The sequence below is a fragment of the Elaeis guineensis genome, chromosome 10, assembly GCF_000442705.2.
Source record: "Elaeis guineensis isolate ETL-2024a chromosome 10, EG11, whole genome shotgun sequence".
Taxonomy (NCBI): domain Eukaryota; kingdom Viridiplantae; phylum Streptophyta; class Magnoliopsida; order Arecales; family Arecaceae; genus Elaeis; species Elaeis guineensis.
The window spans coordinates 71,619,194-71,763,372 of NC_026002.2; the positions used below are offsets into that span (position 1 = coordinate 71,619,194).

At 37.2% G+C, this 144,179-nt stretch overlaps 5 protein-coding genes and 1 long non-coding RNA gene across 12 annotated transcripts; 2 read left to right on the forward strand and 4 right to left on the reverse strand.

The window, feature by feature from the left end:
* Positions 1-7,062: 7,062 nt before the first annotated feature.
* LOC105032827 (actin-101) lies at positions 7,063-12,855 on the forward strand. Its single transcript, XM_010907399.4, has 5 exons — positions 7,063-7,236; positions 11,210-11,279; positions 11,400-11,793; positions 11,872-12,485; positions 12,583-12,855. Exons 2-5 carry the CDS (start codon positions 11,220-11,222, stop codon positions 12,646-12,648), a joined length of 1,134 nt encoding a protein of 377 aa, XP_010905701.1. The 5' UTR covers positions 7,063-7,236; positions 11,210-11,219; the 3' UTR covers positions 12,649-12,855.
* A 6,171-nt stretch (positions 12,856-19,026) lies between these two features.
* LOC140851984 (uncharacterized) lies at positions 19,027-29,962 on the forward strand. Its single transcript, XR_012134843.1, has 2 exons — positions 19,027-20,010; positions 29,747-29,962. It is a non-coding gene; the product is annotated as an uncharacterized lncRNA (long non-coding RNA).
* Positions 20,265-43,351, reverse strand: LOC105032828 (sulfate transporter 4.1, chloroplastic). Of its 2 annotated transcripts, none has more exons than XM_073244510.1 (18): positions 42,958-43,351; positions 41,637-41,685; positions 41,330-41,531; positions 40,473-40,641; positions 40,207-40,272; positions 39,989-40,096; positions 38,654-38,761; positions 38,482-38,547; positions 36,330-36,390; positions 36,117-36,244; positions 34,797-34,838; positions 32,811-32,927; positions 31,253-31,304; positions 30,496-30,634; positions 30,276-30,364; positions 20,963-21,039; positions 20,562-20,851; positions 20,265-20,447 (listed from the first exon to the last, which is right to left on the reverse strand). In XM_073244510.1, exons 1-17 carry the CDS (start codon positions 43,243-43,245, stop codon positions 20,582-20,584), a joined length of 2,031 nt encoding a protein of 676 aa, XP_073100611.1. In that variant the 5' UTR covers positions 43,246-43,351; the 3' UTR covers positions 20,265-20,447; positions 20,562-20,581. The 2 variants fall into 2 exon arrangements, with proteins under 2 accessions (XP_073100611.1, XP_010905703.1); XM_010907401.4 differs by having other exon boundaries at positions 20,562-20,848; positions 42,958-43,349.
* An 18,877-nt stretch (positions 43,352-62,228) lies between these two features.
* LOC105032830 (metal tolerance protein 5) lies at positions 62,229-86,137 on the reverse strand. Of its 4 annotated transcripts, none has more exons than XM_010907402.4 (7): positions 86,001-86,137; positions 84,808-85,166; positions 76,717-76,826; positions 76,351-76,596; positions 63,774-63,854; positions 63,131-63,364; positions 62,229-62,775 (listed from the first exon to the last, which is right to left on the reverse strand). In XM_010907402.4, exons 2-7 carry the CDS (start codon positions 84,971-84,973, stop codon positions 62,425-62,427), a joined length of 1,188 nt encoding a protein of 395 aa, XP_010905704.1. In that variant the 5' UTR covers positions 84,974-85,166; positions 86,001-86,137; the 3' UTR covers positions 62,229-62,424. The 4 variants fall into 4 exon arrangements, with proteins under 4 accessions (XP_010905704.1, XP_019702020.1, XP_073100817.1 ...); XM_019846461.3 differs by lacking the exon at positions 86,001-86,137 and adding an exon at positions 78,235-78,291 and having other exon boundaries at positions 84,808-84,887; XM_073244716.1 differs by lacking the exons at positions 84,808-85,166; positions 86,001-86,137 and adding exons at positions 78,235-78,291; positions 78,750-78,883.
* Positions 67,906-69,386, reverse strand: LOC114912853 (uncharacterized). Its single transcript, XM_029261143.2, has 3 exons — positions 69,205-69,386; positions 68,741-69,126; positions 67,906-68,638 (listed from the first exon to the last, which is right to left on the reverse strand). The coding sequence occupies exons 2-3, from the start codon at positions 68,865-68,867 to the stop codon at positions 68,427-68,429; spliced, it is 339 nt and encodes a 112-aa protein (XP_029116976.1). The 5' UTR covers positions 68,868-69,126; positions 69,205-69,386; the 3' UTR covers positions 67,906-68,426.
* Positions 86,138-86,447: 310 nt separating the features above from the next.
* On the reverse strand, positions 86,448-93,739 carry LOC105032831 (serine/threonine-protein kinase AFC1). Of its 3 annotated transcripts, none has more exons than XM_010907404.4 (14): positions 93,481-93,739; positions 92,692-92,863; positions 92,005-92,031; positions 91,561-91,714; positions 91,425-91,473; positions 91,198-91,312; positions 90,893-90,984; positions 90,528-90,684; positions 90,318-90,382; positions 88,782-88,879; positions 88,039-88,144; positions 87,731-87,888; positions 87,102-87,442; positions 86,448-87,019 (listed from the first exon to the last, which is right to left on the reverse strand). In XM_010907404.4, the coding sequence occupies exons 1-13, from the start codon at positions 93,583-93,585 to the stop codon at positions 87,397-87,399; spliced, it is 1,344 nt and encodes a 447-aa protein (XP_010905706.1). In that variant the 5' UTR covers positions 93,586-93,739; the 3' UTR covers positions 86,448-87,019; positions 87,102-87,396. The 3 variants fall into 3 exon arrangements, with proteins under 3 accessions (XP_010905706.1, XP_010905707.1, XP_010905709.1); XM_010907405.4 differs by having other exon boundaries at positions 87,102-87,452; XM_010907407.4 differs by lacking the exons at positions 86,448-87,019; positions 87,102-87,442 and having other exon boundaries at positions 87,543-87,888.
* Between the last annotated feature and the right edge of the window lie 50,440 nt (positions 93,740-144,179).

The following is a 144,179-nucleotide window of genomic DNA, read 5'->3' on the forward strand; positions in this document are numbered from 1 at the left end:
CAAATCTCCTATTGATCTGCAGACTCTGCAATGAATTATAAATATTAAAAGGACTTCCGGTACCTAATATCCAGATAGTAGAATCATAAATTGAGAAATTACAAGGTGTTATTATATAATTACCTTGTCCAGCAATAACTTGCTTCTTTCTTGACCTGTTCGGATCCAGTGAGGCAATGTACTGAGGATAATTTTTCTTCTAGTGCTCCAGCTTCTTGTAATAGAAGCGTTCAACCTGACTCTAGTCTGACTTAGGTTTCCTGGTCTGATTAGGCTTTGGTGCCCTAGCACTTTGCATCCTTTTCTTATTCTTCTTGTTCTTTTTTTTCTTTCTTAAAGAGTCGACATCCAGAAGATGGCTCTCCTACAACATTCACCGACTCCTTATGGAGCTGGTGATCCTTCTCAAAGTTCTGCAGCAATCTCAGTAAATTATGGTAGTTGACTGCAGGTTTTGTCATTCGATAATGAGTAAGAAAAGAGAGGTAGGATTTAGGCAAAGAGTTCAGAATAGCATCCTTCTCCAGTTTTTCATGTAGGAGAAAGCTGAGGTTGTTTAAGCACTCAATCATCTTGATCATATACAGTACATGATCAATGATTTACGCTCCTTCCCTCATTCAAGCATTGATGATGGCACAATTAGTCTTGTGCCTCTCAATATCGTCAAGTGTGCCAAAAGACTCATTCAATATTTGCAACATATCCTATGGCTGAGCATTCTCAAAATGATGGCTGAACTCATCATTCATAGCCACCAGCATAATACAACGAACCGTAGTTCGATCGTTGAGCCACTTCTGATAAGTATCTCTGACCTACTATGTTCATTCGGAGCTGGCTCCTCAGGTACCGGATCTATCAACACATACAAGATCTATTCATGCTCTAAGATTATTTTGAGCTTTCAATACCAGCTATTAAAATTTGATCCTATCAATTTATCACTATCTAATAGTGATCGAAATGACAAGGTGGTGGCCATAACTATAAAAGAAAAATCAAAATCTAATTAGTATATGAATTGATTAAGCTTAAAGATATAGATTTTAGTCAAAAGGTTCTCCTACTATTTTATTCAAATTGGTAGTCTCTATCTCCAATTCGAGGAATTACACTAATTTTTTAGTGGGTACTAGAATCCACATGGACTGCACATGGACTCGAGTGTGGCTTGGCCAACCCCTGTACATCCATGGGTAGGTTCTTAACCAATTATTTTATCAAATAATTTCTAGCATTCAATTTTGCCCCAGACATCTCTTTAGCAGGCGTGTGGTGCCTCCACTGAAAATTCTGGTTAGGTCCAACTATTAACATATCAAAATTTAGTGCATCTAACAAATGAATGAGCAGACCGAGTGTGACTCGATCAACCTAACCATCATCAAAAAGACACAACTAAATCAACATATTATGATTGATAATTTTGACAGCCATATAAGCACCAAGCATGTGGTACCTCCAATGATCATCTAAACTGTTGGACTCATTATCATCCAAATTAATGGGAGGCTATGATCTAGTTATCATCATAACTATTTCATTTTTTGGAACCTAACAAGTTTAGAGAATTTAATTAGTTAAATTGAGAGATGAGAAAAGACTTGATCAGTTAATCTTAATCCTCCCACTGACTTCACCAAGTCAGATTAAAGAAGATTAGGTATAAGCTGGTCCAACCAACCAGTCATAAATCCTCCCACTGACTTCACCAAGTCATGAAAAGGACTCAAGATAAATTGAACTAGGGGCACCTAAATCAGTCATACTGATTTTCTAGTTAGCATAAGTCAATCCTAATCATTAAGTGATCTAATCAAAATATGATTCACCATGTTGGCCAGATAAGTGAGATCGATGAGAGAAATATGTCATTAACTCGACATAGACTCAATCAATGCGAGTAGCTCTCAATTAATGACCACCAATTAAAGCTGTCATACTTATCTTAGACACCAACTGATTAGTCATTTTTAATTTGATCAACTTATAGACTTGAGTTCGACACGGAGCTATGATCAAGGTCCATATTGGTCTAATTAAAGATATGAACTTGACCAACTACAACTATTGAAATTGATCAAGAGAAAAAATTGATCCAATCAAAATTAACTTTTAATTAGATTGGATCAATTACTAACATGGTCCATTATCAATGATTTCTAACTCTAGATCTAACCCAGTTAAATGGACTTGACTCGAGCTAACCTATTAACCCATGAATTATAAAATTAATATCTTAAATCTTTGATTCTCAAATCTAAATCACTTAATTCTCAATTAAATTTTGGACTGACATGGGTTCGAATTCGATATTTGAAAATAATTTTTAATTTTATAAAATATTTTTACAATCAATCATCTAATAATTAAAACTCTAATTTTAGATCTAATATATATTATTTTAGATCTAAAATAAAATTTTAAAATTTTTTTTATTATTCATAATCATGAAAAAGATCACGCAATGCCCATACATGCCATAGGAGATCCCATTGAATGGATAAATAGGATTGCGAAATCCTGATTTCTTCTATAACCGGATGGCTATGAGGATCATCCAATCAGATTACTATACTACTCAAATTTTAAATTAATTATTTAGATCTAATCTAAATAATTAAAATTAAATTTTATAAGGATCAGTATAAACTAGGATAATCTTTGCATTATAAGAGGTAAACCTTACAGCAGAACAATCTTATATCAATTTATACAATCATATCTATAACTTATTTCAGATCTAAATATTATATATCAGATTTAATCTAAATTAAATTATAAATCTAAATATATAAAATATTAGATTATATACAAAAAATTCATGTCATAAGAAATCAGGCTTTGATACCATTTGAAGGAAAAATGGGTAGTTCAAAGCATGTATTTTTTAAAATTTTTACAGTAAAAAAATAAAAGATTAAATACTTTAATCTCCTATACATGCTTTAGATCAGATCTAAACTGCTATTAAGGATCTATGACATAAAAATTTTATATATAAAATTTGATATAAAATAAAAACTACATCGATCACATCGATGCCCTGAATCTGATCTGACCTTTAGATCACATCGATTGAGTTCAGAACTCATCACCTTATCATGGATTGATGATCTCTACTATTAGTAGATATGGTACGAAGCTCTCGCTGATGTCGAATAGTCACACAGATTGTCTGGCCTTTACAGATCGTCCACTCGAAGTCCTGATTGGATCATCCTTCTCGGGAGGGCTAGCTCACGTCGAAGATACTGGATGGCTGATCCAAGCTCCTTTCTTCAGATCTCTCAAACTCTTCTGGATTAGAAGATGAAGCCTTATGAGGAGGTAGTGGTGTGGGAGATTGGACAAGACTCACTCTTGTATTTTTTTCTCACAAAATCCAAAGTAGAAACCTTAAAATCCACCCTAGACCTCACACCCAAGAGGAAGATTTCCTCCTCTGTTTCTCATACACGGAAGCCCAACCCACTCTCAGGTTCTCATGCCCCAACATAGAGTTTTCTAATGCCAAAAGTCACTCTTTTTGTCACACAAAACTCATCCCTTCTTAAGGGTGACGTCCCATGAAAGATGAGGATAAGAATTAGGTAGTTTTGGTTCAAGTTCAAACATTGGTTGATCTTTATCACTAATTCAAATCAAATTTGAATTAAATTTTGAATCAAATTTTATTTTTCTCTTAGAAACTCAGATAGTGGTCAACCAATATCAGAATGGTGCAAAAAATCTTATGCAAAAATACTTTTTGTGTGGAGAAAGTTGGTAGCGTAAAGAGAAGAGTCCAACTCAATTTGGACATTAGATTTTTATTCAAATTCAAATCTATTTGAACTCAAATTTAAACCAACCAATTCTTAATTCAAAAAGAGATCAGATGTGGGCATGAAACTACTTCTGGATGTGAATAAAAATTCATGCAAAAAATTTCTCGTGTGAAGAAATAGAGGGCACAGAAAAAGAAGGTACAAGGGATTTGAATTCGAATTAATTTCTCATCTAATTAGATTCTTATCCCAACCGAATTAGGTTAGACCCAATTAGATCACTAAACCTAATCTAATTAGATAGCAAATAGCTTCAGTTAAATGCTAATCAACTTAAAAATTAATTGAGCTCAAGTCCTAATCAAATCAGGAATCGAACATCCTAAGCGATTAGGTCATCTCATAACATAATCAGGTCAAATCAAATTGAATCCAATTCAATTAGATTTAATCCAAACATCAATATTCAATCAAATTGAACTAATTAGCAATCTAATTACTAATTAATTCTCTTACAATTCATCAATAATTAGCAAATTGATTTATTATAACTTTTGTATAGGATTAATCATCAATCGAATTGACTGTTTTATCCTAGAACGATTCTTAATCATCGATCAGCCATATGATCAGTCAGAAATTTTTTGTTGAGTATGACCCCATAGGTTCGAACCTAAGTCGGTAGTAAAGAAATAATTTTTCTATACCAATCAAAATGATCATCTACCAATGATACCTGACATCCGAATAGGTCGAAAGATTGTAAAGCATCATTCAAGAACCTATTGGCATATGGTTACTGTATACTTCATCCCTTTGATCCAAATGCTCAAGGTGACCTAGAGTTTAACTGTCAATCCTGATATGGTCACCCATATTGTATTTTAATTTTTCAAATCTATCATGTGGATTACTCTGATCGAAATTTTACTGAATTGAAACATACTGATACATTAACTCTTACTTATTTAGAGGGGTCAATTCTATCTTAACTTACACATCGACTTCACAAATACTTAACTGTGCCCAGAAATCTTTCATCACTGAATTAAAAATTCAGATAGTCTGGCACCAAAGCACAATGAGTTGCTTACAAGTTACTGTGGTGATCTCAGATCGGAGGAACATTTATATCCATATGCTTCGCGAGCTACTTTTGACAACAAAGTGCTCAGCAGTATGTTACGTTCAGTGAGATATACTCCTACATCTCACTTGCATGCCATGCCAGTATCTCCACACTCCTTGGTTAAGAAGACAACCAATGTACATGGTACACAGCAACCTATACTTGATATAGCTATCATCTTAATAATAGTATATCATTTGGTTGTGAACTTAAGATTTAAGAACTAAATGATATATCCTCCTATATCGAATCAAATAGTCCTAAGAACTTCATCATATGACAGGAGTTCAAAATAAGATATACACAGTGATGAAAAAATTAAATAATATTTATTAATTTAATAATTCAATATAATTATAATGATAAGCTCAACCGTCAACAAGCTGACGATTGACTTTGAGATACAATTTTCAACAAGAGTTTTACGGTCAAAAACTGTTATCGTTTCCTCCAAAATAGTGGTAGGAGATCTCAAATAGGGTTGATTATATAAAGACTGCCCATCCCAGAAAAGATTAAAGTTTTCAGTTGGTTAAGCTATCAGAAAAAGATCCTTACTGCTGACATTCTAGCTAAGAAAGGAGTTTGTGGCCCAAGCTCTTACCCTCTCCGTGGTAACCACCTTGAAACAATTGATCATCTCCTTATTTCGTGTTTTTACTCATATTCAATATGAACCCAGCTGCTGCAGTGTATAAAGAGCTACCATCTTTCTTCTGGATTGTCTGACATCTGGGGTGATTGGAGGTCGGGTTTACCAAAACAGATTATGAACAAAGCTTTCGACTTCCTACTGTCTGTTTGTTGTTGGTGTATTTGACTTGAACAAAATAACAAGGTATTCAACTTCGAAGCTCTCTCAGCCCCCAAACTCTCAAAGTGGATTATCTTCTTCTTCAATAGCTGGATAGTCCATATTTTGAAGGATGACTTGGTGAATGTTAGAAATCATCTTCATACTATGCAGGGTGTCTAACTCAGACAGCAATTCATTTTTTTCTCTCGTGCATGGTCTACATGATTTCCAACCTCTACCCATGTAAGCACAGAAAAGAAACCATCATTTACGTTCATGGATAAGGAGCTTCCTTGTTCGTGTATTTTTGTCCTTCTCTTTGTAAATAACTATGCATTGGGATCCATGTAATCTGTATCTATTCTAGTATCATTATAATAAATGAGGGGCCTTGGGCCCTCCTTAAATTTTTTTTAAAAAAAAGAGAAGAAGAGGATTAGATAGGATATCTTAAATCAGATCTCAAGATTATCTTTTATATAGCCATCCAATATAATCGTTGGGGCATTTATTAACTCATTAAGACCTTTAATAAAAAGTCTAAAGATCAAAAAATAAAAATGAGATTAAATACACATGACTGTTTGAACTTTTACTGATCCATTAAGATCTGTAATCAGGAGCCTAATAGTTAGAAATTAAAAGCTTGATGATGAATATGTAAACAGTAAAATTAAAAGCAAAAGTTAAAATATTTGGAGGAAATTTTAGAAAAAATTAAATTTTTTATTTTGGATTCCCACCAATAATGGCATTAACAACCGATGTCCGACTTGAATCAACCAACTAAGCCCAAAATGTTCCCATATTCCTATTCCAACTGATTAGCTTATTATGGTAAAATCCCGTAAATAAGACCTACATCTATGTAGTGTCTTAACATGCTTAATCTTTGGGCCGGTTCACTAGGTTAAAAGTTCAATATAATGTCTTTAGCTGGCCCATCTGCACCCCAGCTCAAATTCGTTTTCTTTCTTATTTTTAAGCAATAAGTTTTTTTTTTTTTTTCTACTCGAAAATCGAAAGGCGTCCTAGCCAGAGAATCCGAGGAAATCAAGACCACCATTTTAACAGCTGTCGCATGTCCGGCCCATTTCAAACTATGATTTGACGAGCCCAACAATAGCGGAACATCCTCCCCCATCATGGCCAAACCTCTTCCTACGGAAATCCCTATGCAGACCTCCAGATTATCCCAATCCTAGCAACATGAACGGCGGATCCTATGTCCGTATATAATTATCTTATGCGAAAGCGCGTACATCGTCATTCTGAGCTGGACGTCCAGACAAGCTATTCAAAATTTATTATTATTTTTTCCACAGATAAAGTCCAAAGAAGACTAAATTTCTGGTCTCGCTTCAGTCTGCTCATTCGCCCTCATATGGTATAAAAGGCAATCGCTCCCATTTCTCCCCTTCGCCATTTCTTGGTCTCGGCGAGAGTGCGTTTCCCCATTCCTCCCTCTTTTGATCTCTCGCTCTACTCCGTCGCTTCGGAGGAAGGGAGAAAAAATCCTAATCGCCGTCTTCGACGAGGTCAGCTCTCGATTTCTCCAGATCTAGTTTTCCCTCCTCTGATCTGCTCGATATCGTGTTCTTTATCTGGTTTTGCATGCAAATATGAATCAGATGCAGGATACTTGTTTTTAGTTGTGAAAACCTAAAGAACGATGGGTTTCTGGGATCTTTCTGTGGTTCGATCTGGAGGATCTTTAGGTTTTAGGGCCGATCGGGGAGGTTCGAGCGCTGGTGTAGGTTTTATTATGGTGGATCGTGGAACTAAGCTAGTTTTCTTGATTTTGAAACTTAACTGGTGTACCGATCGTGCAAATAGCAGGTGATGTGTGAGGGATTTTCGAGTTGATGTCTCGATGTTTGGTGATCTGCCGTTAATTGCGTCATAACTTTCTTAGTCGCTTCTTTGCTGAGAGTGGTGTGTGATTTATATGAGGATTGTATTAGTTGGGATTTTTAAGTGTTATGGATCAGTTTGTTTACCTTGGCTTGCCATGACATTCTATTCATTTTTTTTCCTCAAAATCCAGTATGATAGTTCTTCGGCCTGGGGTTGGGGGGCCCGGGTTGTTTGGGGGGGGGGGGAGGGCGGCGGGGTGGTGAGGTTGAAATTGTCCGAGGGCCTAAGTTCTCTTACTAAAAGAAAATTTACACCATTCTCTCTTTACACCATTCTCATGATTTTCATCAGCAGCTCATTTCTTGATATTTTACTGTCCGAGTTCAAGATCCTACTTTTATTTAAGATCCTAATCTTATGGATTTATGGTATTTTTATGAATAATTCATGATTTTTTTCTTACTAGGTATAGCTATCTTTGGACTTTTGGTATTTCTCCTATTCGTTGAGGTGTTTTTGGATATTTTCGTTCTATCTCTCTAGTCATGATGATATCTAACAGTTTTCAAATTGTTCCTGAATTTTTTTTCCTGAATTATGATTTTTTGTCCTTGAAAAAGTAACCTCAAATCTCAATTTGTCACAACCTTGGATAAATAAGAACCTTTTTTTTATTATTCCTATCGTACTATAATCATAGTTCGTCGAACAGCCCCGAACCAGGCGATTCGAACCATGATTTTTAGAACCATCCTGAACCGGATGGTCCAAGGCGTGTCGAAGTGGACTGACGGAGAATCGGGATGGTTCCAGCTTGGAAAACAGCACATGTCGGCACCGAGAGAGAAAGAGAGGGAATGAGAGGAAGAGAGAGAGAGGAGGGGAGGAAAATGTCGATGTTGCCGTCAGAGGGTGGCGTTGGCTTGTCGAGGCTACGAGAGGGTCGTAGAGGCATCAGCGCTCGGTGTTGCCCAATAGAAGCTATAACCTCAAGAGAGAAAGAGGGGCAAGGGATGCTATCGGACGCGAGGACGGTGGCAAAGAGGGATCTCTGGTGCCGCTGGATAGCTACCGTGGCCATCAAACGGTGAAAAATGCGTAGACAAAGCTGCAGTCGCAGAACAGGAGCGATCGTGTCGTATTTTTTAAAAACGATGATGAATAGTGAAGCTGGCAATGGGTTTTCCAGTTTCATTATTTCAAATTTTTTTTAAAAAAAGTCAAGAAACAGTGAAGCTGGCAAACTCCAGTCGGCAATGAGTTTGCCAGTTTCACTATTTCAATTTTTTTTAAAAAAACCTGACAACAATGAAACCGGCAATGATCGTCCCAGTTTCACGATCGTGGAACCGCAGGTGGTGTTTGTGCCACCCAGCGGCTAGCTAGAGGCCCTTCGGTGGCCTCTCTGTTGGACCCCCCCTCGGTCCTTTTCTTTCTCTCCCCCCTCACTCTCTTTTTTTCTCCCACAGACTATGCAGAGCCACAATGGCCACCATTGCCCTTCGAGGACCCGCGCAGCCCTCAAGGGGCTACTGGTGGCATCTCCGCTGCCTCAACCTGCTTCTCTCCCCTCCTCTTTCTTTCTCTTTTTCTCTTTTCTTCTCTTTCTTTCTTTTCTTCCTCCCTTTGTCGGTTCGCATCGGTCTGATCCGATATGGGGCCGTATCAATTTGTGCCGCTGGCCGATCAGAACAATGTCCGGTACCGGTTTTGAAAATCTTGATTTGCACAGTGCCGAACAATACTAGTGGCTAATTGGTGTGGTTCTGGCGTTCGATTCAGAATGCGGGGGCCAACAAGGTGTTTTTGGCTGTTTGGTGGCAACGGCAGCCATTTCGGCGGCCCTTTGGTGGCCACCATCGGTGTCTTCACTAGTCTCTATTCCCTCCCTCCCTCCTCTCTCTTTCTCTTCCTTTTCCTCCTTGGTTCATCTCTCGTTTTCGTATCGGTTTGGATCCGATATGGTACGGTATGTGAGGGCATACCGACTCGTACTGTCGATTGGCCGACACGGGGTCCAATTCCAAGTCAGCAATCATTGACTATGACTTTTACCAAGTAGAATGACTTTTAATAAATATAACCTGATAAATTATCCCTTTGAATAACCACCTATATCTTTTTCATTCTTTTGGGCTAGATATGTTTATCATGAAGAAAACCAGCCAGCATATTTGCTGGCTTCCGATGGTTACTCTTGAAATGTTGGACTGCAGTGTTTTCCTTTATTTTTGTCTAACCTTGTATTTGCTGATATTTTTAGCTGTAGTGTGAATAAAGTTGGGGCTTAGCCTCCAAAAAGAAAAATAAAGAAATAAAAGTAATGGCCATATCTTTATCCTTATTACATGGGATTGTAAGTCAGATAACTAAAAAGAAATCCTAATCTAATGGACTATCAAGTCCTATGAACCTTAGTTGCCACCTGCATTGGGAGTGAAAGTGGGCATAGAGAAGCAGATTTTGAAAACTCTTGATGTAAGATAGTGCTGAGGAAGTGAGTTTAGATTTGAGCTTTTGAGAAGATTTTTGGAGCATGTGTGTTACCTTAAGTAGAAGATTCCTGCTATAAAGGTCCTATCTTATACATAACTGCCATTATCCTCAATGTTTTGGTGGTAGTATTCTTTCTGTAATTCATCCAGATAGCCATCAGCTTGATCCTTTATTCATGGTCAAATTAATGCACTAACTGTTGACAACTAAGTCATCCTTTGATATTTACCTGCAAAAAATGTCAACGAACCAATGAACTCATCTGACATCTGAACATTATAATTTGTTTTTTGGTGGTATATTTTCTGCAGTTCATCAAGATAGTCATCAACTTGATCCTTTATTCGTGATCAAATCAAGGCACTAACTGTTGATAAGTAAGCCATCCTTTGATATTTACCTGCAAAAAATCTCAATGAACCAATGAACTAATCTGACACCTGAACATAACAGTTTGTTGTTTGGTCCGTCTCTCCACCCGTATGTGTGGCTTTGGATAAGGTTTAATTGAGACTTTCTCATCTATTACATAAGAAGTTTATGTTGCTCAGCACTTCTTGGCTCTTCTTCATTTTCAGATACATCATACATGGACTGGTAGATCTCTTATCTTCTTCTAAGCTGTGTTTAAACATCTATATTTACTTAAGTAATCTATAAAAATTTTCCTATTTATTCTGCTTGGTGGATGTATCGGCAATTGTTGCATGACTCTACCGCACTAATTATTGATCTGGTTTTGTGATACTTTCTGTATATCCTGTTTTGTTAGGACAACAGAACCATAGCATATCAAACGCATGATAAATCTTTCACATCCATACTTGATTAATGATGTGAAACTTATTAATCCAGAGCTTGGAATTACTCTTTGAGAAGTGAAATGGATTTTTCCTTGTGAATTAGCTTTTTTTTTTTACCCTTTTTAATTCTGAAAAAAATTGTTCTCTTCTTGGCAGCCTCATTAAATTGCCAGTTTTTAAATAATTAGAACTACAAGGCTTTCGCTTATTCATTCCTTCGCTTTTGAAATGTCTGGTAATCGGGGATGAGTAATAATTCGAAAATAAGGCTTGATTGCATTGTTGAATTCAACAGCATAGAGTAGTCACCTATGCCAGTTAAAGTTACATTGTCTCATGTGTAGTACCTTCACAGATTATAGAAAATGGCCGATGCTGATGATATCCAACCTCTTGTCTGTGACAATGGAACTGGAATGGTGAAGGTAAGTTAATTATTCCATCCTTGTGTGTCATCCTTTTTTTTTTCTTAAAAGAATCTATACTAGTATTTCCCTGCATAGCCTCCAACAGGCATTCATATTTGATTCGCCTTCATTAAATAGGCTGGATTTGCTGGTGATGATGCACCTCGGGCAGTATTCCCCAGCATAGTAGGCCGACCTCGCCATACAGGTGTTATGGTTGGGATGGGCCAAAAGGATGCTTATGTTGGTGATGAGGCACAATCTAAAAGAGGTATCCTTACTCTGAAATACCCTATTGAGCATGGAATTGTCAGCAATTGGGATGACATGGAGAAAATCTGGCATCACACTTTCTACAATGAACTTCGTGTTGCTCCCGAAGAGCACCCAGTACTTCTCACTGAAGCCCCGCTCAACCCCAAGGCTAACAGAGAGAAAATGACCCAAATCATGTTTGAGACTTTCAATGTGCCTGCAATGTATGTTGCGATTCAGGCTGTTCTTTCACTCTATGCTAGTGGCCGCACAACTGGTTTGTACCATTTTGATTGCCGGTAACATTACACCATCATAACCTATTCAACTAGTATGGCTGGCTCTTTTTCAACAGGTATCGTGCTTGATTCTGGTGATGGTGTTAGCCACACTGTTCCAATCTATGAAGGATATGCCCTACCTCATGCCATCCTTCGTTTGGATCTTGCGGGTCGTGATCTCACAGATGCCCTGATGAAGATCCTTACAGAGAGAGGTTACTCCTTCACTACAACGGCAGAACGCGAAATTGTGAGGGACATGAAGGAGAAGCTTGCCTATGTTGCTCTTGACTATGAACAAGAGCTGGAGACAGCCAAGAGTAGTTCTGCTGTGGAAAAGAGCTACGAACTCCCTGATGGGCAGGTGATCACAATTGGAGCTGAGAGATTCAGGTGCCCAGAGGTCCTGTTCCAGCCATCCTTAATTGGCATGGAAGCTGCTGGAATTCATGAAACTACATACAACTCTATAATGAAGTGTGATGTGGACATCAGGAAAGACTTGTATGGTAACATTGTGCTCAGTGGGGGATCAACTATGTTCCCCGGTATAGCTGATCGCATGAGCAAGGAGATTACAGCCCTTGCCCCAAGCAGCATGAAAATTAAGGTGGTTGCCCCACCTGAACGGAAATACAGTGTCTGGATAGGAGGCTCCATCCTTGCCTCCCTCAGCACCTTTCAGCAGGTGAGAAATTTTTTTTTTGTACTACACTGGATTTTGCCCCTGTTGCCTGATATTTGGAGATGAATAATAACTGATTGCTTTTAACTTTCATTTGCAGATGTGGATTTCCAAGGGTGAATATGATGAATCTGGTCCATCTATTGTCCACCGGAAATGCTTCTGAGCTTGCTTGTGGTATGTGCTTTGCATGTTCTCTAGGCAGTTTTTGTGTCATGCAATGTCAGGTCTGGTTGAAATTGTGGTTTTGCTGGAGTACGTAAGAATTTGCTTCTGAAGTGGTTTCATGAGAAGCTTTCCTGGTTAGAATAATTAAGACTGAGGTGCCATCCGGTATTTGCAATGACTATGGTAAACAGATTTTCTCCTCTTATCCATCTCGTTATATTCATATCTAGTCTGTGGTTGTAGTGGGGTTCTCATAACAGTTCACCGTGCCCTTGTTGGAGATGCTGACTGGTATGAGACAATGCCCTGTTTGTATGAGAAATCAGTGTAGTCTAAGTGAGAGGAGGATCGTTATCTTCTGTTCTTAAGGGGATGCTATACTTGTTTCTGGTAGTGCTTGAAATTTCAGGAGTATCATCTGATTATTGGGCATAAGAAATTTATGTTAGAGCACCAGGGATTTTATTCATGCCTATAGACAAGCTAATGGACCTGTCAAGCTACATCATCAAGTAGCTTGAGATGTCCACAAGAATATATTACATTGCTAGCTTTTCTTACCGTTATAAATACATCAGTAATTGGCCTTGTGCTTTTCTACTTCTAGTATCGAATTCGTTAGTAATGGCTGTTGGAGTGTCGGATGGTCGAGGTGAGGTTGTGCCGCTCATAAAGATGAGAAGGGTCAGCATCAGGGTCTCACTTTCGGGGTTCGGCAAGAGAAGCCCACGTGGCAATACGGAATGATTAGAAAGTTAATGGACGATGACAGTTTCGGTTAATTATGTGTTTGTTTGCCAAAGGAATCAGGAAAGTCGCGATCTATTTTGTAATATGGCTTAATGACGTGTCCGAAGGTGCAACTTACCTCCCTTAGCATTTTCTTTTTTTGGATAAGCCTCCCTCAGCATTTTCGGTGGTGTGAGTTTTCTATGCTAGCTTTTCTCTGGTAGCCTTTTTAATGGTGTTCGACAGCCGACGATCGTTACCTTGAATTTGCTGTAGTGTTGTTGTTTCGCCAAAATGAGAGTTGTTTCTTGGCTCTGTCAATTTTCGGGTCTCTAGGCCCGTTTTCCGCCCGTAACTAGGTACGTCAGTTTCGCTGAGATTGTGGACCTACTGAGAAGCTTCCGAGGTAAGTATTTTGGGTCGGTGAGAACAGCTTTGTTTCTGTTGATTTGCACCTTAATGAAAAAGGAGTCTGCAGTATATATGAGAATTGTTCCATCATCTTCCAGGATCGCTTGCGTCTTCTAATCATAAGCCATTGTACAGAGTCTTACATGTGTTTATTATATATATATATATATATATATATATATATATATATTATGATGAAAGTGGAGCATTCATACAAGTCTTATGTGAATAAGTCTAAGAGAGTTAGAAAGCAAAAAATTCTTAAAAGGTTTAGGAATCAACATCAGATTGGTTCATAAAAGATCTTCAGTATGCTTCGCAACATAAGCTGTAATTTAGCCAGTTGTAGTGTTAGCCTCTTGGAAGATGTGCCTGATAGATAGATCTATATATCTGGACAACAAAATGGAGATGTCTCATAAAATATGATGAGAATGAGCTCTCTGCATACACCTTTGAATGCAGGATACCAGTGTGGCAAAGTCACTCTCAATGATAACATGATCTGTATGTAGGGTCCTTCAAGCATACACAATTCCAACCCATGCAATCTAGAGCTCCTCCTCAGGGACAGGAGGCTCGAAGAGCTAATATCTTCCTGCCGTGATCAGCCTGGAGTCAGGCCCATGGATCACAAAATCGGCGCCTCTAAGCCTGCATTGGATGTTTCCATCAAAATTAATCTTAAGGTACCTCGGAAGAGGGGGCTCCTGAGTAATAAACATCCATCGGATCGCTACACAAGCAGAGTAAGAATCTTAGATCGTTGAAGATCTCGAGATCAGATCGATCATCTCCGCTGCTAGGGTGACAGCTCTCTTCAAGATAAATAGCATCAAGATCCTCCTGGACTCAGACCAAACTGCTCCTGGCCAATCGATATGCTGGGCAATAAATGCTGCGTTAAAGACTATGTCTCGAGATACAACATTCTTAGCTCTCAACCTCAATAGGTCTAAGAAAGTCTCAACTGGATCCTCAACTTAGGCAATCCAATAGTGAAGACCAACCAGCCTCCAGACCTATCTGGCCCGCAGGCATCAAAAGAGGAAATGTACCATTATCTCCTCCATATCGCAGCAGGGATAGACTGACTGGATATCTATATCTCTCTTCCTCAGGATAGCTCTGATCGAAAATGGTCTCCAGGCTACTATCCACAAGAAGAGACTCATCCTCAGGTGCACCCCAAGCTTCCAGATCCATCCACCATCTAGGTGTCAAGTGGGCTCCTGCTGATATAGTCGGTAGAGGTCAGCTGTGATAGATCTCACCATGTAGAAAAAACTCCAAACCCTAACATCCAGACCACGATGAAGAGGAATCACCAACGAGAGCAGTCGTCAGCACATCTGCTCCCCAAAAAGGCCGGTCACAACATCATACTTCCAACCTCCGTCATCAGTATAAAGAAGATCACAAACCCTTATCGACTCAGTCAACTAAATGCTGATGAATGTCGGCTATCAAGCCAATGGCATGTCGACCACCCAAGGATCAAACAGGATACTCATTGATCGACCATCCCCCGTCAGCTACCTTGTCTAGGGGATCACATCAGGGCCTTGCACGCAAATATCCTTCCATAAAAAAGATGCACACTGACTAATCTAAATCACTCCATTGGTTGGCCATGTGCCATACCTCACCCACATCATCGAGCTCTACATAGACTTAGGGTCAAGCAATAGCTTAGTGGTATGTCGAGTAATCAAAGCCTCTCACCTCATAACCAAGGACTGAATGTTAAGCACGTCCTCTCCTGACGGCTAGCATACTATGTTCCAAGCGAAAAGATGCATACCACGACCACCACCACTAGGGTATGATCACCACAATAAGCTCTAAAAATGCTACTCGAGGTTCACCGCCAGAGCCTTGGGCAAAATAGAATTCAAAAGCAGGTAGACGGGCATGGAGATAAGAATGGACCTCACTAAAGTAATCCTACCCATTATGGAGAGAACCTGAGACCGTCAACCTTCCAGTCGCTCCCAGATATTCTGCTCTATCCCTTCACAGTTAGCCCTCCTCAGTCTACGACCAGAGATAGGGACCCTTAGATATTGAAGAGCCCCACTGTGCTTAGCCACACCTAATCTGTCTCGAATTAGATGCCGCAAATGCATCAGTGTCTTCAAGCTAAAGAGTACTGCTGACTTGGAGAGATTCACCTTCTGACCCAATTGCTGCAATAGTCCTTCAAGATCCTCTTGAAGCGAATGGCACTCCATACCATAGTCCAGCCCATTAGCAGGTAATCATCTACAAAAGAAGATGTGACATTGGATGGACCCTCGGGGTAGGTACATAAGGATCCAAGACTAACTCCAGAGATGCATCTTGAAGAGCTCTTGAAAGGGCGTCAGTGCAAATAATAAAAAAATATGGAGATAAAGAACAATCTTGGTGCAGACCCATAGTGGAGCAGAAGAACTTTGATGGTGTCCCATTAATCAAAATAGCAAAAGATGGGCTTTGAATGCACGCCATAATCCAACCAATCCATCGGGAGTGAAAGCCAAAAATTTAATAGAGCATCCTCCAAGAATCGCCAGCTTATGTGATCATAAGCTCACTCCATATCAAGCTTGATCGCCTCCTGCACAAACTCCTAAGCTATAAGAATATTGTTAGAAATGCTGCGATTGCCCACAAATACCCCCTACTCCGAAGAGATCAGCCGAGGAAGGATAGGCTTTAATCTACAAACCATCAACTTGGCACGGATCTTATATAAGGCCATACATAAACTAATTGGTTTGAAATGCACCATTTCATTGCATCCTACCGCTTCGGCAATAGAGCAATGAACGTCTAGTTCTAGGTCTCCAGCATCTGACCAGTGGTGAAGAATTCCTACACACCAGTCACAACCTCAAAATAGATAATGGGCCAATACCTCCGAAAGAAAAGAGGAGGAAAATTGTTCGATCTTGGGGCCTTGTCCTCCACCATAGACCAGAGAACCCTTCACACCTGCTCAATCATAGCCTCCAAATCTTTATTCTCCTGCTTCGTGACCACATCATTAGGTGTGGGGGTTTAGAAGGGTCGGGTCCCCCCAGCGGTATCATCCATCTGGACCTGAAGAATCACATAATCTCCTATCTCAAAGCCTCATCACCGATCAGCCACTGACCCCCAACCCCCTTGAGCGTCTTGATCTGGTTCCTGTGACTCGAAATGATGATGTTCTGATGAAAGAATCTCGTATTCTGATCTCCCTCTCTAATCCATTGTACCCTGACTTTTATCTCCAAAAGACCTCCTCCTGCCTCAGAAGAGAGTGGTGGGTGGAGAGCATACTCTAAAGATCAACCAGCTCTTGCTCCGCAAGCCCATCCTCCCAATCCTCACGCTCCTGAAGGTCCGTGATAAAAACTTCGATGGCCTCAAGCTGCCTGAAGATGTCACCCATCCCGATTCTGTTCCACCTTTACAACCACCTCCTCGTCAGATCAAGTCTATAGGTCACACGATATCTGGCATCACCCTAGACTAGCAGCCTTTAGACTTTCCTCACTATGTCTCAATATCAAGGGTAGAAAAGCCAAAACTTCTCAAACTGGAATGGACTCTAGTAGGAGATAGTCATGTCTATGTCAAACAGGATTGGATAGTGGTTTGAGGCAATCTTCGATAAGTGCCAGGTCAGGTAAAAAGAGTGGCGCTGAATCCAACTGGCAGTAGCAAGGATCCTGTCAATCCTCTTCTACATCCTAGCCCCATCCTGACAGTTGTTACATCAAATAAATCTAGGACCAATAAAACCAAGGTCAATCAAGCCATTGGCTTGGATAAAATCTCTGAACTCCCTGTGTTCCACATCTTTCATATAGGGCCTATCCCCTTCTTCTCATGAGATCCAATAATACAATTGAAATCACCCTAGATCACAAGCAGGACCCCTAGTCAATCAGAGTCAACACCTCCTACCATAAGGTACTTCTTTTTCTATACTCAGTACTGGCATACACTCCAAACAAGATCTAAGTAAATCCATTCATTGCAATAATAACAACGGCCACTTGCTGGGAACAATGATTAAAAATATCCATGGAAGCAACATCAACTCTCCAAAGTACAATAATACCCCTCGACAAGCCCTGGAATTCCACTGCAAGAACCCCCCCGCTAAGAGGGAACCTTCGTCAGATACGGGCCAAGCTAGGCCCAAATAATCTCATCTCCATCAAGACACATAGATCAGGTACATGCTGTTGCATTATTCTAATGAAAGTAGAAAGGAAAGATGGTTTTCCTGCCCCCTTACATTCCAAAGCAACACCTTCATTGAGAATCAAAACCAAGGGAAGTAGGGCATGGGTAGAGACAGCTAAAGGACTCCCAACATCCAACATTCCTTCCATCCTGTCCTTGGAAACCTATAAGGCACTGCCAGCTTTCAAGGCCCATTTCACTTGGCCCACCACTTTATCATGGCTTGCGGTCGCAACATCTACCAAACCCCCTTTCTCTCGACCGTGTGGAATAATTGCCCCCTCCGCCTAGGCTATCTTTCTAGAAACTACATGCAAGGTCGGCTCCCAAATATCTTTTCCTGGCCACAGCTCTTGGAGCTCTTCCACCTGGCTACCAGTTGCATTTCCCCCACCTGAAGCTGGCCATGAAAAGCTACCCAGAAGGGTGCCAGCCACCAACTTAGAGCCTCTGATGATGTCGTCGCCAGCCGACCATGGTGGGCTCTGGGCTCTATGAGCACCATCTCCGTCTGCTTCCATCTCTGCCCCTTCAGACGCCGACCCAATCACATGAGAAGGAACCCCTAGAGCCCTTCAGGCCATCCACCAGGCCCGGCTCAACCAGCTTCAAGGAGCTCGCTTGGACCGATCTACGGGCCGGGCTCCTATCTTTTTTCAACTTCAGCCCGCTCATGTTGGACATATAGTGGTCCATTGGGCTTGGGCTGTCTTCCTAGCCCATAGCAAAGTCTATCAGTTTGGAGTTTAAGTCAGCCAACACCTAAAACCCGATCCTTGAGTCACCTCACTCGACTCGGTTCGAGTCCGAGCCACCTCGGCTATTCTTCGATGAGTGTCGACGAGCAACCTTAGATGGCTTCTACTAGTTATCGGAGTCCGATGGAAGAACCTGGAGAGATCACCGGTTGCTTTGGTGAATCCAGGCAAGAAGGAGGTGAACTTGATCTAGAGGAATCCAAGTTGAGATCAACCATCTTTCTCGGCTTCGTTGGAACCCTAGATGGATGGGACTGGCGAATCTAAGAAGTTGCGGCCCATACCTCGAGATGCGATCGAACCAGATTGGGTGGCAGATCGTCCTCTGATTGAAAGCCCTCCACCGTCATCGGACTCTAGCTCATAGAAGTTCTCTGGTTGCAACGCATGACCATGACTCTCCTTCACCTTCGATTTGAACTGGCATTACCTATCTCCATGGCCAAGCTAGCCAGATTTATAGCATGCAATTGACACATTCTCATAAACAAAGAGCTGCCAGAAAAACCCCTGATGGCCCCTGATCAAAACCCCAAACTTCAGCAGCACCGTCGGGTCGAGTTCCACCCTTATCCTAGCGAATCCTATTTTCTGCTGCCAATCAATAAAGTCATCCAAAGCCACTGACTTCCTGACTTTCGATGTGATTCCCATTAATATGTCCGTCTCCCAATACTCCATCGACAACCTATGGAGCCGCACCTAAATCATAGTCCTTCACACAAAGTTGGTGCTCAATATGAAGTTGGGAACCCATGGCTCTACTGCTAGGAGCTGACCATTGACAAAGCACAACACCCCGATGAGAGTCCCACTGCAGTCCTCAAATTTGAAGCGAATCAAATGGTGATCTTTGGCCAACGCAAAAGATTTGGGGCCATGCTAGATCTTCCCCTTATCCTTGAACTCCCTTGCAATCCACTCCATTAGCACCCTCCCGTTGAGACTCGAGACCAACACCGAAACACCCTCCCAATGCTTCCGAAAGTCCTTCATCTTCTCCTCAGAAACTCAAGAATTCTGGTGAAAAATCTCTGAAATTCCTCCACCTCCTCTCAGGTGATTTTGTGCGCCGTCCACTGGAGCTGCCGCGGCGGCCCCTAGGCCACATGAGCCCACGATCCCTCCCCACCGCCAGACTCCAACGAAGATCAGCACTAGCCGCACGATTATTGATGAAAGCACCCAATCGCGCATAGGCGCGCCCTTTCTCTCGTTTCAGCATTTCGGCAGCCCAGGTGTCTCTTATTTTGGCGCTTATCTGTTAAATTCTTTTGAATATATTTTTTTGTGCTTGTTTTTTAAAAAAAATTATTTGGTAGGAAAGACTCGGTGGAGGCACCGGTTGCCAAACAATGGGGGCTGGCCCTCCCCAATCCCCTAAACCCCCCAAGGCGGGATGATTTTATCCCTGGTCACTTGGCATAACCATCAAAGACGTGATCAACTTAATATGCCTCTTTTTTTTTTTTTTTTGGCTTGCTTTGGGGGGGAAAAGAAAAACTTGATATGCTTTTTGAATGGGAATAGAAAAAAAGATAAAACTAAAGAAGCTTTAAAGGCTGGATACAAAGGCCTCCTAGATTTCCTAGGTAAAAAGCCCAATCTGAATAAATTCATGAGTTTCTATGCTGGTTCCAGTGTCCCGTGAATCCCTCCTCTAGCAGGATTGCACCTATAGAAGTTGAAAAAAAAAAAAAAAAAAAAAACTGAATATGTCTCAACAACATTTGAAGAGCCGATGACCTCTGAAAAAAAAAAAAAAAAGGAAAGGTCAGATGTGAATCACCTTTCTATAGGAATAGACGCTTATACTTGCTTTTGAGGGAGGAGGGGCTCCACCATGAAGTTGCCTCCACCTTCATGTTTCCATAGGCTCTGCAGGAAACTCAGCTGCCTCCTAGGAGTCTTGTTTGCTGCCTCAGGAGTAATCCCATTCAGGTTCTGCACATGTTGTAGGCAAACTTGTACAGCATCATGGACCCTCACAAACCACCATTCCTTCCCAATCAGGTCTATAAGGCCAGATCTTGAGAGTAACCGAGCAACTTCCGGGTTTGGATTTGCAATTGCAATCTGCTAAACCGAGAGAAAGAGAGAGAGAGAAGGTCTCTAAAATTCTGCTGTCGTTGTCCATTATTAAGATGTGACATTAAAGGACATGATATTAACTTTATAGAAGATACTAACCTGGATGCCACGTGAATTGTACTCCTGATGCAGGTCTTTGAGGGCTTGAACAGCACTGGAGTCTATATATGTAACAGCTGAACAATTTAATAGGTCCTTATGAGTTATTGATTTGCCGTGTGCATAAGCATGAAACTTTCATAATTCCAACAGACGTCCAACTTGGATCTAATAGCAAGTTCTACACGTATATGAGAAGTTACCATAATAAAATTTGAAAACTGTGGAGAATGAAAACAAATGAGAACATGCTTAAATAACTGAACCGGACAGATAAGCAACACAATTTAAACATTCCTGAAACTGCTCCACTGTCAACACACAAAAGAGTAGGCCTCAACAATCTCTAAACTGTAGGTTCCATGCCACCGAATAGGTCTAGTATGAGAACATATATACCAAATATCGCACTAGAGGCAGAAGAAGGTGAAAAACAAAATATCCATCGTTTTATAAAGGACATAAGAATTTTATGCCAAAACAACTCAAATTCAAAGGCTATGTGACATGATAGAAGCATTCCTTGTTGCTGTCACACAAAGCATTACATAGAAAATCCTAACTAGTGTCATGAGGATTGATTCACTGCCACAAAACATTGCGTCAGATGGATCACACCAGAGAGCTGCAACTAATCATAATAGATAAAAGGAAGAACTCCACAGAGGTGGAGCTGGGTGCAAGATAGCATAGCTTGCTTCTAGAAGATTGAAACGATTCTAAAGCGATCCCCTGGGATCGGCCTCAGGGGACTCCTCCCTGCTCAGAGAGACTTCCTACAAGGTGTCCAAAATAAACAGGAGCGGTTTTTTGGATGTGAGTGTGAGAAAACATCAGAGAGTTATAGGTACAGTAGGACCTGTTGTTGTCTCAACTGAATCTTGCAATTGGCTAGAGCTCTCAGAAGCCTAGGGAGGAATTATTGATGCTACAAGGAAAATGCAAATGCAAAATCTGGATGGGAGATTCCAGCACTGTGAAAACTAGATTCCTCAGGTGATTCCTTCCTACTCAGAGAGACTTCCTACAAGGTCTCTGAAATAAATGAGAGGAGCGGTTTGTCAGACAGCTGTGAGAAATCATTAGACAATTCTTGGTATGGCAGGAATTGTTGTATCTGAATCTTGCAAATGGCTGAACTCTGAGAAGCCTAGGGAGAAATTATTGCTACTACAAGAAAAATGGGAAAGCAAAATTCAGATGGAAGGATTTTCCGGCACTGTGTAATCTGTGAAAACTAGATTCCTCAGATGACCCCTTCCTGCTTAGTGGGGCTTCCTATGAGGTCTCTAAAATAAACAAGAGAAGAGTGCTTTTCAGATGTCATTGTGAATAATCATCAGAGAATCATAGATACGGTAGGATCTATTGTTGTCTTAACTGGATCTTGCAAATGGCTGAGCTCTCAGAAGCCAAGGGAGGAACCATTGCTGCTACAAGAAAAATGGGAATGCCAAAAATAGGATGGAAGGAGACTCAGGCACTGAGAAAACCGAAGTTTGTGTTAACAGCAAGATTAATTAATGATTGAGAATAGCTGGGACCTCTTCTCAAGATCCCTGAAGAAGAGAATCTCGCAAATTCTAAAGGGAGAGACAGCCCTCTAGATTGGATGGCTAGAAAAGGTTTGAGGTCAACATTTGCTTTAAATTGAGATGGAATTTTCAGTGAATTGCTGACTTGAGTGGGCTAGATCCCATGTCCTGCACAAAAAAAACTAGGTTTACTGACAATTGATTAAAGACCTGGAAAGCCTTGATTGTCGATTTTATTTTAAAATCTAGCGTAAAATCTAATCCATCAAAGCAGACCATGTTAATTTGACCATGGGCCAAAGCATGGCGTGATTGATGTCTTTCATCTCATGAACCAAACTCTTAAGTCATGAATTTAGATATCTGCATCATGTGAAATGACCGAAATCCCATTTTGCACATATGTAAACCATGTGTGCCCATGTGTGTCTTCAGCACTTTATGCAAATTTCAAATACATAGAAACTGAATCTATGCTAGGACACCGTTGGAAATCTATGTAGACTCATAACATTCAGATGACCTCTTGTCATTCATGTATATTAAAGAATTCATGTATAACTATTTTCCTAGACAATCTAAACAAGAAACGATATGCTTTTCTGCTCAATTCATCAATTTCTTACAATGTAAGATACATTTGATTTTTATTTTACATTGCATCTTGTAAATGTGATAACCCGGCCCAATTGGGCCCACAATCAAAAAAAAAAAAAAAAGGAACGGAAGAAGACTCCCTTTGGGAGTCTTCTTCTCCGATGAATCCTGATCGGAGAAGGGTTCTAGGACCCTTAAAACTCTAGGGCCCTCTATAAATAAACCTCCCCTCTCCCTCTCGATCCTCCACCGACGATCGTTGAGGTCAAATTCCTCTCTTTTACCCTTGGAAGCCGCAGCACCCTCTTCTTGTGTTCGTCGGAAATTGAAGGTCGAAGAGGCCACCGGAGTTCAGGTAAGGGTTCAATCTTTCTTTCTCTCCCTCTTTTCTTTCTTCCCATAGTTTTAGACTCCTCGCCGGCCGTCGGGATCATCGAAAACTCCATGAAACATGAAACCCCTATTTAGCCGAAACCTTTTTTTTCTCTTTTCCGACCACCGGCGCCACTGGTTGCGACGTCTCATCCCTGAGACCGGACCCTCATCTCTCTCTCTCTTGCGCTTGGCCACCGACGACCGGCCAATGGTTGAAAATCATGAAGAAAGGGGATGGATCCCTTGTTTTTCAAGAAAAAAAAAAGAAAGAAAGCTTGCCAACCGAACCCCATCGCCGGCCGGCTTCGCATGGTCGGCCACCGTTGCCGGACCTCCGACCAAGCCACCATCTGGCCGAAGCCTGGGCCACCAAGGGGGGACCTCACGGTCTTCCCCTGTTTCAGCCAAGGGAGGCCGCGGGAAGAAAAGAAAAAAAAAAGGAAGAAGAAGAAGAAAAGAAAAGAAAAGAAAAAAAAAATAGAAAAAGAAAAAAAATAGAAAAATAGAAAAAAAGAAGAAGAGAGAAAAATTTTCTCTCTCCTTTCTCTCTCTTTCCTCTCTCCTCTCTCTACCTTCTCTCTTTATTTTCTCTCTTTAGATTTTCTTCCTATTTTCTCTCTCTAGACCCTTTTATCTCTTTTTATGGATTGTCTCTCTAGGGTCATTCTCTCTCTCTGATTGTATCACAAACCCTAGGATAAACTTGAGATGAAAATATGATAATCTGAGACTGCTCCGAAATTCGTGCAGTAGATCGGATCTCGATTCGATCCTTATTCGAAATTGATAACATCGATCATGGTTAATCCATATTAAGTTATCCTGATATAACCTCTGTGATATCAACCATGATTGCCACTTTTGAAGGATACGAAGATTCTCTCTCCACTTTCTCTCTCTACTTTCTCTCTCGTGATTGACTTTCTCTCTCTAAAGTCTATGAATCCTGTACCAAGTCATGCCTTCATCTTTTAGGGGCTCATATTGACTCTAACAAGATGATCCAAAGTTGCTTTGATATCCGTGTTGTATGTCAACCTCATTTGATCATATCAAGGATCTTTCAAATTCATTATTAATGAACTCTATTGATTGATCTTGATCTAATATGTGCTTCACAATTTCTTGATCAAGTCACTTGAATCTGACCCTCAGATCAGAGAACCTGAATTACCTTGGTATCTGGATAGTCCGACACATCCGATCAATAGTCCTCTTTTCTTATAATTTAATCTTATTATATTCATGGAATAGAAATTGACGATGATTTGATATTTTAAATAGGATTAGCTGATTCTTCTAACAAAGTTTGAAGATCTAAGATGAATGAGGTAAGTAGATCTTATCTCCTTATTTATTTTTAAATGATCATGTCTTTATGCAAAGAATTGCTATTGATGAAATCATAACTTTTCATAAAATATGGATCGGCATATGTGATATGAAAAAGCATGTTTTATTATGAGCATTGATTTCATGAATATGTCTTATGAAAATAGCATGATTATGAAGCATGAACTTCATTGTTTTTCCATCTATGTATATGTATGCTTTAAAAAAAAGATATAATGATTTCAAAGACTCTCAGATGGCTATGAATGAATCTCTTCGGAAAGGTCGACATTCGGAGCTAGCATCCACACGAAACATGATCCTGTCAGCGGATATAAAGTTGGCATATGAATTAAGAACTCTGTCGATTAAGAAACATGGCCCTGTCACGGGTATAATAGTGACCTTAGCATGAATATCTGTGAGCAATATTTTGAAACATGACATGAATACATGATGAAAATGATTTACGATTCATGATTGTGAAATATACATGATTTATGCATGCATGATGAGTTTATAACTTATTTTGTTATATGCTCTATGAAATATTTTATTTTATATTACATGTTATTTTTTAAATATTGCATTATCATGAAAAACTTATGCTTGATCCGATAAGGAAGCGCAAGTTCTACTTACTAGACTAGTGTAGCTCATATTCTTTTTGTTTTCTTTTTATTTGAACAGAGGAATAAGGTTAGGATCGACAAAAGGAATCCAAGCTTGAAAATTTGGCAGCAGAAGTTTAGTTTATTTTATAATCACAGATTTGTAGTTATTTATGAATGTTGAGATTTGGGTTGGTACTTGCTTTTGGATTTAGATGCTCTGAACCAATATTGGTTTGATTATTTGATGAATAATGTAATTGAATCTTTTTATTTGACGGATTTTAGATGATTATGATGGATTGGCTTCGTGTTATCGTGGGCTCCATCCCTCGGTAGCATGGACGTGTTATGTCCCGAATTTGGGGCGTGATATTTTATGGTATCAGAGCTTAGGTTATAATCATTGGGAATTATGATATAAATGATATAAATGATTAGGATATGATAGAATAATATCAGAGCTTAGGTTTAAGATCATTGAGATTATAAAGTGATATCAAAACTTTATGTATGATCAATAGGATGTGACTGAGTGGAGTATAATGGATAATATCAGAGCTTAAGATTATGATCATTAAAGACGTGATAGAATGATATAAAATTTAGGTTATGATCACTAGAGAATATGACTTAAGTGGTATTTGAACTTAAGGTTATCATTATTCGGGATTGTGACTTTAATGATATTTGAACTTGAGGCTAAGATCATGAGGAACATGATGATATAAAAGAAAAGATTCAATAATTTGATTTCGAATCAATAGGTATTATGATAAAATTTATGTATAAGTGGCATATGATGTCTATAATAAAATTGATGAGTTATATCTTAGATTTCAATTAGCAAGGTTGACCTAAGTACGAGAAGTATTGACCCTAGAATGAAATGGGAGGTATTGATATATTATGTTGGGTATATTCAATGACATTGGAATGTTAAACCTATATGGATAAAGGACATGATAATTTTGCTGATTTTGATGTTAATTTCTTTGCAAAGAAAGGTTGGTTTGAAAGTTGTCTAAATAATTGTAAGGTAAATCGAAGGTTAACTCAGATTAATTCTAGACATATTGGATTCTTGAGGAGTGGTGAAGCTTATGTAATAAGTTCAAACATAAAAAGTGGATGAAGATTTAATTTTGATGTGCTATGCCTAAGAGATAGTAATAATAAGGAAACTTTAAATTTTATCCTAAATTTTATATGAAATCTGAATGTTGGATCTATCTTTGATTGATTTAATATACAAAGATATTTTTGATAGACTTAGATAATTTGGTAAGTTGAGATCAGAGTGCGCAGCAAAAGCGTGATGGTCTGAATTGATTAGAAATATTAATCCTTTAAATCAAAAGATATTATGAAATACGTTAGTTGTAAATAAGGAAGGATTTTACTGATAATAAATGGATGCTAGAGACAAAATCTATCTGATCAAGAAAAGACTCAAAGCAGCACAGGATAGACAGAAGAGTTGGGCAAATAGAAAAAGAAGAGAATTGAAATTTCACTTCGATGATCATATTTTTCTAAAAGTATCACCTATAAAAAGTGTCATGAGGTTTGGGAGACATGGCAAGCTGAGTCCGCGATATATTAGACCTTTTGAAATTTTGAGCCGAGTAGGAGATGTTGCTTACGAATTAGCTTTACCACCAGATTTATTCTAAGTACACCGTGTCTTTCATGTTTCACTACTAAAAAAAAAAAAAATTTGTATCTGATCCAAATAACGTGATAAAGTATGAGCCATTACAAGTTCATAAAGACTTAACCTATGAAGAATTTTTCCTCCGAATTATTGATCGAAAAGAGCAAGTTTTAAGACGGCGCATCATTCCGTATGTAAAGATTCACTGGAGTAATCATGAAGAGAGAGAGGCTACATGGGAGCTTGAAGATGATATGAAGATGAGATATCCACATTTATTAAAAAATGAAAGTATGTTAAATTTCGAGGATGAAATTTTTTTTTAGGAGGGTAGAATGTGATAACCCGGCCCAATTGAGCCCAGAATCAGCCCACAATCAAAAAAAAAAAGGGAACGGAAGAAGACTCCCTTTGGGAGTCTTCTTCTCCGATGAATCCTGATCGGAGAAGGGTTCTAGGACCCTTAAAACTCTAGGGCCCTCTATAAATAAGCCTCCCCTCTCCCTCTCGATCCTCCACTGACGATCGTTGAGGTCAAATTCCTCTCTTTTACCTTTGGAAGCCGCAACACCCTCTACTTGTGTTCGTCGGAAATTGAAGGTCGAAGAGGCCACCGGAGTTCAGGTAAGGGTTCAATCTTTCTTTCTCTCCCTCTTTTCTTTCTTTCTATGGTTTTAAACTCCTCGCCGGCCGTTGAGATCGTCGAAAACTCCATGAAACATGAAACCCCTGTTTAGCCGAAACCTTTTTCCTCTCTTTTCCGACCATCGGCGTCGCTGGTTGCGGCGTCTCATCCCCGAGACCGGACCCTCATCTCTCTCTCTCTTTCCTTGAGCGCTTGGGCACCGACAACCGGTCAATGGTCGGAAATCATGAAGAAAGAGGACGGATCCCCTATTTTTCGAGAAAAAAAAAAAAGAAAGAAAGCTTGCCGACCGAACCCCATCGCCGGCCGGCTTCGCATGGTCGGCCGCCATTGCCGAACCTCCGGCCAAGCCACCATCTCGTCGAAGCCTGGGCCACCAAGGGGGGACCTCACGGTCTTCCCCTGTTTCAGCCAAGGGAGGCCGCGGGAAGAAAAGAAAAAAAAAAGGAAGAAGAAGAAAAGAAAAGAAAAAAAAATAGAAAAAGAAAAAAAATAGAAAAATAGAAAAGAAGAAGAAGAAGAGAGAAAAATTTTTTCTCTCCTTTCTCTCTCTTTCCTCTCTCCTCTCTCTACCTTCTCTCTTTATTTTCTCTCTCTAGATTTTCTTTTTATTTTCTCTCTCTAGACCCTTTTATCTCTTTTTATGGATTTTGTCTCTCTAGGATCATTCTCTCTCTCTGATTGTATCACAGACCCTAGGATAAACTTGAGATGAAAATATGATAATCTGAGACTGCTCCGAAATTCGTGCAGTAGATCGGATCTCGATCCGATCCTTATTCGAAATTGATAACATCGATCATGGTTAATCCATATTAAGTCACCCTGATATAACCTCTGATGATATCAACCATGATTGCCACTTTTGAAGGATACGAAGATTCTCTCTCCACTTTCTCTCTCTACTTTCTTTCTCATGATTGACTTTCTCTCTCTAAGAAGGTCTATAAATCCTGTACCAAGTCATGCCTTCATCTTTTAGGGGCTCATATTGACTCTAACAAGATGATCCAAAATTGCTTTGATATCCGTGTTGTATGTCAACCTCATTTGATCATATCAAGGATCTTTTAAATTCATTATTAATGAACTCTATTGATTGATCTTGATCTAATCTGTGCTTCACAATTTCTTGATCAAGTCACTTGAATCTGACCCTCAGATCAGAGATCCTGAATTACCCTGGTATCTGGATGGTCCGACACATCCGGTCAACAGTCCTCTTTCCTTATAATTTAATCTTATTATATTCATGAAATAGAAATTGACGATGATTTGATATTTTAAATAGGATTGGCTGATTCTTCTAACGAAGTCTGAAAATCTAAGATGAATGAGGTAAGTAGATCTTATGCTCCTTATTTATTTTTAAATGATCATGTTTTTATGCAAAGAATTGCTATTGATGAAATCATAATTTTTTATAAAATAAGGATCGGCATATGTGATATGAAAAAGCATATTTTATTATGAGCATTGATTTCATGAATATGTCTTATGAAAATAGCATGATTATGAAGCATGAATTTCATTATTTTTCCATCTATGTATATGTATGCTTTAAGAAAAAGATATAATGATTTCAAAGACTCTCAGATGGCTATGAATGAATCCCTTCGGGAAGATCGACATCTGAAGCTAGCATCCACACGAAACATGGCCCTGCCAGCAGGTATAAAGTTGGCACACGAATTAAAAAACTCTGTCGATTAAGAAACATGGCCCTGTCACGGGTATAATAGTGACCTTAGCATGAATATTTGTGAGCAATGTTTTGAAACATGACATGAATACATGATGAAAATGATTTACGATTCATGATTGTGAAATATACATGATTTATGCATGCATGATGAGTTTATAACTTATTTTGTTATATGCTCTATGAAATGCTTTATTTTGTATTACCTGTTATTTTCTAAATATTGTATTATCATGAAAAACTTATGCTTGATCCGATAAGAAAACGCAAGTTCTACTTACTGGGCTAGTGTAGCTAATATTCTTTTTGTTTTCTTTTTGTTTGAACAGAGGAATAAGGTTAGGATCGGCAAAAGGAATCCAAGCTTGAAGATCTGCATAGCAAGCTTGAAAATTTGGCAGCAGAAGTTTAGTTTATTTTATAATCACGGATTTGTAGTTATTTATGAATGTTTGAGATTTGGGTTGGTAGTTGCTTTTGGATTTAGATGTTCTGAACCAATATTGGTTCGATTATTTGATGAATAATGGAATTGAATCTTTTTATTTGACGGATTTTAAATGATTATGATGGATTGGCTTCGTGTTATCGTGGGCTCCATCTCTTGATAGCACGTGTTATGTCCTGAATTTGGGGCGTGACAGTAAATTGATAAAAAATAATCCATCATATTACCACATAGAAATTCTGAGCTAGATTACTGATAAAGTATTTGTGTTGACTGAGAACTTCCACCCAGATGGCCAAATGTTGAATATAAAAATCCAAGTAACATTTATAACATCCAAATTTATATTTTCATACTTTTCTCATATAAGCCCGGAAAAGAAGATATGAAGGCAAAGGTCAAGGACTTACGTGACATCTCAAGGATCACAAAATAAATTCTTCCAACATCCAGTCCGCGGTTTGCTGTCCCAGAAAGATTATGTTCATATTCCTGTAGCCTGATAACACAAGTTGATTTAATGACATTAAAATGGACTAAAAATTCAAAGCAAGCAAGACTGAGGTTTGAATTTTCCCAGCATATCAGTTTTCTTAAGGTTATGCAATCTAAAAAAAGCTTAAGATTCACCTGTCCTTGATATGGCTGATGTTTGCAAAATAGATAGGTGCATCAATTCGAACTACGACTATTCCATTATATGTATATGCTTCAGGATACTGCAGAATATTTCTGTAAACAGTTGTTCCAGGAAGACGGCCCAATACAGCTGCAACAAAAGACCTATACAAGTTAGCAACAAGTAATCTCCAGATAGCAATAGCCTTTAACAGCTTATGTCAAAGCATGAATATGAAGATTGAACAGGATCACACGTTTGTAAGAAATGATGTCTAATGTCTACAACTCTACATACTGTTGGATAGTAGTTACATCAACCAGATAATTAAAAGATTAAAAAAAAAAAAAAGCTTAATACCATCTAGTAGGCACCAGCTTAAAAACTAATGAACTTATGGTTTAACGATTATTATCTGAAAGAAACAAATGTTTTTGCTGAAATTTTAAAACTCTGATAAAATTAAATTCTCTGAGACTGTAAAGGTGAAACATTAAAAACAGGTATACATGAATTCCAAAACTGTTTCAAATGAGATTGCATGTTTCTTGAGTCAATGTAAGCCATATCTGGTAAAAAGGTTAAGCTATATCCATCAACCACATTCAACATGGTCTATTAGATAAACAATATGTTTAATAATAAAATTATGGTGCACAGAATATGACCAATAAGAATGAGATTCAAAATGATATGAGGATGAGAAGTGCAAACTGGCACAACTACATGCAGACCTGCAGATGGTAGATAGATTCCAAGGACACTTACCTGTATGTGGATTTGCTGATTCATGGATAACGAATGCAAGCGAGAAGCCGACCTACAAAGCAAAAGGTCTCGTGCTCTTAACAAGATTTGCTTCTTATCTAACCCAGTGATAACAGGAATATTATTGATATTTAATCCAGAAGGTAATCATACAAAATCCCTCAAATGCACCATCATGCTAGAAAGCAAATATGAACATCTAATCTTAAATGAAAAGCAAAGTCTCCTACCGTTTGCAGCATTGTCTTCATACTAGTCATTTGCAATATGAAAATATAAAATGATAAGCAACTGAAACATCTCAGACAATCATGCAAATATACTCACCAAGGAAGGTAGAACCATCCCGAACCACCCAATTTGGGGCGTATGAGCCATATCGGTGGCAAACCAAGACGATTCCGATAATGAAATCGAGCAATTGGTGAGAGAGTGGGAGAGGGAAGGGGGGAGAGAGAGAGAGAGAGAGAGGGCAATGGCAAGCGATAGTTGCTGGAACAGGACCGAGGGAGGGAGGAGAGAGGGCTTTTGAAGCCCTGTCTTCTATACATTGGAACAAGGGTGGAGCCCCTATTTCGAATGGAAATAGAGCTTCAACCCCTTTTATATATTTTTTTGATTTTTTAAAGTGAAGTCAATAGCCACTGTTGACTTCACTTATTATTTTCTTTTTTTAAAATTTTCTAAGAGAAGCCGGCAGCCATTGCTCAATGCTGCCCTCTCCCTCCCTCCCCCTCTCTCCCTCTCTCTCTACCGCACCCTCCCTCTCTCTCTCTATCTCCCTCCCTCCCTTCCTCCCTCTCTCTCCTTCCTCCTCTCCCCCTTCCTTGCTGGTTTTCCTACCGATTCATGCTGGAACAACACAACACAAAGGCGTACCATATCGTATCACCGGCCTACCAGCACAGGTGCTGGTTTTGATACCTTGATACTCACTTTGTCAGCTTGCTACTTATGATTTAATGAGGCAACTTCATAATTAGATGATGTTCCAGAAATTCATAATGCCATGCTCCTAAACCCAATTGGTTTCATGTTCCAAAATAAGAAGAATTCATTATTAATATTAGTGTTAAGGTATGCGAAAAACCTTCATTAAATGAAGAATCTAGTTTAATTTTATGGGATGTCTATTTTAGATGAAATATTGCTGTGCGGTAAGCTATAATGCTACGGAGAGGCATATATTGGTTAGTCTAGAGATGAACCAGTAAACTGTAGTGTGAATGCATTAGTAAAGTTTTGCTATGATCTGTTCGATTTTGGTTACAAGTTTGCCATTCAAATTTCAACTATTATACCAAAGTATTTGTGACTATGGAAGATGCAGACTGAAAATGACATCTGAGATTATGAACTTAGCACATGATCTGCTAAACCAGTAACCATATACATAATGAAAAGATCCCCTCCCATATATGAGACAATATATGCACGAAAGGTGAAGCAGACTTTATGAATTGAAACGATAAATGTGATAGAAACATTTTAAATAAATGAAGATACAGATAACTTGAAATTTTAAGATAGGGAGCTAGAAATAGATTCAAACCCTTACCCCAATAACAACACCAATCTCAATACCAAAGATTAATGTTGCAATGCAAGTGATTGTCCAGAGAAGAAAATCTTTCTTATCTACACGCCAAAGGAACAAGGCTTCTTCATAATCCACCTACAACAATAATTATTAATATCTAAAGTCAACATCAGCTATAAACTTATAAAGAATGCAGTACCCATGTTCCATTCAAATATATGCTACTGTATGTCATAGGACCAAGATGTTATAATCTAGATTGGTTTATCCAATTATGTTTCCTATTTAACTTGGACCAGTCTAGTCGCTGACTGGTTGGTCTGGCAGTAGAACAAGATGCTTTATATAAAAAGGTCATGATTCCAACATCAGGAAGATCTCACTTATGCACAAGTTTGCACGCTATAACCCAGAAGAATCACCAAGCCTGCTGTGGATCACAGTAGCTACTTCGATAGGTCTAGATAGGATTCGATACCAAGATCCACCATATTGGAAGCCAAATTGCACATTAAAACTTCTGGAGGCCATAACTTACCCATATGTCATCTAATTAAGGTGCTCTTTTTTTGCAATTGGGTGACTTTTCGAGATCTAAGATACTATGTCTGCTCTTAAAGGGTTTGACATATAGCAATAGCAAGCATACGATGATGTTTGAACCTTAAAATGGCCAGTCAAAGTAAAGTTCCCTTTTGAGAAAAAGCTATGACCAAGCATAATTCAAATCCAAGCAGAATACAGAGAAGTGGTTGAAGGCAAAGTTGACATAAGAGTTAAGATCATGGTCCAAGATTTTAGCTTTTCATAATTATTTTCCCTAATCATAACTATTTTGGGAAAGTTGTAACCTCTCCTAACTAGAAGAGGAATCCGACCTAGATTTTGTAGGACCGGACGTCACTACCATGGATAGAGGAATTGTAATTAGTTATATTAATCAATGATACAAAAAGGGCTTAGAACCCTACATTTGCAAATTCTTTTATTTTCTATTATTCCCTTTGAGAGGTCCAAGTTGGGTGGATTGAAGAAATTGCTTCCTTCTCCATCCAATCAGATCACTTTGAGAAGCAACAATCGAAAGTGTGCTTCAGTTTTGTTAGCAAGTTTACTTGGAATTTACACAGTATATGATGATACTGACTTTAAATAAGGGTGTCAAGAGGTTCAAAATAGGGTCTCACGAATTATTCACATCTAAATCAAAAAAGGTTCAGGATCCCAGATCATAATAACATCCAGACGTACTTGGATCCTCAAGGACTTTGATATTTTATAGGCTCATGCTTGTTATATAGACTGTTGCAGAATGAAAAGGGAAAATAGGTAGTAGCTATAGGGACTGTTGTAGCACTTCTGGAATTGTCAATGTTATTGCTTTCATCTCTTGACAACTGACAGTCACAATCACAAACGATGGCAATAATTATCTACTAATTGCTATTTTTGAAAGCTCAATGCAACAGAAAATGTTTAAGTGCAAAGATCCTGATTCTAGGATCACATCTGTATACACTAATAGAGGCTAGCTGCATGACTAAGAGGGACGGATATGTACTATTTTATGTAAGAAATTGTGAAAAATATTAAGCAATGCATCAAGATTGTACACTCCAATTCATAATGGCAAACTAACTCAGGTCCAATGTTTTCCAGCAAGATTCATCATTTTGTAATGGAAACTATTTGTCTCTGTTAGAACTGCACAAGTAATTAAATTTTCCAGTAACAGAAATACAAGACATCAACAAAAGCAATTGGCATCTGAGGTTTACCACTGGAAATATCATATATAAGTCATCCGATACGAATTGCTAAAACAAATCAGTAGAACATGAGTAACTGTTATGAAAACCTAGAAACATCTTTATTCTAAACAGTTGTGATGTAAAGAATAAAGTAAGACTGTGAAAGGCCAAATAATTTTGATATCGGTAACTACCAAAGAGCTTATAAAATACGTATTAGGAACCCTGTCACCAAGTATTTGCAAATTCTTACCAGGCCCATTACAGCGGATATCACAATTGCAGCTAGGGCACACTGAAACAAATACAAGCAAAGCATGGTAAGCAGGAACATTCATGATCATTGAGTAGAAACTAAATGTAATCTGAGAAGTAACATTAAAAAACTTAAATATTATCCACCGAATTATAAGCTACCAAATTATACTCATCCATTTAGAGACAGCTAATGAAACCTTCATCCCAAGGCCAAGTCTTTGAAAGTAATTATAATATAATATGGAAAACACTAAAAAAGCAAAGGGGGAAAAAAGCAAATTTGCAAAAAAAAAGTTCGCTGGCAAAGTAAATTAAATTTGTCCTCCATTCCAAATGCAATATATGCCTAGGAACAAAACAGAAAGAAAGAAAAGAAATATGATATGTGTTGACCAATCAGAAGGAGAAAAAGGTCCTTCTTCAAAAGAACACCATCGAAACATAGTAAGCACTATCCAGTGTTTAGAGAAACATTGTTAACTAACCAATTGACCAAGAAGCTTAAGGTGTTAGGGAATGGGTTACCAATGTTTATCAGACTTAACATCCCCCCCAAATGCAGACTGGCCTATTCACATGGAGGGATAACCAAATCAAGATAGAGATGAGACAACATGATGGACAAGAATCAGGAAAATGGTTAACTAGGAGAATTAAATAAATACCTCAACTGGAGGATATTCAAACTCATAACATCCAAGAACCTGAGTTCTGATGCCCTATTAACTAACCAGCGACTTCATAGGCTTGAGCCATTAAGGAATGGATCCTATATCAGGATTAGCAAATAGATGATCTGAGTCTGACAACAGAAACTCTGATAATCTTCAATCCATCACTGGTTGACTGCTTATACTATGGCACACCGAAGAAATCAGGATGGTTATGACATGATTGATCTGGCAAGAGTTGGTACTCATTTCTTCCAGAAGTACAATAATCATATGCCTATGTATGCATACGTTGCATGAGTATACTTGTCCATCGTTATCTACTTCATTTCATAGACTCTCCATCCTCTTTAGGTTTATCTGCATTTTATATCATAGAAAGAAAAATTTATAACTGTAGTATATACAGGCGTTCATGAATCTGCATTTTTATTTATGTGGAGTTCTGCACCGGATTGTGCTTGAATTATTCCTACTTTAAATTCCAGGCCAATGGTAAATAGACTCTCATCGTTGTAAGCACTCACCATTTTCAGTTCATTGGTTTAAATCCCATGAATAAATTAAACTGACTCCTAGTATCTTCATAAGACAAGATTATCTGCAGTTGAATGGCCAAAAAACTTTTCAAGGGAAAGTCATACCTGAGGTATTTCACTAAACAATGGTGTCATAAACAAAAGAGCACATCCCATTATAATGCCCATTGTAATTCCAGATAATCCAGTTTTGGCCCCACTCTCATGATTTACCGCTGACCTAGAAAAAGAACCTGCACATAATAAAATGTTTCTCTATGAGCATGCGAAGAAGAACAAAGTGCATTAGTATGTCCATGCTTAGTCTTAGTATCTCACCAGTTATAGGGTATGCAGAAAAGAATGATCCACAAATATTTGCCACACCTAGACCGAACAACTGTGAAAGCATGAGCATGAGAAATCTCTTAGTATACAATGAAATAAGAAAAATATAGCATTAGCTTTGTCAGCTATGTAACTAACTGACAGATTTGCAAATTCCATCTAGCAGTGTAGCATCTCAAACTCTGCACTCTTCAACCTACGCATCCATAGCAAACATACTACATTTAAAAGACATCTATATTCAGAATTTGTACATTATATATTTGAGATTTGTAAGTGTGCTTTAAAAAAAAAAAAAAAATCCAAGCATATCTTTGGAAATTGCATTATTCATATCACAGCAGAAAGCTAGTATTTGTATAAAACAACAAACCACAAAATCCACTACCTTTACATTTATATGTATTGATTCCAATTTCCAGGAGGTTGACACAAAAGGATGGTGTATTAGAGTTGCAATGGTGCCTGGCTGTTAAGCTGTATTTTGGGTGAGATTTCTTCAATCACGAGATTGATGGCAGAAAGCTAAACAAGAAGGATAAATGATGAAAACCAGTACATGTCAGATTGTAAAGGAGTCTCTCTCCTCTATCATGAGATTATTTTGTTTAGGCTTCTTCTCAGCCTATGGAAACTGATATATTAAGCAAGCTTTATGCATCGATTATCAGAATAAAACAATTTTAAGTGGTCTAGTCCCAAATTAGACTTTGATCCATTGGTTTCTTCTTACTCTAAGATTGTATTTTGAAAGTTTAAGACCTGTTTTGTGTGACTTTAGCAGCTTAGATAAACAAAAGTAGTGTTAGAAGAACAATAAATTACAATTTTCCAAGTAAAAACCTTCTAGTTCTGCCATTAACATGGGTTGACACTTGACAGTATGAATCCCACTTCATCAATCATTCCGACGCAAGGCCCAGGTCCTCCATTATAGAATGTTCCTTGATACATGAAATCATTTCTCATTACCACCATTCAAGATTTCAATCATTGAAAATAGAGATTGTTTAAGAAAATTTCAGAAGTCATGAAGAATTTTGATATTTTGAAATGAATTCTGAAGAAGATAAGGTATTTAGGCATTTTTTCAACCTCTCCTAGGTTATGCATGAATATGATCATCTATAAGGATTATATGTTATTCTTAAACCTAGTTTTTATGCTTTATCTTAACTTCTATTTCAATTCTATTTCCAGGAGGAGGAATATGTACCATCTCATTCTCAGTAGCTATCCTCATCCTTGTCCTCTATTAGTGCACCTTTTAATTCTTATATTTTGCTAAAGATAATTATCATTTTATCTTCCCTAATTTTGTTACTCATTCATCAAGCACATTTCCACAAACCAGGGCCATTTTTGAATCTTGAAAACTCTAGTTATGTTTCACTGATACATGAGTAACAATATGCTTCTTTTTGAATAATTCTTTTTCCAAGGAAAATATGTACTCTTATCCTGAACTCTTTTCCTTCATGAAATTGATAGGAGATAATGAAATTCCAAGCCTAATATATTTGGACGTTAACTTCACTTTCAATTATGACCAAAGCCTTATATTTTATGTGTTCCAACTAAAAATTGCAACTTTCATACTCTATTTGGTCTATTCATCATCTATCTACCTATCTGTGCAAGTATGTGTGAAAAGCAAGTTATTATAACAAGCTTTACAAAGAGGTGGGGGGGGGAGCATGGCCAGAAATATGTTTCAATGTGTGCATTTGGTTAATGAGAAAATTGGAGATGGTACGGAAACATGTAAAAAGATCTCAGGCATACCTATTGTGTATGATATAATAACCATCAGTATATGGTAGTATATATATTTTGACATTCAATTAACTCTATATACTTCTACAGGCATCTGCATGTTGATGTATTAATTTTAGGAGTTCTCATGCATTTCACATCGAAAATGAAATATTGATCACTTATCTTCAATCTTGATAGATCACAATGATAGAAAACTAGGCATATAAATAGTAATGCCTAAATAAGAAAAACAATTACTACTGGAATATATTAAGAAACATAACTCAAGAAAATGGATCTAAGTAATGACACTAAAGGAATTTTCTTATAAAAGACTGATCTGAAAAGAGGATTATCTATGGTATAAATCTTTTAAAATGATTACCTCTTGATTCGAGTCTAACTCATAACCATTCTTTGCAGCCAAAGCTTTAGCAATCCCCACAGATTCCTGAAATCCAGAAAAACAAGGAAAAAAGAAAAGAGTGCTGATAAAACTGATACATAAAAATGGAGGGTCATTTGAGAAAGAAGAAACTAGCAGAACCAATTTATACCAAAATGGCCACACCAGTAATAAGAGCTGCAGTTAAAAGTAGAGATTTCACATGCTGAAATCCTCTAGGAATCGAGAACTTTGGAAGACCCTGGGGTACTTCACCAACCTAAAATAAGGACAACAGTTCAGATAAATTATGTGAAATTAGATTGTGTCTCAAATAACTAGTGTTGCAAAATATAGTCCTATTTAGTGCTGTCGAAAAACTTAATGACATGGACAACATTCAGGGTTTCATAAATGATTTTGCTTCATCTAGTGATCTTCCAATGTTTTGACACTCTGAAGGATGATCAACCTCAGTTCAAAACTGTTCATCATATCAGAATGTGCACTAAAATAAATCTATTAATCTCTCAAACATTTCTTATTGTACATACAACTCATCAATCAGTAATGAAACTATCAGAACTCAAGACTCCTAAGTCGCCATAGTTCTATTGAACAAATTTGTAAAACTACTGCTTTCATCAGACATATACATCCCACTCTAGTTATACAATTTTCCTGTCATGTAGCCGAAGCCTTGTATGTTGTATCCAATCAAAATTTAAAATTTAGTCACGCAGACTTTTATCATCTTTTGTAACATCATCTCATTAACAAATCTGTACCAATCTAATGCAATACATTAGATATTAGTTTATTCTATTGAATTTCAAGTATTAAGTTTCACCAGTAAGATACATAGACTTACTTCCCATTTGGAATTGCAGAAAAGAGATTTTTTATCCCAAAGGAAAAAAAACCAAAGATTCCACATGGTACTTTTTTTTGATCGAAAAATCAATCTGATTGATTTAGTACCCTTCGCTCGATGAGAAAATGGGTCTTGGAATTGTTCAATCAATAAAGGGAAGAAAAAACAATTGCTCTACCCTAATGAAAGATTTGACCGGATCAAGTTATTAGCCATTTCGAACAAATCCCGAAATTCCAAACTACCTATTATCCAATAAAGACCTAAGATTCCTCTTGGTGGTTGAGGGGGGAGATGTAACAAAAATAACCAACTTAACACTTAGCCCAAGTGTTATATTTGGTTATTTACTAAAATCTGCTTTTGGGGTTTCCAATTTATTGCTTACTCAAATTTATATCAAGCTATATCAATCTAATGCAATACACTAGACATTAGTTTTTCCATTTCTAGCTTTTCAGGATTAGACCTTCCTTCGTGGGCAGAACAAGACACATGAAAAATCACAATAAATGCCTCCAAATTATGATTAGACATATTAGACCAAGCATAATAAATTGCAATTCATGATCATAGCATTAGGTTTAAATCCTAACAACCCAGGCCCAATAAATCAAATGGAGAAAATCTCACCACTGAAATTGAAGATGGATGAAATATTTTCACAAAAGTTGTGCCAAGTACAACTGCTGCAAGGGGACCAGCTGCCCTTAGAGATCGCAAACACTTCTTGGATTTACCCTGCAACAAGTATGATAGTAGTTGTCATGGTACATTTTATTGAATATAACATCTTCAAGATGGAAAGAATGAAATTAAACTTCATTAGAAAGTGTAATAAAAGATCTAACCAAGTGTTTCATCAGGAGAAGAATTGCAAGAAAAATTGATCCCATCACAAAGGGTGGCCATGAGAACTGCAAAAAAGAAACTGCCACATAAGGCTACTAAAAATAGTTATGATTTTAAGTATTTTAAATAAGACTCACAAAGATGAATAACCAAACTTATAAAATAGAAACAAATATGAACCTCAAGAATAAATGTGTGTGCATACGTGCTATAGTATGAAAAAAAATAGAAAAATCACATAATCACCAGGGCATTAGGAGCATACATCACCAGATCCAGCAATTATACTTCTGATTAGTGGTATAATTTTGCTGCTTCGTACTATATTGTACCCCAAGAAGTATTTGGCTTGAGACAAGGTGATTGAAATGGCTGAAGCAGTAGTGAAGCCAGATATTACAGAATGACTAATAAAACGAATAAGCCACCCAAGCCTGTAGAGAATTGCGAACATGAAAGAGATTATGCAAGTCTGGAGCTCCAACAAGGCAATAAACTTCTTTTACAAAAAGTGTCCTAGTAGTTTGGCATAGGCAATAGTCTTACAAATGATAATGTCAGATGGGGAAGATGCTGAATGAAGGAGGTTGTAAAAAAATTAAATCTACAATTTCAACTACAATCCTTGTAAATAAGTAGTTATTGGGTTTAAATCTCCAAAAGATAGTCTTAGACTCTTAGTTGCAGACATACTGCATTAGTGCATGGTGATAAGATGTACCCACTATTTGTCTGGTGTTCATCATGAAATGCTGGACTTTCCATTACATCCTTATAATATCAGAATCAGATTGTGATCTGAACATTGTAATTGAAACATTATATCACACCAAGAGGCCAACCCCAGTTTGGATTGTTAATTTGTAAAAAAAAGAAAAAAAGAAAAGAGAAAAAGAATATAAAAAGAATGAAAAATAAGGCAACTACAAAGTCATTAAAAATTGTATGTGTAAGAGGTCAGCAGTTCATGGACTCAGGGAACCTGCCATTTCCAGCAAACACTGTTGGAATCTTTAAGACTATGATAAACAAGAAATATATCATTACCAAACTCGAAACACCAGGAAAGTAACATAGTTTTAATTGTGGCAGGAAAGAAACAGAGGATTAATGGTTAATTACCTTAGCAAACCCATAAGACATTCCAATACGCCAACCATCAGTGCCAATAATATGGCAAGTTCAGTGTACAGCTCATTAGAAGGATCAACAATGTGGCTCAAGACATTAGATACCAAGAGTGATACTAACGCCACTGGACCCACTGCCAGTTGACGTGATGATCCAAAAATAGCATAAACAAATATTGGAACAAACCCTGAATCTGTACAAAAAATGTTGGCCTTGAGGAAACAGAGCACATTATACCTGAGTAGAATTTATTCAACATACTGGCAATAAGAAAGATACAAAATTAAAGTATACTCACAAAGCCCATATATTGGATGAAGCCCTGCTAACTTGGCATATGACATTGCCTAACATTTGCATGTAACAAAATAATCAGATAATCTACAATCACACCAGTTAAAGAGTTCTATACGAATTAATGAAACTTCTATCAAAACAGGCCACAAATCACTAATATGGAAGTAAATTACATAACAAATTTTGATTTCCAATTCGGAACGAAACAAGGCCATAGCCCATACTCATAAAAAGGCATCTCTTCTTGTTGGAATTGAAATAGTTCTATGAGTAGAGTGTTATTTCAACACATTTTACATTATGATAACTATGTGTAAAACTTATGGTTATTGGCTTAACCAGTGAACCTAACATAACTCTGCTTTCCTCTTTTTTTTTTTTTTAATGTAATACATTGACTCACTGATTTGATCAATATTTCTTTTTAGTGACACATAAAGAAACTCAAAATACTTAAGATGGAAAAACAATATTTAAAAAGGAAAAAAAGTTAGCATAAACCAATCTTATTACACAAAAGAATTTCAAGGAATTGCTGCCACGATGCTAGTAAGGAACCCTACGCACTGTTTAAAAAGAATCGATTCGATACATTTCTTATGTACCCATAGGTGCTATATTGAATTTGAATCAGATTTCGGATCAATCTATATTGATTAACTGCCTCCATTATGTTGTTGCTAGCAAATACCACTGTTTTTAGTTTTGGATCTTCCAAATCATTCCCACAGTAGATCCAGGCCGATTTTTTTTTCTGATCCTTTGATAAAAAGATCATTCTAAGAATTCACGAGAGAATGAAAATTATAAAAAAAAAGGAATTCAAGATTATTCAACCAGTCTTGGACCAAATCAAGAATCCGAGAAACAAAGAATGATACAAGAAAATTAAGAAAATGAATTCAAGATTGTTCAATTAGTCTTGGGAATCCCAGAAACAAAGTACGCCATGTGAACAGCAGGAGCCAAGATTTTGATTAAACATAAAATCAAGACAGCACAAATGAAGAAAATAAAATTTTAAAAAATACAGAGAAACTAGTATAAAATAAACCAATCATTATCCGAAAATTTTTAAGAATTTCACTTGCAAGAAGCCGTGCATCCCACTAAACTATCATAAACCAATCATTATAAAAACTCTTCCCGGCTACTTCGGAGTTCGGAGAAACCCTGCATCCCATTTAATTACAAGAAGAAAAAGAAAAGCACTAATTACGATTTTCCTTCTAAAGAGAAAAAGTTCAACATGGCGTATCCAGTCTCCTTTCGAACCAACAATCCGAAAAAGAAAAGGAGTAGAGATAGAGACATCCATTAACCTGAGGGACGAGCATGACGCCGACGGTGAGGCCGGACATGAGGTCGACCTGGAGGCAATCCCGCCATCGGTAGGTCCGGATCCAGCGGGAGCACGGGAGGAAGAGCTCCATCCACTCGATGGCCGTCATCACCCGGAGCTTCGCCCCCCATCTGGCCACCAGCGTCGCCGACGGCTGTGGCAGCGGCGGCGACGGCGACGCATGCTGGAATGGGATCACCTTCACCGTCCGGCCACCGCCGAAGCTATTCGTCCTCGAGGAGGCCGTGGCGTCGGAGTCTATCTCCATTATCGCCGCCCCCCTCCTACGCAGGCCGGCGGCGACGCTTCGCGGGGAGCAAAAGAAAAGAAGTCGATGGTAATCTTTTCTAATCGTTCGCGCGGTATAAGATCGCGGCATGCATGGGGACGGGCATGCCGACTAGTTTCATTTATGGTGGAAAATAATTATAAAAATAGCTGGCGATTCTGTCTATTTGTCGGTACTCGTAAGTGCTTCACTGAGGGCAACACGGACAGGGACAGGTGAATGTGACAGGTCTAAAAACAGAAGTCTATTATCCAAATAATATTAAAAAAATTATAAAAATACTATATATTTTAATTTATTTATAAAATTAATATAAAATTATAAAATATTATTTAAAATAATATTTTTTTGATAGAAAATATCATTTGAAATGATGATTCTTCGTTTCACATCACCCCTCTTTATCCCCCATGAACCATCCCCCATCCCACATGGACCTCCCCCATCTCCTCGACATGGGCTTCCAAATGCTCAAAAATATTAGTGCAAATGGTGTTTTTGAAGACGTCATTTCAAATGACATTTTTAAATCAACCACAGCTTAAAAATAAATAAATAAATAATATAAAAAAAACCATCCCATCAGAATACATAGGAAAAAAAATTAAATTTAAAAATTTAAAAAAATTAAAAAAAATAGATAGAAAATAGAAAAAAAACCATCCCGTTAGGATACACAGAAAAAATAAAAAAATTAAAAAAAAAAAAAGGAGAGAAGCGCCATGTGAAATGGCATTTTTGAAAGCGCCATTCACAATGACATTTTTAAAAATATAATTTCCACCTCCATTTTTCTTGTATATATAAAAAAATTATACGAAAAAAAATCATTCCTTTTCCTCCTCTCTGACAGCAACTTCCCCCTCTCCGGCGACTTCCTTCTCTCCGACGATGACTGATCTCTCCTCCTCCGTGCCGATAAACTCTTCTTCCCCTTCTTCTCTCTTCCTCCTCTTCTCTCCCTCTGCCACTGCCGGCGGCAGCCACTCCGAATCCCCACCCCCCGCAGCCACCCCACCCCCTCAGCCCAGGCAGCTCCAACCCCCCTTTGGCCCAGGGTGGCAGCCACACCCGCCCCCCTTTGGCTCGACGACAGCCCCGCCCTCAACGGTGACTGTCGTCCCCACCACCTCCCCTCACCCCCCCGATAGGTAGCCCGGCAGTGGCTCGATGATAGCCCTGTCCCTCGGCAGCAGCCGCACTCCCTCCCCACCCAACCTCCCCTCACCCCCATTGGCGATAATGGGCTGGCAGCAGCTTCGCCCCTTGGCGGTGACCGCCACCCCTCCCCTCCTACCTCCCCTCACTCCCTCTGGCCAGTGATAGCCCCGCCCCCGGCACCTGCCCCCTCCCCCACCCGCCTCCCTCACCCCCTGGTAGCGGTAGCGGCTACTCCCTTGACCCCTCACCCCTTGCCCCCCTCATCCCCTCTAACGGTCCCTCTCCCATCATGGGACCCCTCCCTTTCCACCCCTCGTGCATCCGTCTAGAGCCTTCAACCAACCCCCTGTCCCACCACTACCATATTTTTTTATTTTTTATTTTTTTTATCTGATTAATATTGTTGATTAATATTATTGATTAATTTAAAAATTTTAAATATTCTACGGCATCCAGCATTCATAGACCCGTCAGTTGAGCAATGTAGAATATTCTACGATATTCGTAGATAGAAAATATATGATTAAATTATAAAAAACTTTTTGATTGAGGTTAGATCGAAATTACCACATAAGTTCAAACGTACACCTACATGTCTAACATCTATGAAAAATCTACACGTTAATCCCCTAAGATGGAGATTAAATTATAAGTTTTTTGTAAATATATATTTTTTAAAATACTGGACTTAAGTATAATCTCTACCTAAACTCAAGAAAGATTTTTGTAATTTAATTATATATTTTTATACGGATGCCGTAAAATATATATATTGATCAATTGATTGTCTAGTTTAGATAGTTTGAGAATTATATTTAATTTTATAAGTAATTATAGTAATCAAATGATATACAGAGGGTTCGAAAGAAATTTCGGACAGTATTTTTCTTTAGTTCTCGTACATTTTCAGCCGTGTAGGGAGAACTAAGAAAAAATGCTGTCGAAATTTTTTCTGTCCCTATTGCGTATCGTTTGATTACTGTGATTAACTTATAAAATTGATACAATTTCTGAATGGGATAGGACCTATCTTTGCCTATTAGCTGATGATAGGATACATATTTATCATGTAAGTCATTTAAAATGATAAAATAATTATTAATATGAAATTTTTGATTTTAATATTATCATAGATTTTTGTGAGAAAATGGACACTCCTCGGGTTCATCTACTATTATATTATAATGGCATAATACAGAATGATGAAGCTGGCGTGCAGTACAGTCACCCTACAAATCGGATGATTAGGGTATCTTCATCATTATCATGTCAAGAATTATTGGATCATTTATACAGTAATATTTCTGTAGACAAAGAAAAATATGAACTCAAATTGAAATGAAGATCTCCTAATCTGTTGGGGCAGTTAATGCAAAGCGAGTATATCCTAGTACCAATTGATGACGATGAAGATGTCCAAGAAATGCTGATATTTTTTTTGAAATATTCAGAATATCGATTTTTAGAATTATATATTGAAAAAAAAAATATACTGAGTTTTGGGTACTATAGTCGGCTTTTAACCCAAGACGGCAATATTTCTGGACCTTCCTCTCCTTTAGTAACTCCGATGGTGCAAACGGATAGTGTTGAGGCCATGTTTGCAGAACAACATTCCATTACTGCTGGTCCTAGTTGTCCAATTATTCAAAATTCTATGGTGACTTCTCTTGTGATATCTTCTGCTATGGTGACTTCTCCTATAGTGGAAGTAGTAGTAAGTGCAGGATACGAAACTCATATAGGGCATGATGATTGGGTAGGTAGTAGAATAAATTCTAATAATCTAAGTTTTGAGTCAGATAAAAGTGAGGATGAAGACTATTGGATGGATGAGGACAGTAGCGGTGATGATGATGAAGATGAAGATGGTGATGAAGATGATATCAATGTGAGAGAACCTCAATCTCATTTGCACGAATCTCTATAATTTTTTAATAATATAAATTTAGATGATGGTGGTTGTGTTAGTGCTGGTCGAAAATTGAATTCTGACTATCAATTTTGAGACTCCTCGATAACTGAATTTTCGAAAGGTTTAATGTTTGAGAGTAAAGATTATCTAAAGAGAGCTATTGATCTCTATCACATTATAAAGCATCGGACATACAATGTGGTGCAGTCACATTCAAAGTTGTGGTGCATATAATGTGTATCATCAGGTAACGTACAAAATTATAAATGGAGGCTTCGTACTGCATTGTTAAAAAAGCATGGATATTTTCAAATGATAAAATATGAGAGTCCTCAGACTTATTTGTTTACAGGGTTGAGTCGAGACCACAAACATATCAGTGGAAGGATGATTGGCACACTAATCCAACATATTATTGAGAAGGATCCCAATGTTAGAGTTGAAGCTATTGTGACAACCGTTAATGATCAATTTCAGTACACAATATCTTACAGAAAAGCATAGTATGGAAAGCAAAAGGCATTGATTGATATTTATAGAGAATGAGAGCCATCTTATGCAAAATTATCTTATTATATGGCTACACTCCAATATGCAAACTCCGGTACTGTTGTTTCATTAGATTTTTTTCAAACTGCAAATTTTAATGTTCGAATTTTAAATTATATTTTTTGGGCCTTCAAACCATCCATCCAGGGTTTTAGGCACTGCCGTCCTATAATCAGCATTGATGGCATGCACTTGTATGGAAAGTTTAAAAGTAAGATGTTAATTGCAACAGAAATTGATGTAGAGAATGGAATTTTTCTTTAGTATATGCAATTATGGATGACGAGACGACTACCAGTTGAAGTTGGTTTCTTTTTCAGCTTAGAACACATGTCGTCAAAGGCAGAAATGAAGTATGCTTAATTTCTAACAGGCATCTAGGTATATTAAATGCCATTGCAGATGAATCTATTGGATGGAGTCTACCACATGTCTATCACCGATACTGCTTACGACATATCTACAGTAATTTTAACACTCATTTTAAAAATATACAGCTTAAAAGAGCAGTATGGCAAGCAGGAAGCACTCATTAAGTTCGCAAGTTCAATTTTATCATGGGTAGGATCAGAATAGTGAACGAAGAAGCTTGAAGTTGGTTATCTGAGTTAGAAAAAGAGAAGTGGACATTGGCACATGATGATGGTCTGCACTATAGTGTGTTAACTATAAATTTGTCGAAAATTTTAACAGTATTTTACGAGAAGCTAGGAATGTATCAATTACAGCTTATGTTCAAATGATATTTTACTGTCTTGTGAAATACTTTAATACGAGACATGCCCAAGTCTTAAAATATGTACAGGAGAATCCAAATAACCTTTTTACTCCTGATGTTGCTATTAAGATTGCTGAAGATCAAGTTAAAGCTAATCAGTATCGAGTAACGACGTTCAACCTTCAAAGAGGCATATATGAAGTGCTGACGAGGAGAGCAACTGCAGAGTTATGAGGTGGAGAAAATTTATATACTGTTACTTTAAGTGAATGAAAATATTTTTGTGAAAAATGGAGTATGTACAAATATCCATGTTCACACGTTTTAGTTGTATGCCAAGAAATTGCTGTATATTTTAGTGAATTTATGAATGATGCATATACAATTACAACATATATGAATGCTTGAAGTGGCGAGTTTAATCCATTACCACATGAAGATTATTGGATGCATACAGGTATATTCAAATGTATTTCTGATCATCATTATTTGAAATCCAAGCAGAAAGGCAGATCAAAGTCAACAAGATTGTAAAGTAAGATGGATGATAGGCAAATAAGAAGTAAGAATCATTGTGGTATTTGTAAGGAACAAGGTCACGATCACCACCGCTGTCCTAGGATACTTCAACATACTTCAACTTCAAGCAGTGGAAGAAATTAAAGGCTGCGAAAATATATTTTCAATATTATTTTATATTTTTTTGTGGAATTGTATTTTAAATATTGTTTTACATCCAGAAATATATTATGTGACAATGTTGTGCTACCAGACATTTACTAGTAATGAAATAGTCACATCATCATTTTCATACATTAAAAATTATATTTCTTATGCTCTAATATACTTGGGATATATATCATTATTTTAGATATATTAGCGTGTTATGGCATACGATCCACAACATTCAGGCCCTCGAGATAGGAGTATTCTTATATTGCAGGAGCACCATCGATCATAGACTATTTTAAATGACGGTGTAAGTATTCCATACCTACTCTTACATATTTATATTTTTTATAAAAAAATATTGTTAAAGTCCTATATATCATCTAATTATTGTTTCTTATTTCAAGAGCTCAGACACTTTCGACTATGATGATCCGATGCTGACTTTTGGAGGACAGAGCACATTCCAGCTAGAGTGCTAGATTATTTACGACATCTGAGATTCTATGGAGTGTATCGGATTGGTCACATACATATGGATGTTGGTCTTATTACTGCCTTGCTTGAGAGATGGTGTCCAAAGATACATACATTTCATCTTTCATTCGGCGAGACGACCATTACATTACAGGATGTCAGCATCCTTACTGAACTATCAGTTGATGGCGATCCACTTATCGGAGTTGATCCCATGCTTACTGGAGAAGGAGATGGAGAAGGAGAGGAGATGGTTAGGGATTCTGGTCAAGAAAAGGAGATGGAGAAGGAGAGGAGATGGTTGTGAAGATGAGCTAGGGATTTTGAAGGAGATGGAGAGAAGAAGATGGAAGGAGGTTGATGGAAGGAGGTTTTGTTGCAGAGCTAAGGATGGAAGGAAAGCAGAGAGCTAAGGATGAAAGGAGTGTTCCATTTAGAAATATATAAAGGTCGAAGATTGGAGCAACCCAATGTAGGCGCCTACATTTGGATTGTAGGTGCCTACAATCTAATTATCCATATTTAATTAAAAAAATTAAAAAAAAATAGGCGCCTACATCTGGATTGTAGGCGCCTACAATCCAGATGTAGGCTACATTTGATCAACATCTAATTTTTTTTAAATGAAATATCATTATTTATATTTAATTAAAAAAGTAAAAAAAAATTAGGCACCTAACTTGGATTGTAGGCACCTACAATCCAAAAATCCTAAATTTTTTATTTTTTTTAAATAAAATATTATTATTCATATTTAATTAAAATAAATTTAAAAAAATAGGTGGATTGTAGGCGCCTACAATCCAGATGTAGGCGCCTACATCCCTACAATCCAAAAATCCTAACTTTTTTATTTTTTAAATAAAATACTATTATTCATATTTAATTAAAATAAATTAAAAAAATAGGTGGATTGTAGGTGCCTACAATCCAGATGTAGGTGCCTACATCTGGATTGTAGGCACTTACAATCCAGAAACACCTAATTTTTTTATTTTTTTTAATAAAATATTATTTTTATATTTAATTAAAAAATTAAAAAAAAATTAGGTGCCTAACCTGTATTGTAGGCACCTACAATCTAGATGTAGATGCCTACATCTACCTACAATCCAGAAACACTTAATTTTTTTATTTTTTTAAATAAAATATTATTTTTTATATTTAATTAAAAAAATTAAAAAAAATAAGTGCCTGGATTGTAGGTGCCTACAATCTAGAAATATCTAATTTTTTTTATTTTTTAAATAAAATATCATTATTTCATATTTAATTAAAAAAATTAAAAAAAAATAGGCACTTAACCTGGATTGTAGGCGCCTATAGTCCAAAAATATCTAATTTTTTATTTTTTTAAATAAAATATTATTTTTTATATTTAATTAAAAAAAATTAAGCATCCGGATTGTAGGTGCCTACAATCCAAAAACATCTAATTTTTTTATTTTTTAAATAAAATATCATTATTTCATATTTAATTAAAAAAATTTAAAAAAAATTAGGTGCCTAACCTGGATTGTAGGCGCGCCTACAATCCAGATGTAGGCGCCTACATCTGGATTGTAGGCGCCTATAATCCAGAAAACACCTATTTTTTTAAATAAAATATTATTTTTTATATTTAATTAAAAAAATTAAAAAAAATATATGTCTGGATTGTAGGCGCCTACAATCCAGAATACCTAATTTTTTTATTTTTTAAATAAAATATCATTATTCTATATTTAATTAAAAAAATAAAAAAAAATAGACATCTAACTTGAATTGTAGGCATCTACAATCCAGAAACACCTAATTTTTTATTTTTAATAAAATATTATTATCCATATTTAATTAAAAAAAATTAAAAAAAAATTAGACGCCTAGGCACCTACAATCCAAATATAGGTGCCTACATTTGGATTGTAGGCATCTACAATCCAGAAACATCTATTTTTTTTATTTTTTTAAATAAAATATCATTATCTATATTTAATTAAAAAAATTAAAAAAATAAATAGATGTTTAGGCGCCTACATCCAATGCCTACATCTGCTTAGTCGGGATTTTTGTTAAAATTGGATTGTAGGCACCTACAATCCTTGGGAGGTGCCTACAATCAGATGTAGAGACCTACATCTGGTTAATCCTGTTGGATCACGGGTGGCTCACTGGGTCACGGATCGATCAGATCACAAAAATTTTAGGTCGAGTCACAGTATCCGGATGCTTTAGGTCAGGTCACACGATGCTTTAGGTCAGGTCAGGTCATATTGAACTTTAGGTCAAATTAGATTACAGTGTTCTGTCCACATTAGTGCACATCACAAGATTGGTTGGACGTTAACGACCTCCAGTTTAGGGTTTAAGGTTTAAGATTTAGGATTTGGGTTTAGGGTTTTGGGTTTAAGGTTTAGGGTTTAGGGTTTAAGGTTTACTGGTCAGCATCCATACACATCCATGATGATGATGATGGCTTGGAGATCAACCATGACCTACGATGAGAGCTGGGAGGATCCTATCGGCTCGGATCGAAAGATGATCGGAGGATGAGAGTTGGGAAGATCTGAATCCTACTGGAGGACAATCGGATTCGAAGATAAGAGTTAGGAAGATCTGGATCCTACTGGAGGACGATCGGATTTGATAAGAGTTGGGAGGATCGGATCCGACCGGAGGATAAGAGCTGGGAGGATCCGAAGATGATCGGATCGGAGGATGAGAGCTGGAAAGATCGATCAACTAGATTCGGTCGGTTGGGAGGATCCAGATCCATCAGATGAGAGCTGGTAGGATCCGACTGGAGGATGATCGGATCCGACTGGAGGATAAGAGCTGGGAGGATTTGACCGTTCCGAGTGGAGGATAAGAGCTGGAGGATCTGATCAAAGGATAACCGAGGATGATAAGAGCTGGGAGGATCCGGATCCGATCAGAAGGTGAGAGCTAGCAGAATCAGATTGGAGGACGATCGGTTCCGATCGGAGGTGAATTATTTTCATAATTTATTTTAAATTTATTTTCATAAATTATTTTAAAATTAATAATAAATCAGTAAAAAATTAAATTTAACAGGATGGTGATAGATTATTTTTTTTAAATTAATTTAAAAATATTATTTCAAATGGCGCTTTCGATTTTTTCTACTAAGATGACGTGTACCGAAGTGCCATGGAGGTGGGGACGTATAGTGAAAAAATGTCATTTCAAATGATATTTTTTATCCAATAAACGTCATTCAAAATGGTGTTTTGTGATTTTGCATTATCTCTGTCAATAAGTTAAAAGATGTATTATTTTTATAAAATTTTTTTAATATTATTTGGATAAAGAAATGTGAAAACAGAGTCCCCTTGGTACGCGGCAATTACCGGTGGAAGATGAGGCCTGTTCTGCGATCACGACCGTCCATCCATAAGTTTCAAGATCCTCTGTGATCGCATAGACAGCACGCCACAAGGCGGGGTAGGCCTCATGAGACGTGGTATGACTCAGAGATGAAAATTATATGATTCCACCCATTGCTGTATAAGTGTGGACCAATTCGGCCCCTAACAGGCTTCACATGCTCGCTGGCAGTGCGAGCCAGGTTCAACGACGTGAGTGGAAATCTACGGTTACACGTCCTTTCCGTTTACATCAGGTGGTGTTGGACTGGTGCTGGTCCACATGAGCACTTCGTTCCACAACCTACTGATCAATCTGTCTTGGATGATGGCATTCTGGATCGGCGAACGAATGCATTGATTTGACCGTGATGCTTTCTTCTTAAAAGTTGATTGGTTTCTCGTCCGAGCGTGTGCATGCAATGCAAGTGATGCACGTTTAAAAAAAGGACAATGATAATGGATTGCATGCTTTATATGGAGGTCATAGTATGGTCAATGGCTCAAAGTAAAGCCACACAATTCGTTGTCTCCTTGCCACCTTGACAATGCCACTAGTTATCCAAGTAAACGGACATTCCGGTCACTAGTTAGAGCTCTTTTTCAAAATAATAATAAAAAAAAATAATTACATAAATAATTCAAAATTTAATTTTTTTATCAAAATAATGTAAAAGGGGAAAACGTCATTTTGAATGACATTTTCTCCCTGCCACGTCACCCTTTTTTTTCACGATGGCATCGTCTGAAAAAGAATAAAATAAAAATAAAACACCATTTAAAATGACGTTTTTAAAAATACCATTCAAAATAGCGTTTTCTATTTTTTCCACTAAAAAAAAGAAAAAAATGGGAAAGAATAGAAAAAATTAATTTTTAAAATTTTAAATTAATAAATAAATTAAAATTTTAATTTTGATTGAAATTTAAAATATAAAAATTTGAATTTGTAATTCAAATAAAAAAATAATTTTAGATATTTTTTTTCAAATTTTTTTTAAAAAATGTCTAAAAAAAATATTAAGAAATTAAAAAATTAAAAATATCATAAAAAAAAGAAAGAAATAAGAAAGAAATAAAAATTTTAAATCTACTTGAAAAACATCATTTCAAATGCTTGTCAAAAAAATTTTTTAAAAAAATTTAAAAAATAAAAAGTACCATTAAAAAATAAAAATTTTTAAAAAATTGAAAAGAAATAAGAATTATAATTTAAAATTTAAAAGAAATAAAATTTTTAAGATTAATTGAAATAAAAATATTATTTCAAATTACTTTCTCAAATTAAAATTAATTTATTTAAAAAATATTCAAAAAAAATAAAAAAAATAGCCTAAAAAAATTTCATAAAAATAGAAAGAAACGTAAAAAAATAGAAGAATTATATAATTATAAATTTGAATTAAAAAAAAAATTAATTTGAATTAAATTTTGATAAAAAAATAAATACATAAAAAAGTGAAAAAATGAGGAAAAATGTGGAAAAAAATTTATAAATTGAACTTAAAAAAAAAAATTAACTTTAATTTAAATAAAAAATATCATTTCAAATTACGTTGTCCATTTCAAATTATTTTTTAAAAAAATTATCTCAAGAAAAGAAAAAAATATTGTAAAAAAATAAAAAATACTCTAAAAAAGAAAAAAAGAAAAAAAATAGAATTGAAAAAATAAAAATTATAATTCTAATTGAAAAATAAAATTTTTAATTTTTAATTTTAAAAAATAAAAATTATAATTATAATTAAAATAAAAAATATCATTTTAAATAATTAAATTAATTTAAATATAATTATTTAAAAAATATTTTAAGTAAAGGTAAAGAATACGTAATAGAATGCTAAAAAAATAAAAATGGAAGAAAACTGAAATTATAATTTCAAATGATAAAAATTTTAAAATAAATTTTAAAAAAAAATATCATAAAAAATTAAATAAAAAAATGGTAATAAAATAGAAATTATAATTATAAATTAAAAAAAAATTAATTTTAATTTAAATTAAAAAATTATCATTCAAATTATTATCCTCATTATTTAATTAAATTTATTTATTAATTTATCATAAAAAATAAATTAAAAAATTAAAAAAATTTAAAAAAAAAGAGAAAACGCCAAAGAGAATGGCATTTTCTCCTCACCCCTTCTTCTCTCCTTCTTCCTTCTCCCTCTTCTCCTTCTCCTTCTCCCTTCTCCCTTCTCCCTCTTCTCCGACGTCTCTCCGGCGGCACGACGCACGGTGAGCTGCATCCTCTCTCTCTTCCTCTCTCTCCCCCCCTCTTCCCCTCTCTCTTTTCCCATTTCTCTCATGCCGGTGGCAGGCCGCGCGTGCCGGCGGCGGGCCGCGTGCCCCGACGACGGGCCGCACACCCCGACAGTAAGTCCCGCGCCCCGACGGCGGGCCCCGACCCCCTCCTTTCCCTCTTCCTCTCTCTCTCTCTTCCTCTCTCTCCCTTTTCCTTGGCCGCCGGCCACAGACGGCCACAAACATCATCAGATAATGTTCAGCATTGTAAATGGAGGCTTCGTGCTGCATTGTTGAAAAAATATGGATATTTTCAAATCACAAAATATGAGGGTCCTCACACTTGTTTGTTTACGGGATTGAGTCGAGACCACAAACATGTCAGTGAAAGGATGATTAGCACATTAGTCCGACATATTGTTGAGAAAGATCCCGGTGTTAAAGTTGAAGCTATTGTGGCAGCCGTTAATGATCAATTTCAATATACAGTATCATACAGGAAAGCATGGTGTGGAAAGTAGAAGGCATTGGTTGATATTTATGAAGAATGGGAGCCGTCTTATGCTAAATTATCTTATTATATGGCTGCACTTCAACATGCAAATCCCGGTACAGTTGTTTCATGAAATTTTTTTCAAGCTGTGAATTCCAATGTTCGAGTTTTAAATTATATTTTCTGGGCTTTCAAACCATCTATCCAGAGTTTTACGCACTGCCGTCCTGTAATCAGCATTGATGGCACGCACTTGTATGAAAAATTTAAAGGTAAGATGTTAATTGCAACAGGCATTGATGCAGAGAATGGGATATTTCCATTAGCATATGTAATTGTCGATGAGGAGACGACTGCAAGTTGGAGTTGGTTTCTTTTCCAGCTCAGAACACATATCGTTAAAGATAGAAATGGAATATGCTTAATTTCTTACAAGCATCCAGGTATATTAAATGCCATCGCAGATGAGTCTATTGGATGGAGTCCACCACGTGCCTATCACCGATACTGTTTAAGATATATCTGCAGTAATTTCAATACACATTTTAAAAATGTGCAGCTGAAAAGAGCAGTATGGCAAGCAAGAAGCGCTCATCAAGTTCGCAAATTCAACTTTATCATGGATAGGATCAGAACAGTGAATGAAAAGGCTTGGAGCTGGTTGTCCGAGATAGAAAAGGAGAAGTGGACATTGGCACATGATGATGGCCTGCGCTATGGTGTCTTAACTACAAATTTGTCGGAGATTTTTTACAGTATTTTACGAGGAGCTAGAAATGTGCCAATTACAGCTTGTGTTCAAATGACATTTTATCGTCTTATCAAATATTTCAATACGAGGCATGCCCAAGCCTTGAAATATGTAGAGGAGAATCCAAATAATCTTTTTACTCCTCATGTTGCAATTAAGATTGCTGAAGATCAAGTTAAAGCTAACCAGCATCGAGTAACAGCATTCAACCTTCAAAGAGGTATATATGAAGTGCTTACAAGGAGAGCAAGCGGAGGGTTACGAGGTGGAAAAAATTCCTATACTGTTACTTTAGCTGAAAGAAAATGTTCTTGTGGAAAGTGGAGCATGTACAAATATCCATGTTCACATGTTTTAGCTGTGTGTCAAGAAATTGCTGTACATTTTAGTGGTTTTGTGGATGATGCATATACAATTACAGCATATATGAATGCTTGGAGCGGTGATTTTAATCCATTACCACATGAAGATTATTGGATGCATACACGTATGTTCAAATGTATTCCTGATCATCATCGTTTGAGACCCAAATAGAAAGGTAGACCAAAGTCAACGAGACTACGAAATGAGATGGATGATAAGCAAATAAGAAGTAAGAACCACTGTGGCATTTGTAGGGAACAGGATCATGACCGCCGTCGCTGTCCTAGGATACTTCAACATACTTCAACTTCAAGCAGTGGAAGAAATTAAAAGCTTCGAAAATTTATTTTTATCATTATTTTATGTATTTCTGTGAGATTATATTTGAATTTACGTGTTTAATATCTTGAGATGAACTAAATTTTGTGTTTAAGTTGTATTGTGTGACAATATTGTGTTAAAAAAAAAATTTAAATATATTATCTTATTTTTTAATACATCTGTGATAATATTGCTTGAGACAGCGTATTATGGCTTACGATCCGCGGTATCCCGATCCTCAAGACAGCAGTATTCTTACATTGCAGGAGCACCATCGATCACAGACTATTTTAGATGGCGGCGTAAGCATTACAATCTTATTTACTATTTAAATTTTAATTTTAAAAGTTATGTACATTATCTAATTATTATATTTTATTGCAGGAGCCCAGACACCTTCGTCTACGACGATCCGATGCTGATTTCTAGAGGACATCCCACATAGAGTGTTAGATTATTTACGATATCTGGGATTTTATGGAGTATATCGGATTGATCGTATACAGATGGACGTTGGTCTTATTACTGCTTTGCTTGAGAGATGGCGTCCAGATACACACACATTTCATCTTCCATTTGGTGAGGTGACCATCACTTTACAGGATATCAGCATCCTTACTGGACTACCAGTTGATGGAGATCCAATTACCGGAGTTGATCCCACACTTACCATTCCGGAGTGGCAGGCTTTGTGCTTGCGATTGCTAGGATTTGAGTCCGACGCATATTTTTTCGATCATTCACGACTCAGGATTGAGTGTTTGGATGATCGTTATCGATATTTTCATATTGCGGATGATGCACCAGAAGAGATGGTGCAGTAGTATGTTAGGGGTCAGGTGCTGCGGTTGTTAGGTGGTGTCCTGTTACCCGATACTTCATCGAATAAAATGAAGTTGATATTTTTGCCATTATTAGAGGATTTAGACTTCGCTCGTCGACTCAGTTGGAGCAGTGCAGTACTAGCTTGCCTATACAGAGCTGTGTCGGGGTTCTTATGCTGATTAGAGCGAGATTGATGGTTATCTTGTATTATTATAGGTATGTGAATTAAAAATTTTTATTTTTAATATTTAATTATATTTTAAATTGGATATATAATTTATTTAATTTTTGAAATTTGTAGATTTGGGTATGGGAGCGTATGCCGACTATCAGTCCATTACGACGACAATTGCTCGAGATGCCATCAGAGCAGTAGGATCCTGATGTTCCATTTAGACTAGACAGACCATTGGGATACAGGTATCAAAATATTATTTTTTTTATTTCAAATTTACTATTTTAAATTTATTTAATATTAATACATTGTGAAACAGATGGAACGTTGCATTCAACGTTCATCACGTATCGACGAGAGTGGCACAGTTTATAGGTGCCAGTTGGATACATTAGTTGATACATCTAGACGGATAAATTTTAAATTTTTTATAAATATCATTTTACAGTATTCATAATCTATAAAAATTTTAGCTTACTAATTTTTTTTTATTTTAACTATATCAGTTTTTGTGGGAGCCATATACAGATGGGATATTGGCTATACTGCCGCAGATGTGTACAGTTGGACACGACATATGAACTGCTAGGGTGCCACTTATTTATTTTGATGTGGTAGAGTGGCATCTTTCCGATTGTGTCCTGCGATAGTTTGGTCAGACTCAGGGCATCCCAGAGCAGTTTGATACCAGCCAGGGACTTCATCGTATTGATCAACGAGGGAGAGCTCATATTGACTGGCGTATCAGACATGCAGAGTACATCGATATTTGGGATGCACGTCGAGATCACATTGTTCATGGTGATCCTATTTTGAGAGGCCGTTCATATACCGATGACTACATGACTTGATTTTTTAGCATTACGGTGCGAGTCATTGGACAGTCTCAGTATGCAGTTTCTGGATACGAGGGCGAGAGTTCTAATGTACATTTTTTGGTAAGATTACGAAAATTACTTTATGTTATTTGTGTTATATTTTTGTTTTATATTTTACACTATACTGACTGTTTTATTTTTATTTTGTAGACTGATTCTATGTCGGATCTCGTGTTGGACTCTCGTCGTGCTTTATCTACGACTGATGAGGACGAGCGGATTCGAATACTGCGGGAGATAAAGAGAACAAGTTTCGGAATATTGATGGCGATTGGTGTTGATCCATATACCTGTGCACCTTCGTATGGAGCAGCTCCGATGTCAGATATGAGTTACACGCCGTCACCATATGTTTCATATATGCCATCACCGCATGTTCCGCAGATGTCATCATTTGATGCTGCACAGATGCCACCGCCTTTTGATCCACAGATGGCAGCGCCTTCATCTTCCTACATCCCCCAGATGTCATCACCGGGTACCAGTTGGCCACATGAGTATGATACTTTCTTTTCAGGTCCATCTGTATATTCAGATGAGAGAGTTGAACGGGTCTCTCAGTCCGTAGATGATCCGACAGTATTAGTTATTTCTGAGCAGCATGATCAGCAGATCTCCTCCACTGATATAGGAGAGGAGCCATCACAGCAGGAGCAGCCGACGAGGACCTTCCTGAGAAGGTCCAAGCGACCACGGGCACCGCGACATCCTTGTGGGACTTAGTCTTTGTTATATTTGTATTTAGTATTTTTTATATTTTTATTGTACTATTTTTTTGTACATTTGACATTTTTATTCTATTTAATAATATTAAATATTGATATTATTTTATATTATTTAATTTCAAGTGATCGAATATTATGATTTGTGCATATGAATACACATACTCGAACGTATCTCAGAATATTAGGAGAGAAAAAGTTATGCTGAAAGGACTATAAAAATTATAACGTAAATAATAATATATCGAATGTTGCTCTTTGAATTAATTTTGATGGTTACAAAGCATTTGAGGGGATTACTAATGATTTTGGTTTGAAAAAAGATTTATTGTATTTCAGGGGTAAAATTATAATTTTATCAGATCTGATTCAGAAGTCTGAAGAGCAAGAACAAAAGATGTGTAATCTATTGGAGGTAATTTCAATATTTTTGGAAGTGTATTTTGTAAGAAAAATAAGTTTATATTTTTGAGTCGACCCCATGAATCGACTCATGGCTAAAAAGGCTGAATGGCACGTAAAATTTTTGGCTGGCACACTCTGTGAGTCGACCCTTTGACTTTCTTTCTGATAATTTTTATTTTTTAAATTTATTTTTTTTTGATATTTTTTTTTAAATTTTAATTTTAAATGAGAAAAGTAAGTTGAAATGATTTTTTTTATTTCATTTAAAATTAATTTTTTTTTTAAATTCAAAATTATTCTTTATATTTTTTTACCAACCTTCTGACGCCGGTGGCCAACGAAAAAGAGGGAGAGAGAGAGGAAGAGGGAGAGAGAGGAGGCAGCTCACCACCGTGCTGTCGTGCCGTCGGAGAGACGCTGGAGAAGAGGGAGAAGAGGGAGAAGGGAGAAGGGAGAAGGAGAGAAGAAGGGGGGAAAGGAGAAAACGCCATTCCCTTCGGCGTTTTCTATTTTTTTTCTCTTTTCCTTTTTTTTAGTTTTTTTAAATTTTTTTCATAATTTATTTAATTATTTATTTATGATTTTTTTAATAAATAAATTTAATTAAAATTTATTTATTAAATTTTTTAATGAGGATAGTAATTTGAATGATAATTTTTAATTTAAATTAAAGTTAATTTTTTTTAATTTATAATTATAATTTTTATTTTATTACCATTTTTTCTCTTTTATTTACTTCTTTTATGATATTTTTTTTAATTTAATTTATAATTTTTATAATTTGAAATTATAATTTTAGTTTTCTTCCATTTTTATCTTTTTGACATTCTATTACGTATTTTTTTTCTTTATTTAAAATATTTTTTAAATAATTATATTTAAATTAATTTAGTTATTTAAAATATTATTTTTTATTTTAATTACAATTATAATTTTTATTTCTTAAAATTGAAAATTATAAATTTTATTTTTCAATTAGAATTATAATGGCACTTTTTATTTTTTAAAAATTTTTTTAATGGCACTTTTTATTTTTAAAAATTTTTTTTAGATATTTTTTTTAAAAAATAATTCGATAAAAAAAATCATCTAAAATTATTTTTTTATTTGAATTACAAATTCAAATTTTTATATTTTAAATTTCAATCAAAATTAAAATTTTAATTTATTTATTAATTTAAAATTTTAAAAATTATTTTTTTCCCATTTTTTTCTATTTTTTTTTTGATGGAAAAAATAAAAACGTCATTCAAAATGATGTTTCTTTTTTTTTTTTTTTTTCGGACGATACCATCGTGGAAAAAAAGGAGTGACGTGGAAGGAAAAAAAATACCATTCAAAATAGCATTTTTTTTATATATTATTTTGATAAAAAAATTAGATTTTAAATTATTTTTGTAAATAATTTTTTTTTTTATATTATTTAGGAAAAGAGCCCCACTAGTTACATCGTCCAGTGAAGCACAAAATCTCTGCAAAGAACGGAAACCTACGAAACCAGCCCCTATCTCTTTCCTCCACCCGAGCAGTATTAGCAAGCAGTCGGCTACCATAGGTCTTTCTCGATAAGTATGCTGACTCAAGATACTACAGGAACACCAAAATATCTTTAATTATAGCCTTTATCATGTAATGGATACTCCCATGATCCCATCCTTTCTCAGAATGGGCATCAGGTTGAGAGAATCGTTTTCAGTAATGACCCTCTCTATATTATATACATAACCAAATTGCAAGGCCTCTCTCACACAGCCCAAGTCTCAGAAAATAGATGGCTTTTGCTGGGTAGGCTCTCGAACCTGCGGCAGTTTGTGGTTTCCACCATTGCCACTTCATTCTCTTTAAAGAAAGAAAAAGAAAAAAGGACTCTTGAACCTGCATGCAAGCAAAACAAGAATCAGACCTAACAAAAATTTAGCGCCAACTTTCTCTATTTCAGGATGAAAAGAACCATGAATGTTAAATCTTAGACCAATAGGTTGGTGGGAGCATCCAATGAACACAAATGGACTGATTCTGAGCCTGTTGTTGATTGGGCTCGTCCATCGTTATTTGTTATAACCATCTATCAGATGACACTTGTTGCGGTGGACCATTTAAGATTTGAACCAAGACTGACATTATTAATTTATTATGCATCTTTTTCACTGCGGCAAGGGGTGGTGGGAAGGCATGTTAGGTCCCGGTTCCACCAATCCGAATGCCCCTCATTAATTATATGGGTTAGATCCGAAGTATGGACCAGGAAGAAAACTACAAGGATTACCTCAGACTCTAATAATTGCTTTCCATTACAAATTCTACCAACTAATGCCCATACGAATCAGATACGAGATGAATATTTTTCTCGGAAAAATAGGGAGAACCTGATAGAGATAGGGTCAAAATCCCAACAAGTACCTGTCAAGAGTATAATGGAAGTTTAGCACCGAATAGCATCGAGCACCTTTCTCGAACCCAGAGCTGTTTCCGCTGGCCTTTGCCTGTCCCACGGTGCAAGAATTGATTTTAAATTAAGATGAGAATGTAAAGGCATCTCCCTGAATTGCTATATGCTTTGGAAACAAAATTGTTTTTTAAAATCAAAATCAGGTCTAGGCATGTGTTTATGTACTCGAACAGTCCCAGTGGAGTAATATTTATGAGTGTACTACCACCTGTTGATCCAGAGTTCTTTACAAGAAATGTCCCCGGAGAGTGCACCCCACTCACAAGGATCCTTATATAAGCGAACACCCTTTATTGTAGCAGCTTATTATTATTTATTTGGCAAATACCTATAATGCAGCAGTGGTATTGCCGCTATAAACTAATTTTGTTGAGCTCCCGATCGGTACCATACCATATTGATACCAAACAAATATATAATATTATATTATACTGACATTTGATATACTGAATCTTATTATACTGTATTGCATACCGACACTATAATAAAATGATATCAATATGAGATCGGATACCAAACATCGTAAGCTATTGCAGTTACCATACAAAACAAGATATCCATGTGATCTAAGATTGAATGACTGGTGATTGGGGTATATGAAAGCTATTGAAAATGAATTGTGCTCACGATCAGTTTTTTTGCCGTGATCCGCTTAACAAGTCGGACAACTTTAGTGGGCTACGTATCATGGGCTTGGGCATGCTCAGGGCGATGGGTGAACTCATAGTCGAGGTGGACAAAGGCACGCTCTATCTCAGGCAATAGCTCAAGTTTCTCTTGCAATGCCTCGCCAATATCATGTGCTTCTCTCAGGGGCATATCTGATGGCAACACAATGTCCACCTCCACAAAGTAGTGGGAGCCAAATGTGTAGGCCCGCACGGTGTCAATGTGCCTAATGGCCTGGTGGTGGTTCCAGCAGAGGTATGTCAGCTTTTGTAGGTATTCCGGTGCTGCTGATCGGCCTACCAATGAGTTCACATTCTCCAGCACAGTCATTGACCATGTTCGAATGGTGTACAGTGCCAGCTGCATAGATAGGCATTGTGTTAGAATTAAAGGCAATGCTATCAAAAATGGACAAATTAACATATGCATTTTTCTTTTTAATGTAAATGAACATATGCAAATCGATCCCTTTGCTTCACAGGCTAATCATGCTCTTCAACTATCTTGTCAAACACATGGCCTGCGTGTCATAGCAGTTATGATGGTGAAGATAAACAATGCAACTTTGGACCACCGATATCAAAGAGGAACTTATAACATGCAGGTTGTGAGCCCAAGCCAGTCACAAAATCAGCCTGCAGAAAAGATCTAATGTTTTTTTTTTTTTTTTTTTTTTTTTTTTGTTACAAAAAGATATGATGGTTAATATACTTACAATGATAGCTCCAACAGGATCAATCCAGTCCTTTACATAGTTGGCAAGCAGTGCAGCCACGAGGCCTATGACATTGGTGATGACATCAAAAAAGTGGTCTTGTGCATAAGCTTTGACGATTTCGTTAGTGAATGAGCGGCAATAGACAACCAGAATGAGCTTCACAAGTGTCACTGCTAGCATAATGTATACAACCCATGCTTCTTGTTCCTTGGTCAAGCTAAATCCATCCTCCTGCATTTATGCAATCATCATTATGTCAAAAAGCATGGAACCGATGATGCCAGAAAAAGAACTCCATTTCAAACAGCAGCATTGCCATATGGAAGTGATACAGAACTGAGAATGCGCTATTAATAAGGCCAAACAATTGTTTAAGTTTCTATTCAGTTGGGAGCTAGACTATCATAATCAATTGGTACCCATAAATGGTCCACTAACTTCAGCATTCCTGGTCAATCTTCAATACATATCCTGTCTGTGAATGGCCTATAACCATCTCTACAATGCAGAACGGGGGTGTTCCAAGACAACAAACATGGAGCATAAATTACCAACTAACATCGCTGAATTGCCAGAAGTAAACACATTGAAACAGTGAAACTTTTGTTTGTGTAGGAGTTGAGAAAAGATATTTGCTTACATCAGATATCAGCAAGCGCAGTGACTCTAAAATAATCTGCAGACCTAATGTTGCCATCACAGACGCAAATACGAGAATTCCCTGCACATGATATTTACTTTTGAGTATCTAGAAAGTGTATATATAAGAGACAGGAGAAATGAATCATTGAGAAATTAAAATCCCAATATGACTAAAATGTGAAGCTCAAGAAGAAAACTCATCAAGTGCTTGAGGGCAGACAATCAGAGGTATATTTTAGTCAATGACGCTTTGTTTATTTATTTTTTCTCTTCAAATGTTGAGCTCCACTCCTAAATGAAACTATAGAGATAGTGCATGAAGAAAGCCATCCTTAATTCAGTTTGACCAACATCAAGCATGGATTTTTTTTCATTTTTAAATCCCTGAAAATAGAAGAATACCATGCCATAGCATTTTACCTAAATTTCAACCTGAATTTTAATTTGATGAATCAAATTGTTTACCACACATGGCACTCAGTGACAACCATGGTTTGTCCATCTTATTCTCAACTGATATTGCACCATTCGCAAATAACAAAATCAAGAAATACATCTTAAATGACAACATCAATAGATGTATAATGGATCTAGTCGAGGATGATCATAGTTAGTCTTTCCTCTTGTATTTCCTTATCAGTTTTCTAAATGAGATAATTAGCAACAAACCCTAAGCTTTTTGGAACTCAAGAGGACTGGCAACATGAAAAAGCTTTTCTCCCACTCCCCCCTGATGAATACTCTTGGTAGCAATCCAAATTCATGGAGTCATAACAATGTTAAACCTACCCTTTTATTGTGATAATCTGATTTTTTTTTATCGCACGAATCTCAAAGCAGCCTAAAAAAAAAGAAAAGAAAAGGAAGGAAATGAAGAAGACTCCCGCTGGGAGTCTTCTTCCACCCAAAATCATCGGAGGAGAAGTCGAATCTAGGGAGGATACGGCCTCCCCTCTAACTTATAAATCTTTTCCTCCCCGTCCTTAGCAATCAATGCCGAACAGCAACCTTCCTCCCTCCTCTTTCTCTCTTTTTTCTTCCGTTGAAGCTGTGGACACCCTCACCGTGTCTGCCTAAATTTCTCACTGGAGAAGCTGCTGGAGCCTGAGGTAAGCTCCGCCCCTCCTTTCTCTCTTCCTTCCCCTCTTTCCCATGCCATTGTGCACGGCCGTCGGCCATCGGACTCGTCGGAAGCACAACCAAAAAGAAAAGCTCTATTTTTTTCCATTTTAACTGAGCTTTTTCCCATCTTTCCAGCCACTGGCGCCACCACCCACAGTGCCGCACCTCTGGACCATAACCTTTAGCCTCCCCACGATCCTCCACAGTGAGATCATGATCGCCGGCGAACGGCCAACAACCAAAAAAAATGAAGAAAAACCCCAGGTGCCTTGTTTTTTCGTGCCCCTTTCTTGATTTCTCGTCAGACAATCCTCACCGCCGGCTGTCTCTTGCCCCACCGTCGTCAGCCATCACTATCGGCCTCCGCTTGTTGCCGCCATCCATCCTCAGTCTTTCGGCCACCAGCCACAACGGACCACCCATGTCTCCCTTGTTCGGCCAAGAAAAGAGAAGGAAAGGAAAGAAAAGAAAAAGAAAAAAACAGAGAAAATATTTTTCTCTCTTATCTCTCTCCTCTCCCTCTCTTTCTCTTTCTAACTGCATCACAGACCCTAAAATGAATTTGAGATGAAAATAAGATGATCCGAAATTGCTTCAAAATTCGTACAGTAGGTTGGATCCCAGCCCGGCCCTTATCCGAAATTTATAGCATCTTATCATGGTTAATCCATATTGAGTCACCTTGATATGACCTTTGATGATCTCGATCATGATTGCCTCTTCTGAAGGATACAAAGATTCTCTCTAAACTTTCTCTCTCTATTTTTTCTCTTATGACCAACTTTTTCTCTCTAAAAAGATCTATGAATCCTGTACCGAGTCATGCTTTCATCTTCTAGAGACTCATATTGACTCTAACAAGATGGCCCCAAGCTGTTTTGATATCCATGCTGGATGTCAACCTCATTTGGCCATATCAAGTATATTTCAAGCTCATTATTAATGAATCCTATTGATCGATCTTGACCTTGATCCAATCCATGCTCCATAATTCCTTGATCAGAGTTGCTTAGATCGGATCCTCAATAAGAAGGCCATGAATTGTTCCGATGTACAGACAGCCTATCGGACCGACCATCCGATCAACGACCTCTTTCCTTATTTAATTTTATTGAACTCGTTGAAAGAAAATTGATTATAATTTAATATGTTAAATAGGATTATCTGATTCATTTAAGAAAGAGTGAAGATCTAAGACGAATGAAGTAATTGGATCTTACGCTCCTTATATATTTTTAAATAACCATATTTTCTATACAAAAAATTATTATTGATGAATTCATATTTATCATAAAATAAAGATCAGCATATGTGATATGAAAAGTATGTTTTATTATGAGCATTGATTCCATGAATATGCTTTACGAAAATAGCATAGTTATGAAGCATGAATTTTATGGTTCTTCCATCTATATATATATATTTTTTAAAAAAATAAAGATTTCAAAGGCTCTCAGATAGCTATGAACGAATCCTTATGGGAAGGTCGACACTTGGAGCTAGCATCCACACGAAATATGACCCCGCCAACGGATATAAAGCTGGCACACGAAATAAGAACTCTATCGATTAAGAAACATGGCCCTGTCACAAGTATAATAATGAGCTTAACATGAATGCCTATGAGCAATATTTTGAAACATGACACGAATACATGACAAGAATGATTTATAACTCATGTTTATGAAATATTCATGATTTATGCAAACAAGATTTGGTTTATAACTTTTTTTATTATATACTCTATAAAATATTTATTTTTGTATTATCTATTATTTTCTAAATATTGTATTATCATAAAAAATTTATATTTGATCCGATAAAGAAGCATCGATTGTACTTACTGAGCTAGTGTAGCTCACATCTTTTTAATTTTCTTTTTCTTTTACAGAGAAAAAAGATTAGGACCAACGAAGGATTTAAGCTTGAGGATCTACGTAGCAAGCTTGAAAATTTAATATCGAAAGTTTAGTTTATTTTATGATCATGGATTTATAGTTATTTATTTATGAATTTTGAGACTTGGATTGATATTTATTTTTGGATTTAGATGCTCTGAACTAATATTGATTTAATTATTTGATAAATAATAAAATTAAATTTTTTATTATGTTTTATTCATGAAGGATTTTAGTTGATTATGATTGATTGGCTTCATATTATCGTGGACTGTACCCCTCAATAGCATGGTCGTGTTATATCTTGAATTTGGGGTATGACAGAAATGGTATCAGAGCCTAAATTATGATCACTTGAGACTGTGGATTAAGTGACTAGGCCATGATATAAGTAATATCAGAGCTTAGGTTGTGATCACTAAGGACTGTAACTTAAGTGGTATTTGAGTATAGGATTACGATCCCTAGGGACATGGTCCATGTAGCTTAAAGGATTCAAATATTGGATTGCAGGTCAATATATATTATGATAGAATTTATTTAGTGGCATATGATGTATGTAATAGAATTGATGAGTTATGTCTTGCATTTCAATAAATAGGATTTGACCTAAGTACGAGAGATGTTGACTCTGAAATAAAGTAAGATATATTGATATGTTATGTTGAGTATGTTTGATCAATTGTTATTTAGATGATTTTGAAATTTTAAACTTGATATGAGTAAGGATCATGACTTTTCTAATTTTGATGTTGATTATCTGATCATTACAATTTTGGAAGGAAGCTATTTAGGATGTGACCCAAGGAAAAAAAATTGCATCATACAAGAGAGAAATATTTTTTGAGCGTTCAACCTATAGAAGGATCATATATGAAACTTGCACGTAAATAAAAATATATATTTGGTTCTATTGGTGGATGAATTTTATAATGAGATTATGACGTACACATTTTGATGAAATTTTTAAAAAATTTTTATTACCATCTTTTATGTTGGAATATTTGATCTTCCCTATGTTTATTGACGACAGTGGAGTGTATTAATTATTTCAAATCAAAGTTTAGGTTTATGAGCTGATCTAAGGTATTTTGCTATTATTAAATTTTGAAAGACTTATATGAGTTTTAAGAAAAAAGGGACAAGATTTTATATTGGTTAATTTATTGATGCTAAGGGTGATGATGAAGAAAGCTCCATAAGAAATAACCGAATTGATTCTATCACAATCATATTGACTTGACGCCTTCTAATTTGTTGGATAATTGAGTTAATCTTTTTATAAACAAAGGTTGATTTGGATTTGTCTCATTGATTATCAGGTAAATCTAGGTTAACTCACTTCAACTTAACTCTAAATGTATTGGATTCTAGATGAGCGGTGAACAAAGTTGTCAAATTAGAATTCGACTCGTGAATCATCCATACCTTAACTCGAATCGCGACTCGAATCGTGACTCGAATCGTAAGATTCAGTAACAAAAAGCACAATCAAAATATATACCAATCTATTAATTAATGAATACTCAAAAAGTATAGGTAAATTTAAAATACTAAGTCCAAACTACAAATTAAAAGTAAACATGAAGTATTATTAATTCACTATTCACTCAAAAAATTAAATAGAATCTTCAGCCATCATAATCATCTCCAAAGCTAATGTCGTCATCGCCACCACCGCCGTCGTCGTCATCATCATCATCTTCAAGCATAATCATCTCTTGATTCTCTTCTTCTTCCTCTTCTTCCTCATTACCTTCATCTTCTTCTATCACTTCAATATCTTTCTCAATAACCTTTTCTTTTCCTTTACCTTCACTATCAACATTTAAGTTTCTTGATCCTACAAAAATATTTTAAGAACCAACAAAGCCAAATAAAAAAATAATGCAATTGTTTAAAAAATTAAGAACTAAAAAAAAGAATTAGAAAATAATTTGCATACCTCTCTTCCTTGTTCTGTTATTAGGTCCCTCATCAATATTAAAACATTCATTTACATCCAACCAAGATACATCATCCAATAAGCATGGCTCTTCTTGTTCAGTTATCCACTCATCATCTAATTTCATATCTGATAAGTATATCGGATCATGTCTCTCCCTTTTCTTGTTTTTTTTGTTGTCTCATCTCAAGTTAAATATTATACTTGACAAACACCAAGGCATTCAACCTTTGTTGCTCCAAATGATTTCTTTTTTTGGAATGAATATGTTCGAATGTGCTCCAATTTCTTTCACATCCGATGGCACTACAAAGTAAGACTTAGTACTCGAATTGCTAGCCTTTGAAGTTCTTTGCACTATTCTTCAAAACTCTCCCACCATAGAGCTAGAGAAATAAAATAAGATAAATTAAATTTAAATTAGACAAGTAAAAATGAATTCATAAAATTAAAATTATAATTACCTGATTGTTTTTTATTTCTTGTTGATACTGTCATGTCCATCCCAAATAAACCTTCAGCCTTCTTAAATTTTTCAAGTTGTGAATCAACGATGACTCATGTCTCAACATTTGGATGCATCTTCTCAAATATCTTGAACAATCCAATTTTTACTTCAGCATCGGCATTAAAATTAGGATCATATTGAAACCTAAAGATCAAGAATCAAAAAATAAATTTAAATTTAAAATAATAAAATTTATTAATGGAATAATATAAATTAAAAAAAATGTGACTTACTTGGGATTAAGATAATATGCTGCCGCATGGAGTGGTCTATGGAGTTGCAAATCCCAACGAGTGTCAATTATCTTCTAAATTCGATCATACCTCTTCTTAATATTGTTGAAATTTTTGCCAATTTGTTCCTTTGCTCTATCCATTGCTTCATAAATATAACCTATAGCCGGTTTTGCATCTCCATCAATAAGTCTCAACACTTTTACCAAAGGAAGGACATACTGCAAACAATATTTTGTAGCTTTTCAAAATTTGTTATCACTCAATATAATTTTTTGAACTTTTCTAGCCTCAAATTTGTATGCATAAGTGCTCCTTACCCATTCCTCTGAAGCAAATATAGCCCTTAAAGCAATTTCCTATCTAGTATGCTTCTCAAAGTGAGATAGGATGTTGCAAATCTAGTAACCGCTGATCTTGTCAATTCTTTATTCTTAGAATATTTTTTAAATAAACTAAGAACACAAGTATGGTGGTAAATATAAATTGTAACTTGCCTTACGTTGCCAAGTGTATTAAAAAAAATTGAAATGTTTCCAATGCCACTAAGTATTAAATCTATACAATGAGCTGCACGTGAAAACCAAAAAAGATGCTTTCTCTTTTCTTCTAAGAGTCTACCCGCGCCAACATAAGCAGAAGCACTATCTATCACCACTTGAACTACATTTTCTTCTCCAATCTCCTCTACTAAGCTGTCAAGCAATTCAAACAACTTATTTGAATCCTTACTAACATCAGAGGTATCCAATGATTTGAGAAACACCGTCCCACTTGGACTATTCATAAGAAAAATAGTAACAGACCGATTTTTTCCATCAGTCCAACCATCGGACATGATTGAACATCCCATTTTTTTCCACTCACCTTTATATTTTATCAAACATTTATTAACATTTTCTACCTCTTTCATCAAGAAAGTAACCCTAGCTTCATGATAAGAAGGGAGTTTCAATCCTCTCCCATACTCCCCAACATATTTCATCATTTGAGCAAATAAAGAACTTTTGACCAAATTGAATGCCAATGCATGTCCATATAGAAATCTACAAATATCTCTAACCACTAGTTCTCTTTTTTTTTTACCATTTCATTCATTGTCCGTTGTTTACATACATTTCTCCTTCCTTTCATCATCAATGAATCCATAGTTCCCTTTCTTATTTTTGCATTTGGCTCATCTACTTCAAAACACTCAACATCATCATCAAAATTTTTTTCTATTTCTTTCTCCCCCAACAAATTTTTTCAGAAACTTGAATGCAAGGAGAAACATTGTTACGTGTACCGGCAAGATGATTTTTCATTCTATTCACTCCTCCCCAAAAACTCTTGTTACAATAATTGCATCCAAGATGTTATCGACTTCCATCGCCTCCTTTATCATCATCAAATTTTTTAGAATGATTCCAAATGGGATCCACAACTTTAGATTTTTTTTCTAGGTGCCATTATTCAATAAAATAATAATACACAATTCCACTGTAAAGTATGTAAGTCAATCCCTGTTAAAAAAATAAAAATTGTTAAAAAAAATTGCTAAAAAAAACTTAACTTACTGTTACTGCTATTTTTATTTTATTTTTTTTTTTGTGAGGGTTTAAGCGATTGTTGGTGGCAACAGAACCAAAACGGGACCACACCTCTCCAGTTGCCCCTCTCGATTTCGAAGCTTCGAAAGAAGGCCCGACTGAAAAAAAAAGGAGGGACCACAGCCCAGAGAGAGCTTCGATCTGATCGGGAAAAAAAAAGGAGTTCGCAGGCAGCATCGAGGAAGAGAAACAAAGAGGTTCGCCGGTGGCTTCGGGAAAGAGAAATAGAGAGATTCGGGTGGCTTCGAGGAAGAGAAACAGGGGAGAAACAGAGAGATTGGGGAAGAAGAAGGCTTCGATTTGATCAAAAAAAAACTTCCAGGAAGAGAAACAAAGAGACTGAGGAAAAGAAATAAAGAAAGCAATGGAAAAAAGGAATCTACCAGATCTACGATGAATTTGCAGGGATGCTTCGAAGGCTTCGAAGCTTCCTCTTCCCCACGCGACCTCTTTCTCTTCTCGCCGTAGTCTTCGAAGGCTTGAAGCAGCCAGAGAAGATGGAGAAACAGTCGAATAGAAGTTCAAAGATAAGAAATCTCTTTGATTTGCTTGTGTGAACCAATTTTGAAAGCAGATTTTGCCAAAATCTGACTTTTATTTTGATTCCCTAGCTCTTCGGCTTCCAAAAACAACGAATAACCACCATCGAAACTTACCTTTTCTGACTCGACGATATCGGACGATCCCTCAAGTCGCACGATTCAGCTGACGGACTCACGATTCAGGTGCGATTCTTCTCATTTCCCGATTCACCATTCCGGTTCGACTCGACCACGTTGTGAATCATCGCGAATCGTACGAGTCAACTCGCGACTCATACAATTCTAACAACAGAGGCAGTGAAAATTTATGCAATGACTTCAAATATAGAAAGTGGATTAAGGTTTGATCTTGATGTGATATGCTTGAGGCATAGCGAGGATAAAAGAACTCAAAGTTTTGCTTTAGTTCTATTTTTTTAGAAAAAAAAATGAAAGGTTGGATCTTCCTTAGATTCTAATGTAAAGTGGTATTTCTTGTCATAATTTATCTGATAAATCTACAGAATGTGATAAATTTAGATCAGAGTGCGTAATAGAAGTATGGTGGTTGAATTATATTAAAACTAGTTAAGAATATTAATGATATGAATGGAGCTTGACTTTCGCAAAAGAGACTGTCATTGACAAACAAAAGGATAAGGTTGTTGATCCTTAGGCTCATTTAGATGTTGCAATACTATCTTCGACGATTGGTTCTTTTATTATTAGTAATGGTCAGAAGATTATTGAGCATCTTAAGTTTAAGATTATGGATTGATATTTCTTAGATGAGCTCAGACGTAGAATGTTTGGGTATAGATATTCTTTTCCTATTTTTGACATTATTACTTCATTTGTTTGAATGGATTCGAGAATTTTCTACGATAAAAATTTAATTGTTACAACATATAAGAAGTTAAAAGGATAAAGAAAGTTGTAGATTATGGTAAGCATCTATGTTACAGACTTTTCTATTTTCTTAAGAATAGATAGGATCGATTATGATTTTCATATGAAATCAATCAAAAGCAAATAATTTCGTAGGCAAATGATTATAATATTTTAAATCAAAATTAAGAGATCAAAGAAATTTGTTATCTTGCAAATAGAAATAATCTAGTTTTGAAATATCATATAGTTATTTATGTTGAGGATTTGTGAAACAAACATTTTGAGACGTAGATAATTTGGAAGCTCAAGGATAATATGAAGATTATGTACTTTCAATATTCCAAACCTCAGATATGTCAAGTTTCGAGGACGAAACTTTTTTTAAGAAGGGTAGAATGTGATAATCTATTTTTTTATCGCATGAATCTCAAAGCAGCCTAAAAAGAAAAAGAAAAAAAAAGAAGGAAACAAAGAAGACTCCCGCTGGGAGTCTTCTTCCACCCAAAATCATTGGAGAAGTCGAATCCGAGGAGGATTCGGCCTCCCCTCCAACATATAAATCTCTCCCTCTCCATAGCAATCAACGCCAAATAGCAGCCTTCCTCCCTCCTCTTTCTCTCTCTTTTCTTCCGTTGAAGCTGTGGACACCCATACCGTGTCTGCCTAAATTTCTCAATGGAGAAGCTGTCGGAGCCTGAGATAAGCCCCGCCCCTCCTTTCTCTCGTCCTTCCCCTTCTTCCCATGCCATTGCGCATGACCGTCGGCCATCGGACTCGCCGAAAGCGCCACCAAAAAGCAAAGCTCTGTTTTTCCCTGTTTTAATCGAGTCTTTTTCCCATCTTTCCGGCCACTGGCGCCACCACCCGTGGTGCCGCACCCTTGGACCATAACCCTTAGCCTCCTCATGATCCTCCATAGTGAGATCATGACCGCCGGCGAATGGCCAACGACCAAAAAAATGAAGAGAAACCCCAGGTGCCTTGTTTTTCCATGCCCCTTTCTTGATTTCTCGCCGAATGATCCTCGCCGCCGGCTGTCTCTTGCCCCACCGCCGTCGGCCATCGCTATCAGACCTCCGCTTGTTGCTGCCACCTATCTCCTGTCTTTCGGCCACCAGCCACAATAGACCACCCATGTCTCCCCTGCTCGGCCAAGAAAAGAGAAAGGAAAGAAAAGAAAAGAAAAGAAAAAGAGAAAAAATGCTTTCTTTCTCTTATCTCTCTCCTCTCCCTCTCTTTCTCTCTCTAACTGCATCACGAACCCTAGGACGAACTTGAGATGAAAATAAGATAATCCGAAATCGCTTCAAAATTCATGCAGTAGGTTGGATTCCAATCTGGCTCTTATATGAAATTTATAGCATCTGATCATAGTTAATCTATATTGAGTCACCTTGATATGATCTTTGACGATCTCGATCATGATTGTCTCTTTTGAAGGATACAAAGATTCTCTCTCTACTTTCTCTCTATTTTCTCACTTATGATCGACTTTCTCTCTCTAAAAAGATCTATGAATTCTGTACCAAGTCATGCCTTTATCTTCTAGGGAATCATTGACTCCAACAAAATGACCCAAAGCCACTTTACTATCCGTGCTGTATGTCAACCTTATTTGATCATATCAAGAATCTTTCAAGCCCATTATTAATGAACCCTATTGATCGATCTTGATTTTGATCCAATCCATGCTCCATGATTCCTTGATCAGAGTTGCTTAGATCGGATCCTCAGCTAGGAGGCCATGAATTGTTCCGATGTACGGACAGCCTATCGGACCGACCATCCGATCAACGACCTCCTTCCTTGTTTAATTTTATTGAACTCATTAAAAAAATTGATTATGATTTAATATTTTAAATAGGATTATCTAATTCATTTAAGAAAGACTGAAGATCTAAGACGAACGAGGTAAGTAGATTTTATGCTCCTTATATATTTTTAAATAGTCATGTTTTTTATGCAAAGAATTGTTGTTGATAAAATCATATTTTTCATAAAATAAGGATCAGCATATGTGATATGAAAAATTATGAGCATTGATTTCATGAATATGCTTTATGAAAATAGCATGATTATGAAGCATGAATTTTATGATTTTTTCATCTATGTATATATATGTTTTAAGAAAAAAATAAAAATTTTAAATACTCTCAGATAGCTATGAACGAATCCCTATGGGAAGGTCGACACTTGGAGCTAGCATCCACATGAAACATGACCCAGCCAATGGGTATAAAATTGGCACACGAAATAAGAATTCTGTCGATTAAGAAATATGACCCTATCACGGGTATAATAATGATCTTAGCACGAATGTCTGATCAATATTTTGAAACATGATATGAATATATGACAAGAATGATTTATAACTCATGTTTATGAAATATTCATGATTTTTGCAAGCATGATTTGGTTTATAACTGATTTTATTATATGCTCTATGAAATATTTATTTTTGTATTATCTGTTACTTTCTAAATATTGTATTATAATAAAAAACTTATGCTTGATCCAATAAGAAAGCGTCGGTTCTACTTACTAAGCTAGTGTAGCTCACATCTTTTTTTTTTCTTTTACAGAGAAAAAAGATTAAGACTGACGAAGGATTTAAGCTTGGAGATCTACCGTAGCAAGCTTAAAAATTTGGTAGCGGAAGTTTAGTTTATTTTATGATCATGAACTTGTAGTTATTTATTTATAAATTTTGAAACTTATGTTGATATTTGTTTTTGGATTTAGATGCTCTGAACTAATAGTGGTTTAATTATTTGATAAATAATGAAATTGAATCTTTTATTATGTTTTATTCATGAAGGATTTTAGTTGATTATGATTGATTGACTTCGTGTTATCGTGGACTGTACCCCTCGGTAGCATGGCCGTGTTATATCCCGAATTTGAGGCGTGACATTTATAATCTTTCTTTTCTTTTTTTCAAATGTCCTCTTTTTGCTTATAGCTTCTCTGTCATCCTCAAACTTTGTCAAGATGTATAAAAATCACCAATCCTACCTCACTTAGGTTGAGAATGAGAAAGACAATGCCATCTATCAAATAAGCACAAAGAAAATTTTTAGCAGACTTTGGATTTGCTATCCATGTCCCCTTACAAGTACATCCCACATGTTCACATATGGTATCATGCGTAGGCATCACAAGTCGGTGTGATGGTTTCACATTAGATCAAAGATGGACATTGGGGACTGAATAAAAATCACCTTGCATGTATGTAGACCCTAGATTGCAGACTTGCTGGGGAGAAAAAAAAAAGGGAGGGAAGAAGAAGGAGAGTATTCAAAAGAGCAATTCAACACTGTTCTATATTGGAATACAAACACATAATGGTGCCCAGGCAATGGCAAGTAAAAAAAATTACAAATTAAAAGAGGCATTCTAAATTTTCGCACATCATAATTTTTTATTTAGTTTGTTTCTTTCAACATAAGGATATCGAACAGAAAACTGAAAGCCATATCTTGCATTTAGATAAAGAATCTATGGTAGTTCTAGCAACACATACTTGAAGCAATTCACATTCAGGTTAACTGTGTAGCAAATAAGCAAGAGGATTCATAAGTCTAAAATATGTACAGATTTACAGGATTTAGAGTATTGAACCAATTCCAGTTTTACATGCAAAGGCCTTTATTTTAGTAACTAATAACTAAATGAATTTGCTATAAAGATAGCATTTCTAAATTCTTGTAGCTACAAATAATATTAACAGCAAGATCAGTTGGTAGACATACAACAAGAATCATATATTAAATAGCTAGAACATATTTACAAGAATCAGAAGAACCAAGTTAAATATTGGAGATTATCAATTTGATTTGTAAAATAATAATGCAAAGAAACTAACCAGTGGCTGCATGCGCCTTTTCCCTATAGGATATTGGTAAGGATTTGCTGTTTGCATAGATAATGCAGTAAACCATAGGATAAAACCCGATAACAGATCAAGAAGTGAATCCAATGTAGATGCAATGATTGCCAGTGAACCACTCCTTATTGAAGCATAAACTTTTGCAGCAAAGAGAATCATGTTTGCAATATTTGATATATGGATGGCTCTTTTCTCACCTCTGGCAACCCTTTCATGTTCTTCCTATATGCAATACAATTATGTCAGTCCATGACCTACTACTGGAAACTAGAAAATTTCTTCAACCCAGCTTCCCAAGAGGTTTCCTAAAGAAAAAGGACTGTAATAGGTATTAAGTCCAACCTTTGACATTCCAGGAAGAAAACCATGATCAGCCAAGGCATCCATTTCATTAAATCCCTCCAACATTTCCACCTGCCGCTGATAATATTCTGCCACAACATCTCCAGTACCTACGCACATCAAGCAAATTTAGAAATGTCAATTCAACATTCTTCACTCATTCCAGCTCGCATCATGTATTATGGGCAATTCCGAACTCTGGAGATTAAAACATAAGCCAATCGGTTAATAAAATTAATTATTTATGAATAAAATCAAATGAGAAAACTGCTGTCAAATTTTCAAGGATTGTGAGGCATTTCAGCCAATGGATGCTAAAGATCCATGGAACCAACAAAATTATTTCTTACTTTGGCTGGTTTTATAAAATCTTCTTCTAGAAACAGAAGAAGGGTGAGGTGCACAATTTAACATCCATATTACAAAAATTATTAATGCAATCATCAGCATTTATTTATGCATATGAAACAACATTCCCTCATCAACTTCCCTAATTAAAAGGCCTGCCAACGCAGTACTCAAACACATCCAGTTGGCATGGAAATATGTGGTGGGTCACTTGAGTTGAGAGTTAATAACAATCAGCAAAGTCTAAAATGCCTAAGAAGTAAAAGCTAAATGCTTTGAAGGCTTCTTATGGATACCTCAATTTATCACAGAAAGGACACTTTATGGTGACAAAATTATGATCTGGCTGTATTATGGTTCAAATGTATCCAGACCTGCTTCCACACAAAAAGGAGGTACTTTGCCATCAAAATGTACATAGATACATTGATGTAAAGAAATTCATTTGTTTAGAGGCATACAAATGCATCTCTTATGAACAAAAGAACCATCAATGTTGGATATATAATGGAGTGAGTGGTTGATAAGGCAACACCTAAGAAAATCATTTAACAAAGACATGTATATGGAGATCACAAAAAGGAGTTTATGTGGATTTAGATGGCATTAAGAAAAAGAATTCTTTGATGAAATTTTTTTAAAAAAATGCATTCTTATGGGCTTTCTTTGACTCTGTACAGACCAACCACTCAAAGAAACCATCAAAACAATTAAGGTTCACCTGTGTGCTAAAAGCAATGGAGTATGCATTGAATATTGCTTAGATAGCTCAAGAAAGATGAATCTTAGATCATCTCTAATGGCTGTTCTGTTAAAGAATATAATTAATTCAACGATGAATGATGGAAACACATCTTAACGGATGTTGAAAAAGCTAGGCTATTATTTGAATCCTGAGTTTGCCAGTGATATCATGAGGAAAGGGGCATTCCTTAGGTTATTGACCATTAAAGTTTTGCTCTATTACATTGAAAACTTGATAATTGTAGCCCAACAAGACCTTTTCAAGTTATAGTATTAAGTTGTTCACAGAAAAGATAGCGGATGGTTTTGTTACAAAAGGGAAACGGTTTTTTTTTTGTTTTTTTTCTTTTGATAATAAAATGCTAAAAGCAGACACCCAGCATTAACTAAAAACAGAGTGATTTTTGGAATGTCTCCTTCACTTACTTTAATGACTTGATTGCTTCCCTCAAATTTTACAACATTGGCCGACAAGTATCCATCCTATGCAAATAAAATGTCAAGAAAAATATCACCACATCAGATTTTTTTATAAAAGAAAATAGCACGACAAATTCTTTAGAGGAAACACATGGGAAATTTTCTTAGTCCCTAGAGTAAAAGGGTAAATTTCGCAAGCTGTATCAATAATAAGACTTTTTTTTTTTTGGTACAAATTTATAGTCACACCACTCTGGTGCGAGAGCAACCCAAGAGATCAAGGTACAAAAGGTCCCGCAGGGTCGGGAGACAAACATCACCCTGTCTCCAGATCCAATCGTTAGAATACTCCACCACGAAAGCCGCAACCCAGTCTGCAGCAGTGTTTACCTCCCGGTAGACATGCCGCACCTGGATCGCAGCAGCATGATGGAGAGAAGTCCAGACGTCCCGGATAAGTGGGTGAGCCTCTAGGTGCTCCGTCCGTCCCTAGATCTAAGTGATGATGATAGCAGAATCACCCTCAATGCAGATCCTGTCTGTCTGAAGCTGCTGCCTGGCAAAGGTGATGCCCATCCAGGTGGCCTGAAGCTCCGCTTCCGGAACAAAAGGCTTAACAAGGTAAGAGCCACCAGCAGTCAAAAGTCTAGCATCAAGACCGTGAATGATGAAGCCCATGCCGCCCCTCCCGTCTCTGACACTGCCATCAAAGTTCACCTTGACAAATCTCGAGGGAGGAGGCTCCCAGGAGATGGATAAAACTCTGCGGGTCGCTGTAAGGGCAGCAAGGGAGCTCCAGGAATTGGGGTTGCCAGGGGACAAGATAGCAATGTCAAACTGGCTGTACTCCACAACAAGGCAGATAGCTCTCTCCAGAATCCGATGAGCAGGAACTACGTCGCCTTCAAAGACCACGCTGTTTCTAGAAAATCAGATCTGATAGGCGATATAGGCCATCCGACCACCTGCTGCAGTCGTCCCGTCAATGATGCTCTGGCGGATAAGAGTAAAGAAAGAGACCAACCATGAATCCGTACTCGACTCCCATGGGTGGCTGTCTGTCTGTCTCCGGATAATCTTCGCCCTGGGGCAACGTAGAATGGTGTGCTCCACTGACCCGTCCTCTAAACCATAGATCGGACACGAGCTCGAGATCTCCATGCCCTTGTCCTTGAGAAGTATCCGAGTCGGAAGGCAATTCCAGGTGAGTTTCCAGAGAAAAAGCCTCACCTTAGGGTGAGCAACAACTCTCCAAGTCCACGTAGCCTTAATCCTCTTGGTCGATGCCGGACTGCACATCAGGAAGAGGTCCCTTAGGGGAACACTCAGGCAGCAAAAACGACCCCACACCCTAACGTCCTGGTTGGGGTGCACAGGAATTGGGATGGTGAGGATCCGATCAGCAAGAGGGCCACCTAAAAGCCAAGTGATCTCCTACGCTCTCCAGTGCGTACCATCCTCAATAATGAGGTCACAAACCTGCATGTCGTCACCCACCTCGTTGCTGAAGAAGGTCGGCCAGCGGGAGAGAAGAAGAGTCAAAATCCAAGCATCCTGGACCACCTCCATCGAGCACCCATGCTCAATTAAACATCTGACCCGATCCATAATATCCGATCCACGAGCACAGATCTCCCTCCAGATAAAGGAGCAATCCCACACAGTCTGGATGGGGGCCCCCTGGCGCCACACTCCGTAGTGAGTCCTCATAACCCTACTCTACAGACAATCCGACTGGATCAGAAATCTGGCTGTATGGCTGGCAATCAGGGTCTCCCTCCTCGCCAACAGGAAATGGATTCCGAGACCTCCATCCCGCACCAACTGACAAACCACCTCCCAGGATGGCAAGAAGACCCAATGCTGATCCCATCCGGATCCCCATAAAAAGTTGAGAAACTGCTGCTCCAGCCCTCTGAGACATGAAATCGACATGATCGTGTTAGCCAAGAGATACATCGAAATAGAGCTTAACACCGACCTCACTAAAGTCATCCTGCCTATCAAAGATAAGGCATTAGCATGCCATCCCTGCAGGCGCTCTTGGATCCACTGCTCCATGGGTCTGCACTCCACCCTCCGCAGGCGACGGCCCATGATCAGGACTCCAAGGTAGGTTTGGCTCCCTAACTACTCCTGGATCTCCAGACTCTTCCGAATCGCCAGCCTCACCTGGGGCTTCGTTCTGGGGATGAAAATGATAGTAGATTTCTGAATGTTCACCATCTGCCCAGACGTCCGACCATAGGCTCCGACAATAGAAGCAAGGCTCTCTGCGTTTCGAGTCGAGACATGCCTAATAAGGAGGCAGTCGTCTGCAAAAAGAAGGTGCAAAAGCAAATGAGCCCCAGGGGTAGACCAATATGGCTCCAAGGCCTGCCTCTGAACCATTACTCTCAACATTCTGGACAAGGCATCAACAAATAAGATAAATAAGTAAGAGGAGAAAGGGCAACCTTGCCGTAGACCAATAGACAAGTGGAAGAACTCCGTCGGGGTGTCATTAAAAAGAATGGCAAATCTCGAAGCCTCCACGCAATCCATGATCCAGCCAATCCACCTCTCTCAGAAGCCCAGCTCCTGGAGCAATTGACAGAGGAAAGACTAACTCATCCGATCGTACACCCGCTCCACGTCCAGCTTGATCGCCATAAGGCTGCGGCGACCAAGGGCTCTCTAAAGATCATGCATAAACTCCTAGGCAAGTAGAACATTGTCGATAAGAAGACCAACCACCAACACAGTCTCCCTGCTCCGAGCTAATCAGGCGAGGCATCAACGGCTTCAAGCGTCCGACCAAAATCCTAGCACACACCTTGTAGAGAGTGGTGTAAAGACTGATTGATCTGAAGTGACCTGAGATTGAGGTGTCAGGCCACTTCGGGATAAGAATGATCAAGGTCCGTTTCCACTCCACCGAAATGCCCCTGGACTGTAAGGTCACCTGCACCACCTCCACCACCTCGTCACGGATGATCGGTCAGTATATACGGAAGAACTACGAGGGAAATCCATCAGGCCCCCTAGCCTTGTCCTCCTCAAGGGACCAAAGTTCCTCTCGCACCTCCTCAACAGACATCGGGCTGGTCAGGATACCATTCTCCTGCTCAGAGATACTAGTCACAAACTGGGCTCCTGGGATGGGATAGTCCTCTCCCAGCGATGCCGTCTAGTAGTCCCTGAAGAACTGGAGATCTCCCTCCGAATTCCCTACTGTCATCCACAACACTGCCATCACTCTTCCGCAGCTGCGTGATACGGTTCGTGGACCTCCTGATTATGGTAGAGTGATGAAAGAATCTGATGTTCCAGTCCCCCTCCTGGATCCACTGGACTCTGGATTTCTACCTCCACAGGATCTCCTGCTGCCTCAATAACGAGTGATGTTCAGAGAACCTACTACGAAGCTCTCCCATCACCGGCTCCTATAAGCCCACCTCCTGGTCCTCTCTCATCTGCAGCTCTGTTATATCCGCCTCCATCTTCTCAATCCATCAAAAAATATCACCCACCTCCAAGCGGTTCCACTTGAGAAGTCTGCATCGAGCTAACTCAAGCTTTCGGGTCACCCTGTGCCTCGCGTCCCCATGAACAGGCATCCTCCACACCTCCCAGATCAAGTCACATGATCTCGAATAGAGATCCAGAACTTCTTGAACCGAAAAGAGCCCCTGAGTAGGTCTAGACCATCTGTCGAAATGAGAATCGGGCAGTGATCCAAGGCAATCCGAGGCAGATGCTGAACATGGTACCCTGAGAACAGCTGGATCCACTCTGTAGAAGCAAGCGCCCAATCAATCCTCCCAAATTCGAGCCGACCCTAACTGGTTGTTATACTAGATAAATCTCAAACCCACAAAGCCAAAATCGATTAGACCAGTGCTGCTAATAAAATTTTTGAATTCTCTAGACTCAATGTTGTCCCCATGCTGCCTACCTCCATGCTTCTCATGGGGGCCCACAATGTAGTTGAAGTCACCAGCCACCCACAAAGGCAAATCCTGTGTCAGAAGTCTAGAGTTCTCGACCCATAGCACCCTCCGCTCCTTGTAGTTAGTGCTCGCATAGACGTCAGACAGAAGTCAGGGCCCACCAGAATAGTCTGAGATGACTAGTGCCACCTGCTGCTCACATCTGTGGAAAGCATCCACTCTGATCGACCCGTGGTGCCACATCATCAAGATGCCCCCGGATAAGCCATGGGACTTCACTAAATAGAAATTCCAAAACAAAAGGATCCAGCATCTAGCCTGGGCCAATCCAGTCCTGGAGAGTCGAGTCTCACTCAAAACACAAACATTCGGACTATGCTACTGGACCAACCGACCAAAGGTCAATCGAAAAGAAGGCTTCCCTGCACCCTAACAGCTCCAGAGCAAAAGTCTTATGGAGAAGACTCACTAGAAAGGAGGCCTGCACTAGCACCCCCCTCGTCTTGAGAATCTATCCCAGCCTCATCATCCATCGGATCCACTGTCACCATGAACACCCCCTTGTCATGGATGGCCTGCCTCAGTCTGTCCACCGCAGCCTCATGAGTGGGGTCCTGGTCCACAACCGATGCATCCATATGTACCAGGCCCCCCTCCACCTCATCCCCGGTGATGAAGTCCTCCATCTCATGCCTTGATCTCCATTTCGATGTCCCCACCTCATTGGGCTCTCCAGCACCTGACTCGCACCAACGGGCACCAATGGGCCCTCGTCCGCCTCCTCTAGGGCTTTGGCAGCAAAAACAAAGACCCCAAGTCCCCCAGCTCCCTCTATCGCCTCCACTCTGGTATAAAAGGAGGCCACTCCTTTGCCCTTGGCCTTAGGCTTCTCATTTCCATCTTTTTTAGAACCCGCCAAGCCCAAATCCCACCCAGAAGGCCTTAAAGGAACCCGACCCACATCAAATTCAAGGGGTCGAGCTTGCTTAGGCTGGCCTGCAGCCCCCGCCCACTGCTCCCCTTGGGTAAGGCCCACAGCCGCGTGGGCTGGGTCGAGCCTGCTCCCCGTGCGGCCCGCCCCCGCTCTCCCCCTTGGATCCGGCCTACGCCCACCCAGGTAACGGGCCCACCCCATCGGGTCCCAACGCACTTCCGCATGGGACCCTGCCTGCAGGCCCAGGACATGCCAGCGGACCAAACGGACCAAAATGGTTTGTGCCCAGCCCACAGTCCACAGGGCCCCCAGCGGGAATCTTCACGCTGGATCTCCACCGTGCAACCTTGGAGGGTTGGATCCAGCTGTCGAATCCGACCTCCGAGTTCACCCGAACCGAGTCCCCAGCCGCCCTGCCCAGCTCGAGTTGACTCGCCCAAGACTCAGGGTGAGATGACCCCATCTCCTTCCTCCTCCCGTCCGCCGCTGCCTCCCAGCCCAGTTCCCGCCGTCGGATGGCCAATAGCCAGGGCCCAAGGGGTGGCCCCACAACTCCCGGGTCACCTCCCAGCTCCTCCGCCCAGAGTACATTGTCCGAGCGCAAGCCGGCCACCGCAACGCCCCTCCCCGCCTGGCAGCACTTCCCCGACGAGTGGAAGAAACCGCAACTAAGACAAACTCCCTCCAGCCCTTCGAAGACGAAGCACTGCCAAAATGGACCTTGAGGCCCTTTCACCAGCACCTCCAGCCACAGCGGACGGCCAAGGCAGATCTTGATGCACACACGGGAGAAACCCAGCTGGCGCCTGTCCCTCATGCGGTCATCGACGAAGATAAGCTCGCCGGCGGGCCGCACCACCTCCCTAAGCGCCTCCTCCTCCTAGTATTCAGCCGGGAGTCGTGGGAGGTGGATCCAAACTAGGGCCCTCACGATCGGCCCCTCCACCGAAAAGAAGCCAGGCCGCCAAGGTTCGAGGGCCAGAGCCTGACCAGCCACGGCCCATGGCCGTCGGAGGACGCAGTCTCGCTCCTCTGGGTCCCCAAACCGGAAGAGGAGCAAGCCCCCGTCAAGCCCAAACGCCGAGATTTCTCCCTTAACCCCCCCACGGAGCCAGAAGTCCCTTGCCGCCAGATCCAGCGTCACCCGCCGCCCCAAACTCCTCCCCACCACCGCGGTTGCGGCCCACCACTGCAATCGCTTCCTCAGAGCCACTGTCGGGGCCTCGGCAACCTCTGGGAACCACCTGGAAAGCACCGCAACCTCCTCCGGCATCGGCTCCGGCGAAACCCACACCGTCCGCCCTTGAACCACCCGTTTCCAGCTGGATTCCGGCCGATCTCCACCCCTCGATACGCTTGGATGGTCTCGCGGGTCACTCGCCATCTTCACAACCCTCGACGGCGACGACAGATGACTGGATCGCCGGTGATCACACCCCAAATGCCCAGAGCCCGAATTCCAAAGCACTCCCACACGGACAGAAAAACGGTCGCTTGAAAACGGTCACCTCACAATAAGACTTTATTCAACACCAACTAAACAATTGCCAAAAATCTATAAAAGATGGAATGACGAAGAACTTCGAATAAAACAGTTATGTCAGTTCTTCAGACAACAAAAAAAAACGGAATTACCCAAGAAAACCACGTCAAACCAAACATGTAATCCAAAAAAAGGCACAAGGATTCAAAGGTTAAAGAATTGAACCGAACCAAAGACGCCGAAGCAGCGTTGGAGTCTGCAGGAGGGCTTCTCTTTACGCTCCGATCGCCGGAACCCCTCGAAGTTGAGCCGCCACGACCGGTCCCACTCGCCGGACTCCGGCAAGAGGAGCTCCACCCCCTCAGCGTCCCCGCAGGAGCTCGCCGCCTCCACCATTACCCTTCTCCTTCAAAACCCTAGGATCAAGCTTGACTCCAAATTGGATACGCTTTCAAAATGAGCACCCCATTCTCTGCCCCAGCTCTCCATAACAAAAGCGACCCAGAGACAGCGACTCAGAGGCAGATACTGTCGCGGCGATGGTGATGGTGGTGGGATTCCGGGATCCACAGATAATCCGGTGTATTGTCTGGAGCGTGGACGGCCGGGATTGCGTCGGGGCCCAACGGATGGGATGGAAGGGGGCCGGACCGAGCGAGGGAAGGGAAAAATTATTAGTTATAACTGTACTACCACGTGGATTTTGGATCGTCCAATGAAATATCATCATATTATTTAATAAAATTAAAAAATTAATAAAAATTAAATTGATAATAATTAATTATAATTAATTATTAATATTATTTTTATTTAATTTTTTCAATCAAGCAAAAAATTTTGAAACTTTAGCGGTGGAATGATACGAGGATAACATTTTTTTTTTTTTTTTTTTTTTTTTTAATGTTCCAAAGTTCACATGGAACAAATCTAAATAATTTTTCGGAGGGGAAGGATCTACGCGGGGCCCACTTATTCCAGTCGGCTGGGTAGTGGTACCTGGGGTCATTTTCCTTAGGGTTGGGATGGGCGGTATTTCCGGATTATTTCCACGTCGGAAATCCAGTACAAGGAGCTGAGTGGATTAGTGTGGGTCCCGCTCGGATCGTCGGGTTTAAGGGCCGGAAAATCCGGCCACGTCTTCGGGTCACGTTTGGGGTCACACGGTGATGGAGGGATAAGAACTGGTCGATGCAGAGAAACCTTATGCACCTTATCCTACTTTAAGTAAAGAGGCTTTCCTGTTTTTTTGTCAAAAAAAGGTAAGGGGCTTTCTTGTTGATTGGGGATTGAAAACAACTGTTCATTTAGAGAATAATAGTAACAATAAAATCCTAAAATTTATTATAAAAAATAATAAAGTCCTAAAATTCTGTCTTGAATCGAACAAATCCATATAGCTTAAAAGGGCGAGAAATCAGTTTACCTTGGAGATGCATCAACAATGGAGTCAATCCTTCTTGTATTGTTGGATGTCTCCCATTCTGGTAGCCACATGAATTGCCATATATTAGCCCAAGAAAACTGAGAATGTAAAACTTCTGGGTAAAAACTCGATTTTTTTACTTCTTTCTATATTTTTAATTTTTCAAAAGAAATTTAATTCAATCCTTCTTATTCTTTGGATTGCCAATATATTTACATACATACATACATACATACATAGGTATGTATGCATGCATGTATGGATGCATGTACGTATGTATGTATGCATGCACGTATACAGCCAGATTATATCAATCCATTACAAACAGCTTTCTTACTGAGCCTTTGCTTGGCTAAACACCAAATTTGCTGAAATCTTTCGTACTGATACCTAAATAAAAAACAGAAAATATACAAATAGGTTGCAATTTTTGAAAAAAAAAAAAAATCTGTTAACTCCAAAATCTTTATATATATACATTTGGTAATCTACAAGAGGCAAGAACAGCAAGGCTTTGACTTCACAGGATACCGACCCTCACTTTGTACGCCCGTTTAAACACAACAACAACAACGGGGAGGAAGGCTAATACGCACCCATTATTTTCACCCTCAATTGCAAGAATAGTAACAGTTCCATGAAATAATGAATCTAATCACATATTTAATCTCCTTTATGAGGTAGTGATCTGGCCTCTTTTTTTTTTTTTTTGTGTGTGTAAAAAGTGATTTGTCCTTTTTTTTTTTTTGGATACAAAAAGTGATTTGTCCTCCAACCGAGATGAATGAACCATGGTGACATGCACTTCCAAATCCACAGGTTACTGCCGATCCCCTGACTATTTCCCGAGGCAGACAATTTGCGACCATCACCAAAACAATTTTCACACCAGAATTCCATAAATCAGCTTGTGAATGCACTCCCAACAGAGTCCATTTAGCCATTAATATCTCTGGAACAATGTATCGACTGCAGGGTATCCTTCAGCTGGTCTTCACAACCATCATGACAATATTTATCTAAAATACAAATTTGTGATCAGTTTCAAAAACAGTAATTTTTCCAACACAGTTCAGAATTAAAACAGGATGGAAGTTATACCTTTGGCATGGGAGAAGCATTCACCATCCTTTGTACAAACCCACCATTCGATCGCACAATTGCTTCAAGATGCATGCAGATGGATGAATGAAAAGTTCGAAGTGCTCTGAGATCCATACAGGACATGATCCAACACTCGACACCACGAAAGAAGATCAATCATTTGATCTTCTTTCACATGAAAGATACAACCTGAACCCATTAAAACAACCATTGTATCTGAGAATTGAAGGCAAGCAATACAAAGCCGCAGGCTGTCCAGATTTGTCCATGCATAGCCTCTGTCCGGTCACTATCACCAAGTCCAGCCAAAAGAATTGCTACATGTACGCTTGAAGCCTCTGCAAAAAACTATCTCGGTATCAGTTGTCTTGCTTAATTTTGAGTGAACTGAATATAGTTTTGATGCCTGCACATTAACAAAAGAAGACCATACAAACATGGCAGAACCTAAATTGCATTGCTCCAGTCATGAAATTCACGTTACAAAACTTTTCCTCTTTACAGCAGTAACTTTACAATTCATAATGCAGTAAATCAGCAGGTCCAGCTATCAAATGGTATAGCACACGCTCATCTTCTCACAGTTCTCACAGGTTCAATAAACAAATGAAAACCAAATCTCTTACTTAAAAGAATAACCATATCTTCTCCGATCTCTCATAAAGAATGGGTGTCGAAGGGCCTCTCGTGCTTTCAGACGCTCAGCCGGATCATACCGAAGCAGCCCTTGCAGAAGATCAATCAAATCCCCAGCAGAATGATCAACATGCTGCATTACCAGGTTCTGAAACAGAAGATTCAATTATATGTAGACCACTGGAAGATAATTAGACCTTTATTAAAACATTAAACAGTGAAAGGTATCATAAAGACAAGGGTGAACAAATTCTGTTCACAGTTCACAAACACAAGCAGATTAACACCAACAAGTTACCTGGAGGCGAGGCAACTTGTAAACTGCTCTCATGCTTTCATTTGACGTTGCCCCTTCAGGCCAATCCAGTCGCAGTCCTCGACGGAAATACTTCTCAGCACGTTGGCTGCGAGAAACAATACAATAGAGCAAAGCTAAATCTCATAACCATGGATTCATAAACTGCTGGAATGAGATGGTACTGACAGTACCATATTGTCCCAAGGCGAAACCAGCACTGGTATGGATGCAGGATGCCAAACACATCCGTACCACTATATACCAGCCATACTGGTCTGCATCGATGGTACCATACACATCATACCGACAAGTACCAATGGTTTTCATTCTTTTTGGCACTGGAGTTTTGGTGTATATTGACAGCACCGGTACGATGACAATATCATACCATTCTGATATAAATGTGGGGTTTGGTACTGGTATTTAAAACCTTACAACAATCAAGCATTCCCTGACCATCTAGTCAGAATTATTAATCCTTATTCATGAATCATGTAAAATTTGCATCAAAACATGTAAAAAGTAGAAGAATATAAATGCATCAGAAAAGGTAAAAGAACAGCTTAAGGCTCTTAAAATTTACATCGAATTTAAAACCTTACAACAATCAAGCATTTCCCCGACCATTTAGTGTCAGATTTATGAATCTTTATTCATCATCATTTAAAATTTACAGCAAAACATGTATAAAGTAGCAGAATATAAATGCATCAAAAAGGTAAGAAGCAGCCTGTGGCTCTTACTCAGCTCTAATGACCATGTGCTGTGGCAGTGGGCCTAACACCCTCTCCATCATAGCTAGATGCTCCAGGTTCTCATGGGTTTGAAAGAGTGCCTCTCCCTGTTTTTAGAAAAGAAAAAAGTAAGTAAACATGATTGGAATTGTTACACAAGCCTACCCTATATCATCTACCCAATGCAAATCTCCATCAAGTTCTATAAACTGCGTGTCGTGATGCAAGATATATAGAAATAAGGCCCGTTAATTTGGTAAGAAAGACAATTCAGTCAATTCTGGCCAAGAAACTTCATCTCAAAATTATATTGATGATAAAACTTTATGCATGCAAGAGAACAATCCATTTAAGGTTGTTACAACTTAAAACAGTAAGAAGTGAGTAACAAGCAAGTATCAGAATACCTTCCTAAATAAAATATATCTCAGAGACTTTTCACCCTCCCAATCAAGAAACCAAGCACCATGTTTGGACACAGCACTACTTTCAGGGCTATCTTGTACCTGATTGCTTATGACTGTTAAAATTCAAAGCAAATAATTTTTTTGGACTTGACCTACTATAAGCGGTTCTCAAATGCCCCACCATGCTACACTTCTTATATCCTGTATGCCTGTACAAGAGTTAATTAGTAACCAACAAACCATTGATTCACCTAACAAGAGGAAGCACGGTGAAAAGACAAGATCAGCAAGACCACATCTGAAATCTTTAGATACTAGGGAGTAGGGACCATGAATCACCATTAAAACTGTTTGCACATATAAAAATTGTTAGACTCCAATTCAATCACCATTATCCATGCTCATGTGGATAGCACTGCAATGCACCCAAGCATCCAGGAAATTATAGCTCAGGGGATCCAGCACCACACATTAACTATTGGCCTTTGCAAAGAGTAGAGTTATAATGACAAATATTAGGTCCATTTGGAGGACAAACTGACATTAAAATATTTCTGCACATGCTAAATCATAAATTAGGGCAATAGCTCACGTCTCCAAAAAGGAAAGAACACACATACAATACTTAGCATGCTCAATTCTTCATCACACCAGTTCCATCTATTACTTCATCAGCACATAATCAGTTAAAATTGCATGTTTGGAAGGAAAGGAAGTACAGGATTTTAAGTTATTTGCAAATCATTCTTCAGGGGCAATTCATGCAAACCCAACCCAGGCCACCGATCTACACATATCCACCTCAAACAACAAATTCCTCATTTTCCATCAAAAACATCGCTAGCTTGCTAGAGAAATTCTAGCTCGTACATTAGCAGATTCACAACACAGGCTCCACATTTTGCAAATAACTAATTATTAAATCACAATGAAGTGTCTGGACAACAATGAACTGAAACTACTGATTACAAAAATCACAATTATAAAGGTCATTGCAACTCTCCCTGTATATCATCAAAATAAAGCAATCATGAAGTTATAAACTGAAACTAAGGATCCAAAACTTGGAAAAAACTCGCATAAATGACTTCTTTTTTTTTTTTTTTTGAAAAGAAATGAAGGGGGGGGGGGTGCTTACCGAGCAAAGTTCAACAAGAATGCAACCCACACTCCACAAATCACAAGGATAGTTCCATCCAAGTCCTTCAAAGAAGTAGAAGAATGATGATGATGACGATGACAACAACAATGATGATGATGATACAATAACAATATTTCCCTTGTTACTGGGGCAAATCAACAAAAGGGCACAAAATGTACCAAATAGAAATTTATCATTAAACCATACCAAGAATAACTTCTGGTGCACGATAATGCCTTGTTGACACCACATAGTTGTGATCCTGATGCTCAAATGTTGTACTCCCAAAGTCAATGAGCTTGATAGCACTAGACTTTGGCAGATTCTTAGAAAATGAGCCATCCTTAGCTGATCGTGTCAGAAACTTCATGGACAATAACACAAAAAAGATTAGACAGATTGAATATACAAACACAGAATCAAACAACTGCATGATTCAAATCCTCAGAGAAGCTGAACAGGCATGCCAGAGATAGCAAAAATGCAGTCAGCAATCATGTTGTCTCTTGAAATACCTCATGCATTAAATCGAGGGGTAAAAATGCACTTTAGTTACAGTAAAAAAAGGATACCTTATAATCGGGGACCTTAATATACTCTGACGACACAAGAAGGACGTTCTCAGGCTTCAGATCAGTATGAATAAGCCGTAAATCATGCATAACTGAAAGAAGCAGAGAAACAATATGAACCATTCGACAGTGAAATCAATAAGGCTATGTTCTGACTTGCATGCACGTTTCCAAAAGCAAAAAAATTGTGTTTCTTTGTGATAAAAAGAGTGATGAATAAATATTTGAGCAACAAGAATCCACAAAATTAGTTTTTCAGATAAAGTGCTCAAAAGGACGTAATAGAGCAACTGTCATCCACATACATGCTACAGACTCCAAAAGTTGTCTGCCAAACTCCCGGACTAGGTCAATGGGAAATGAACGATAGCTGTTCCTCCGGAGAAAATCATATAAGCTTGGTCCAAGCTTCTCAAAGACCTGTTATAACCATTTAAGACAATATGCATGCTTTAACTTTGCAGTATACCAGAAATCAGAAAAATCTTAAGCCAAAACAAATAAATCAAATAATAAAAACGTATATACTTACAATACATATATGATTACGATAGTCAAACCAATTCCGTAATTGCACACAGCTGCAGGATTAAAACCACTTCCGCATATTCATCTTAAACCCAAAGTGTTGCAGGGATCGACAAATTTAGTGGAACATGACTGCCTACCGTGTACCACTGATGTCAGCTTTTGCAAGTCTCTGAAGCACATCAATTTCAATCATTGCAGCTTCCCGATATTTTCGAAGTGAACGCACAATTTTGATAGCCACTGCTTCTGTCTTTTCCAAGTCCAAACATTCCACTACTTGTCCAAATGTTCCTGCACGATTAACAATTCATACAAAGTAGACATACAAAACAGTAACACTACATACTTCATTTAAAAAAAAAAAAGAAAATTAAGGTCCACACTCTTTTCCTTTTAGGAACCACCAAACATTTTCTCTAGAACCTCTGGTATAAGCTCAAGTTCTTCCCTCAGTATGATGTTCAAACTTGGTCCAATAATTTCAAAACATTGGAGCATGTGAGAACCAAGAGATGGAACAGAAAGAAGAACAAGATTATCAAATACTCATATAGCACGGAAGGATAGAAGAAAGAACCCACCTTCACCCATTTTGCTGAGTATCCGATCTGCAGAAGTCAATCCCAAAAAGAAAAATGCCAGTATCAGGGCACGCAAAAAAAAAAAAAAACTAAATTGGCTAAAATATTTAGGGGAAACAACATGGAGAAGAATAGTACCAGAAAAAATATGAGAAATCTGCCAACTAAATGATAATCAGACAGTTGCATAAACAAGCAAGATTTAAAATATAAAAATTTTTGCTCATATTTTTAGCTTGGACTGCATTTTAGAATACTCAAATTAAAAAGTAAATATGTACTTGAAAGCTCAATGGTCTAACAAAAATTGCATTTTTTTAATAACTGCCAAAGAAATAAAAAGAAAAGACATGAAAAGCAAAACTATAATACAAACAATATGCCAGGAAAAGAATTTAATTGTAAAAGTGCAAGAAAATCTTGTGAGAGCAAAATTCAACATCATTGATTGATGTAGCTTGCAGGCAAATATAACAGCAATTCGTCATTCTGCCCATTGATTCCCTCAATGGTAAAGCTTGCAGCAAATAGAAGGGGGAAAATCAATAACAACTAAAAAGGGCAATGTGGTTCGCGATTATATTTCAAATCAAAGCAGGGAGGAAAGAAGAAGATAAAATAACGAGAACTCTGAAGCAACATTCGCACAAGTAAACAAGCAAACAAGAAGAGGTAATGAACAATTACATCTCGGGGTCAGAGTCTCGCCAATTGCAAAAACGTAATGGCCATCCTTGTCATCCAATCTCCATGGAGGAGATGCAGGGGAAGGAACTCCAGTCGAGTAATACGAGTGCAACAAATGGTTTGTGCTAGCCCCATACAGAACTTCCTGTCCATGATATACTGTTGGAATGACCTACAAAGACAAGTCGGTCAAAAATTTTCAGACTTGTGATTCTCCGTGAGCTAAACAAACAAAACATCTGAATTGTCCTTCTTATCTAAAATTTACTCCAAACATCCCAATCGCATATCTAAATATATTTAAATTAGAGAGAAAACGACTTGTACCTCAAAAATTGCATTTTTATACAAAAGATCCACACAAAGAAAAAAAAAGTCAGATTGTTCCAAAATCTAATTAGCTATGAGCAAAGAGATAGAAAATTCTTTCCACGATCTACCGCCCACACTATGAATTTTCCCTTCCAAAAAATCACCAAAACATCCAAAATGGAATTTTTCGCAATCGAAAAACGCCTGTGAAATCAATTGATCACCAAGAAGAACGCAAGATTGAATCTTTCGCAGCAATCTAACCTCAGATTCCAAACAAAATAAAAACGTTATTTTTCTGATATTTCCGAAAAGAGGAGGAAAAGGGGGATCTACCAAACAACTCAGAGAATCAAGAATCAAAAGTTAAGCTTTGAAAACACGAAGCGCCGAGAAAACGATTCAAGAAAGAACCGACATGTATTAAAGGAGACAGATCGAAAAGGGAAATTAGCCAAGAAAAAGGGTGGAGGATACCCTGGGAGGAGCGAGAGGAGGCACGTCCCAAGTGAGCCGGGGCCTCTTCCTGGGGCGCTTGTCCATGGCCACGTGCCGGTACTCCCCGACCCATTGGGTCTCCATCGCCGATCGATACTTAAGCTAACATCGAATCCAGAAGGGAGAGAGAAGGAAATGGAAAAGAGAATCGGGAGAGCTGAAGAAGAGACGCGGGGTGGAGGAGGGGTGGAGGGGTGGGGCGGGGGTTGTTTTCCCGAACCCTAGTCGGTTCCGCTAGATCTAGCCTATAGTCATAGTTCATGGGAATGAGTCGCAATTGTGTCCGCTAGATATAGCCTATGGTCACATACGGGTCGAGTCAATGCAAATGGGAATGATTCTGGGTTCTTTTGTAATGTGCATCGTACGTATTGTTGTCGGCTTAGGTGGGAGTCACCGGAATGCCGCCATATCTAGCCAGAAAGATGGTGATTAAATTTATAAAAAAAAATTTTATCGAAACTGACTTCAATAAAAATCCTCCGATGCTCCAATCAATAATCTAAAATAAATGAAAAGGAGCGCACAAGTATTTTCATACCATCTCTTTTTTGGATCCTACAGTTGTTTTCATCTATAGATCAGCATTCGAACTTATCCGATGTGCAGCAAATTACTTTTTAGAGTCGCATGATATGACGGAAGCTTTTCCAGCATGTAACTAACCGCTCTCAGGAGTGACATGATTTGATTAGAGCTTTTCCGGCATGCAGCTAGCCACTTTCAGGAGTGACAGGATTTGATGGAAGCTTTCTCAAGAGTGGCATGATTTGACATTGGGCAGTGTAACTTAATGGGACCATGCGGAGGTCTTCTATTAACCTTTCCCCATCATGACGATTAGTAGGGGTCGGGGGAATTATGACCCAACACTCTGTCTTTGGCCTAATGACAGGGGTAGAGGTGCTGGCGAGCTAGAAGCTGGTGTGTGGATCAGCGGCGACTGGAACTGGTCCATATGTTCAGGTCGGGCAAGAACTTATATCAGTTCGGGCCATGGGAGTTCATCCTAATGGCCTGGTAAGGCCTCGGGCTGGGAGCCAGCTGGAGGTTGGCCTAGGGGTCGATGATAGCTCGAGCTGATATAATCATAGCCTCGGACTATCACGAAGGATCCATCATCGGAGGGGGCCAGAGGATGAGTCTCAAGGTCAGTGGCTAAGGAGGTATGCCCCTATAACACTTGCCTCCCTCCCCCCCCCCCCCCCCCACTTTGGAGCCCGAAGTGTTTGCTTCGAGTAATCAGAGTAGAGGCCCGTGGAGGGAGAGCCCCGACTAAGTGGATGAATTTGAGCCAATTGTTCTCCTAGTAGACACTTTTAAGAGCCCATGCTTTGATTTGCCAGATCGCTTCGATGATATTTTCAAATATTTCCTGAGGCCTCCCTTGGATACGCTCCGGGGATCTCGGGCTTGGGGGTTTTAACTTGAATCGGGATGCCCCTAAGGTTGTTGGCATTGTCTTGGTCCAAACCTTGGAGATCTTTGTTAGGACCAAGATACCTCCAAGGGATCGACTTGTTGGTCTTTCGAGCCTTTATTGCATCTATCGCTCATTGCCTCATGACTTTAGCCGCATTTAAGGAAGGAGGGATGTTTCCAAGGGTGCAAACCTTGAAAGCATCCCCGGGCCTATCCTAGCCTGCCATGTGGCAAACTTTGTGAGCTTCGAAGTATTTATGCGAGTTGTCCTATGAGACTTGGAGCAGATAAGGGCGTGATTAAGGACCGCGCCATTAGCTATTTTAGAGCCGGGTAGGTGGCATGATCCGATGGGCTGGTGTCACAGTTGCAACATCCAAAATCAATATAAATGGGTCATACCTTTGGCAGGACTTAGTTATCAGAGTAGGTTCTTCTTCCCACTATGCAACAAATATAAAGTTGTCACTAAAATCTATCAAGTGTGACATTAAAAAGAAGGCTGCTACAGCCCGAAGCAAGTCTTTCTTGTGAAGAAAAATTAGGCAGTTCTATGCATGTAATTTTAAAATTTTACAGCAGAACGCGATAGATTAAACGATTTAATCTACATTACATGCATAAGATCTAATCTAGACTATCTTATCAAGATCTATGATATGATTAAATATGTGATTAAGATCTAAAAATAATAAAATCTGCATTGATCATATTGATGCTCTAAATTAGATCTAACCATTAGATCTAATCAAATCTGATCTAACGAGTTCAGAACTCATTATCGAAGCGTAGGTTGCTGATCTCTATAATTGTATCACATGGATTGGAGCTCCTTCAGGTTGCTTGCAGCCGCATAAGATATCCGGTCTCTATGAATCGTCCACACAAAGATCGATTGCTGATTAATCTTTTCGAGAGTGCAAGCTCATGAAGATCTTTGATGGTTGATTTCTTCTTCTTCTTTGAATCTTTTGAATACTCTAGAGTGGGAGAAGAACTAAGGGAAGGAGGAGAGGCTAGAGAAAACTATTTTTCTCTTCTTGAAATCACACTTCTCTTGTTAGGCGTCCAACAATTTGATCCCTTATATAGGTGGGCTAGGGATTAGGGTTAAGAGAAGGCGCCAACACCCTTCATGCCATAAAAGATATGGCGTCCAAAATTCCCATGCTAATTTTTGTGATGGCGTGAGAAAGAAATCAGATTTTTCTCATGCCAACCAACCTTCTCAACGTGAATAAAGAAAGGGATTTTGGCACCACTAATACTTTCTCATGAAACTTGATTTCCTTCCTTCTTATCTTCTTATCTATAATTTGAATCAAATTCAAATAAAAAAGGAGATAAGGTTCATGACTCATCATGAGTGCCACCCACACTTTCTCATGCCAAAAAATCCCTCACGCAAACTCTTTTTGCGTGTTATGTATGGCGTGGATTCTAGAGCATGCACAAGAGAGAGAATTCCAGTTGATTGAGACTCTTCAATTTTTTAATTTTGGTTCAATCCAAATCTGATTTGGTTTGGACTCAATGAAAGAAAGGAACCTAATCTAATTAAGAATACAATCTCCTTATTAAATTTCTAATCCAATTAGAAATTAACTGAACTCAAGTTCTGATTAAATCAAAAATAAGTTTTCTTTGCAATTAGGCTTGATCTAATCAAACTTAATCTAAGTCAAACTGAATCCAATTCAATTAGACTTGATTCAAACCTCATTGCTCAATCAAATTGAGCTAATTAATAATCTAATTACTAATAAATCTTCCATTAATAGTAGAATCCCAATCCAATGGGACTCTCCTCTAGAGTTCCAATCCAATGAGACTCTTCACTAGAGTCCCAATCCAATGGGACTCTTCACCAGATCAGCCATCTGATCAAATTAAAATTTTTAATATGTGTAACTCGATAGGTTCAAACCTAAGTCGGTAGCATAGGAATAAATTTTTATACTAATCGATGTAATCATCTAGCAATAGAATCCGACGTCCGGATAGGTTGAATGATTAGAAAATAACATTCAAGAACCTACTGGCATATGGTTATCATATAATTCATCTCTTTGATCCTAATGCTGAAAGTGACCTAGGATTTAACTGTCAATCCTAAAATAGTCAACCATATTATATTTTAACCTTTCAAATCTATCACATGGATTATTCTAGTCAAGATTTTACTAAATTAAAATATACTGATGCATTAACTCCTACTTATTCAGAGAGATCGATTCCATCTTGACTTACACACCGACTTGATAAGTACTTGACTGTACCCAGAAACCTTTCATCACTGAATTAAAAATTCAAATTGTCCGACATCAAAGTACAATGAGTTGCTTACAAGTCACAATGATAATCTCAGATAGGAGGGGCACTTATATCCATACCCTTCGTGAGCTACTCTTGACAGCAGAGTGCTTCGTAATTGATCACGTTCGGTGTGAATGTACTCCTACATCCCACCTACATGCCATACTAATATCATCACACTCTTTGATTAAGAGGACAATCAACCCATATGGCACACAACAATCTATACTTGATATCACTATCATCCTATTAACAGTATATCATTTGATCGTAAATACGTTTGAAGAACTAAATGACAAATCTTTCTTTATCGATTAAATATGGTCCTAAGGGCTTCATCACAACACAGAAATTCTAAGAAGATAGACAAAATATGATGAAAAGTCAAATAATTTTTATTAATAAATATTTATATATAATATATAAATATGAGTACAACCGTCAATAAACTGACAATTAACTTTGAAATATAATTTTCAACAACTCTCACTTGGACTAAAGCCAATCGGTACAGTATCGTATATCCATCTTCGACTGTGATCATCGAACTCCTTGACTTTGAGAGCTTTAGTAAATAGATCGATCAGATTCTTCTTTCCGTCGATCTTCTGAAGGTCGATGTCACCTCGATCCATGATCTTCTGGATAAGGTGATAGCGACGCAGAATATGCTTGGTGCACTGATGGGACTTCGGCTCTCTGATTTGAGCAATGACTCCAGTGCTGTCGCATTACAACATAACGGGGCTATCAATGGAGGGTGCCACTTTGAGCTCGTCGATGAACTTCTGCAACCATACAGCTTCCTTTGTAGCATCAGATATCGCGATATACTTCACCTCGTAAACAGAGTCGGCCACGGTATATTGCTTGAAATTTTTTTAGCAGATTATTCTATCATTTAGGATAAAAATATATCCTGACATGCTCTTACTATCATCACGGTCTGACTAAAAATTGGAGTCAGTGAACCTCACTAGTTTCAAGTCAGATTCTTCATAAATAAGCCATTGATCCTTAGTATTTCTCAAATACTTAAGGATGGTCTTCACGACCTTCCAGTGATTTTCTCCTGGATCAGACTGATATCTGCTTACTACCTTTAGTAAGTATGTCACATCTAATCTTGTACATCTCATGGCGTATATTATGGAACCTACTGCTGAAGCATATGAAATTCTATTCATATGCTCTCTCTCTGGAGGAGTTATCGGACAGTCCCTCTTCGAGAGAGAAATTCCATGGCCTATCGAAAGATAACTTTTCTTGAAATTTTTCATGCTAAACCATTCAGTACGGTGTCTATATACGTAGACTGAGATAATTTAAATAATTTTTTTGATTTATCTCTGTAGATCTTCATCCTAAAGATGTAGGATGCTTCTTCCAGGTCCTTCATAGAGAACTGAGATGATAACCAAACCTTCATTCCTTATAATGCAGAGATATCATTTTTGATTAAAAAATATTATCCATATACAGAATAAGAAATAAAATGATAGAGTTGTTAGCTCATTTGTAAATACAAGATTCTTCTATATTCCTAACGAAGCTGTACATTTTGATCTCCTTATCAAAATATATGTTTTAACTTCGAGATGTCTGCTTCAATTCATAAATGGATCTCTGAAGCTTGCACACTTTAGACTCATCTGTGAATGTAAAATCTTTAGATTGTATCATATACACCTCTTCTTTCAATTTTTCATTTAGAAAAGCTATTTTCACATTCATTTATCAAATTTTATAGTCCATATGTGCTGTTATCGCAAGCATAATCCGAATGGATTTGAGCATTATCACAGAAAAAAAATATCTTGTCATAGTCAATACGATAATGCTGATGATAATCTTTGGCAATCAAAAAAATTTTATAGGTCTCTACTTTTTCATCTGCGTCCCTCTTTCTTTTGAAGATCCACTTACATCATATGAGTTTAACTCCTTCAGGTGGGTCAACTAATGTTTGCATATCATTGATCTTTATGGACTCTATTTCGGACTTCATGGCTTCAAACCATTTTTCAAAAAGTCGGATCTCTGCATTACATCCATATAGATGATTGGATCTTCATTATTCTCATCGAGTTCAACAGGATCCCCATCCTAGATCAAAAAATCATAGTATTTATCCGGTTGACACGATACTCTATCAGATCTCCTTAATAGTGCCTCTACAATAGGATCTAGATTTGATCCCATCAAATTTGATTCTGTGAGTTCAATAGATTGTGTCGGTTCTACCTGTTGAACTTCTTCAAGTTCAATCTTAGAGGTATTAATTCCTTCTCCAAAGAATTTTTTTTCAAAAAGATTGTCCTAAGGCTGACAAGCACTTTTTATTCATCAGCAAGATAGAAATAATATTCTTTAATTTCTTTCAAATATCCTATGAAAAAATACTTGTCAAATCTGACTTCGAGTTTATCCATTTTCAAATGTTTGACATAAGCCGGACATTCCCAAACCTTTAGGGAGAGAGAACTGGCTTATGCCCCATCCACATCTCATATGGTATTTTACTCATAGATTTACTCAGAATCCTATTAAGTACATAGCAAACCGACTCGAGTGCATATCCCCAAAAAGAGATCGGCAGATTAGAAAAATCCATCATGGATCGAATCATATCCAACAGGATTCTATTTCTCCTTTCCGACACACCATTATGTTGTGACGTTTCAGGAGGTATTCATTGTGAGAGAATCCTATTCTCTTCTAGATATGTCAAAAATTTACTAAAAAGATATTCACTTTCTCGATCAGATCGAAAAAATTTTATAATCTTCTCAATTTATTTTTCTATCTCATTAAAAAATTATTTGAATATTTCAAACGATTCAGACTTATATTTCATCAAGTAGATGTACCCATAAGATAGGTCATCTGTGAATATGATGAAATAGTGAGACCTTCCGGCACTATTGCTCATGGGTCCACATACATCAGTATGTATAATATCCAGAACATCACTAGCTCATTCATCTTTTTCAGTAAAAAGAGATTTGGTCATCTTTTCAAATAAACAAGACTCACAGGTAGGCAATGATTCATAATTATTATTTTCAAGGATTCTCTTTTGAGCTAACCTATTTATCCTATTCTTGTTAATATGACTTAGCCTATAATGTCAAAGGTAGACATCTATGATATTATCTATTCTAGGATATTTATTTGATGTATACATTATACTAGATCGTGATACAACATAAATATCATTATTCAATTGTTCATGCATCACAGTAATACTATTCAAAATGATATCACAATTTTTTTTTTTTATTGAAATCTCATAATTTTCTTTGACCAAAAGACCTACAGAAACTATATCCAATAAGAAACTAGGACAAAAATAACAATCACTAAGAACAATAGAATGAGAATCGAATATGAGCTTGATAATTCCTAAAGCTAGAACTAGAACTAATATTCCATCTCCAATATTTAGAAATCTCTCACCATTTCAAAATCTTCTACTGATCTGAAGTCTCTGTAATGAATTACAAATGTTAATAGAACTATCAGTATCTAAAACCCAGGTCATTATATCAAAAATTGAGAAGTTGCAAGGTATTATCATATAATTACCTTACCCAGCAATCGATTGGTTTTTCTTCTTTGGCTTGTTCGGGTCAAGGGATGCTACGTATTGAGGATAGTTTCTCTTTTAATGATTCTACTTCCTACAGTAGAAGCACTCTGCCTGACTTTAGTCGGACTTAAACTTAGACTTTTGGGTCTGACTCCCAGCACTTTGTACATTTTTATTCTTCTTTTTCTTCCCTTTCTTAAAGGGACGACGCCCATCCGAAGTAAATCCTCTCACTACATTCACCATCTTCTTGTAGAGCTGGTAATCCTTCTCAAAAGTCTATAGCAACTCCAACAGACCATTGTAGTTCACTACAGACTTTGTCATTCGATAATGATTGAGAAATGGTAGGTAGGATTTTGGTGAAAAATATAGGATCGCATCTTTTTCAAGCTGTTCATTCAAAAAAAAAATTGAGCTTGCTCAGACGCTCGATCTATTCGATCATCTATAATATATAATCAGTGACCGACGCTCTCTCCCTCATCCGTATATTGAAAATAGCACAACTGATCTTGTGCTGCTTAATATCATTGAAAGTGCCAAAAGACTCATTCAACATCTTGAGCATGTCTTTTAGCTGAACTTCCTTGAATTTACGGCTAAACTCATCATTTTTAGCCACCTGTATGATACAATGCACTATGGTACGATTGTTGATCCACTTCAAGTAAATATCTCGAACCACACCATGAGCATTCGAAGCAAACTCCTCAGGTGCCGGATCTATAAGGATGTACAAGATCCGCTCATGCTCCAAGATAATTTTTAATTTTCGATACCAGCAATTAAAATTAGATCCCGTTAAATTTTCACTATCCAACAGTGATCGAAGCGACAAATTTGTGGCTATAACTACACAAAAAGAAAAATTAAAACTTAATCAGTATATGAATTGATTAAACCTAAAAATATAGATTTTAGCCTAAAGGTTCTCCCACTATTTTATAGGAATTGGTAGTCTTTACCTCCAATTCAAAGAATTACCTTAATTTTTTAGCAGATACTAGAATTCACACAGACTGCACATGAGCCCGACTTTGGCTGGCCCACCCATATGCATCTATGGGTAGGTTATTTAACCAATTATTTCACCAAATAATTTTTAATAATTTATTTTATCTCAAAAAAATTTTCAGTTGACTTTGGTCTTCTCTGCAAGCCCTGATTAGGTCTAACCATTAACATAATAATACTCAGGAATCTAACTATCAAATGATCAGACTCGATTTTGGTCGGCCAATTTGACCACTTACTAGAAAGACTCGACTCAGTCATCATATTATGAATGATAATTCTAATAGCAGATGAGCATCAGATCTTTGGGCTTCCAATGATCATCATACTAATAAACTCATTATCATCTAACTTAATGAGAGGCTATGATTTAGTTATCACCATAACTATCTTATTTTAAGGACTTAATAATTTAGAGAATTCAATTGATGAATTAAGAGAAGAGAAGAAATTAACCAATTAACCACAATCCTTTCACTGATTTTATCAAGTCATTAAATTGGATTAGTGACATGCTGATTGAAGGGAGTCACACTGATCAACCTTAATGGCATGGGTTAACTTAATCACTTAGCGGTCTAATCAAAATATAATCTACCAAATTAACTAGGTAAGTAAGATCGATGGGAGGGTATGCCAAGCTTGCCTTAGACACCATTAAAATGATTAGATAAGTCGCTTTCAATTAAAAACCATCGATCGAAATGCCAAACTTATCTTAGACACCAATTGGTTAATTAGTTTCAATTTGACTAGCCTAATAACTCAGATTTGATCACTGAGCTTCAATCAAGATCTATTTGGTCTAATCAAAGATATGGACTTGACCATCTACAACTATTGTATTGATTCTAGAAAAAATCTGATTTACTCTAATTCAATATTTGGTTGGATTTAATCAATTTCTCTATATAGTCCATTAGCTCTTTGATTCTAACCTTAGGTCTAATTTAATTAAGAGGACCTGATTTGAGCTAACCCATACCCCATATTTTATGCAATGTCATTAGATCTTAAATCATAATTTTAGATTTAATTGATTCTATACTTAATTCTCAATTAAGTTCAGCATCAATATGGGTTTAGATTAAGTTTTAAAATTATTCTTTATGTAAACATCTTTATATCAAATTAAATCATAAAATCTTTTAGATCACATCTAAACCTTTTATGATCTCAAATCTTATTAAAATAATTTTAATCATTAAGATTAGATATTATTATTTTTCTTACAATTTGTATCACATACAATAAATCTTAGAGTTTCAAGATCTAAGATTTTATAGAAAAATAAGTTCTTCCTTTTGTATTTTTCTTCGTAGGACCTAACATCCCTACACGCCATAAGAGCACCCCATTGAATGAGAGGAGAGGATCATGTAACCTTACTTACTCTTATGACCGGACGATCTTGTAATTATCCAATTCAAGTACTTTGCTACTTAGATCATCTAATCTAACATATACTAGACTGATCAAATATCAAATCTAAAAATTAAAATTATTTAGATCTAATCTAAATAATATAAAATCATATCTAAATACATATAAAATTATATCATATTGAACGAGGCTCTGATATCATTTGAAGAAAAACTAGACAGTTCTATGCATGCAATTTTCAAATTTTGCAGTGGAACACAATAGATTAAATGATCTAATCTACATTACATGCATAAGATCTAATATAAACTATCTTGTCAAGATCTATGATATGATTAAATATGTGATTAAGATTTAAAAATAATAAAATTTGTATTGATCATATCAATGTTCTAAATTAGATGTAATCAAATCTGATCTAACGAGTTCAGAACTCATTATCGAAGTGCCGGTTGCTGATCTCCACAATTGTATCACATGGATTGAAACTCTTTCAAGTTGCTCATAGCCATACAAGATGTTTAGTCTCTATGAATCATCCACACAAAGATCGATTGCTGATTAATCTCTTCAGGAGTGTTAGCTCATGAAGATCTTTGATGGCTAATTTCTTCTTCTTCTTTGAATCTCTTGGACACTCTAGAGAGAAAAAAGAACTAAGGGAAGGAGGAGAGGCTAGAGAAAATTATTTTTCTCTTTTTGAAATCACACTTCTCTCATTAGGCGTCCAACAATTTGATCCTTTTTATAGGAGGGCTAGGGATTAGCGTTAAGAGGAGGCGACAACACCCTTCATGCCATAAAAGATATGGCGTCCAAAATTTCCATGCTAATTTTTGTGATGGCGTGAGAAAGAAATCAGATTTTTCTCATGCCAACCAACCTTCTAAACATGAATAAGGAAAGAGATTTTAGCACCACCAATACTTTCTCACAAAACTTGATTTCTTTCCTTCTTATCTTCTTATCTATGATTTGAATTAAATTCAAATAAGGAACAAGATAAGGTTCATAACTCATCATAAGTGCCGCCCACACTATCTCTGTGCCCTCATTTTTCATGCCAAAAAATTCCTCACGCAAACTCCTTTTGTGTGTTATGTATGGTGTGGATTCTAGGGCATGCGTAAGGGAGAGAGTCCCAGTTGATTAGGACTCTTCAATTTTTTAATTTTGGTTCAATCCAAATCTGATTTGGTTTGGACCCAATGAAAGGAAGGAACCTAATCTAATTAGGAATACAATCTTCTCATTAAATTTTTAGTCTAATTAAGAATTAACTGAATCCAAAACCTGATTAAATCAAGAATAAGTTTCTCTTGCAATTAGGCTTGATCTAATCAAGTCCAATCTAAGTCAAACTAAATCCAATTCAATTAGACTTGATTCGAATCTTATTGTCCAATCAAATTGAGTCAATTAGCAATCTAATTGCTAATAAATCTTTCATTAATAATAGAGTCGCATCCAATGGGACTCTCCTCTAGAGTTTCAATCCAATGAGACTCTTCACTAGAGTCCCAATCCAGTGAGACTCTTCACTAGAGTCCCAATCCAGTGAGACTCTTTATCAAATCAGCCATCTGATCAGATTGAAACTTCTAATGTGTATGATCCCATAGGTTCGAACCTAAACTGGTAGCATAGGAATAAATTTCTATACTAATCGATGTAACCATCTAGCAATGAGATCCAACATCCGGATAGGCTGAATGATTATAAAACAACATTCAAGAACCTACTGGTATATAGTTACCATATAATTCATCCTTTTGACCCTAATGCTCAAGATGACCTAGGATTTAACTGTCAATTCTGAAATAGTCAACCACATTATATTTTAACTTTTTAAATCATCACATAGATTATTCTAACCAAAGTTTTACTAAATTGAAATACACTGATGCATTAACTCCTACTTGTTCAAAGGGATCAATCCCATCTTGACTCATGCACCTACTTAATAAGTACTTGATATACTTAGAAATCTTCCATCACTGAATTAAAAATTTAGATAGTTCGACACTAAAATATAGTGAATTACTTACAAGTCACCATGGTAATCTCAGATCAGAGAGATACTTATATCCATACCCTTCGCGAGCTACTCTTGACTGTAAAGTGCTCTATAATTGATCACGTTCGGTGCGAATATACTTCTACATCCCACCTGCATGCCATACCAGTGTCACCATACTTCTTGGTTAAGAGAATAACCAATTTATATGGCACACAATGATCTATACTTGATATCGCTTGTTAGATTTGTGTCCTAAAAGTCAATTGTTGGCTGACGCATTTTGTATTTTTAGGATTTAATCTTATACTTATAATATTTTTATTATCAATAAAGAAATTTTTTATTTCAATTATGTTTATGTATCCATGATTTATCCTAAATATTAACAAAGATGATTTTTTGTATATTCTCAAAGTATTGAGAATTTGAGACATACATTAATTAGTGGTTAATTTCTAAATGCTCCTGATCAAAAGATCGTCATGGAGGATAATGATCAATCTATTTGAGATTGGTGTACAGTTTATCTTCTTTGTGGGTAGATGAGTCTCTAATCTGCAGTATAGGGATACTGGGGTGAGGGTGTGGGTGGTTGTTAGAGAGCAACTTATATTGAGCGAAATCAATACGAGAAATTACATAGATGTCTACTCACTTGTCAGTGATTTTCTAGATGCTGCAGTGGTGTGAGTGGTCTTTTGACCTATGATGTCATTGGCTATTCGCAGCGAAGCTATTGAGTTTGACTGCACGTTTTCTTGATCCCTAACCATTCGGATCCTTACTGCGTATGTTGGCTTCAGTAGCTTCAGGTTCGTTGTTTGAAGTAGGATGTATCTAAATGAAATCTATCGACCTTAGTAGAAAAGGAGAAAGCCTATGCGATTTGCGAGACTGAGTTCAGAAAATCTTTGGTCAAAGCAAGTGTGAATACTAGAAAAGAGTTTCTACGGGATTCACAAATGAACTCAAATCTAGCCAATCTAGCATATTACTAATAATGGGATTTGACGAGTTCTCTATGACCTCCATCAAGTCGGAACTCACGATAGAAAGAATGAATCATACGATAACTGCACCTAGAGGTTCATACTTTCATTCTACTGGGTTGCCACTATATACTGCTAGGTATCACTTGTGGATTGTGGGACTCATCGGACGTCGTCTTGATGATCGATGATCCTCAAAAGATAGAGTTGGAATTATTCCAACCCATTGAAAAGAGTTTCGATGATATTGTGATAGAGATCATAATATATCTCACTATCAGATAGAATGAAACCTATGGGATCACATATTAAGAGATTTAATCTTGAATTTGTCAATTGAGCTTATAAAGTTCTAATTAGGTTAGGGTTTATTGAAATCTTATTGGGTTTAAGAGAATCATACTAGCACATAGTTAAATCTAATTCTTCTCGAAACTTCGATTGAATCAAGTCCATAGTCTTGAACCTAACCTAAATCCATTTAGATTTAGTTGGGCACCTCAATGTGAGCCCAAGAGGATTGGATTAAGTAAATGAGTTGGCTAAATTATCTCCTTATTATCTTCTCATTATGTGTGGAATTATTGAAAAGAAGGGATAGCACAATTCTCTTTTTTTTGGCAGAACCAAGGGGTGCCAACCCCTTGGATAATGTAAGAGGGGCCCACCCCCTCTTGTGGTTGGGCATGGAAGGAGAGAGAGAGAGAGGGGCTATGCCCCCTCTCTTATGTATGTAAACCCTAAGGGGATGCCAAGTGTTGGCGCTCCATTTATCTGCCCTATATTGCATGGGGCACCCACTTATATTGTCTTATCTGACTAGAGCATCCCATATGCTTATCAAAAGAGGCTGATGTTCTACCAATTAAGTCTAATTTTAATCAAAAAAATTTAGATTAAAAAGGTAAAAATCCTTATGAGATAAGGACGTGCCTTTTTAAGTTAATTGGTTCTTGATTTGGATCAAGGAAGAATCTATTTAAAGAGACAATCTCTTAGGGTTTGGGAATAGAATTTTGTGAAGCAAAAACTCCTCTCTCCTTCTCCACACCACACCCTCTCTCCCTCTTCTCTTTCCATGCCCAAGGGTTGGGCATCCATCCTTCTACATGCCAAGAGTTGAGGAGGCTTTCTTTTACAGTAAGGAACGAAGAGAAAAAAATTGTAGTTCAAAAGTTGAGTTCACAGTCAAGATTAAAGAGTTGGTCCAGATTCTAAAGGGCTAAGATCCTACTTGGAGAAGAAGGATCTACCATGAGAAGAAGGATTAAAGGTTGATCTCGATGGATATCTGTAGAGGTTGGACATATATGCGGCTTGAGGATCTTTTATTTGAGATCATCGGTAGCAATGAATTTCTATCCGTACAAAGGTATTGAGATTTGATCTCTTTCTTATTTTATTTTTTAAATTATATGTATATCTTTACTTCTGGACTTGGATGGGATTAGATAGGATCTAATGCATATGGGGTTAAAGGGTTTAATCCGAATATTTTTCCACTGCAATTTGAAAAGTTTTTTGAAATCTATACATGCATCCTACCCACTTTTCTAACAATGGTATCAGAGCTACTGATTTTTAAAGATATATATAATCTAATTTTTATCTTAGATCTAAAAGTTTTGGTGATTTAAAATTGATCTTGTGCTGATATAAGGTTATCTTGGTTAGGGTTTATCCCCTATATTGAAATAGTTGTCCTAGTACAAGATTGACCGATTTTGAAAATTATTTTTGAAGTAATTAAATTAATCTTTTAGATTTAAATATTGATGTATGTGATATATCTTATTTCATATTTAAATCTGAAATTAGAATGATTAAATATTCATATCAAACTGGTATAAAGTTATCCTGATATAGGGTTTATCCCCTATATTGAAAAGGTTGTCCTAATTTGATGTGAATCAATTTTTTAAAAAATATTTTTAAAATATTTTAATTATTATTTTAGATTTGATTATATATCTATTTGATATATATAATTTTAGTTTTAGATCTAAAATTTGATATATATATGATACATATTTTAGATTAGATCTAAAACCACATATATATGATATATGATATTAGGTTTAGATCTGAAACTATTTTAAGATCATAAACCACTAATGCATGCAATAAAATATAATCTAAAAATTATTTTTTATTCTAAAATTATGTTATTGCATGTGGGTATGGGTTGAACAAATTAGATCTAGTGATGAAACTACAATTAAAATCAAATTGATTAGATCAAGCTAGAATCCATTATTGATTTTGAGCAGTTAATTAAACTTAATCAATGGTTGATTAGGATTAGGTCAAAGGAGCTCAAAGTCGAGTTTAGTTGTTGATGGTCGCATCGATTCACATTTTGATGTGAGTTGATTGACTTAAGATCAAATTTGACTTAGTGATTTGGGTTTGTTTTAATAGATTAACTTGATCAATTCTAATCAACCAATTTAGTGTCTAAGGCAAGTATTTATATGATAGTTATTTAATTACTTCTATTGTCTGATCTGATCAATTTTGATTGGTGTCTAAGGAAAGCAATGGGGGGACCCCCACTCTTCTTAACTTACTTGACCATCTTGGGAGATTTAGTTTCATGCTAGATTGCTTGTTGACTTGAGTTCACCCATGTCGACTAGGTTGGTTAGACATGTTGATGTGCTGACTTGAATTTGATCAGTCGAATATCAGATTTACTGATTTAGAAGAAATCTAAACCTAAATCTCCTCACTAAATATTAAGTCTAGAGGTCTTCCATTATTGTAGAGATGCAGGTGCCTTCCTGGCATTGATCATTCTCGGCTGGTTACAGTAGTTTGATTGCATCGAGAAGGCATAATCACTCTATTGACATTAATATCCTGAGGTAGAGATAAGGTTGGGCCCAATAACTGTTAGGTGAGAGTCCTAATGATGACTTTGTGCCGACTAGTGAACGATGGATCTGGCTTAACTAAAAATTATACCAATAACTGTTAGATGAGGTCACAGAACTTTGAGATCAAGCCCACTGCATCTTGCTTAAAGTGTTGTCCACTCGTTAGTCTGTACTCATCAATAATTGTTAGGTGAGGTGTGTATAGATTAATAGGATCATAGTATCCACTTGAAATCGATCGTATATAGATTTTTATTTCTCTAACCGAGGAGTGTGAGTGATTCGAAAAAATAGTGAGAGCCTTTATTTATTTTTAAACTCTCTAAAATAAATATTTTTATAAGTACAAACATCTAAGTAAAAACTATTCTCTCTATAGATAACCATATCGAGTTTTAATCCTTTAGCCTATATCTTCGATACCAATAGATTGACCGGTACAAACTATAAAGACTAGCTCTAAAATTTGAGAATCGTTCTCAGTTCTGAGAAACTTATCCATGTCCTTGATCAGGATATATCTGTATTACCAGCTCGTCCATCTCCTGATCAACGAGCCGCACTTGAGAAGTGGATGGATAAAGATAACAAGATGAAGTATTATATTTTAGCATCCATGTCCAATGATTTTTAGCGACAGCATGAAGACATGAGGACTGCCAGAGAGATGTTGACTCACCTGTAAGAGTTGTACGATGAGCAAAGTTGCACAGCTCGCTTTGAGGTCTCTCGGAGACTATTCAGAGCGAAAATACATGATGGGCAGTCCGTCAATGATCATTGTTTGACAATAATCAAGGACATCGAGAAGCTTCAGAAGCTCGGCATGAATATGGACAAGGAATTGCAGCTAGATCTGATCCTCCAGTCTCTTTATGATTCATATGGATAGTTTATTATGAACTACCATATGAACAAAATTGATAGCACTTTGCTAAAGTTATTGAACATGCTGGTAACAACAGAGGGCATCTTGAAGAGTTTAAGGGGTACAGTTTTGATTATGGAGTGGGCTTCCTCTAAAAAAAATCTTCTTTCAAGAAGAAGAAGCTTGTGAAGAAGTAAAAGAACGAGGTCAAGCCCAAGAAATAAGTTCCAAAAAAGGTCGACGACAAGGGAAAGTATTTTCATTGCAACGTCGAAGGTCACTGGAAAAGAAACTATCCAGCCTACCAGACGACTATCAAGAACAGGAAGAATGATGGACCTCCTGAAGGTATGTCTAATATGCTCGTTATTGAAACTAATCTAATGATTTTCTCTTCTTCTAGTTAGGTTCTAGATTTTGGATCAAGTGCTCATTTGTACATTTCTATGCAAGGTCTTGAAGAAGTGAGAGGGCTGAGGGAAGGCAAGATCACTCTCCAAATCGATAATAGAGCAAGAGTTACTGCTGTGGCCGTCGGGATCTATCCTCTGCAATTATCGTTAAGACTTAGTTTAATTCTTTAAGACTGCTATTATGTACCTATGGTCAGTAAAAATTTAATTTCTATATCTGTGCTGGTACAGGATAATTATAATTTTTATTTCAATAAAGATATGTATTCGATTTATTTTGAAAATAAAGTTATGGCATGTGCTTTCTTGATTGATGGTCTTTATCATTTGCATATGAATGCAAGTATAAATATTAATGAGCAAATAGTGAATACTATAGGGTATAAGAGATCTAGAGATAGGATTAGTCAAAAGTATTTATGGCACCTTAGGCTGGGCCATATTGGAGAGGACAGACTCAATAAACTAAGAAAAGATGATCTTATCGGACCATTAACTTTTGAGTCTTATCTAATTTGTGAATCGTATCTTCAAGAAAAAATGATCAAACTATCCTTTATGGGATAAGAGAAAAGGACCACTGAGATATTAGTCCTGGTACACACTGACGTGTGTGGTCCATTCGATGTTCAAGCCAGGGGTGGCTATATCTACTTCATAACTTTTATCGATGATTATTCACAGTCTGGGTTTGTGTATTTGATGCATCAAAAGTTTGAAGTCTTTGAAAAGTTCATAGAGTTCAGACATGAAGTAAAAAAATAAATCAAAAAATTTATAAAAATTTTTCGATCAGATCGAGGAGAAAAATATCTTAGTGAAAAATTTTGAGCCTATCTCAAGAATAATGGCATAGTCTCACAGTGCACATCTCTAGGGATGCCTCAGCTCAAGGGGATATCAAAAGGAAGAATCGGATCCTATTAGATATGGTTCAGTCCATGATGAGCTTCACAAATCTTCTTGTCTTTCTCTAAGGACATGCATTGCTTTCTGCAATTCATTTTTTGAATCAAATTTTCTCCAAATTCGTTCCTACCATACTATATGAGTTATGGCATGGTAAGAAATCAACTCTTGGATACCTCAAGATTTGAAGATGTCCGGCTCATGTCAAGCGATAGCAGACGGACAAGTTAAAGACTAGATCCTTTAGAGCTCGCTTTATAGGGTATCCTAAGAAAATTATGAGATACTACTTTTATCTTTCTGAAGATCACAATGTGATTGTGAGCTGTCATCTTCTTGAAAAAAGAGTTTATCTAAGATGGAGGTAGTAGGAGAAAGATTGAGCTAGAAGAGAAAGTCTCTGAAGAGCATCCAGTCCAAGAATCTGAACTCAGTAATGAGTCAGTAGATGTGATACCTCCTCCATCTCGTAGATCAAGTAGAGTCTCCCATCTTTCTGAAAGATACTTAGGTATGATTACAGAGGATTTAGAGGAAGCATTTCTTGTGGGAGATAGGGATATTAGGAATGATCCCAAGACCTACGATGAGATAATATTAGATATAGACTCCGAGAAATGGATGGAAGTGATGAAGTTAGAAATTGACTCCATACATTCCAACCAGGTTTGGTCCTTAGTAGATCTATCTGAAGATATTATACCTATTGGGTGTAAATAGATTTATAAAAGAAAAATTGGGTTAGATGGTAAGGTAGAGACCTATAAGGCAAGACTAGTTGCGAAAGGTTATAGTCAATGCCAAGGTATTGACTATCATGAAATTTTTTCATCCGTAGCCATGCTGAAATTCATCCGAACTCTGCTTGCCATAGCAGCCTTTCATGATTATAAAATTTGATAGATGGATATAAAAACTGCCTTCCTAAATAGATATCCTGAGGAATATATCTATATGGAGCAGTCTTTGGGTTTCACATCCAGTGATAGTGATCACAAGGTCTGCAAGCTGTAAAGGTCCATATATGGACTCAAGCAAGCATCTCAGAGTTGGAATACTTGCTTTAATGATGTGATCAAAATATTTGATATCATAAAAAATGAGGAGTCGTGTGTATACAAAAATTAGTGGGAGCACTGTTATATTCCTCGTATTATATGTGGATGACATCCTCCTGATTGAGAATGATATTCTCATACTGAGATCGGTCCAAGTATAATTGTCAAAAGAGTTTGCCATGAAAAATCTAGGAGAAGCTTCCTACATTCTTGGTATAAAGATCTATAGAGATAGATCTAAGAGGATGGATGATAGGACTTTCACAGCGAATGTATATAGAGGAGGTACTGAAGAGGTTCAATATGAAAAACTCCAACAGAGTTCTTGCCCCTTAAACATGGCATTCATCTCTCTAAGAAGATGTGTCCCGACATACCTAAGGAGATTCAGCATACGAGCAAAATTTATTATGCTTCAACAATAGAGAGTCTTATGTACGTCATGTTATATACACGACATGATATAGTCCTTATCGTGAGTGTCACAAGCAGATATCAGACGAATCCAAGTAAAAAATATTAGATTACTGTTAAAAATATCTTTAAGTATTTGAGAAGGACTAAAGATTTATTGTTGATCTTTGGTAGAGGATCAGAGCTAAAAGTTGAGGGATACACCGATTTAGACTTCATGACTGATGTCGATGATAGACAGTCTACATCAGGATGTATCTTCTTGTGTAATGGTGGTGTGGTTAGTTGGAAGAGTTTTAAGCAGCCGATCATTGCAGATTCGACTATGAAAGTTAAATACATCACCACCTCTGAAGCTGCTAAGGAAGCCTTTTGGTTTAAGAAGTTTATTGCGAAGCTGGGTGTGATGCCATTGCATTGCACTGTGACAACAATGGTAGCCCTTACTAAGGAGCCCAGGTCTTACCAAAAGTTTAAGCATATAAAGCGAAAGTTTCACATCATACGTGAATATCTCAAGAAGAAGTTCGTTGAGATGCAGAGAGTCGACTCTGCACAAAATGTGATGGACTCGTAGACCAAGCCTCTCAACCAGCAGAAGATTGAAGCTCACCTTGAGAAAATGGGTCTTAGGTATATGGCCAATTGATTTTAGATCAAGTGGGAGTTTGTAAGATTTGTGTTCTAGAAGTCAATTATTGACTGATGCATTTTATACTTCTAGAGCTTAATCTTGTACTTATAATTTTTTTATTATCAATAATTTTTTTTTATTCCCATCATATTTATTTGTGCATGATTTGTTCTATAAATTAACAAAGATGATTTTTTGTATATTTTTAAAGTATTGAGAATTTGAGACGTACATTAATTAGTGGTTAATTTCTAAATACTCCTGATCAAAAGATTATCACGGAGGACAGTGATCAATCCATTTCAGATCGATGCATAGTTTACCTCCTTTATGGATAGATGAGTCTTTAGTCTGTAGTATAGGGATACTGGGGTGAGGATGCAGATGGTTGTTAGAGAATAACTTACATTGAGCGTGATCAATATGAGAAACCATATGGATGTCTACTCACTCATCAATAGTTTTTTCGATGCTGTAGTGGTGTGAGTGATCATTTGACCTATGATGTCATTGGCTATTCATAGTGAGGCTACTGAGATTGACTGTACATTTTTTTGATCCTTAGCCATTCGGATCCTTACTGTGTATGATGGATTCAGTAGGTTCAGATTCGCTATTTGGAGTAGGATGCACCTAGATGGAATCTATCGATCTTGATAGAAAAGAAGAAGTCCTATGCAATTTGTGAGACTGAGTTCAGAAAGTCTTTAACCAAAGCAAGTGTGAATACTGAAAAAAAATTTCCATGGAATTCACCAATAAACTCGAATCGAGCCAATCTAGCATATGACTAACGATAGGATCTGACGAGTTCTCAATGACCTCCATCAAGTTAAGGCTCACGATAGAAAGACTGAATCATACGATAACTGCATCTAGAAATTCATACTTTCATTCTACTGGGTTGCCACTACATATTGTTAGGTGTCACTGGTAGATTATAGGACTCATCGGACATCATCTTGATGATTGATGATCCTCAAAGGGTAGAGTTAAAATTGTTCCAATCTATTGAAAAGAGTTTTAATGATATTGTGATGGGGATTACAATATATCTCACTATCAGATAGAATAAAACCTATGGGGTTACAAATTAAGGGATTTAATCTTGAATTTGCCAATTGGACTTATGAAGTTCTAATTAGGTTAGGGTTTATTGAAATCCTATTGGATTTAAGAGAACCATGCTAGCATATGGTTAAACCTAATTCTTCTCGAAACTTCGATTAGATCAAGTTCATAGCTTTGAACCTAATCTAAATCTATTTGGATTTAGTTGGATGCCTAATTGTAAGTCCAAGAGGATTGGATTAAGTCAATAAGTTAGCTAAATTATCTCCTCATGATCTCCTTATTATGTGCAGAATTATTGGAAAGAAGGGATGGCGCAATCCTCCTTTCTTTGGCAGGACCAAAGGGCGCCAACCCCTTGGATAATGTAAGAGGGGCCTGCCCCCTCTTGTGGCTGGGCATGGAAGGAGAGAAAGAGAGGGGCTACGCCCCCTCTCTTGTGTATGTAAATCCTAAGGGGGCGCCAAGTGTTGGTACCCCATCTACCTGCCTTATATTGCATGGGGTGCCCACTCAAATTGTCTTATCTGACTGGGGCACCCAATATGCTTATTAAAAGAGACTGATATCCTATCAATTAAGTCTAATTTTAGTAGAAAAAATCAGATTAAAAAGGTAAAAATCCTTATGAGATAAGGACATACCTTTTTAAGTTAATTGGTTCTTGATTTGGATCAAGTAAGGATCTATTTAAAGAGACAGTCTCTTAGAGTTTGGGAATAGAATTTTATGAAACAAAAACTCCTCTCTCCTTCTCCACACCACACCCTCTCTCCCTCTTCTCTTTTCATGCCCAAGGGTTGGGTGTCCATCCTTCTACACGTCAAAAGTTGAGGAGGCTTTCTTCTACAGCGAGAAATGAAGAGAAAAAGGCTGCAGTTCAAGAGTTGAGTTCCCAATCAAGATCAAAGAGTTGATCAAGATTTTAAAGGGCTAAGATCTTACTTAAAAAAGAAGGATCTACTATGAGAAGAAGGATTCAAGATTGATCTCGATGGATACCTGTAGAGACCGAACATGTGTGTGGCTCGAGGACCTTCGAATCTGAGATAATCAGTTGTGATGAATTTCTACTCATATAAAGGTATTGAGATTTGATCTCATTCTTATTTTATTTTTTAGATTATATGCATGTCTTTACTTTGGGGTTTGGGTAAGATTAGATGAGATCTAATGCATATGGGGTTAAAAGGTTTAACTCAAATATTTTTTTACTACAATTGAAAAGTTTTTTGAAATCTATACATACATCTAAACATCGCTACCATCCTGTTAACAGCATATCATTTGGTCGCGAACATATTTTAAAAACTAAATGATAAATACTCCTTTATCGATTAAATATAGTCTTAAGAACTTCATCACAACATAAGAGTTCGAAGAAGGTGGATAAAATATGATGAAAAAGTCAAATAACTTTTATTAATAAATATTTATATACAATGTACAAATATAAGCATAATTATCAATAGGCTAACGATTAGCTTTGGGATACAATTTCCAACACCTTGAAGCAAGCTAGGAATTTCTAGTTGAAACTAGAGCAAGTCATTCGAGTCCCAGAGGTGCCCCGAACTCTGACACCCATAGGTTGCAATCCAGCTACACCGATCGATCCTGGTGCGGACCCTTCCCTACCCCGAGGGAGTGGAGGCTCTTCCTTATGGATCCAAGCTGAGATCCGGGAGCATTGTGTCAAGGAGTTCAAGTCTTCGGCATCCTGCAGGGAGGAAGTAGTCAATGCCCCACCTTTGCTTATATTCATTGGGCTTCTGATATTTTGGGCCTGATCCAAGGTCCAAATGGGTCGGGTATTACACAGGCCCAGCCTGATCGGCCTTCGGGCCTTCTTTTCAGGTCCGAGCCCGCTATATATTGGGTTTCAGGCTTTCGGGCTAGGTCTTGAGCTTTTTTTTTCATTTAGTTTGTTGGAAATTGGAATAACAAAAAATTTGAACCAACAGTTTTTATATTGGCCCAATATTTTTCTTTGTTTGTTTTTGGGCCTTGGTCCACCTTTGGTATAAGTATATGTAGCTCTTCTGTCTCACTATATTAGAATTAAAAGAAAACTTCTAAATAAAATATAAGAGAAAATAATCAAGCTAAATAAAAGAAAATAATCAAACAAAATACCAAGTGCAGGTATTAAAAGTAAAATTACAATCAAGGTATCAAGTGCTAAGTTGCACTAAGTTTCAACATTGAATTAATCAAACTTGTTGGACTCAATGAAAAGGAAACAAGCACTAGAGTGTAGAACAATCACACTATCAAAACAAGCCACATCTTCCTCCTCATTTTGTTCCTTACTATCTGAAATTTTGAGCCTGCAGATCTCAAATACAAAAAAATCAATTAAATTAAAATTAGCTAAGCAAACATCAAGAGACTCAATACTTACAAAAAAATTTTTTTGATAGAAAGAAAATATATTTGCTAAGCAAATAAAAAAAAATTAACAAAATTACCTAAAAAATATCAACACCATCATTTTCCTCTTCATCAACCTCATCATCTGGAGAGCTAGATGATCCATCATACAAAAATAATTACCCAATGAAAAGCCTCTAGCATGCATCCAATCTTCAAAATAAATTAAAGCTTGAACTATCCTTGATTTAAGTGAGCTTCTCTAAGGATTTATCGCTTTTTTTCTAATGTTGAAGGCTGATTCTGATGCAACTTTAGAGATTGGTATGGTTAAAAGATCACGTGCCATCAACGCAAGCTCTGGATACCTTGATGAATTCTTATACCAATAGTCCAAAACATCAATTTCACTATATATCATACTTATTGCATTCTTCCAAATATATATCTGATTGAGACTTTTTAGATTGAGGATCAAATAGTTGGCTCATAAATTATTTGTAATCACTAAAGTCAGCATCATCATCATGAATTCTAGTTGAAGAATTTGAATGAATTGAAGATCCAAAACTAGATAAAGTGGTCGAAGTATTTCTTCTATACTCATCAAACAAAGCAAAAGGGTTGCCACAATCTTTTTTATATGCACTTCAGCACTCTCACCATAAAGCTTGGTGAAACAATAGCTTACAAAATATATCCTATAGCGGGGATCCAATATTGCTACACAAGACAAAACCAAATTATATTTAGCCCAATACTTATCAAATTTTTGAGGTATTTCATCAATCATGTGAGACATGAAATTGTATGGACCTCTTTTTGCTTCCAACAATCGAGTATGAATCTTCCACACCACTTTGAAATAAATATTAGAAGTTGGATATTTAGTGCCAGAAAACATACATGTTACTTCATAAAATACTTTTAAAAATCTATGAAGTATGCTTATTTTTTCCCATTCTTCTTTAGAAAGTGCAAACTTAAAATTTTTATCTCTTTGTGCCTAATGCTGTAACACATTCTGAAAATAAAGTGCATGATCAAGCATCAAATATGTCGAATTCCATCTCACACAGACATCACAATACAATTTTTTCTCTGTATTCAATTGAAACTCTTAGTAGCAATTTCATAAAACTTTTTTTTTCAAGGAACTAATTTTTTAATGTACTTGATTTCATTATGAATTTTAATAGTCACATCTTCAATAATGTTTAAACCACACTACACAATGAGATTTAAAATATGGCTACAACAATGAATCTAAAAAAACTTACCATCACATAATACGGAGTTTTTTGCAAGAAATCGATATTTGAGAAAGTTAGCCATAGAATCATTACAAGATGCATTGTCCAATATGATGCTAAAAATTTTATTGTTTATTTTCCATTGAACAAAACACAATGCCACCTCATCTGTTATAGATAATCCATCAAAAGGAGGAGTTAAGGCCCTAAAAAGGATAATTCTCTTTTGCAACTTTCAATCACTATCAACCCAATGAGCGGTGATACAAATATATTTATCAATTGTGTGCTCAGATTTCCCAATTATCAGAAGTCAAACAAATTCTACCAGGAGCTTTTATCAACTCTTCTTGGACAAGTTCTCTCTCTTTCACATAATAGGAGAACAAATCTCTTCTCGCAGCATGCCTACTTATATTCTTAAACTCCGAACAATTCACAGACATAAAGTACCTGAAGGCAGGCTCCTCTACAATGGTAAAAGGATGTTTTCCAGCCACCAAAAAGGTAATAAGTGATTTACGAGACTCTTCGTGATCAAATTTATGAATTTTTACTGATGTGCTTTCATCAGCAGACGTATGGGCTTTAAGCATACATTACCTAATATCTTCGTTCCTCTTTTTAGGATATCTTTTTATGTGATGCAACAAATGAGAAGTTTCTTTGTTAGAATTAGCTACAAATAACTTTTTACAATACTTGCATTTGGCCTTCACTTCATCATTTTCTATAATCCTCTCCATGTCATCCCATACTTTAGAATTTAACTTCTGATGCTTAGGACTATCATACTCATTATATCCATCTTGTATATCTATGTCAACTGATGCACTAGCCATTGATGTTAGTTCTGTGTAGCATAATATTTTTTTAAAAAATCAATAAGAAATATAATAAAGTGGAAGAAGTGTTGGAAAGCAAGACAATAGCAAAAATGAGACTAAGAAGATGTAGTATCTGTTCTTATAAGTATCTGTTCTAATAAGGATTATTAACCATCTGATCTCATATCTTCTTCATAGTCTCAAAAAAAATTATACTAATTGAAGTGAGCCACATAATTTGGTTCAAATAATGTTTCAGTAAAATATTTTGACACCCAAATCTCAAAATCAAAATCCATCAGAAAAATGTTAATTGGCAAGTTAAAATCCAAGCAGATTCTCAAGAAAGAAGTTCTCAAACTCATTCATCAGCTATTCAGCTGATTAATTGGCACATGATCATAATTTGGAATGAGCAAAATTAATCACGCTTACTTGCCGGAGCCGACATCATTGACTGAGAGAAGATGGAGAGGCGGGGAGGACACCGGGGCCTGAGAGGCAGAGAGGAGGTGGGAACTGGGAAGAAGAGGAGGCAGGAACATGCGGAGGTGCAAGGAGGAGGCACGGAGGTGCGAGGAGGCATGACTGCAAGCGGGAAATGCCCTAGCCCTAGCCCTAGCTTGGTCAGGACTCGGGAAGAGCTGAGCATGTTGAGGAAGAGAGGAGGCAATGCTTGGTTGCAAGGTGGTAGTCGAAGGTGATGTTGATGGTTTGGAGCTCGATGGCGAGGCAGAGACAACCTTCATAGAATGGTGGAAGTGGTAGAAAATCAGGAGCTTGGCTCCGTCAGTGGGGTGGGGAGGCGATGGTGGGATTTGTAGAGGCAGTTAAAGGTCGTGGCCTCGTGGGCGGTGCGGTGCGCCGGCATCGAAGAATCGGAAATCGAGGATGGGACAGCTGGAGCAGGGAATCAAGGATTAGGGTTTTGGGACCTAGGAGAGTCGGGACTTGGGATTCTCGGGAAGAAGAGGAATAGGGCTCTTACACTTTACGCTGGGTGTATATACGGGGGGCTACGGACCTACGATCTATACTCTACAGACAAATCTGGATTCGAGCTGGGTCTGGGTCTGGGTCGAGCTAACATAAATCTGAGTCCAGCCCGTTCAAAAATTCGGGCTCCATTTTTGAGCCTAGCCTGACTAGTCAAGCTAAAAATAATAGTCCAAACCCATTTTAAAAGGGTCGGACTGGGGGGGGGGCCTGGGCGGGCAGTCGGGTTTTGAGCAAGTCTACTATTGTCGATGCCTTGCTAGTTGTCATCCGAAGATCTCAGCTCCTCAAGTCGAGGTGTCTCTGCAGGGTCGGAGCATCGATCCAATTGTCAAGTTTCGAAGGTGCCTGGATATCCTACGATCTTGTTTGGTGTCGTTCTAAACATCTTTTTGAGGGCTTCCACTCGGCCTACCCATGGACAAAGATTGGGGTTGACATGGCTTTGGCTCAACCTGCATGTCGGTAGGAGATGAGTCGAAGTTGTCAATACCTTCGCTCGACCTACCCATCGATAGGGAGTAGAGTTGACATGGCTCCCGCTCAACCTATGTGCTAGTAGGGAACAGGTCGAGATTGTCGATGCCTCCGCTCGACCTACCCATTGGCAGGGAGCAGAGTTGATGTGGCTCCTGCTCAATTTGCACACTAGCAGGGAGTGGGCCCAGGTTGTTAATGCCTCTGCTCGACCTGCTCGTCAGTAGGAAACGGAGTTGATGTGGCTCTCGCTCAACCTGCATTCTAGCAAAGAGCGAGCCAAGGTTATCGATACCTCAACTTGATCTGCCCGTCAGTAGGGAGTGGAGTTGACGTGGCTTCTGCTCAACTTGCATGGTAGTAGGGAGCAAACCAAGGTTGTCATGGATAATCATCCACAAACTATTTTTCTTGTCACCTTGTCCTTTGTCATATTGGCCTCTATGGGTACTCTTATCACCAAGGTACGCCCCCAGGAGTTTGAGTCATTGCTTGACCCCTTCACAGTGAATGGCATGTGGGGCCTTCGAAAGGTTAGCCCTTGCTATTGTGTGAGGTCCCTAAAAGGTTAGCCCCTATTGTCACGCCGCATGGCACATGAGGTCTCCAGAGGGTTAACCCCTACTATTAAGTAGGGCCTCCGGGAGGTTAGCCCTTGTTGTCATGCTGTGTGGCACTTGGGATCTTCGGAGGGTTAAACCCTACTATTGAGTAGGATCCCTGAGAGGTTAGCCCTTGTTGTCACACCATGTGGCGAGTGTAAAATCTGTAGAGGTTTAACAAAGCAACATCATTAATAAAGCCAAGTAATTTACAAATTTTTACCTACAATATGTATGGACATCCTCAGGCCTTTCATGTTCGAGCACCTCATCAAGGCCTTTAATTGGCCCTTGGCATGACTTTTTGCATGCCTTTGAAGCTAGATATCAGGTTGATGATGCTGGCTACTGATCAACTATTACTGTCCCTCCCATCGAACTGGCATCGAGGTGGTTCCTTGGGTGCTCGATCTCGTTGCCTGATAAGTGGTATATTTTTACATTTATTGAAGATATTTTTGGTAATTTATGGTACTAACATCTTCTTAAAAATCCTAATTTCATGAATTTATTGAATTTTTCTAAAAAAATAAGTAATTTTAAAAAAAATATAAAATTAGATATATTTATAAAAAAATAGATGTTAATTTAATTGAGCAATTTAAGCACCAAAATGAAGAAAAATTTTTGAGAAATTTAATATATATTTTTCTAATTTTTCAGGTAAAAATCGGAGTGAAAACGCAGCTAAAATATCCTAAAAAAATAAAAAATACTACCTCTGATGCACGATGAACCGATCGGTCAGTCCACAGAGCCAGGGTGCGGTCCACAGGAATAGTTACGCGGTCCACAGGCGTGGCTCACAGTGAGAGAAAGATCCTGGGTGCGATCCAACGGCTGAGATTTAATCTGACCCAGATCCGATGGTTCAGACTCGTTGCCGACTTTGAATAGGACTCTTTTGCATGATCCGACGGCTCAAAAGCAATCCATCACGCGATCCAACGGCTGTTATCGCTCCCGACTGTGTTAAGGACTCTTTTGCGCGATCCGATGGCCAGAACTTCATCAGAACCCAGATCAAACAGCTGACATTTGATCTGACCCTGATAAGGATTATAACTCTAATTTTTGAGCTGATTTGGGTAGTCCAAGCTTGATCCGACGGTCAGAAAAATTCTTAGAAGATTAATACATTTCATAAGGGTTTTAGGACTCCTTTTGTGATCAGAAAAATATAAAAAAATTACCTAAAATAGGGAGTCCGAGAATAAGCTTTGAAGGAGAAAAAAATCAGAGAAAAAGCAAAGAAAAAATAGAGAAAAAATTCAAAGAGCTTTAGGGATCAAATATTAGGAGATTATGGAGCTAGAGAGCTTGATGCGTAGCTAAATCCCTTCAATCCAGGAATATGATGAAGCTTGTAAATGGATTTTTTATTTTTTTCTTTTTGTATTTGATTTTTATACAATAAAATTGTGCTTTTATTTCATATCTTTTTATTTTTTTTTGAGGTATTGATCCAACTACACGGCCTATACCCTCTATTGATGTGCCGTGATCCCTGGATACGGTACGTGCTTTGAAGAGATAGATCATGGTATGTTAAATTGAATCTTAGATCTTATAATTAAATTTAGATAGTTTATACTCCAACAGGATGAGTTGTGATCTACTGATACAGTTCGTATCCCTTAGAGATAAACTATACTAATACCATAATTACAAGAATTAAATATTGTAATATAGAAAAAAAGAAGAAAATAAATCTCTTTGCATGGTGGATTCAAAATTCCTGAATTATTTCTCTGAATTATTTTCTTTCATAATTTAATTTATACTTTTGATTTTTTTTTACTATTCTATTTCTTGTTAATCCTTTTACAATCAATTTTCTTTTTATTTCTTCTTAAAAGAAAAAGATAATCACCTTAGATCCCCGTGGAAACGATCCCTACTCACCCTATCTATATAGTTTGAGTTAGTTTTTATTCTTGACCGCCTACGACAGTGATCAAATTTTGGCATCGTTGTCGGAGATCTAGGCACAATTATTTAAAAAAAAAAATTTACATTGACACCACATAATCTACTCAAGAAATTAGATACTTAATCATAAAACCTAAAAGATAAAACAAATCAATTTACTCTTAACTAACTATCAAATCTGGTCATCTTTTCTTCTTGCATTACATAAATCCATAAAATATCTTAAGGGTACAAACTCTAAACAAAATAAGGTGGGAATTTTATCACCCTTCCTTGGCCCACAAACCACCATCCTGCATATTGCATTGACCTAAATCTTAATTTAAAATCAATTAGACGTTGGCCCCTAAGGACTTTCGAGCTTAATAGGACAAGAGATCCTAAGAGTAAGATCGGGTTAGGGTTAGTCAATTTGACTGGTGTCTAAAAAAGTGGTTCAAGGACTACATCCTGAAGGAAAGTGATTATTTAATTGATTCCGTTCGCTTACCTGGTCAACTCAGTTGGTATCTAAGAAAAGCAACGGGGGGATCCCCACCGACCTTACACTTACCTGGCCAGTTGAGTGGCTAGTCTTTTATCTGGAATGCTCAAAGACAACCTTAACAAGTTAGGAGCTGTCTAAATCTAGGGTTATCCTTAGCTAGGATTGATTGAGTAACGTGACTACTAACCTACAAATATTAACCCTAATTAAAATGCTCCTCTATCGTCTCTAGATTTAGGACTTCTTAGGCCCCCATCTTTAGAATTCTTTTCTCTTTTTTTTAAAAAAAATAAATAAAAAAATAAAAAATAATAAAAAATAATAAAAAAAATTTGCAAAAATAACTGAAAATTCTCAAATTTCTTCGTGGACAAGGTTATCTGGTCGATTAGTGAGAATAGATCCAAACTTTACATCGATCCAGTAGACCTTAAGCCCACCATGGGTGAACCCGAACATGAACCTAGGATCTTGAAAGACCTTTGCTATCCAGTTAGGACAGCCCAACTCTCATGTATTTGACTACCACAAACTGATGCCAATTTTGAAATTAAACCTCAGATCATAAACATGCTTCCCAAATTCACTGGAATCGAGGATGCATATATTTTTATGAGAGAATTTGAGGAAGTATGTGCCACGATGCGGCTTCAACAACTCACTGAGGATGCTGTAAAACTTAGGTTGATCAACTTTGCCCTCAAGGATAGTTCCAAAAAGTGGTTATACAGTCTTCCTAATCAATCCATCGCATCATGGGAGGGTTTTGTTAAAGTGTTCCTAAAAAAACTTTTTCCACACCATAAGACTGCCAAATTTAGGAATGAAATTAATCAATTTTATCAATTACCAGGTGAGTCTTTTTGAAAGTGCTTTGATCGTTTTAAGAATCTTTTGAGTCAATGCCTACATTATGGAATAGAAACTTGGAGGCTGTGCCAAATCATTTATGAAGGACTAGATCCAAACTCAAGAACCATGTTAGAATCAATGTGTCAGGGTCAATTCATGAATAAAGAACCCATAGAAGCCTGGTAATTTCTAGAGGACCTAGCAGAAAAGAGCCTATAATGGAAGATTACTAGAGAATCCGACAGACACATACCTTCCAGAGGGGGTGTATATCAAGTTCAAACTTTCCTAGCTGAAGAGGATAAATTCGCATCTTTGATCCGTAGGATAGAGGCTCTAGAACTCAAGGAACATACCCAAGTGAACCAAGTTGCAACAACAACTTGCAATGGATGTAATGCCATAGACCACATGATAGAAGGATGTCCTTTCTTGATGGGTCCAGCCGAGAACGAAGTAGCACAGGTGAATGCAGCCTATCAAAGATCCAGAAATGACCCCTACGCACCAACATACAATCTAGGATGGAGGAACCATCCCAATTTTCTTGGTCACAAGGGTCAAACTCAATTAGACCTGCTTTCACTCAACCCAGACCCACTCAATCATCAAATACCCCATCAGGTTTCAGCTATGATCAAAAGCTTAACTCACTAGAAAAGAGTCTGAAAATCCTAGCAAAATCATCTGCTAGCACCAACACTACACTAAACAACTTCATGCAGACCATAGACCAGCTTCTAACTTTCAACACCCAGGCTATTACCCGTTTAAAGATGCAATTAGGTCAATTAGCCACGACTGTAAGTGAAAGAGAAAAAGATAAACTACCGAGTCAATTCGAGGCTAATCCTAGGACCCAGAACAATCAAGGACCACAACAAGGAGCCCAGATCAACCAATTAAATGCAATTCATACTTTAAGGTCTGGAAAATAAGTAGACAACCATGTCGGTACACCTGAAGATCAAAATGAACCATTGTCTAAACCACCTCATGAGCAAGTAATTGATTAGATCAAGTTGGAGGATCCAGATAAGTCTAAGGAGTCAATAGAGATTAACAAACCACCCAAGCCACTGGAAGAATCTACATCAGGGATTAAGCAATTCGAGACATCACCCACAAATTCTGTAGCTCCTTTTCCAAATAGACTTAGGACCAACAAATACTCAGCCCATATGGATCAAATCTTAGAGATGTTTAAACAAGTTAAAGTGAATATCCCTCTATTAGATATGATCCAACAAGTTCCCACATATGCCAAATTTCTCAAAGACCTATGCACAAAGAAGAAGACCACCAACGTTTCCAGGAAAGCCTTCTTGGCGGCTAGTGTAAGCTCATATCTATCAAGCCACATGCCTGTCAAGTATAAAGATCCAGGATCTCCTACAATCTCTTGTGTTATTGGGGAAACCATCATTGACAGGGCCTTATTAGACTTAGGGGCTAGTGTGAATATCCTATCGTATTCGGTCTATGAAAAATTGAGGATAGGAGAATTAAAGCCTACAGAAATTACATTACAATTGGTAGATCGATCAGTGAGGGTCTCCAAAGGAGTTGTGGAAGATGTATTAATCAAGGTAAGTAATTTTATTTATCCTGTGGATTTTGTGATCCTCGAGACTGAACCAGTGATTAATCCAAAAGGTCACATTCCAATAATCTTAGGAAGACCATTCTTAGCGACCACCAACGCCCTAATTAATTATCGCAATGGACTCATGAAACTCTCATTTGGAAATATGACCATTGATCTTAATATTTTCAATCTTGAAAAAAAAAGAGACCAATTCGTTAATGTAAATCTGATTCAGGATGAGATCTATGAGACCATTGACCTAGGAGAAGAAGATTTTGACTGTAATCTCTGGTCAGATCAAGAATTTGAAATAGCTTATGAAATATCTCCATCTAGTAATCAGAGAGTTCATCCACAATGGCAACCACCTGTCAAACCACTTGTGAGGATGGATGAACCTATACACAAGCTATCGATTGAGGAAGCACCTAAATTAGAACTCAAAACACTCCCTCAGCATCTCAAATATGCATATCTAGGTCCATCAGCAACCCTACCTGTAATTATCGCATCAGACCTAGATCAAACTCAAGAAGAGAAACTTTTAGCTGTCCTCAAAGAAAATAAGGAAGCCATAGGCTGGACCATGGCTGACATCAAAGGGATCAGTCCTTCAATTATCCAACATCGAATTTATTTAGAAGAGGAAGCCAAGCCAATCAGAGACCCCCAAAGAAGACTTAACCCAGCTATGAAGGAGGTAGTGAAGAAAGAAATTCTCAAGTTACTAGACAATGAAATTATCTATCTTATTTCAGATAGTTCATGGGTTAGCCCAATTCAAGTAGTGCCTAAAAAGTCTAGGGTAACAGTGGTCCAAAATGAAGTAAATAAGTTAGTGCCAACTAGAGTTCAAACTGGATGGAGAGTTTGTATTGATTACAGAAAATTAAATACGGCCACAAGAAAGAACCATTTTCTCCTACCATTCATTGATCAAATGTTGGAAAGGTTAGCTGGACATGAATTCTATTATTTTCTTGATAGATATTCTGGCTATAATCAGATTCCTATAGCACCAGAGGATCAAGAGAAGATCACATTTACCTGTCCATTTGGAACTTTTACCTATAGACGTATGCCCTTTGGTTTATGTAATGCTCCATCTACTTTTCAAAGTTGCATGGTCAGCATCTTTTCTGATATGATTGAAAGATTTCTAGAAATATTCATGGATGATTTTTCTATCTTTGGCTCTACCTTCTCTGAGTGTCTACATCACTTAAGATTAGTCTTAGAAAGGTGTAAGGAGAAACACTGAGTGCTTAATTGGAAAAAATATCAATTTATGGTCAAAGAAGGAGTAGTACTTGGCCATGTTATCTCAAAGAAAGAAATTGAAGTAGATAAAGCCAAAGTAGATTTGATTGCAAATCTGTTACCACCCAAATCAGTCAAAGAAATTCACTCTTTCTTAGGACATACTGGCTTCTATAGGAGGTTCATCAAAAATTTTAGTAAAATAGCTCGACCACTGACTAATCTTCTTGCTAAAGACATCAAATTTAATTTCACTTCTGAGTGCCTCGAGTCTTTTGAGCATCTTAAAAAGGCACTAACATCTGCACCCATCATTCATCCACCTAATTGGACTCAACCCTTTGAACTCATGTGTGATGCATCTGATCATGCCATTGGAGCTATTTTAGGACAAAGAATTGATAAACTGCCATGAGTTATTTATTATGCTAGTAGAATCCTTAATGATGCACAGCTTAACTATTCAATCACTGAAAAAGAATTTTTGGCTATTGTCTTTGCTCTAGAAAAGTTTAGATCTTATTTGATTGGGTCACATGTCATTATATACACTGATCACTCAGCCATTAGACATCTCTTGACAAAGAAAGATGCAAAAGTATGTTTGATCCGATGGATTTTACTTCTTTAAGAATTTGATCTAGAAATCAGGGATAAGAAAGGAACCGAAAATATAGTGGCTGATCACCTATCCTGATTGACTGATGCACCCTCTAACGAACCATCAATAGAAGAATCTTTTTCTGATGAACAACTCATGTCCGTGACCAAAGAATCATGGTACGCTGATATTATCAATTACTTGGCCACTGGTAAGATTCCTTCTTATTGGAACACTCAGGACAAACACAAATTCTTTACCCAAGTAAAGTATTTTATTTGGGATGATCCATATCTGTTTAAACAATGTCCTGATCAAATCATTAGAAGATGTGTCCCGGACCATGAGATCAACAGTATCTTATCTTTTTGTCATGACCAAGCCCGTGGTGGCCACTTTGGAGCCAAGAAAACTACTGCAAAAATTCTTCAATATGGATTTTACTGGCCCAATTTGTTTAAAGATGCACATGAGTACTGTAAAAGTTGCACTAGATGTCAACAAGTAGGATGGATCATAAAAAGAGATATGATGCCATTAAATCCGATCTTAGTTGTTGAGATTTTTGATGTATGGGGAATCGATTTCATGGGACCACTTTCAAATTCTTTCAGAAATGAATATATCTTAGTGGCTGTCGATTATGTGTCCAAATGGGTAGAAGCTATGACATGTAGATCGAATGATAGCAAAATTATTATCAAATTTTTTTAAAAAAATATTCTCTCTCATTTTGGAATTCCTAGAGCCATTATAAGTGATCAGGGAACATATTTTTGTAATCGAACCTTTGCAACCCTGATGAAGAAATACAATATCACCCATAAATTGGCCACACCCTATCACCCCCAGACCAGTGGACAAGTTGAAGTTTCTAATCGTCAAATCAAACAAATCCTAGAGAAGACTGTAAGCACCAATAGAAAAGATTGGTTATTGAAGCTAGTAGATGCTCTTTGGGCATATCGCACTGTCTTCAAAACCAACTTAGGAATGTCTCCTTACAGGCTTGTGTTTGGTAAAGCATGTCACTTGCCAGGAGAGCTTGAACATAGAGCTATATGGGCCATCAAAAAGCTAAACATGGATCTAGATGAGGATGGACAACATAGGAAGTTACAATTGATGAACTTGAAGAAATCAGGAATGAGGCATATGACAATGCTAAGATATACAAAGAACGAACTAAGGTATTTCATGATCGAGCAATCCTTAGAAAATCATTCTCATCTGGTCAAAAAGTTTTTTTGTATAACTCTAGGCTATATTTATTTTCTGAAAAACTTAGATCTAGATGGACAGGGCCCTATATTGTAAAAGAGGTTTTTTCTCATGAAGCTGTAGAAATCAAAAACCCAAGCAATGGTGCTACTTTTAAAGTAAATGGACAACGATTAAAATCATTCTTGGAATTGTTGACTAAAATTAAGGAGGAGGCCATGGTTCTCTATGAGTCTATTTATTCTAATTGATTCTGTATCTCAGGTTCAGTCTGGCTGAAGACTTAAAACTTAGCGCTTTCTGGGAGGCAATCCAGTTTTTAGTTTTTGCTTTTACTTTCTTTTATATTATGTTTAGGTTAATCAAGGCTTGCTTTGTATGGATTTGAAGGCAATATTGGCTAAAATAGGAGAAGCATCAATTTTGAAAAAAGCTTCTGGATCTGGTGACATCCCTTCTTTTTCTTTCTCTTTTTATGCACCGTTCATTTTTTCTACTCCATTCAGACAATGTCGATTAAGTTGAGGAAAAAAATATTTTTAAAATATTTTTTTAAAAAAAATATATATATTTTGAAAAATTCTCAAGTAAGTTAGTATTTAGCATTTAAGCACTAGATTATATTTAAGAATTGAGTTAAACCAAGCATATTTTAAAAGAAAATTAATGTACAGACTAGAGAGTTGTGAGATATCGAGGGATCAAATATTAAGAAAACTCAATAAAGAGTTAAGTTTAGAACTTAAACAGTTTTCTTTGAGCATTTCTAAATTTTTCTACCAGCATCAAAGAAGAGTTAACTTCTTATGGACTTGTGTAGGATAACTATATGTTTCTTCATATATTTAAAAAAAAAAATTTCAAGTACTTCATGCTGAGTAACCAGACCTCTTTGCCTAAGCAAGCATTGAGTTTCGCGTCAAAAGATATGAAGGGCAAAAAAAAAGCTTTGTTGTAAAGTTAGTTTTAACTCGTAGCCTGTTTGATTCGAGCAAGTAGGTCCGAGGGGTATTCTATACCTAGTACCCTAAAGTCATCTGGTTTGGGAGTCATTGGCTAAAAACTTGCTACATGGGTCAAACAGAAAGCTTAAGGAGTTTAAACATTCAATAGCGGTACAACATTAAAAAAAATATAATTAATAAATGAAGGATAGAAGTAACAATATACTTGTCCAGATGAAGGTTAATAATTTGGAGATTAAGGTAGCGATAATTTAGAAAAGTTTAGAAAAGATTTAGTGCTCTTAGTTTTACTCTCATATTGACTAGTATTAATACTCTAATGACATACCTCACTTATGTTCTACTGTATATCAGTGTCCTTTTTAAAATTATTTGATGAAATTTGAGACTTTAAGTTAAATGGTACTTAAATCTAAATTCTTTCTTTACTCGAAGACGAGCAAAGTTCAAGTTGGAGAGTGTGATAAGTAGTATATTTTTACATTTATTGAAGGTATTTTTGATAATTTATGGTGCTAACATCTTCTTAAAAACTCTAATTTCATGAATTTATTGAATTTTTCTAAAAAAATAAATAATTTAAAAAAATATGAAATTAGATATATTTATAAAAAATAGATGTTAATTTAATTGAGTAATTTAAGCACCAAAATGAAAAAAAAATTTTAAAATATTTAATGTATATTTTTTCTAATTTTTCAGGTGAAAATCGAAGCAAAAATACAGCTAAAATATCCTAAAAAAATAAAAAATATTACCTCCGGTGCACGGTGGACCGGTCGGTTGATCCACAGAGCCAGGGCGCGGTCCACAGGAATAGTTACGCGGTCCACAAGTGCGGCTCACAGCGAGGAAAAGATCATAGGTGCAATCCAATGACTGAGATTTAATCCGATCCAAATTCGACGGTTCAGACTCGTTGCCGACTTTAAATAGGACTCTTTTGTACGATTCGACGGTCCAGAAGCAATCCATCATGTGATCCAATGGCTGTTATCGCTTCCGACTGTGTTAAAGACTCTTTTGTACGATCCGACAGCCAAAACTTCATCAGAACCTAGATCGGATGGCTGACATTTGATCCGACCCTGATAAGGATTATAACTCTGATTTTTGAGCTGATTTGGGCGATCCAAGCTTGATCCGATGGCTAGAAAAATTCCTAGAAGATTAATACGTTTTCTAAGGATTTTAGGACTCCTTTTGTGATTAGAAAAATATGAAAAAATTACCTATAAATAGGAGGTCCGGGAATAAGCTTTGAAGGAGAAAAAAATCAGAGAAAAGGCAAGGAAAAAATAGAAAAAAAATTCTAAGAGCTTTAGGGATCAAATATTAGGAGATTATGGAGCTAGAGAGCTTGATGCATGGCTAAATCCCTTCAATCCAGGAATATGATAAAGCCTGTAAATGAATTTTTTATTTTCTTCTTTTTGTATTTGATTTTTATACAATAAAATTATGCTTTTATTTCATATCCTTTTATTTTCTTTTGAAGTATTGATCCAGTCTACACGGCCTATACCCTCTATTGATGTGTCGTGATTCCTGGATACGGTACGTGCTTTGAAGAGATAGATCGTGGTATGTTAGATTGAATCTTAGATCTTGTAATTGAATTTAGATAGTTTATACTCCAATAGAACGAGTTGTGATCTACTAATACAGTTCGTATCCCTTAGAGATAAACTATACTAATACCATAATTACAAGAATTAAATATTATAATATAGAAAAAAATAAAAAAATAAATCTCTTTGCATGGTGGATTCAGAATTTCTGAATTATTTCTCTGAATTATTTTTTTTCATAATTTAATTTATACTTTTGATTTTTTTTTGCTATTCTATTTCTTGTTAATCCTTCTACAATCAATTCTCTTTTTATTTCTTCTTAAAAGAAAAAGATAATCGCCCTAGATCCTCGTGGAAACGATCCCTACTCACCCTATCTATATAGTTTGAGTTAGTTTTTATTCTTGATCACCTACGACAGCGATCATTGCCCTTGGATGTATTTGCGGTGGTAGTCTCTTTGGATGAGAGCCTCAATCTCATCCTTTAGTTAGAGGTATTTTTTGATGTCATGGCTATGGTAGCGATGGAACCGACAATACTTATGCTCATCCCGTTAGGTCGGTGAGGTCTTCATCAGTGAAGGTCAGTGAAGGTAGCCTTCACCTTCGATCTCCATAAGAATTTGGGCCCGAGGGATGGCTAGTGGGGCATAGCTATTGTAGCATCGAGGTAGACTCCTCGGATGTGGAGTTTTCATCAATCGGGAGGATTATGGTGTAGCCTGGTGTGGGGATGCATCCTCTCGCGCATGCTTCTTTCTGTTGAATGCCCAATCTTCCTGCTATGCAATCCCTTGGATACATCTTATCGAGGGAGTAGATAAATCGCTCATTACGGAGGCCTATCTTTGGGGCCGATATAGCGACAGCTTCATCCAAGTTGTGCACCTCTAATGTGGCTGCATTGAAGTGCACAGCATGTTAGAATACAGATAGAGTAGCATGCATAGATTTCAAAATAATTTTGAAATAGCAACAGAAATGGATCTAAGTTAAATCCTTTAACCTCACATGCAATAGATCTAATCTATTCTATACGAGCCCTAAATCTAAGTCATGCATATAATCTGAAAATAAAGCAGAAAAATTGAGATTATATCTCAATACCTTGCGCGGGTCGAAATACACCACAGTCGATGTTCGTAGATCTGAAGGTTCTTGAGCCGCACATGCATTCAGCCTCTATAGATATCTACCAAAATCAATCTTGAACCTTTCCTCTCATTCTAGATCCATCTTCTCTAAGACAAATCTCAATCTTTTGGATCTTTGATCAATAGTTGATCTTTGTCCATGATTTCAACACTTGAACTATAGCCTTCTCTCTATTCCTTGATGTAGAAGAGATCACCCAACAACTTGGATGTGTGGGAAGGTGGGACACCTAACCCTTAGACATTGAAGAGAGAGGAGAAGGAGAGAATGGCATGGAGATGGGGAGGGGTTTAGATCTGAATTCTCAATTCTTCATTAAACCCTAGGAGATCATCTCTTAAATAGAGTCTTTTCTTAATTTCAAATCAATCTTCAATCAGGCTAAAAAGACTAGTTCTTATCTCATAAAGTATCTTGCCTTTTAATTTGATTTTTTTTCAAAAAATTAGGTCCAATTGGAAAGGCTCCACACCCTATAAGGCAAGTAAAGGGGGTGCCCACACCTTAGTAGGCAAGATAAGGGGGCACCCTCATCCCATAAGGCAAGAAGAGGGGCCGCCAACCTTTGCTCCCCTTAAGATTTTTTTGCGCACAAGAGAGGAGGCGTTGACCCTCTCTCTTTCTCTTTCCATGCCAAAGCAAAGAGGGGGCGCACCCCTCTCTTTTCTCTCCGCCAACTCCGAAGGGGCATGTGCCCCTTGGACTTTCCAAAATTGAAAAGGAGGCATGCGCCTCCTCTCCTCTTCTCTTTCCAATTAATCCACACCAAAAAAAAATATTAAGGAAAAAAATAAAGTGATTTGTTTGCCAACTCATTGACTTAGTCTAATCCTTTTAGGCCCTCAAATAAGTGCCCCTCTAAACTTAAATCAAAGTGGATCTAGATTAGGTTCAAGGCTATGGACTTGATCCAATCCTTATCTAATAAGGAATCTAAGTCCAGAAAAAAATTAGATTTAACCATGTGCTAGCATGGTTCTCCTAAACCTAATAGGATTTCACTAAATTCTAATCCAATTATAACTTCACAAGTCTAATTAGTTAATTCAAGATTAAATCTCTTAATGTGTGATCCCATAGGTTCTATTATATTTAGTAATGAGATATATTGTGATCTCCATCACAATATTATTGAAACTCTTTTCGATGAGTTGGAACAATCTCAACTCTGTCCTTCGAGGATCATCGATCATCAAGATGATACCCGATGAGTCTCATAATCTATCAATGACACCTAGTAGTATGTAGTGGCAACTCAGTAGAACGAAAGTATGAATCTTTAGGTACAGTTATCGTATGATTCAATCCTTCTATCGTGGGTCTCGATTTGATTGAGGTCATGGAAAACTCGTCAAACCCTATTATCAGTCATATGCTAGATTGGCTCGACTCGAGTTCACTTATGAATCCTATGAAAACCCTTTTTCAGTATTCACACTTGCTTTGACCAAAAAATTTTTGAACTCAATATCACAAATTGTATAGGACTTCTCCTTTTCTACCAAGATCGATAGATTTCATCTAGATGCATCATACTTCTAACAGTGAATCTGAACCTACTGTAGCCAATATATATAGTAAGAACCTGAATGGCTAGGGATCAAAAGAATGTACAGTCAAACTCAGTAGCCTCACTGCGAATAGCCAATGACACTATAGGTCAAAGGATCACTTACACCACTGCAGCATCGAGATAACTATTGATGAGTGAGTAGAGATCCAAGTGATTTCTCATGTTGATCATATTCAGTGTAAGTTGTTCTTTAACAACACCTGCACTTTCATCTCAGTATCCCTATACTGCAGATCCGAGACTCATCTATCCAAAAAAAAGGTGATCCATGCATCAATTTAAATAGATTGATCACTGTCCTCCATGATGATTCTTTGATCAAGAGTATTTAGAAACTAACCACTAATAATGTATGTCTCAAATTTTTAACACCTTGAGAATATACAAAATCATCTTTGTTAATTTTTAAGATAAATCATGGATACATAAATATGATTGAAATAAAAATATCCTTTATTAATAATAAAAATATTATAAGTACAAAGTTAAGCTCTAAAATTACAAAATATATCAATCAATAATTAGCTTCTGAGGCACTCATCTAACAAACTTTCACTTGACCTAAAGTCAATTGGTCATATACCTAAGATCCATCTTCTCAAGATGAGCTTCGATCTTCTACTGGCTGAGAGGCTTAGTCAGTAGATCCACCATATTTTGAGTGGAGTCGACTCTCTGCACCTCGACGAATTTTTTCTCAAGATATTTGCATATGATGTAGAATCGCCGTTCTATATGTATGGACTTCTGGTGAGACCTGGACTCCTTAGCGAGGGCTATGGTGTCGTTGTTGTCACAGTATAATGCAATGACATCTGATGGCATAATATCCAGTTCTGCAATGAACTTCTTGAACCAGAAAGTTTTCTTAGCAGCTTCAGAAGCGGTGATATACTCAACTTTCATGATCGAATCTGTAATGACCGGCTGCTTGAAACTCTTCCAGCTAATCGATCTACCATTGCATAGAAAAATACATTCCGATGTAGACTTTCTATCATCGATATCAGTCATGAAGTTTGAATCGATGTATCCTTTCACTTTTAATTTTGATCTTCCAACAAAGATCAAGAACAAATTTTTAGTTCTTCTCAAGTACTTAAGAATATTCTTCACAGCAATCCAATGCTCTTCATCTGGATTCACCTGATATCTGCTCGTGACACTCATGATAAGGACTATATCAAGTTATCACACAGCATGGCATACATGGGGCTCCCTATTATCGAAGCATAAGGAATCTTGCTCATGCGCTGGATTTCCTCAAATATATCAGGGCACACCTTCTTAGAGAGATGAATGCCATGTCTAAGAGGTAAGAGATCCCTCTTAAAATTTTTTATGCTAAATCTCTTCAGCACCTCCTCTATGTATATTTCCTGTGAGAGTCCTATCATTCTCTTAAATCTATCCCTATATCCCTTGATACTAAGAATGTAGGAAGCTTCTCCTAGATCTTTCATAGTGAATTCTTTTGAAAATCATACTTTGATCGATGTCAGCATAGGAATATCATTCTCGATCAAGAGGATGTCATCTACGTATAATACAAAAAATGTGATAGCACTCTCACTGATCTTTTTGTACACAAATGGCTCCTCCTTAATTTTGATGAAATCAAATATTTTGATCACATTATTAAAGTGAGTGTTCCAACTTCGAGATATTTGCTTGAGTCCATATATGGACCTTTGCAGCTTGCAGATCTTGTGATCACTATCACTAGATGTGAAATCCAAAGACTGTTTTATATAGATCTTGTTAGTTAAGTAGAGAAGGCTACCGGCCCTGCCATCTTTTTCTCAAGATATCTATTTAGAAAGATAGTTTTTACATCCATCTACTAAATTTCATAATCATGAAAAGCTGCAACCATAAGTAGAGTCTGGATGGATTTCAGCATGGCCATGGACGAAAAAATTTTCTAATAGTCAATACCTTCGCATTGACTATAATCTTTCACAACCAGTCTTACCTTATAGGTCTCTACCTGACTATTCGATCTAATTTTTCTTTTATAGATCCATTTACATCCAATAGGTACAATACCTTCAAATGAATCTACTAAGATCTAAATCTAGTTGGAATGCATGGAGTCAATTTCTGACTTCATCGCTTCCATCCATTTCTCGAAGTCAATATTTAACATCGCTTCATCGTAGGTTTTAAGATCATTCTTAATATCCCTATCTCCTACAAGGAATGCTTCCTCTAGATCCTTTGTAAGAATACCAAGTACCTTTCAGGAGGATGGAAGATCTTACTTGATTACGAAATGGAGGAGAAACCACATTTACTGGCTCACTACTGAGTTCAGGTTCTTGGACTCGATGCTCTTTAGAGATCTTCTCTTCGAGCTCAATCTTCCTTCCACTGCCTCCATCTTGGATAAATTCTTTTTTCAAGAAGATAGCATGATGGCTTACAATCACATTATGTCCTTAGAAAGATAGAAGTAGTATCCCATAGATTTTTTAAGATATCCTATAAAATGAGTCCCAAAAGACCTAGCCTCTAATTTATCCATCTGCTGTCACTTGATATGGATCGAACATTCCCAAATCTTGAGATACCCAAGAGTTGGCTTTTTACCATGCCATAACTCGTATGGTGTGGTAGGAATGGATTTAGAGGGAACCCGATTCAAAAGATGAATTGCAAAAAGTAATGTATATTCTGAGAGAAAGATAGAAAGATAGAAAGATCTGTGAAGCTCATCATGGACTGGACCATATCTAATAGGATCCGATTCTTCCTTTCGGATACTCCGTTGAGCTGAGATATCCCTGGAGATGTCCACTGTGAGACTATATCGTTATTCTTAAGATAGGTCTAGAATTTTTTACTAAGATATTTCTCTCCTCGATTTGATCGAAAAATCATTATGAATTTTTTGATCTGCTTTTCTACTTCATGTCTCAACTCTTTAAATTTTTCCAAGGCTTCATACTTATGATGCATCAAATATACAAATCTATATCATGAAAAATCATCCGTAAAAATTATGAAGTAGATATAGCCACCCCTAGCTTGTCATCGAATGGACCGCATACATCAGTATGTTCCAGGATTAATATCTCAGTGGCCTTTTCTCCTTGTCCTATAAAGGGCAGCTTAATCATTTTTTTTGAAGATAGAACTCACAAATCGGATAAGACTCAAAAGTCAATGACCCAAAAAGACCATCTTTTATCAGTTTATTGAGTCTGTCCTCTCCTATATGGCCTAGCCTAAGATATCATAGATATTTTTGGCTAATCCCATCTCTACGTCTCTTAGATCCTACGATATTCACATTTTGTTCGTTAATATTAACACTCACATCTACATACAAATGATAAAGACCGTCAATCAAGAAAGCATGTACAATAATTTTATTTTTAAAATAAATTATACACATATATTTATTGAAATAAAAATTATAGTTATCCTATACCAGCACAAAGATAAAAATCAAATTTCTACTGACTACAGGTATAAAATAGCAGTCATTCAAAATTAAATTAATTCTTAATGATAGTCGTAAAGAATAGGTTCCGACGGCCATAGCAGCAACTCTTGCTCCATTACCAACCCTGAGAGTAATCTCGCCTTCTCTTAGCCCTCTAACTTCTTCCAAACCCTGCATAAAAGTGCATAGGTGAGCACTCGAACTAGAATCTAGAATCCAACTAGAAGAAGAGAAAATCATTAGATTAGTTTCAATTACGAGCAAATTAGACATACTTTCAGAAGATCGATTCTTCTTGTTATTCTTTATAATCGTCAGATAAGTCAGACAGTTCTTTCTCCAATGGCCTTTGACATTGTAGTGGAAATATTTTTTCTTATCATCGACCTTCTTCGGAACCTACTTTTTGAGCTTGGTCTCATTCTTTTGCTTCTTTGTAGCCTTCTTCTCTTTCTTGAAAGAAGATTTTTTCTTAGAAGAAGCTCGCTCCACAGTCAGAACTGTACCTCTTGAACTTTTAAGGTGCTCTCAACTGTCACCAACATGTTCAGTAATTCGAGCAAAGTGCTATCAATCTTATTCATGTGGTAGTTCATAATGAACTATTCATATGAATCAGAAAGATATTGGAGGATCAAACTACCTATAATTTTTCATCTATGTTCATTCCGAGCTTCTGAAGCTCTTCGATATCCTTGATCATTATCAAGTAATGATCATTGACTAACTGTCCATCATATATTTTCACTCTGAATAGTCTTCGAGAGATCTCAAAATGAGCTGTGCGACTCTACTCACCATACAACTCTGACAGATGAGTCAGTATATCCTTGATAGTCCTCATGTCTTCATGTTGGTGCTGAAGATCATTAGACATGGATGCTAAAATATAGCACTTAGCTTTATTGTCCTCATCCATCCACTTATTAAGTGTGGCTCGTTGATTAGGGGATGGATAAGCTGGTAACACATGCGCATCCTGGTCTAGGATATGAGTTAGCTTTTCAAAACTGAGAATAATTTTCAAATTTTAGAATCAGTCTTTGTAGTTTATCCCGATCAACCTATTAGTGTCAAGGATTCGGACTAAAGGGTTGGCACTTGATATAGTTATTTGTAGAGAGAGAATAGTTTTTAGTTAGATATTTATACTAATTAAATATTTATTCTAAAAATTTTAAAAATAAACAAGGCTCTCATTATTTTCTTGAATCTTCCATACTCCTCGGGTGAACAAATGGAAATCTATATGCAATTGATTTTTAGTGGGTACTGCGATCCCACTGATCCATACACACCTCACCTAACAGTTTTGAGTGAGCACAAGCCAATGAGTAGACAACACCTTTGTCCATTCCTTCACTAAGCAAGATGCAGTGGGTTCGATCTCTGAGTCCTGTGGCCTCACCTAATAGTTATTGACATATTTCTTAGTTAAGTCAGATCCATCATTCACCAGCAAATGCAAAATCATCATTGGATCCCTCACCTAATGATTATTGTGTCTAACCTCATCTCTACCCCAGGACATCTAATGTCAATAGAGTGGTTGTATCTTTTCAATACAATCAAACCATCGTAACCAGTCAAGAATGATCAATGTCAGGAAGGCACCCACATCTCTACAACGATGGAAGACCGCTAGACTTAATATTTAGTGAGGAGATTTAGGTTTAAGTCTCTTCTAAGTTAGCAGATCTGATATCTGACTGATCAAATTTAGATCAGCACAATCATATGTTTGACTAACCTATTCGGCATGGGTGAACTCGAGTCAGCAAGTAACCTAATGCATAACATAATCTTTCAAATGGGCCAGATAAGTTAAGATGAGTGAGAGTCCCCCATTGCTTTTCTTAGATACCAATAAATTGGCCAGTCAGATAATGGAACCAATTAAATAACCATCATTTAGGTACTTACCTTAGACACCAAATTGATCGATTAGAATTGATTAGGTTAACCTATTGACCCAGGTCCGAATCATTGAGCCAAATTAGGTCTTGAGTCAATCAATTCATATCAAAATATGAATCGATGCAATCAACTACAATTAAACTTGATTTTGAGCCCCTTTGACCTAATCCTAACCAGTCATTGATTAAGTTCAATCAACTAGTCAAAATCGATAATGGGTTCTAGCCTGATCTAATCAATTAATCTTAATTATAGTTTAATTACTATATTTAATTTATTCAACCTATACCCACATGCAATAGCATAATTTTTAAATTTTAAAAATATTTTTTAGATTATATTCTATTATATACGTTAGTGGCTTATGATCTTGAAATAGATTCAGATCTAAACCTAATGTCATATATCATATATATAAAGTTTTAGATCTAAACTATAAATATATATCACATATATAAAAAAAAATTTAGATCTAAAACTAAAATTACATATATCAAATACATACATAACCAAATTTAAAATAATGATTAAAATATTTTAAAAATATATTTTTAAAAATTGGTTCACATCAAACTAGAATAACCTTTTCAATATAAGGGGTAAATCCTATATCAGGACAATCTTATACCAGTCCAATATGAACTTTTAATCATTCTAATTTCAAATCTAACAAGAATAAAGACATATCACATACATCTATTTTTACATCTAAATATTGGTTTAATTGTTTCAAAAATAGTTTTCAAAATAGATCAATCTTGTATTAGGATGACCTTTTCAATATAGGGGGTTAACCCTATATCAGGACAACCTTATACCAGCATAAGGTTAATATTAAACCATTTAAAGTTTCAGATCTAACATGAAAATCAGATTAAACATGTCATGAAAAATCTGGCTCTGATACCACTGTTGGAATATTGGTAGACTAGCATCATAGATTTCAAAATAATTTTGAAATAGCGACAAAAACAGATCTATGTTAAATTCTTAACCTCACATGCAATAGATCTAATCTATATCTACTCGAGCTCTAGATCTAAATCATGCATATAATCTAAAAATAAAATAAAAAAATTAAGATCATATCTCAATACCTTGCATGGATCGAAATACACCATAGCCTATGATCGTAGATCTGAAGGTTCTCAAACCGCACATGTATTCGACCTTTATAGGTATGTACCAGGATCAATCTTTGAACCTTTCTTCTCATTCTAGATCCATCTTCTCCAAGATGAATCTTAGTCTTTTGGATCTTTGATCAACAGTTGATCTTTGTTCACAATCTTAACACTTGAACTGTAGCCTTTTTTTCTATTCCTTGATGTAGAAGAGATCATCCAATAACTTGGACGGGTGGAAAGGTGGGACGCCCAACCCTTAGGTGTTAAAAAGAGAAGAGAAGGAAAGGATGGCATGGAGATGGAGAGGAGTTTAGATTTGAATTCTCAATGCTTCATCAAGTCCTAGGAGACCATCTCTTAAATAGAACCTTTTCTTAATTCCAAATCAATCTTCAATCAGACTAAAAAAGCTAGTCCTTGTCTCATAAGGTACCTTGCCTTTTAATTTGATTTTCTTTCTAAGAAAATCAGATCCAAGTGGAAAGGCCCCATATCTTATAAGGCAAGTAAAAGGGGCGCCCACATCTTATTAGGCAAGATGAGGGAGCACCCTCATCCCATAAGGCAAGAAGAGGGGGCGTCAACCTTTGGCTCCCCTTAGGATTTTTGTGCGCACAAGAAAGGGGGCATTGACCCTCTCTCTTTCTCTTTCCATACCAAAGTAAAGAGGGGGCGCGCCCCTCTTTTTTCTCTCTGCCAACTCCAAAGGGGCGAGCGCCCCTTGGACTTTCCAAAATTGAAAAGGAGGCATGCGCCTCCTCTTTTCTTCTCTTTCCAATTAAAGTGGATCTAGATTAGGTTCAAGGCTATGGACTTGATCCAATTCTTATCTAGTAAGGAATCCAAGTCTAGAGAAGAATTTGTTTTAACCATGTGCTAGCATGGTTCTCCTAAATCCAATAAAATTTCACTAAATCCTAATCCAATTGTAACTTCACAAGTCCAATTGGCTAATTCAAGATTAAATCCTTTAATGTGTGACCCCATAGGTTCCATTATATCTAGTAGTGAGATATATTTTGATCTCCATCACAATATCATCAAAACTTCTTTCGATGGATTGGAATAATTCTAATTTTGTCCTTCAAGGGTCATCAATCATCAAGATGACATCCGATGAGTCCCAAAATCCATCAATGACACCTAACCGTATGTAGTGACAATCCAGTAGAATAAAAGTATGAACTTCTGGATATAGTTATCATATGATTCAATCCTTCTATCATAAGTTTTGACTTGACGGAGGTCATGGAGAACTCGTCAGATCTCATCGTCAGTCATATGCTAGATTGGTTCGATTCAAGTTCACTTATGAATCTCATGAAATTTTTTTTCAGTATTCACACTTGCTTTAACTAGAGTCTTTTTGAACTCAGTCTCGCAAATTGCATAGGACTTCTCCTTTGCTACCAAGGTCGATAGATTTCATCTGGTGCATCCTACTCCAAACAGCAAACCTGAACCTACTGTAGCCAATGTTGAAAATTATGTCCTAAAGCCAATCGTTTGACGATTGTGCTAATTATAAATATATATAAATTGATAAATAATAAAAGTTATTTGATATTTTTCATCACAAGGATACATCTTCTAACGAACTCCTATATTGTGATGAAGTTTTTAGAATAACTTTGATCGATAAAGGAGAATTTATCGCATAGTCTTTAAATTGATTTGCACCAAATGATACGCTATTACTAGGACGATAGCGATATCAAGTGTAGGTTATTGTGTGTCATATGCATTGGTTATCCTCGTAACCAAATAATATGAAGACACTGGTACGGCATACAGGTGAGATATATGAGTACATCGTCACTGAACAAGACCAACTACAGAGCACTCTGCTGTTAAGAGTAGCTCATGAAGGATATGTGTATAAGTGTCCCTCCAACTTGAGATCATCATAGTGACTTATAAGCAACTCACTGTACTTTGATGCCGGACTAACTAAGTTTCTAATTCAGTAATGAAAGATTTTTGGATGCAGTCAAGTACATGTCAAATTGGTGCGTGAGTCAAGATGGGATTGACCCCTCCGAATTAGTAGGAGATATACATTGATGTATTTCAATTTAGCAAAATCTGAGCCCGGATAATCATGTGATGGATTTAAAAAAAATTGAAATATAATATGAATGACTTATCTAGGATTAATAGTTAAATCTTAGGTCATCCTCGAGTATTAGGATCAAAGAGATGAATTATATGGTAATCATATGTCAATAGGTTCTTGAATGTTGCTTCACCTTCATTCGACCTATCCGGACGTTGGGTTATCATTGCTAGATGGTTACATCGATTGATTCAAAAAGTTATTTCTATACTACCGACTTAGATTTGAACCTATAGAATTACACTCAAAAGAAGTTTCTGACTGATCATGTGGCTGATCAACGATTGAGAATCATTCAAAAACTTAATCGTCAATTCGATTGACGATTAACCTTATGCAAAAGTTATAATAAATTAATTCATCAAGTATTCATGAATTAATGGAAGATTAATTAGTAATTAGATTACTAATTAACTTAATTTGATTAAGCAAAGAGGATTAAATAAAATCTAATTGAATTAGATTCAATTAGGTTTGACCCGATTAGGTTATGAGATGATCTAATCGCTAAGAAAGAATTATTTCTGATTTGATCAGGACTTTGATTCAATCAATTTTTAATTTGATTAAAATTTGATTAAAAATTTATAAATCTAATTAGATTAAATTTTATATATTTTATTTAGGCTAAACCATATATGATTTGGTTTGGATTTAGATAAGGAAACTTAAAGTCCTTATTGGAATAGGACTCTTCTCCTTGCACCAACCCAGTTTGTATGTCATAAATCTCTATACACAAAATTATTTTGTATAAATTTTTTCATACCAAAGAGTCCTTTCTCTTATCTATCTTACGTCCAAATTTGATTTAGTTTTGATAAAAGAAAGATTCTAAAATTAAATTTTAAAATATTCTTTATTAGAAGAATCTGTTCTCATCCAGATCAATCTCTTTATGCCAATAAATTTTTTTCTCCTTATATGTATGACATTTTGAGGTGATTTTTTATAAGAAAATTAGTTAGAGAACTAATTTATCATAAAAAAATATGAAAAGGGGTGTTCCATATTTTTTTGATATATTTTGAGATGTGGAATTGTGAAGGGAGGCAGAATCCTGTAAGAGTCCAGGATCATTAGGACTCTTCACCCTACCTCCTTATATGCCTATAAAAGGGGCTTTTATGGTTTCTTTTATGTGTAAGATATCAAAAGAGAGCTCTTCATGTGGTGAAAGTTTAGACATGGTTCATGACCTAAAAAATAGGGAGGAGGGTCCTCTCTCTTGGGGTGTACATAAAAATTTGAATTTCAGATTTTTGATTCTAAGGGTTTGAGAAGAGAGAGTAAAATAGAAAAAAAATATTTTCTTCTCTTTATTTCTTTCACCTCTTTATCTCC

What these genes read in the sequence shown, in the direction of transcription:
- LOC105032827 (XM_010907399.4), top strand. Translation starts at nt 11,220, where the DNA reads ATGGCCGATGCTGATGATATCCAACCTCTTGTCTGTGACAATGGAACT. An exon ending in ATGGAACTGGAATGGTGAAG is followed by an intron (nt 11,280 to 11,399) that starts GTAAGTTAATTA and finishes TTCATTAAATAG; the next exon opens with GCTGGATTTGCTGGTGATGA. An exon ending in CCCTCAGCACCTTTCAGCAG is followed by an intron (nt 12,486 to 12,582) that starts GTGAGAAATTTT and finishes TTTCATTTGCAG; the next exon opens with ATGTGGATTTCCAAGGGTGA.
- LOC105032828 (XM_073244510.1), bottom strand. Translation starts at nt 43,245, where the DNA reads ATGGAGATAGACTCCGACGCCACGGCCTCCTCGAGGACGAATAGCTTC. An exon ending in TTCTCCTGATGAAACACTTG is followed by an intron (nt 40,097 to 40,206) that starts GTTAGATCTTTT and finishes TACTTGTTGCAG; the next exon opens with GGTAAATCCAAGAAGTGTTT. An exon ending in TGTGATCCTTGAGATGTCAC is followed by an intron (nt 21,040 to 30,275) that starts GTAAGTCCTTGA and finishes TAAATTGTTCAG; the next exon opens with CTGTTACATATATAGACTCC.
- LOC114912853 (XM_029261143.2), bottom strand. Translation starts at nt 68,867, where the DNA reads ATGAAATTAGATGATGAGTGGATAACTGAACAAGAAGAGCCATGCTTA. An exon ending in TAACAGAACAAGGAAGAGAG is followed by an intron (nt 68,639 to 68,740) that starts GTATGCAAATTA and finishes ATATTTTTGTAG; the next exon opens with GATCAAGAAACTTAAATGTT.
- LOC105032830 (XM_010907402.4), bottom strand. Translation starts at nt 84,973, where the DNA reads ATGGTGGAGGCGGCGAGCTCCTGCGGGGACGCTGAGGGGGTGGAGCTC. An exon ending in ACGCTGCTTCGGCGTCTTTG is followed by an intron (nt 76,827 to 84,807) that starts GTTCGGTTCAAT and finishes TGATGTGCGTAG; the next exon opens with GTACTGGAGATGTTGTGGCA. An exon ending in TGCGCTTGCTGATATCTGAT is followed by an intron (nt 63,365 to 63,773) that starts GTAAGCAAATAT and finishes GCATAAATGCAG; the next exon opens with GAGGATGGATTTAGCTTGAC.
- LOC105032831 (XM_010907404.4), bottom strand. Translation starts at nt 93,585, where the DNA reads ATGGAGACCCAATGGGTCGGGGAGTACCGGCACGTGGCCATGGACAAG. An exon ending in ACTCAGCAAAATGGGTGAAG is followed by an intron (nt 91,715 to 92,004) that starts GTGGGTTCTTTC and finishes TTAATCGTGCAG; the next exon opens with GAACATTTGGACAAGTAGTG. An exon ending in TGCACCAGAAGTTATTCTTG is followed by an intron (nt 90,383 to 90,527) that starts GTATGGTTTAAT and finishes ACTTCTTTGAAG; the next exon opens with GACTTGGATGGAACTATCCT.